Source organism: Betta splendens, chromosome 16 (genome assembly GCF_900634795.4).
Source record: "Betta splendens chromosome 16, fBetSpl5.4, whole genome shotgun sequence".
In the NCBI taxonomy this organism is placed as follows: domain Eukaryota; kingdom Metazoa; phylum Chordata; class Actinopteri; order Anabantiformes; family Osphronemidae; genus Betta; species Betta splendens.
The window spans coordinates 1921248-2041002 of record NC_040896.2 but is presented as its reverse complement, the minus strand read 5'-3'; the positions used below and the strand labels follow the sequence as shown (position 1 = coordinate 2041002).

At 43.2% G+C, this 119755-nt stretch overlaps 3 protein-coding genes and 2 long non-coding RNA genes across 11 annotated transcripts in view; 2 read left to right on the top strand and 3 right to left on the bottom strand.

Annotated features, from left to right (window-relative positions):
* ppox (protoporphyrinogen oxidase) overlaps positions 1-7054 on the bottom strand; it is a 7353-nt gene extending 299 nt beyond the window's left edge. Inside the window, exons 1-13 of one of the 3 annotated variants that reach the window (XM_029129556.3) lie at positions 6902-7054; positions 6466-6554; positions 5924-6058; positions 5120-5235; positions 2407-2539; positions 2104-2248; positions 1489-1682; positions 1179-1239; positions 984-1102; positions 663-776; positions 409-558; positions 296-338; positions 1-222 (exon numbers count right to left, since the gene is read on the bottom strand). The exon at positions 1-222 is cut by the window's left edge and continues 299 nt beyond it. In XM_029129556.3, coding sequence (XP_028985389.1) covers positions 86-222; positions 296-338; positions 409-558; positions 663-776; positions 984-1102; positions 1179-1239; positions 1489-1682; positions 2104-2248; positions 2407-2539; positions 5120-5235; positions 5924-6058; positions 6466-6549 — 1431 coding nt within the window. In that variant the 5' untranslated portion in view covers positions 6550-6554; positions 6902-7054 and the 3' untranslated portion in view covers positions 1-85. Of the gene's footprint in view, positions 223-295; positions 339-408; positions 559-662; positions 777-983; positions 1103-1178; positions 1240-1488; positions 1683-2103; positions 2249-2406; positions 2540-2809; positions 4657-5119; positions 5236-5923; positions 6059-6465; positions 6555-6901 lie in introns of those variants that run through there. The other 2 variants (XM_055503244.1, XM_029129558.3) reach the window with 2 other exon arrangements.
* A 19397-nt stretch (positions 7055-26451) lies between these two features.
* On the bottom strand, positions 26452-90299 carry dyrk1b (dual-specificity tyrosine-(Y)-phosphorylation regulated kinase 1B). 5 transcript variants are annotated; one of them, XR_005896738.2, is made up of 14 exons: positions 68176-70232; positions 54853-55019; positions 53212-53331; positions 39009-39197; positions 33868-34015; positions 33418-33567; positions 33115-33251; positions 32462-32608; positions 32216-32356; positions 31987-32107; positions 31649-31831; positions 31125-31228; positions 28647-30086; positions 26452-28538 (listed from the first exon to the last, which is right to left on the bottom strand). XR_005896738.2 is itself a non-coding variant. In XM_029128134.3 (13 exons), exons 2-13 carry the CDS (start codon positions 54919-54921, stop codon positions 29571-29573), a joined length of 2025 nt encoding a protein of 674 aa, XP_028983967.1. In that variant the 5' UTR covers positions 54922-55019; positions 89894-90299; the 3' UTR covers positions 26452-29570. The 5 variants fall into 5 exon arrangements, 4 of the variants coding, with proteins under 4 accessions (XP_028983967.1, XP_055359213.1, XP_055359212.1 ...); XM_029128134.3 differs by lacking the exon at positions 68176-70232 and adding an exon at positions 89894-90299 and having other exon boundaries at positions 26452-30086; XM_055503238.1 differs by lacking the exon at positions 68176-70232 and adding an exon at positions 73457-73572 and having other exon boundaries at positions 26452-30086.
* Positions 71031-73013, top strand: LOC114842530 (uncharacterized). The gene is made up of 5 exons (XR_003783443.1): positions 71031-71229; positions 71326-71358; positions 71450-71626; positions 71795-71884; positions 72045-73013. It is a non-coding gene; the product is annotated as an uncharacterized LOC114842530 (long non-coding RNA).
* Positions 90300-90720: 421 nt separating the features above from the next.
* Positions 90721-92245, top strand: LOC129603169 (uncharacterized). The gene is made up of 2 exons (XR_008692856.1): positions 90721-90861; positions 92063-92245. It is a non-coding gene; the product is annotated as an uncharacterized LOC129603169 (long non-coding RNA).
* Positions 90960-95846, bottom strand: LOC114842529 (rRNA 2'-O-methyltransferase fibrillarin-like). Its single transcript, XM_029128135.3, has 9 exons — positions 95642-95846; positions 94340-94423; positions 93994-94146; positions 93733-93827; positions 93488-93658; positions 93223-93355; positions 93015-93127; positions 92660-92805; positions 90960-91549 (listed from the first exon to the last, which is right to left on the bottom strand). Exons 1-9 carry the CDS (start codon positions 95649-95651, stop codon positions 91525-91527), a joined length of 930 nt encoding a protein of 309 aa, XP_028983968.1. The 5' UTR covers positions 95652-95846; the 3' UTR covers positions 90960-91524.
* Positions 95847-119755: the final 23909 nt, after the last annotated feature.

Below are 119755 nucleotides of genomic sequence, written 5' to 3'. Positions count from 1 at the left end.
ACATTTGTAGTGAGCATTCAGGTGAGTCAAACAACCATTGTCCATGTCAGCACAATGCCTCTATTCAAGGCTGTGTATTAAGTCATTAAATTCCACCTCCCAACAAGTCCTGCACGGCTGTTCGTCCACTAAAGATGACATCATTCACTGACACGCCATCGTATGAGGAACCAATCAAAGACAGCGAGAGATTTTTCTCCTTTATGAAGCTGCGACTGGACTCTGCAAAGACACAGACATGCGCTAGAGCCATGTGCCACTGTTGCTTGTATCATGTTGAGATACAAGCACTTACCCACTCTCTGGAAATGTCCTTGGTAATACTGAGGTATGCAGTCCTGGGGAGAGGAACATCACAGTTATAAAAGTAGGAGCTGATGTTGAGCAGCACTAAATTTGATGTCATACCTTCTGAACAGACACTCGACTCCAGCTGGGTGTTGCAGTAACGCCCAGGTGGTAGCGCACAGCTTCAGTTGCTTTGGTCAACAGACTCTCCTCCTTTACATGTTCAGGGTCCCCAAACACCTCCTGGAACCAGGCCCCACCCAACATAATCTGGAACACAAGGTTGTGTCATTTGGGTTAGAGCAGGAATCAAACAAAAACAAGGTGTTGGAGCTAAAACTACAGTGATGGCTCAATCTGCTACTTGTGTATACCGTCAGTCTAGTCGTCTGTCCACTTGGCCTGTTGTGTTGAGGAAAGAAATCAGAGTCGTAGACCACTCCAAGTAAACCTGGATCCTCTGAGGACGGAATCAAGTGACCAAACCCCTGACAACAGAGACAGGGTCAGTTACATTTGTCCTGAAGGTCAGTAACAGCCATCATATCACTCCATGGGCTTTATGAACAGTAACTGTATCTGAGGCTAAACTCCTTATATTCACAGACTGAACAGTAGCAGATTAAATAAAATAGCTAACCTGGCTGTGGATATATCCACACCACCTCAAAACTTCATCAGTGTGTGGTTCTTACCCTCATAGACAGGATGGAGCCATCATACTCTAGATTCACCACAGCAACAGTAGCTGTGGACATGTTCTGCAGCTCCCAGATGAGGGAGTGACAGGAGGAGGGCAGGGCTGAGCAGAGGGCTAGGGAGCAAAGAGAATGGATGAAACCGAAATGTCTGAAATCAGGCACGCAACAAGTCTGCTGCCATTCGTTTACCTTTGGCAGGCAGTGCAGAGATGATGTGATCAGCTGATATGACACCATCCTCCATGTAAATCTACGCACACACAGGTCAAGGCATGCTGAATGTTAATGTCCTGACACTAAGGCTGAGACAGACCAGTTAGGCTAAAGACAAACCTATCTGGAGAAAGGTGGTATATAACAGCCTGGAGATAATCACTTAATCACTTTAGTTTGTCAAAATAATTGAGTAGTAGATAATGAGCCTGTTGAAGTGACAGTTGAACACAGCCTTTTATATTTTGTGTGATGTATGTATGGATCAGAATCCCAATCCACTAACCTTCCAGCCAGAGGTGGAGGGTGTGATGTGTTGAACGGCTGCGTCTTTGTGAAGCTGTGCTCTACCGCTCTGCTGGAGGAATTCTGTGATGGCTTCAGGGAGAGTCTCCACCCCCGTCCTAAGGGACCACTGGGCCCACGACTCCCTAATAGATCTCTGGGCTAGGGGGCCAGGGTGGATGCCAGGAGGGGCACCTGCAGGTTGTTAATATACAACCACAATTAATGCAGCTGTAGGAAGCAGCACTTACATCCAGTGTCAAAGTCACATCTGTCAAGTCTTTCTAGTATCTCCTCTAGCAGATGTTCTGCATCGTGGTAAAGAGAGACATTTTCCACTAGTCACATACATTAACTCCCCAAATTGCTGAAACTATAAAATCTGATGTTTCCTTTTGGAATGTTCATTGGTGTCCAAACTCTGACCTCTAGGGTCGCTGTCCTGCGGGTTTTCCAACTCTCTCTGCCCCAGCTAATACTGACTACCTGGACCAGGTGTGTTCACTCAATCAGTAGCCAACTGACACAGTTAAGGTGATCATCAGGGAGAGTTGGAAAACCAGTGGTACACCGGCCTTAGAGAACTGGAGCTGGTTTAAGGTGAGCTTCCGTGTACCTGAGTCCAGCAGCAGTCCCAGGGTCAGAGAACCTCGCCGCTGCTCTGCTTCGAACAAAAAAGGGAAACAGGAGCGCACACTCAGCTTCCTGCAGTCCCCAGCAAACACACCCCGGCACAGGCTGTCTGCAGCGATATCTGCCAGCTACACACAACAACAGGTGAACTACAGCCATGTCTACAACGCAGTGATTGTTTGGTTCATGAGTTCAGAAGTGCATGTCCGTGCATGGAATCGTATAGTGTTCTTGTCTTTGGTACTCGTTCTGTTACTGTAGTTGCTAAATTGGAGGTCAGACTCACCTCCTTTCCCAGCCTCCTAGAAACAAATGAATGGACAGACTCATCAGCCCCAGTGCCTTTCCTCGTGAATATCTCCTTGGCAACATTGAACAGGAGAGGGCGTGAAAACGGTGGGAATGTCCGCAGGAGTCCACTGAAAGAGAGATGGGCCACCATCACTTCAGCATTGAAAAATTCTAAAATGACCCAGTCAGCAGTTTTGTAAACAATTCTTCAGTCACAGTCCACATGTCAGCACCTTTAATATTGAAGATTTAAAAAAACTTGTTGTAGCTACGCACAAGAAGGTAAGGAGATAAAAGTAAGAATGCTAAGACATCTACACACACACACACACACATCTAATTACTAGCTTTAAAGTTTTATTATATATGTTATTGCCTGAATAAAGATCAACCCTTACAGAGGGAAGAGGAGTTGTGCAACCTGCATGTCCTTCAGTTTCTCTCACAGCAGCACTGGCTGAATGGTGTTAAATGCATTGGAGAAACCAAAGAACATGATGCTCACTGAGGCGCCAGGCTGGTCCAGGTGGTTGTAGGTGTGATGGAGCAGATGTATGATGGCGTCATCCACTCCTAGATGGGATTGATATGCAAACTGGAGGGGGTCGCCTGAGGGTTTGACCAGAGAATGCGTGGAGTTCAGGATCAGCCTCTTAAAAGCCTTCATGATGTGAGAGGTCAGAGCCATGGGTCTGTAGTCGTTGAGGACTCTGGGACGTGGCTGCTTATTCACTGGCACGAAGCATGGCTTCTTCCACCCAAGAGGAACTCTCTCCAGCTGTAAACTCAGATTGAAGATGTGTTGGAGGACACCACAGAGCTGCGGAGCTCTACTTTTTTTCTCTGTTAAAGCACTAAACCCCGTATGGGACATTATTGCCCCCACAGGCGAAGGTTGGTTTTGCTGTTCCCAGACAGTTGAAACTGTCAGTGCAGGAGACAAGGGTTTATATTTATTCTTCTCATTAATAATATTATTCTTATCATTAATAATATTGCTTAAGACTGAAGACTTTTTTATTCATTTGGGTTTTGTTTTGTATTTATTTATGGTTAGTATGTATCTCTTGATTGAACATGACTGTAAGGTCTGTATACACTGAATGTGTGCGGAGCGGTTGGATGAGCCCTGTCGGTGTAATGAGCAATGTGGGGGGGTTATGTTTGTTAGGTTTGTTGGCCCTTTTCACAAACCTCTCAGTCACTTGGATGCTGGCCTTTTATCCGGTGAAGGTCCTCATGCTCCTCCCCACTTCCCTGGTGTTGTTGTTCTGAGTTCTGTGTTCCAGTTTCCTCCTGTAAGCCTCCTTCCGCTCCCTAATTTTGACTGACAGCGCTCTCTGGACACTCCTAGCTGCCTTCCTGTCTCCTGACCTGAATGCTTTCTCCTTTTTATTCAGCATGACTTTAATGTCACAAGTAACCCATTGTTGTTAGGAAAGCAGCGAAAAGGTACATACATGAAGAAATTTATATAATCTGTGATGCAGTCTGTTAGTCCATCAATGTCCTCCCCGTGAGTTTCACAGAGCGCCTCCCAATCAGTGTCTTTAAAGCAGCTCTGCAGAGCGACACGGTCCTCATCTGTCATCTTTTAACGGTTTTAATGGTGGCAGGCTGCCTTTGGACCTGAGGTGTGTATTGAGCAGCAGATGAATCAAATTGTGATGCAACTTTCCCATAGAGGGGAGGGCAGTGGAAGAGTAGGCATCCTTAACATTAGTTTACATCAGATCCAGTGCCTATTCACCTCTGGTGGGACAGCTCACAAACTGAGTGAAAGTAGGAAGTGACTTGTCGAGGCTGGTGTGATTAAAGTTACCGGAGATCATATAGAAAGCGTCAGGATGTCTGCACTGCAGGTTGGAGACTGTATGACGTCACAAGCCACGTGTTGCCACGTATGCAGGACTCTGTAGATGTTATGGACGGAGGCCTACGGCCAGCAGCTCGATGTCAGGGCTGCAAATCCTTTCTTTGGCCGTTACGTGTCCACTTATTGAAAATATGATACTCATTGATCATGGACACTTATTTAAAAATGGCACCCCCCACTCCTCGCTTCTTCCTGGTCCCCACTCTGTCTCTTGGTCATGACTACCGTCATGCAGCCAGGTCTCTATGAAACACATTAAACTGCACACAGGAAAGATTTTCTCCTCTCACTAGAGCTGTCAGTTCGGCATTTCTTATCCAGTGACCTCACGTTGCCCATAATGAGCGAAGGGAGACACGACTTGAATCTTCTCACCTTCTCTTGGCGCAGCTCCTTTCTTCGGTCTCTATTCCCTCCACAAAGGTTTTTGCCTCCTCTGCATCCCCTCTTTCTCCTCCTTATTTCTTTGGAGAAGCTTAATGTTCCGGACAGAGTCAAGTACTTTTTCGGCCGTTCTTAGTGAAATCAGCTGGTCACAGATGTAAACAAAGTTTGCATGGTGCCAGGTCTGCTCCTGCACACCGGCCATTCGGATGAGGGAAAGTATGAATCCAAGCAAAAAAACTCTCTCGAAAAACATGATCAGAGAGGCTGCACCTTAAATACTAAGGCTAATTAAAGAAAATCACATGCAGTAGGTAAAACATAAGAAAAAATACAGAAAAAACAATACGGTATGAATAATATACTAAATATACTACTAAATAATATCTGCCATATTGTAACCAAAGACCACACTGATAGTACTACTAGAACAGCACAGTGCTCTGACCTCAGTCCTGAAGGCAGCCTGTGCAGCTGTCCAGCCACATACACATATCTGCTCCTGGAAGCTACATGACTGCTGGTGACTGGCAGAATGTCCCTCGCAAGGCCCAGGTCATCCACCTATACGGGGGGGGGGGGGGGGGGGGCGGGGTTTGGGGGGGGGGGGGTACGCACACACATACACACACGCACACACACACACAGTCCTAAAGAACCCCAAGAAAACCTGATGTTTGTTAAAGAACAGTGTGTTACAGTGTATTAGATCCGTGTTGGGTTTTTGTTTAGTTGTCTTATTATTATTATTTAATTCACAAGTCTCTGAGAAACAAATCTGCCAGAAATAAAATTTGTCTCTGTGTTAAAAATGACTGTTAGCATATATAAACCAATGTAAAGCATTGAATGTGATAATACGATATATATTAAACTTTAAAGCCTTAAATACTAGGAAAACTGGGTGACACTAAGTTGGTCAACGCAGAAACATAGAAACAAAGCAAACTAGTTGGAAAAACATAATTTGTATTTCCACCCCAGCACTTTGTAAAGACATCTGACCTGCCTGATGGTCTCCTTGTATATTGTTACCGGTACAAATCTTATACCCATTACTGTGGAATAACCCTGCAATGACCTCATACTCACTCTAACTGTACTGTACTGTACTGCGTTGTACTGTGCCAACACATACTGTTCTGTACCTGTATTCTCGCTCATCTGTACTGCTGTTGTGAGAAGTAATTTCCCCACTGCGGGACTATTAAAGGTTTTCTTATTCTTATTATTCTTACAGTGGACAACTCACCATGTTGAGTGTGTTGCATCCCACTGCTCCAGTAGGACGAATCCCTCGAGGTCCATGTTCAAAGACGGCCCCATCCGACCTCCTGGTCGACCACAGCCAGCCTCCGAAGCGGCTGCTAGACTCCAAAACAATGAGCTGAAAGACACACACATAGAAAAGGATCATGATCTGATGGTACAGTTGTACTGTTTAATTTTGAATTTAATCATTTATATTAATTCTGTGTGTCTAATGTTACAGATCAATGCATAAGTAATGTCTTTAAGTGTCATTTTTTTCCATACTAATCTTACCCTCTTGCTGACCCCCCCTGATCAGTAGGGTGAGGTGGAAAAAAGACTTTGTATACAGTAAAGTAGTGTAGTAGTGATTACAAAGAAGAACCTAAAGATATGCTTAACTTTCGGAACCAATGAATCAAAGCAGATCAAGCAGAAGTGTACAAACAAACACACAAAAATATGCCGCCATCACCTACTGTGAGTAGAGTGGGACTGATTAACAACTCCTGACATGTGGTACTACGTGCATGTGTGCCGTACCTTGGTAACCTGGGGGCTCTTGCACAGATAGTAGGACGCAGCCAAACCCCCGATCCCCCCTCCGAGAACTGCAACGGTCCTCATGGTCCCTAGTGACATCCAGTGAAAAGACAAGTGGCTGATGTGGCCAGTAGCGGGTGTGTCCATGGCTTTATCTCCTCTACGCAGACACAGACACGATCCTGACGCGCAGGATAAGCGGGAACTGGACAAACTAAACAGGGTTTAAATGTAGCTACACTAACCTGACTGACAGTCTACTAGCTGTACTTCACTACTTAATTACTTCATGACGCGCGTCACATACGAAAAAAGGTGAGATAAGGGGAAAAAGGCGAGACAGTGAATGATGTGTACATCTTTACCGGAAGTTTAAACGGAGCTCACGAACTAATTCACTTTTACGTTATCAGTCCAATCAGCAAAGCAACGTTACCTTTGGTGTAATTTATCGGTTCAGAGTTGCGTGCTCCTGTACGGTCAGCCGCCCTCCTGCTCCTCTGCTGTTTCTGCTACTGCTTCTTCTGCTGCTTCTTCTGCTGCTGCTTCTTCTTCTGCTGCTGCTGCTGCTGCTCCTTCTTCTGCTGCTACTGCTGCTTCTTCTTCTTGGTTTTTATGGCGGTTGGCAAAATTTAAATGCGCATTACCGCCACCTACTGTAGAGAACTTAGGCTCGTTCATCACTCAAAATACTTACAATTCCAGCTTTGTTTTCTTTCTATACAGGTGAGATCCGAAACCACTATGTGTGAATGAGGGTTTGTCTCAATGCAGTTCTCACACAGCAGATTTGTTCTTGCTCTGACTGGATCGAAGGCTTCAGCAGTGTTTTTTTCAGCTCAGCTGTGTCAAAGAGGTCTGTCTGTCCAGACTGGAGCTTTCTCGCTGCCTGCTGGTCTGGAGTGTGTCTTGCTTGTTGCTACTTATTCTACTACTAATAATATTAATTAACAAAAATTTGAATGAAAAGACTGACAAGTTATACACTAATCATAATATATCTCAAGTAAGAAAACAAGATCTGAAGTTACATAGTAACTTAAGAAAAATTAAATCAATCATGAAATGAACTCTCCTTAAATAACCTCTAGCCCATCCTGCAGTTCTCATATCTTTTCATTCTTTGTGCTGCCACCTTTCCACCTCCATGTATCTTTTGATGTAATTTACTCAGTTTCGTTAAGTTTATTTATACAGCGCCAAATCACAACAAACTTTTATCAAGGCACTTCACAAACTAAGGCTGACTATTTATAGAAAATTATATTAAATACATTAATTAAAAAATATATATATTTTATTAACTATTAATAGCATCATAAAAAGGAAAAACCCTCTAACAGAAGAAACCTCCAGCAGAACCAGGCTCCATCTGAGTGGTCATCTGTAAACGTAAACAGAGACAGGACAGTTGGAATCTGATAGGTAGCATTACTAAACTCAGAGTACAAATGATGACACCTAGAGGTGATATTCAGTGAACCACAGCCTCCCAGTAATTGTCATGGGCGTAGGTGTAGGTCACAAAAATGTCCCTGTCTATTGTTGACAAACAATTGTATGGAACACTCATGTATACAACAAGTATACAACTCATGCATCATTTTGAATTAGAAAAGGAGATTTCTGAGAAATTATGTGGGAGAGCTGCTCTGTTGCTGAAAAGATGCCAAACGTCAAAACGATGACTACGACTAGAGAATAACAAGATTAAATAACAACAAGAATAACAAGAATAACAAAGATTAAAAAAGGTGACAAAGAAAAAATTAACCAATGGACATTGCTGACGACCACAATGAGCTAAGCTAACTAAGCTTTTATTGTGAAAGGATTTGAGAATGTGTGTGGGGTAATTTACTCAACTGTAAAAAAGTCTCTAAGTCATGATTAACCAGTTAAAAGCCGAAATAGCAATAGTCGCACTTTATGCAAAAGAGCATGACTCTGATGCAGGAGATCCTGGTTCAAAACTAAATTCAGAAGACAAGTTTACAGGGCTGTGGTCATGGGAAATACACTGTTTATTGAAATCAAACTGCTTTTGTTTTATTTGTGCACATTCAGCTCTGTAACTTTATCTTTGCAGATCTGATAAGCTATACATTGAACTCATCAGGTAGTTTCAGTAATGTTTAACTGGTTAATTACAAATAGTTAATTAAAATATTTTACAGTATAATCAAAAAAACACTCCCTCTCACAATTAAAGCAATCCAATTGCTTATTGGAATGTTTTCTGCTTCACTGGATAGTTACTGACAGTGTTTTAACTTTACCCGTTAAGCACACACATCCCCCAAACGCTTTCACAATTAAAGCATGAGTCAAAATCAATAGTTTTCGCAGAAAATTTTTCAACTGCTTCAGCTTTTTCCTCATCCACCACTCATATCATGTGGCTCAATGAATCCCATTGAAGCCTTGGGATTCATAAAGTGAAGTTATTTTTGTGATAATCTTTATGGTTTTGGTGTAACAAGCCTGTTAAGCTGAAGTGGAAATCAGCCTCACTCCAGCTCTTTGTGCTGATCAGTGGAGGTTCCCGCCTGTTCCATGATGGCGCAGCTGCAGCAAATAAGGGATTGAGCTCAGTAGCACTTAATATATGCAAATTTCTAGCACAATGCATTGCGGGTGATGCACCACCAGGTATTGGTGTTAATAGGAGTGACTATTACAATGATTAATAAACAATTATTGCATTAGACTCTGCAAGAGACTAATCTTTATGTTTAATTACAATATTTTAAGGTATTTAAATATCTAATTTTTTTAAATAGTTTTTAAATCCCCCAATGCTCTTCAGCTTTGTCCTTTTGCTTATACAGTAAAAAAAATAATTGATGCATAATTTTGTGTTTAAATATTCACATAAGTTTGCATTTCCTACATTGTAGCAACATTCAGGACTGAAAAGGTCTTTCTGGACTGATTGGAGATAAAGGTCAATTAACTGACTGTCCCATTACTTTTTATATTTAACTATAGGTAAAATTGTATTGTTTTATACAGCTGCAGGACTTAAAATTAGTCTGTACAGGTTAACCGACAAGAAAAACAGCCTCTCTTAGAACGTTACCTTAGTAAAAAGCAAATCCCATTTTTTTTCTACACACCCAACAAATAACTGCTTGTTGATGGTCACTCCCACACACAATCCCCTCACTCACGGTGTACCACACAAAAAAGAACAAAAACAAAAAGAACACATTACAACCATAAATGAACAAGATGCTAAATTAATTTCACCAAAGTTATAACATTTTTGGAATCCTAACTTTAACTATAACACTAAAAACACAAGAACGGTTGTTTTACCCATAAGCCTTAGTGGCTCAGGGCGGGACTAACCGCCGTGGTCCACTACAATATGTTAAAATTGAAATTGCAATGATTGATGCATGATCTTGTATTAAAATATTCTCTTTTGCTTAGGTTTACACCTTTGAGAATGTTGAAAAGTTCAAGTCTTTGTTTAATAAAATAAACATAAAATGACTAAGCATTTCTTTCCATCTGGAGGAAACTCTTCAATCAAGTCATCTTGCCGCTGTTATATCCTGTAGCTCAATGGTTTAATTTCTTGACTCTGGAGTGGGGGATCTGGGTTTGATTCCTGTCTGAGACATGTTTATGCAATCACATTATACTATAAATGTTTTTTATTTCCCACATAAATTGAGTTGTATGCTTAATGTATCACCTTATTAGTAATCTATATCATTGACACTTTCTAAAAGTTCTTCGAGAAGGATGTATACAGCTCATCAGTGCAGCTAGAGTGGCTGAGTGGCAAAAGAGCATTACTCTAATGCAGAAATTCCTGGTTTGAAACCAGGCTGGAACAAGTCTTTCAACAAAATTCAGAAGAAGGATTTACAGCACTGTTGTCATGTGTGAAACATTTTATCGTTTTTATTGAAATCAAACTGTTTTTGTTTTATTTGTGCACATTCAGCTCCGCAACTTCTTCTTTGCAGATCTGATCAGCTATACATTCAACTCATCGGCTAGTTTCAGTAATGTTTCAACTGATTACAAATAGTTAATTAGAATATTTTACAGTTCAATAACGCATGTTTATGCATTCAGTGCTTAATATAATTACATTAATATCCTTTGGATATATTGAGTTATAAATTTAATATATCAGCAACTTTCAGCTATATTATAAAAGGGTCATCTGTGAGTAGTCATTTACACTGTTGTACACTTTAGCCATTAACCACACATTTTTTTAAAATTAAAGCACAAATTTAGATCTTTAGCTTTATATAGCAATGTTTTTGCTTTCAACTTGTTTATTACGACTTTACTAAACTGTAAAATAGTCATATAATAATTAGGCATACACCTCCAATCCACCACCAATCCAAATCTTTAGACAAAATAGCACATTTTCTGCTTTTAACTGGGTAATTATGATTAATTAATGAGACTATATTACTGTTTAGCAATTCCCTGCACATGCGTCATCAAATGCTCCAACCTTTCCAAATTTAAAATTCAGCTACTTCTTCTGCAGCTACTGTCAGCTGTTTTAAATGTTTTCACAACATTCAACTATTCTTTCAGCTCTTGGACTCGATTTACATATTTTGATACATTCAGCTATATTTTATCAAATTCAGCAATCCTTTACATACTTTTTTCATTTTAGCAATTCTTGAATTTCAACAGATCTCTTTTAACACTTTCCTTAATTTGAAATTCAACCTCAGCTTCTTTTGAAAATATTTAACACTCAGTTCTGTTCAGATACATTTATCTATATTTTATGTGCTTAAGCTACTTTCAGATATGTTTTAAACTTCAACTATTTTCAGCAATTCATCAGCAATACATTCAGCATGGAAGCATTCACTGTGCGTTTTCCTATGGAAATGCTTTATCACAGTGAATTCTTCCAGCATTCACTGTTTAGTTGTTCTAAAGGTTGTTGTTATTTAGTTGTTGTGGCAGCTCAGGGAGGGAAATAACACCTCCGGGCCCCTACAATGTGTTAAATATAATAATAATAATAATAATAATAATAATAATAATAATAATAATAATAATAATAATAATAATAATAATAAAATGCTCATTGAAGCCTTGGGATTAATAAAATGAAGTTATTTTTGTGACAACCCTTATGTGATGTAACAAGTCTGTTAAGCAGGAATGGAAATAAGCTTTACTACAACTGATTGTTCTGATCTGTGGAGGTTCCTGCCTTTAGAAAACAGTCTCCATGACAACGGTGCACCTACAGTAGATCACTGATGAGTTCATTGCACTGTTTGATTTTTTAGTAATTAAGCACACATTTCCTCTGAATCTTTTCAAAGTAAAAGCACCAATCCAGCTTTTTAGCTTAAATACCACTAATTCTACTTTTGATTGGTTATTCATGACTAGTCTCCTTCTCTTTCAGCTTTTCTCATCAGGGGTTGCCACAGCGAATCATCCTTTACCATCTATCTCTATGCTGGACATCTTCTACACTCACACCAGCCAACTTCATGTCCTCTGTTATCACATCCATGTATCTCCTCCTTGGTCGTCCTCTTGCCCTCTTGCCGGGCAGCTCCATTTTCAAAATCATTCTACCAATATATTCATTATCCCTCCTCTGCACATGTCCAAACCACTTCAGTCTGGCCTCTCTGACTTTGTTGCTAACACAGGCATTGTGAGACGTTCCTCTAATGAGCTTGTTCCTGATTCTGTCCAACCTTGTCACTCCTGAAGAGAACTTCACTGTCTTCATCTCTGTTGCCTCCATCTCAGCCTCTTGCCTCTTCCAAACTGCTATCATCTCTAAACCATAGAGCAGAGCTGGTCTCACCACTGTCTTGTACAACTTTCCTTTGAGTCTTGCTGACACTCTTCTGTCACACAACATTCCTGACACTTTCCTCCACCCGCTTCAACTCGCCTGCACTTGCCTCTTTACCTCTTTTCCACACTCACCATTACACTGAACGGTTGACCGCAAGTACTTAAACTCCTGCTTCTTCTTATCCACCTCAGCACCCTGTAACCTCACTGCTCACTGTTCTACCTTGACTCTCTCGTTTAGACACATGTATTCTGTCTTACTACGACTGACTTTCATGTCTCTTCTTTCTACAGCAAACCTCCACCTCTCTAGGTGGTACTCCACTTGCTCTCTACTTATTGTCCAGGGAGATTCCTGTCTGACATTGTCTGTCAGCCTGTTCATTAGCATAGCAAACAAAAAGGGACTAAAAGCTGATCTTTGGTGTAGTCCCACCTCCATCTTGAACTCCTCTGTCTGAGCTACAGCACATCTCTCAATCGTCATACTCCTCTCATACATGTCCCCGACTACTCTGACATACTTTGCCCGACAAGCTCATACAGTACCACAGCTCTTCCCCCGGCACCCTGTCACACGTCTTCTCTAAATGCCACAAAGACACAATGCAGCTCCATCTGACCATCTCTGTACTTTTCCATCAACATTCTCAAGGCAAATATGGCATCAGTTGTGCTCTTACGGGGCATGAAACCATACTGCTGCTCACAATATCCACCTTGTTCCTAATTCTGGCTTTTACTACTCTTTCCCACAGCTTCATTGTGTGTCTCATCAGCATAATTCCTCTGTAGTTGCTGCAGTTCAACTACAGTATCACCATTTTTCTTAAAGATTGGAACCAGAACGCTTCTCCATTCCTGAGGCATCTTCTCAGTCTCTAGAATCCTGTTGAACAAACTAGTTAGAAATTCCACTGCTGTCACTCCTAGACACTTCCACACTTCCACAGGTACGTCATCAGGACCAACAGCCTTTCCACTCTTCATCCTTTTGAGGGCCTTCCTCACCTCTTCCTTTCTAAGATCCACATCTACCTTTGCACGTTAAAATCTTACATTTTATTAGCAATATTTCTGCTTCTCTTTTATATTTTCAGCCACTGCATTATACTGTTAAAACTAGATTCAAGATTCAAAAAACTTTATTAATCCCAGATGGAAATTATTTTGCACACTTTGATCACTGTCACAGATGGAGGTACACACAAGAAGGACGGGAGATTAAAAATAAGAACGCTAATACATCTACACATACTCACATCAACTCTAATTACTATTGTCTAATTACATCTAATTACTAGCTAAAGTTTTATTATACATGTTATTGCATGGATGAAGTTCAACCCTTACAGAAGGAGGAGAGTTGTACAGGCGGATGGCACTGGTAGGAAGGTGGCGTTCTGTGGAGCACCTAATACTGATGAGTCTCTGGCTGAAGGTGCTCCTCAGTCCAGCCACACACTGTGTAGGGGGTGGGAGGTGTTGTCTAGGATAGAGAGGAGTTTAACCAGCATCCTCCTCTCAGCTACAGCATGTAGGGGGTCCAGCTCCACCCCCAGAACAGATTCAGCCCTCCTGATCACTTTGTCCAGTCTGTTACTGTCTGCTCCATTCATGCTGCTGCCCCACAGACCACAGCCTGAAACACTGGACCCACAGACTCATAGAACATCCTCAGCTGGAGCTGCAGACGTTAAAGGACCTGAGCCTCCTCAGGAAGTACATCCTGCTCTGAGCCTTCTGGTTCACAGCTGAGGAGTTCTTTTTCCAGTCCAGTTTGTTGTCCACTCCAAGGGATTTGTACCTGGTCACGACCTCCACCTCTTCATTTTAAATAGTGAGAGCGGTGACAGCACTCACAGATTTCCTAAAGTCAATCACTAGCTCCTTAGTTTTATTGATGTTCAGTTGGAGGTGGTTCTGTCCACACCAGTCCACAAAGCTGTCCACCACTCCCTGATACTCTGTGACATCACCACCCTGGATATGTCCTACAAAAGCAGAGTCATCAGAGAACTGGAGATGACAGGACTCTGAGTTGTACCTGAAGTCTGAGGTGTAGAGGGTGAAGAGAAAGGAGACAGGACTGTGTCCTGTGGAGCTCCTGTGCTGCAAGGCGGATGCACTGGGGGCATTTGGTGAAGTGGTCCATGTTCCATGAGATCAGGGGGGGCTCCAGCTGCATGTCCTTCAGTTTCTCTGCAAGACTGCAGAGTGCGACACACCAACCTGTGCACAGCCTGGATCGACTACAAGAAAGCCTATGACTCAATGCCACACACATGGATCACTGAATGGTTGGAGCTGTACAACATCAACAGAACTCTAAGGGCCTTCATTGCAAACTCGATGAGGTTGTGGAGAACCACCCTTGAAGCCAATGGAAAGCCACTCGCCCAAGTATCCATCAAATGTGGCATATACCAAGGAGACGCACTGTCCCCACTGCTGTTCTGCATAGGTCTAAACCCACTCAGCCAAATAATAAACAAGACTGGCTATGGATACCGACTCTGGAACGGGGCCACCATAAGTCACCTCCTCTACATGGATGACATCAAGCTGTACGCTAAGAATGAGCGAGACATCGACTCGCTGATCCACACCACCAGGATCTACAGCTCAGACATCGGGATGTCATTCGGGCTCGAGAAATGTGGGAGGATGGTGACAAAGAGAGGCAAGGTAATCCACACAGAAGGGGTGGTCACTCCCAGAAGGAACAATAGCAGACATTGAGGACAATTACAAGTACCTTGGAATACCACAGGCGAACGGCAACCTTGAACAGGCAACAAGGAATGCGGCAACAGCAAAATACCTCCAACGAGTAAGGCAAGTCCTAAGAAGCCAGCTCAATGGCAAGAACAAATCCCGGGCAATAAACAGCTACGCTCTGCCAGTGATCAGATACCTTGCAGGAATAATAAGGTGGCCAAAGGAAGAGATACAGACCACAGATGTTAAGACACGAAAGCTCCTCACCATGCATGGAGGGTTCCACCCCAAATCCAGCACCCTGAGACTGTACGCTAGCCGCAAGGAAGGAGGCCGAGGACTAGTGAGCGTGAGAGCCACTATCTGGGATGAAACATCCAAGATCCATAAGTAGATCAAGGATAAGGCCCAAACAGATGACGTGCTGAGTGAATGTCTCAGGCAGTGGAGAACAGAGGATGAGATGCTGGAAGAGTTACCATCATGGGAGGACAAGCCCTTTCATGGGATGTACCACCGGAACATAACTGAAGTGGCTGATCTCAACAAATCCTACCAATGGCTTTAAAGGGCTGGGCTGAAGGACAGCACAGAGGCACTCATCCTGGCCGCACAGGAGCAGGCCCTGAGCACCAGAGCTATAGAGGCCCAGATCTACCACACCAGAAGCGACCCAAGGTGTAGACTGTGCAAAGAGGCCCCAGAGACGGTCCAGCACATAACTGCAGGGTGTAAGATGCTGGCAGGCAAAGCATACATGGAACGCCATAACCAAGTGGCTGGCATAGTATACAGGAACATCTGCGCAGAGTATGGACTGGAAATCCCAAGGTCAAAATGGGATACAGATACAGACAGACAGAATGGTAATGGCGAACCAACCAGACATTGTGGTGGTGGACAAAGAACAGAGGAAAGCCGTAGTGGTGGATGTGGCAATACCAAGCGATGGCAACATCAGGAAAAAGGAACATGAGAAACTAGAGAAATACCAAGGGCTCAGAGAAGAACTGGAGAAGGCTTGGAAGGTGAAGGCCACAGTGGTGCCTGTGGTGATCGGAGCACTGGGGGCAGTGACCCCCAAACTGGAGGAGTGGCTACAACAGATCCCTGGAAAAACATCCGAAATCTCAGTCCAGAAAAGTGCAGTCCTAGGAACAGCAAGGATACTGCGCAGAACCCTCAAGCTCCCTGGCCTCTGGTAGAGGACCCGAGCTTGGAAAGTGGATGAGACCACCCGTGGAGGGTGAGAATAGAGTGTGTATATATAAAGCATATATATGAGAGAGAGAGAGAGAGAGAGAGAGAGATAACAGATATTAGCGTCTCAAATGTAAAGTAGTTTATAACTGTACTTAAAGTTATTAATGTCTAAGCAAGTAGAAAATTACAGGTGTTATGAATACAATGCCCTTTAGTCAAACATTCAGTCAACATCCACATGGATATTTTATTTGTTTTAATTATACTGTATTGTATGTATTACTGTATTGTAATGTTTAGCTTTAAATTTACTGGCATTTTTTGACAACTGACAAAGACCAAAAGCTTCCTCAGTCTGAGGGAAGTTCCATATTATCCTCCAGTTTGGCTTCACTTCACACTTGCAAAGAACTGGCTCGTTACGTGAACAAAAGACACAAAAGTGAGTAGGTGTGATGAACCCTCCCCCAAGAAGGACACCAGACTGAAAGAGTTGACATGACTCAACTTCCACACAACTTCACTTGAGCCATAAAAACCAGATATATTTGTAAACTGCCTAAAAAGAAAATTCTTCATGGATCCATAACTTTAAAGGTTCCACTGAAATCAAGGCTCTGTTAACATAATGCTGTATGAAGGAATTTAGTTACTGTCCATACAGTAGGTCTCCCTCAGAGGACCAACAGCCTAGTGGTTAAGGCACAGAAGCTCCCAGCTAGAGACTCCTGGTGTAAACGTGCCTCTGGTGTCTTTTGTTTACCACACAAATTCAAGTGAGACAAAATACAGCGATCTGCACACATATGTGTTATGAGTTATGCCAGCTGATATTCTTTCAGTTCTGTGTCATTTCAGTCACCTTTTACTGCCAAATGTCACTGCAATCGGCTGATTGTGACTGCTCAATAATTTTCAAGTTAACTTACAGACTTTTCTTAAAGCAGAAACATTACCAAAAGTGCAGGAACCTTTAGTCTGAGTAAAGTTAGGCACTATCCTCTATTTACAATAGGCTTCACTTCACACCTGTAAAGAACTGGCTCATCAGTTGAACAAAGGACTGTGAGAAGGTGTGAAGACCGCGTCCCCCATGAAGGACATATAATGTAAAAGCTTCTTGAGAAACATTTCTGCTCTAAAAGAATGTAGTGACCCAACTTTCAGACAACTTGGTTTAGAAAATGGTCAAATGAACTGGACGTTTATAAAATCTGTGAATAAAACTTGTTAAAAAAAAGTGTTAAGTCTATGGCTTTAGGATATAAAAGTTTCTTATTTTAAACCACCAACTAACAAAAACAGTTTAATTAAAATCTGTGGGTGAGAAGTTGTGTGCTTTAACCACTAGGCTCTTTTAAGTGATGGATGGATGAAGTAGTTCACAAATGTATCTGGTTACATCAAATAACAGCACTGCAGGACTCCGGTGCTTTGGGGAGAAGGGGGTGGTGTGAAACCAGTCTAACTGGTGCTGTGGATGGTCGTTCTGTCTGAAAAGAGGCTCTCTATTGTTATGTTAATCCAAGCTTGATTAGAACATTGAATATTCTATTTTTAATTTAAAACAGCTCCTGAAGCAGGCAGAATGACACACACTACATTCAAGTGAATAAGAATAATATATAGAATGAGAATTTAATAATTTCATTTGTGAAGTCCAACTAAACCTAATACAGCCAGTAACTGATAAACCTCCAGAACGTAGTTTGGCAGCTTTGGCAGCGTGAGCTGCCGATGCTTATCTATGATTAAAAAAAAGTTAGTACAACATTTAATTCTGAAACGAAGTCAACTGTTCCAGTTTTCTCAACTTTTTAGTTCACTGTTTACACAGACTATTGTCTGTCTGTCTGTTTGTCTGTCTGCCCTAGCAAACAGTGTAGAACTGACATTATCAGATCTATGTCCTGTTCTCAGAACTGTGCCTATACTTGCTGTTTGACCCTAACTCTACAGGTCAGATACTAAAGCTCCACCTTTTGGTTTTACCCTGGAATTGCGTCTTTGGTGCTAAAATGGGGCGGCCTCATTAACATTTTTAACACCTTCCCCAGACAGACCAAGGAGGGGGGCTGCTGACAGTCGGCTCATGAGGGTGTGATAAGTGTGTGATCAGCGTCAGAAGAGTGACTGACAGTCGACTGAAATTAGCCAAAATGAACCGCTCCATCTGTACATCAGATCCAGATTATATCTGATAGCGACTGCTAAAAGTTGCAAAACAAGCTTGTAACACTCAAGCATCTTTTCCTTTCATTAAACGTCCTGCTAATTTACACTGTTATTTAAGTGTTTTCTCCGCTAGCGTAGCTCCTAGCTTACTTTCCTGCTATGGCTTCCCCCTTTGCCTCCCCCTCTCGCTCTGTTCGGTGCTCGGTGTGTCTTATGTTTAGCTTATCCTCTGCCTCCTTTAGTGATGGTAATGGGATCTGTAATAGGTGTACGCTAGTTGCAGGGTACGAGGCGAGGTTGTTAGACTTAGAGTCTCGGCTTCGCACCTTAGAAACCAGGCCAGCTAGCCAGTTCCCTTTAGCCGGTGCGGAGCCTCCTAGCTTAGCTGCTACCAGTCCCCCGGCAGGTCCCAGGCAGCTGGGTAACGACTGGGTCACGGCTCGTAAGAAACGTAGCTTTAGGCAGGCGCCCACGGTTCACCACCAACCGCTTCACGTTTCAAACAGATTTTCCCCACTCAGCGACACATCCGCTGAGAAACCCACTCTGATCATTGGTGACTCCATAGTCCGAAACGTGAAGTTAGAGAATCCAGCGGTCATAGTTAGGTGTTTGCCTGGGGCCAGAGCGGGCGACATTGAGTCTTGTCTTAAGATCTTGTCGCCAGTCAATCGCCAATCGGAAGTCACTAAAACTAACATTGAGTCGGTGTGTTCGTTCGCCAAAACAATGTCGGACTCCGTAGTTTTCTCTGGACCCCTCCCCAATGTGACCAGCGATGACATGTATAGCCGGCTGTCATCGCTCCACCGCTGGTTGTCTAGGTGGTGTCCTGCAAACGGTGTGGGCTTTGTGGCTAATTGGAGCACTTTTTGGGGAAAACCTGGGCTGATTAGAAGAGACGGCGTCCATCCCACGTTGGACGGAGCCTCTCTGCTCTCTAGTAACACAGCCATGTTGCTTAGTCTCCCCACTCCGTGACAACTCAGAGTGGAGCTCAGGACGCAGAGTCGCAGTCTTACACGCCTCTCTGCATGTTCTCTACAGCCGCCACCCACTCCTAGTCTTAGTTATTGCATAGAGACTGTGTCTGCTTCTCGACCACCTAAACTATAAAAGATAACAAATCAAAGAAGAGTGACTTACCAGAACTTAATAAACATTAAAACAGTTCCTCTTACAGAACAAAGTAACAGTAAGTTAATAAAGTGTGGTTTATTAAATATCAGATCTCTCTCATCTAAATCCTTTTTAATAAATGACTTGATAAGTGACCATCACATACATCTGTTCTGTCTCACTGAAACCTGGCTGCAGCAGGATGAATATGTTACTTTAAATGAGTTGACTCCAATGAGTCACATCAACTATCATGTTCCAAGAAGTACAGGTAGAGGTGGAGGAGTAGCAGCAGTTTATAAATCAGATTTATTAATTACTCCTAAACCTAAACCTAGTTATAACTCATTTGAGAGCCTCACTCTGAGCCTTTCTCACCCAGACTCTAAAACTCAGAAACCAGTTGTGTTTTGTATTGTTTACCGTCCTCCTGCTCCATATTCGGAGTTCTTAACTGAATTCTCTGAATTCTTATCTGACTTAGTTCTTAGCACAGATAAAGTCATTGTAGTGAGAGACTTTAACATTCATGTAGATATTGACAGCAACTGTCTCAGCACTGCTTTTAACTCCTTAATAGACACTACTGGTTTTACACAGCAGGTAAATGAACCCACTCATCGTTTTGACCACACCCTCGATCTTGTCCTGACATATGGGGTTGAAATTGATAATTTAATAGTTCTTCCCCAAAACCCTCTGTTATCTGACCATTTCTTATTAACTTTTGAATTTAGCACAACTGACCCTATAACAGCTGGAAAGAAATGTTACTATAGCAGATGTTTATCTGACAACGCTGTTGCCAGATCCAAGCAGATGATTCCATCATCTTTTGCCTCAATGTCTTGTAGATACACAGAGAACAGTCACCTTAATCCTTATGAACAGGTTGACTGTCTTGTAGATGATGCTGCAGCTTCTCTACGTACAATGTTAGACACAGTGGCTCCTCTGAAGAAGAAGACAGTGAATCAGAGGAGGTTAGCTCCATGGTATAACTCAGAGATCCGCAGCCTAAAGCAAAGGACTAGACAACTAGAAAGACAGTGGCGTTCCAACAAAATAAATGTAAACTACATTGCATGGAAGGACAGTCTAATGAAATATAAAAAAAACACTTTGTGCTGCTAGAAAAACATATTATTCCTCCCTAATTGAGGAAAACAAAAACAACCCCAGGTTTCTTTTCAGCACTGTAGCCAGGCTGACAAAGAGTCATAGCTGTGTTGAGTCTACTATCCCCTTAAATCTCAGCAGCAATGACTTTATGAACTACTTTACTAATAAAATTATCATCATTAGAAAAAACTTTCAGCAGCGACTTCCTCCAAATGACAGAAAGCACTGTCTAGATCCATCAACTTTAAATTTATTAAATTCTCTGTCTTACCTAGACAACTTCTTCCCCATAACTCATATGGAGTTAACCTCAATAATTAACTCTTCCAAGTCGTCCACTTGTCTTTTAGATCCAATCCCAATTAGATTACTCAAAGAAGTTCTACCTTTAATCAGCTCATCCATATTAAATCAAATCAACCAATCTTTACAACTAGGCTATGTACCACAGGATTTTAAGGTGGCGGTGGTCAAACCTCTATTGAAAAAACCAACCCTGGACCCTGAAGTACTAGCCAACTATAGGCCCATTTCAAATTTACCCTTTATTTCCAAGATTCTTGAAAAAATCGTGGCTAAACAATTATCTGACCACCTGAGTGGGAATAACCTGTACGAAGATTTTCAGTCAGGATTTAGAAAACATCATAGCACAGAAACAGCTCTGGTTAGAGTCACTAATGATCTTCTATTAGCTTCGGACAATGGTTTAGTTTCTGTCCTTGTCCTGTTAGATCTTAGTGCTGCATTTGATACAGTTGATCATAACATTCTATTACAGACACTAGAACATAGAATCGGGATTAATGGAACAACATTGGGATGGTTTAAATCCTATTTGTTGAACAGATTCCAGTTTGTTCATGTTAATGATGAATTCTCCACATGCACAAGGATTAGCTATGGAGTACCACAGGGTTATGTGCTGGGTCCAATTCTGTTTGGCCTATACATGTCGCCTGTAGGTGAGATTATTAGAAAGCATTCTATTAATTTTCATTTTTACACAGATGATACTCAGCTATACATGTCCTTGGAACCAAATGAAACAGATCAACTAGTCAAAATTCAGGGTTGTTTAAAAGACATCAAATCCTGGATGTCCCAAAACTTCCTTCAACTAAACTCAGATAAAACCGAGATTCTTATTGTTGGGCCTAAAAATCTGAGAGAGACACTATTGAGTCAGATAGCCACCCTGGATGGCATAACATTAGCTTCAGATTCTACTGTGAGGAACCTTGGTGTCATCTTTGACCAGGATCTCTCTCTTTTACATCATACATTGAACAAATCTCCAAAACTGCCTACTTCCACCTTAGAAATATAGTTAAAATCAGAAGCATCCTCTCTCAGAGCGATGCAGAGAAACTTATCCATGCATTTGTTACCTCTAGGCTGGACTACTGTAACTCCTTACTCATAGGATGTCCTAACAGCTCCTTAAAAAGCCTACATCTTATTCAAAATGCTGCAGCCAGATCTCTGACAGGACTTAGAAAGAGAGATCAGATTTCTCCTACATTAGCTTCTCTGCACTGGCTGCCTGTAAAATGTAGGATAGAATTTAAAATTCTCCTACTCACCTACAAAGTACTCAATGATAAAGCTCCTTCTTATCTTAAAGACCTCATAGTTCCTTATGCTCCCAGCAGAACACTTCGTTCTCAGAGCGCTGGGCTACTTGTGGTTCCTAGAGTCTTTAAATGTAGAACAGGGGGCAGAGCTTTTAGCTACCAAGCTCCTCTCCTCTGGAACCAGCTCCCTCTTCAGGTTCGAGAAGCTGACACACTCTCCACCTTTAAGATTAGGCTTAAAACCTTCCTTTTTGATAAAGCTTATAGTTAGAGATGGTTCAGGTCACTGGCAATTATTGTTAGTCACAGGAACCATCTCTTAGTTAAGCTGCAATAGACATAGACTGCTGGGGGACTTAATTTATACACTGAGCTCCTCTGTTTCCTTCTACCTCCTCTGTCCAATAACCTCCCATCATTGTCCCATGTTTAACTAACCTTGTCTCTTTCTCTCCAGTAGTTGTGCTTCTCTCTCCCCCCTCCCCCCCCCACCTCACTCTCTCTCCCTCTCTGTCCTCACCTACAGGTATCATTGGACTCAAAGTTTGGTGTCTGTGATGGGCAGCTGCGGATCCAACCATCCTGCCTGCATCCAGTCCCTGGCCCTACCATCCTGCCTGTGCTCTGTTGTTGCTTGTTGTTGCTTGTTTTTGTTACCGTGCTTTTCTTTGTCTCTCTATCCTCTCACCCCAACCAGTCGAGGCAGATGGCCGCCCACATCCAGTCTGGTTCTGCTGGAGGTTTCTTCCTCGTTAGAGAGGAAGTTTTTCCTCTCCACTGTTGCTGTCAAATTAAATGCTTGCTGTATGTGGGATTTGTTGGGTTTAGTTGTGTGAGGTTTTAAACCTTACTTTATAAAGTGCCTTGAAATAACTTTGTTGTGATTTGGCGCTATATAAATAAAAATTGAATAAATGAATAATTGAATAATTGAATTACTTTAATTTGTACTCCTCGCCTATCCCCCACATAATTGGTGCAAACCTGTGTGAGGCTAATCAAACTCAGCCCTTTTTCAGACTAGGTGGTGTTGCTAATTCATTTGGCAATACCACAACCCTCACACTGCCCCAACACTAGCCACTGCTTATAGGTTACCAAAACAGGACTGGGTGGTTTATTTTGTCCAATCCTTGTCAGGCGAGACACAGAGTACATATGTGACCATTGACATGAAAGAGTCTATCCTTCATGACAAGGCGAAAGAAGCCATTTTGTCCAAATATGAAGTCAACAAGGAGACATATCAGCAAAGGTTTCGGCACGGGGAGTCCCCACAGGAGTTGTAGGGGATAGTAGGGTCAACACAGCTATGACTCTTTGTTAGCCTGGCTACAGTGCTGAAAGGAAACCTGGGGTTGTTTGTGTTTTCCTCAATTAAGGAGGAATAATATGTTTTTCTAGCAGCACAAAATGCTTTTTTATAATTTATTAGGCTGTCCTTCCAGTTGTCGGGTCCTGTGCTTTAGGCTGCGGATTTCTGAGTTATACCATGGAGCTATCTGGCAACAGCGTTGTCAGATAAACATCTGCTATAGTAACATTTCTTTCCAGCTATTGTAAGGTCAATTATGCTAAATTCAAAAGTTAATAAGAAATGGTCAGATAACAGGGGAAGAACTATTAAATTATCAATTTCAACCCCATATGTCAGGACAAGATCAAGGGTATGGTTAAAACGATGAGTGGGTTCATTTACCTGCTGTGTAAAACCAATAGTATCTATTAAGGAGTTAAAAGCAGTGCTGAGACAGTTACTGTCAACATCTGAATGTTAAAGTTTCCCACTACAATGACTTTATCTGTGCTAAGAACTAAGTCAGATAAGAATTCAGAGAATTCAGTTAACAACTTATAATCATTGTCATCTATTTAATCACAGTCATCGCTTTAATCTTTGTCAATGTTTTGTGATTTTTATCGTTTTTTTCGTAGTCAACAACGTTTTGACATAAGCATCTTAATCGTTGCAGCAGCAGATCAGCTCACCCACATAATTTTTGAGAAATTACTTTTTGCACTTAGTTTTTTTGTTTAATCAATAATAATAATCAATCTGGCTATTATTACATCGAATGTTACGTCACTGGGGGGGATGGAGCCTGAGCTTGTGCAGGAGGTTGAGCGATACCAGCTAGAAATAGTCGGACTCACCTCCACACAGAGCCTGGGCTCTGGAACCCAACTCCTTGAGAAGGGCTGGACCCTCTTCTACTCTGGAGTAGTCATTTCACCTGACCTTCGGCCATGTGTTTTGGACACTCGGGTGAAGAGAGGGGCTGAGCTGTCAACTGATCACCACCTGGTGGTGAGTAGAAACCCCTTGCAGGAAAGGAGGCTCGAACAACTTGGCAGGCCCAAATGTATCGTGAGGGTCTGTTGGGAACGGACCTTTAACTCACACCTCCGGGAGAGCTTTGACCAGATTCCGAGGGAGTTTGGAGACATAGAGTCTGAGTGAACCATGTTCTTCGCCTCCATTGTCAACGCGGCCGTTCGAAGCAGTACTTCACCATCTCTGTTTTCAGTGGAGGTGGGAAGCTGTTGACCTCAACTGGGGATGTAATCGGACGGTGGAAGGAGTACTTTGAGGATCTCCTCAACTCCTCCGACATGCCTTCTGCTGAGGAAGCAGAGGCAGAGGACTCAGAGGCGGACTCGCCCATCACCCAGGCTGAGGTCACTGAGGTAGTTAGTAAGCTCCTCGGTGGCAGAGCAGCGGGGGTGGATGAGATCCGTCCTGAGTACCTCAAGTCTCTGGATGTTGTGAGACTGTCTTGGGTGACACGCCTCTGCAACATCGCGTGGATGAGGGGGACAGTTCCTCTGGACTGGACAACCGGGGTGGTTGTCTCTCTTCACAAAAAGGGGGACAGGAGAGTGTGTTCCAACTATAAGGAGGTCACACTTCTCAGCCTCCCTGGGAAAGTCTATGCCAGTGGGGGGTGCTCTGGGAGTATGGAGTCCAAGACTCTTTGCTAAGGGCTCTTCGGTCTCTGTACAGTAGATAAGTCAGACCTGTTCCCGGTGCATGACTTCAGCAGGGCTGCCCTTTGTCACCGGTTCTGTTCATTATTTTTATGGACAGAATTTTCAGGTGCAGCCAGGGGCTGGAGGGGGTCTGGTTTGGGGTCCACAGGATAGCGTCTCTGCTTTTTGCAGATAATGATGTCCTGTTGGCTTCATCGGGCCAGGACCTTCAGCGTGCGCTGGTGTGGTTTGTAGCTGAGTGTAAAGCAGCTGGAATGAGAATCAGTTCCTCCAAATCTGAAGCCATGGTTCTCGACCATAAAAAGGTGGCTTGCTCTGTCCAGGTTGGAGGAGAGCTCTTGCCCCCAAGTGGAGGAGTTCAAGTATCTTGGGGTCTTGTTCACGAGTGAGGGAAGGGAGGAGTGTGAGTTTGACAGATGGATCGGTGCGGTCGGTGTATGGGTCCGCCGTGGTGAAGAGGGAGCTGAGCCGAAAGGCAAAGCTCTCAATTTACCAGTCAATCTACGTTCCTACCCTCACCTATGATCATGAGCTTTGGTTCATGACTGAAAGGGCAAGATCACAGATACAAGCGGCTGAAATGAGCTTCCTCCGCAGGGTGGCTGGGCGCTCCCTTAGAGATAAGGTGAGGAGCTCTGTCACCCGGGAGGAGCTTGGAATAGAGTCGCTGCTCCTCCACATCGAGAGGAGCCAGTTGAGGTGGCTCGGGCATCTGGTTCGGATGCCTCCTGGACACCAGGAGGCCCCGAGGAAGACCCAGGACACGCTGGAGAGACTCTGGCTCTCGGCTGGCCTGGGAACACCTTGAGGTCCCACCGGAAGAGCTGGAGGAAGTGTCCGGGGAGAGGGAAGTCTGGAACTCTCTGCTCAGACTGCTGCCCCTGCGACCCGGGCCCGGATAAGCGGTTGAAAATGGATGGATGGATAGAATACGCTTGGTGTCTCACTGACCCAGTGTTTCTACATACAGGTGGGTACAACTAAATAAGTGAAACAAACTAAAAAAAATAGATTGCTGTATTCTGACTTTAGATGATTAAATACAAGTAAAGTAGAGTGAAGTAGCTACTGCAGTTCCAAGGTGAGAATACATTATCATACGAATGCGCCTACCCATGGAGGAAGGAATGTTATGAACTATGTGAGTAACAGACTCCAGCACACACCAAATCACAGGCTAAAGTCAGCAGAAAGTAAATAAAGTAAGACTGTGCACACGGGAACACGGTGATAGAGATCTACATGTTCATGGTTTGGTAGGAAAATGGCTCAGATTTATTTGCATCAGATTCTCCCACAGAGTAATTTAAGCCATTATTGCAGAGGAGCTCAATGTAATGATACACCCCAGCTTCAAAGGAACCAGTTATCTCTTATTGGCCCATAGAAGCACCAGCTCTAACAGAAACTCTCCTTCCCTTTTCTTTCAAAACTGACATATTTCCTTACACAGCACAGTTAATTTTGAGCTATTGTCTTGTGGGCAAAATGATAATGAGATACCAACATTTTTTTTTCAGAAATTAAAATTGAACTATTGCTTCCACCAAGACTCAAACCTGCGACAAAAGCATGCTAGTGAGGTGCATTAACCTTTACACTTTCTAAGATTTAGGTTAGTCAGCACCAGGGAGTGGGAGTGTCTTATGCCTTCCTCAATGTTAACACTTATTTCCCACCTTGGCTACACTAGCCAAAGAGACTGTTGAGAACATCTGATATACTTTTATGAAATGCAGCAGAAAAGATGATCAAAAGCCAATGCACACGGCTACATTCAGCACCTTGTCCATCAGTAGCTTGTCTTACACAAATTGAATGCTGGGCATGAGAGCGCGCACAGCAAAGTAAAGCTCTGTCTGTCTAGGCATGCAGCTGCTTATTTCAGTTTTGAACTGCCATAACTTGTAAATACTACTATACTACATACTATAATCATCATAGTCTTACCGATCCATGTAAAGAATAATACGGTGATGTTGTCATGTGATTTTGTCTTGTGGGCCAAATGATAGTTTTTCCAATAATTGAAATTGAAAGATTGCTCCCACTGAGACTCAGAGCCGGGACAAAAAGCTTTGAGGCCATGCATGTTAACCACTACGCCACCCAAGACTTGCTCAGCACTTACGAGATGACAGCGCGGGGAAGTAGAGGCTGACACTTCTAATTGCTACCACTGTATGCTGAAGTAGTTAAAGCTGAAAGAAGACAAAAACGTAAAAAAAGGTCTCTCCAATCACTTTACTGGAAAAAAATCGGCTAAAAAAAGCTTAATATTTTGAAATATATGAAATATATTAAAAAGTTGTCACTATTACTTTGAAAGCTGGAAGTTTTGATATTTTAATGATTTCTGTAGCTGAAAGCATGCAGGAGGAATTAGGTGCCAGAAAACCTACGGAAGAACAATAAACTACTAAAATAATAAAGATTTGAATCTCAATTCATCATACACTGTGAACCAGAGCAAAGATAACAATAGTGTAAGAGCGGTTCCCACTAATAAGTTTCTGGCTTCACTTGAAGTCATCTGTGAATGTATGACTTTGTCACACTGTTGGGTTTTTACTAATGTTTCAAAGAAGACTAAGCTAAGAATTAGCTTTATTTGTGAAAGAAACAGAAAGAGGAGAGCTGCACAGATACTGTGTTTTTACTCATCATGGTAACCATGGTGATAATCTTAGGATATTCCTTATGAGAGAACATGTGAAGAAAGCACAGTTGTGCTGATGTATACATTCATACACAGTCCACCAAGTCACTATAGCTGCCCTAGCACACTGCAGGAGGACCAGGCCAATATGGAACCTTGTCATTTATCATATTCTTTCTACAAGACAATAGATATTTAAGACTTTGAGCAGGAAACGTTTGATTGTGTGTGTGTGTGAGGTGTACTTGTTATACAAAACCACCAACCAACCCAAGCAAAGCTACAAACTCCACAGGAATGTGTCACTGGTCCAACGCCAGCACAGGTGATAAACTCTGAGGTGTCACCTAAGATTCTTGTGATGTGTCTGCTGGATGACCCAATCCTGGTTCCTAGCTGCACGGTCTGTGTACATTCATTCATTTTACGTTTCTTTTCATTGATGAATGAACTTGTTCCTGCACTGTGGAGGGAGGGTGGCCTGCTGGATCAATTTACTAGGAAGAAAAGCGGAGATCTGATATTTTTTTGACTTTGGTGTGCAAAAGTATAGTCTTTATTCTTATTATATATCCAACTTTATTTTGCCCCAAACCCTCCCCTCTACCCAGGCCCCACCACTGGTGGCATTCCCATTTTACCAGTTACTGTCACTGTTACAATAGCCAATCAGAGCTCACCTGCAGAAAGAAGGCAACCAAACAAAGAAGAGCAGAAAAAAGGGTTACTTTCAGTTTGTTTTTTCTTGTTAAATAGTAATAAATACATTGAGATGCAGTGGTTCTTACTTTATCATTTTCTCTTAAGCAGAAGGGTTAAAAAGTTTTTTTTAAATTTCTGTTTCTATTTCTTTTTATTTCTTTATTGATCTGTGTTGGATCTTTAGCAGCAATCCGGACCAGTTGTCATGGTGATTAGCAGCACAGAGAGGAGAAGCTGTCTGGAGGAGAAACACAACAGGATGAGGAGGAGGAGGAGAACCGGAGGGTGCATAGAAAGGGAGAATGAGGAGAAGGCGATCCCTGCACACGCCACAAAGGCATCATTGTCCTGTCACCTCCTCCTCCCTCCCTCTCTCTATAGTCTGTCATACTCAGGCTGAGTGACAAAAAGAGGACAGACTCAAAGAAAACATGAGCTGCACACAGGAGAAAGAAGCCATGAGTCTTGAACCACACGTTTGTGTTTTCTCCCTTTGAAAACAGATGAATCAGGACTCGGCAGCCTTATATGCTGAGAAATTCAATGTGGGTTAGTGTGTGTGGGTTTGTGTGTATGCGTATGTGCATGCATGTGCTCTCCTTCCATGTACAGCCAGCATATAGAGAAAAATGGGAAATGATGGCTCCTCTCTCTATCCTCTTCATCCTCCTTCTCCTCTGCAGGCTTAAACAACAACCAAGTTGAACACACGAATCCTCAAACCAGAGAAAATAAATCAAATAACATTAAACAACAATAATAATATTAATAAAAACAAACTCATCACAATCATTTCTTTCCAATTCAATTTCAGTCGCAACAAAAGACAAACTAAAACAGAATAAAAGAAGTTTTCCCAGCATCCTCCTCCTTCCCCCTCCTCCTCTCATGCAGTACAAACTGTCTTCAGCACAAAGTTCACCTCTTTGTCTCTGAAGTCTGTCTGGATGTGTGTAGTTGTAGTAGCTGTAGATAAAATTGTATGGCTTTAGGGCATGGTTCAGGTTTTATCAAGAGTTGGCTGGCCCCTCTTCTGAGTCCGGCCTCCCTCTGCCCCCTGCACTGGGGTTATTGTTGTTTGAGGCAGGGTAGTAGTCCTCAGGGGGCGGGGCTTGTTGCCCTGGGGCGGTGGGGGCCGTCCGAGTCCGGAAGGCAGACAGTCCGATTGGCAAAGCGAGGGGTAGGGAGGCAGAGCCAAATTGAGAGGCTTCCATGGAAGACACTGCCCCAAGGTGGTGCAGCCCTAAGGACACGCCTACATCCATGCTGTCACTCATCTGGGGCGAGGATCCCTGCTGCCCCCCCCCACCACTGATGCCTGTCTGTCCACTCTGCCTCAGGCCACGACCACCGTTTCCATGGTGGGAGTAAGTTGGGTGAGGGTGATGAGGAGGGTCCAGGAAGTGGCGCTGGTGTTGTTGGGAGGCAGCCGGCTTGTGGAGCAGCAACTGGGTGTATGCTGGGTCCTGACCCCCACCTCCACCATCACTGCCTGGCCACATTCTCATCTGTTGCTGAGAAGGAGCCTGGTGAGGGAAGATTGGAGGAACAGAGGTAAGACACACAGCAGTGTTAGCTACAGCTCTGCTCTGATGGATGAAAATCCCATTTATCTAATGCTTCTCTCTAATGATCAGCTCCATCTTGTCTCATAGCTCCTTATGCTTCTCTATCAGAGCTGGTCTACCGGGTGGTAGGTTCTGAATGTAGAATGGAGGCAAAGTCCAAGCTCCTCTGTGAAACCAACTTCCGTTCAGGGTCTACTTTAGGAACCTTTCTTCTAGTCAGAGATGCTTTAAGTCACTGTGAACCATTTTATAGTTCAGCTGCTGTAGAATGAGATGCTAGACGTCCTTCATGCACTGAGCTGCTCCAGTTTCCTTCACCTTTCCTCCATATGTGTGTACATGACACCATTGAATGGCTTGTCATTTACAGTCTTCCTTTTCATAATTGTGCATACTCTCTGTCTCCCTCTCTCTGTCCTCATCCAACCATCCTGCCTGGGTTTTTATGCTGCCTGTCTCTGTCCCCTTACTCCAGCCAGTCAAGGCAGATAACCGCTGTCCTCCATCTGGCATGAAGATTTAGCTTGGAAATACATTTGTGAAATCATTATAATCCTCAGGGTCCTGGATATAAAATCATGGATGGTGATTGACAGCAGAGCCCCTTCTACCATTTTACTGCTGAATAAAAATGAAGTAGTGTAGCTATTGATGGGGCAGCAATAGCGCAGGTGGTAGGGTAGTCGTCCTCAAACCAAAAGGTTGGTGGTTTGAGACCCTCCTATCCTCCTTGGGCAAGACACTGAACCCCAAGTTGCTCTTGATGTTTTTTTTCAAGCTGGGGCCTTGCATGGCAGCCACTAGCTATCACATACACTATCAGTGTATGAATGTGAGAGTGCAAGGGGGAATGAGAAGCTGTAAAGAACTGTAAAGCGCTTTGGATTCTTAAGGGTGGTTAAATGCGCTATATAAATTCGGACCATTTACTAAAACAAAATCTCTAAAACACGTAGCCTAGAACATGACGTGCTGGGGATGTAGCGCTATTTGTACCTGAGGGCTGGTCATTTCATAGTCTGAATGTGTTACAGCAGAGTTGTAGTAGCGGTTACTGTAGCGGTAGTTGCGGTTGTCATTGGAAGAACCACTGGAACCACCTGCAGATAAAACACAGCAGCATTAAACCCAATATGGCTGTGTTGTTTTACAAACGTGGTGCAGTGATAAAATGAAGATCATCTACAGCTGGATAACCATTATCACGCCTCATCTGTAATCAACTAAAGCAGAGAGCAATAAATATCACAGAAACAAAAGGTTGTTTAAACTCAAAGACTGTTATTACATAATGCCAGCATGCATCAGGCATAGACTGACTGTTCTACAGGAGACTGCAGCGTGAAGCATTTAAGAATTTACAGATCACATGGATAACACCTATAGCGTAGCAGCATCTACTAGAGGACAGTAGGAGACAAACCTGCATTTATATACCCTGTAACAACATGGCACATGGCAAATGTTGGCTGGTCTGTAATGTATGTATATGTAGGTGAAGCAGGTTGTGTGTATTTTACCAGAGCTAGAAACCGAGCTAGTAGTGGAGGTTGAATGGGAGTGGTCCATGGCAGGAGAGGTGGATGTAGATGAACTAGTGTTGGTTCCTTCATCTGTCGTCTTCTTGAAGAAATTGTGCTGCAGAGCGTAGAATGGTGTGATGCGACTTTTAGGGTCATAGTCCAGCATACGGAGAATCAGGTCTGAAAGATAGGCACTGTTAAGATTATCAGATCAGATTATATGTCATGTCAGGACATCATGGTCAGAGGCAGGTATCTACATAAGGGGGCTAGTGGAGCCTTGTCTCTGGCGACACAGGTATTCCAGAAATACACTGAACTTTGAACTGAACTACCTTTAAATTTCAGGTAGTCACAGGGGGCGTGTCCTGGCTCCCCTGCCCTCCTGCCCCCTGGGCCCCCAGTCTCAACACCTAAGATTTCATGAAGACGTCGAGTGGCTGGGGGCTTGTACTCCTGCAAACACAAAGCAAACACACTCAATGACTGACTGCTCTTTTTGTGGCCCCGCAAAGATGGCAGAGGTCTTGATGACACAACTTATTGTCAGGACCCAGTTTATACCTTTTTAATGTCCTTGTTTTTCTTCACTGTCCACAAGCCGTCTGAAAGTTTGTCAAAATACTTTCTTGCTTTAGGAGCTGCATCAAGCATGTGGGTGGGCGGTATTCCCAGGACCTCCACAATCTTATTCATTTGATCAACCTACACCACACATACACATAGAAGCAACACAATGCTTTGAATAAAAAAAACTATAGCCTCAACACACGTCAAACAAAACAAAATTGTTGTATCTCTCTTTTTCACCTCATTGGAGCCACTGAAGAGAGGCTCCCCTGTGTGCATCTCAACCAGGATGCAGCCTAGAGACCACATGTCAATGGCCAGGTCATACGGCATCCCCAGTAGAACCTCAGGAGAGCGGTAAAACCTGCTCTGAATGTACTGGTAAATCTATGATTTGGAGGGAAAAGCATCATCAGAAGAAGCAAGGCTGCAAAGAACAGTACTTTATTAGTTTTGTCTATTATTAAAACTCTTCTACTATTGACAACATTACTGACTTTTTAAGAAGATGCAACAGGCCAAACACTAAAGATGTTCAGAAAAAATACAACGTAAGAACACCTCGTAACTGCAGAGAGCAAAGTAAAAGAAAGAAAGATTTCAATCTAAAAGGCATAAAATGAGAAATAAAAATGGGTTCATTAATTCTTTTAATCTAATTCGTAACTTATGTATGTATTTCTTCATTTGCAATGTTACACATTCCAACCGATTAAACATGTGGCTTTGATTCAGCAATATAAAGCAGTTGCAGATGTGAGTATTGTGTTTCCAAACGCTTGTATTGTGTCAGCCAAGGTGCCATCAGTGCGTGGCCTTGTTCCACTACCTGGCCACTGAGAGGAGACACGTTCTCCTCAAAGCAACACTAATTCATAGGCAGTGAAGCTCACCCTCTGCCCCAGCTGGCACGAGGATCCAAAGTCCACTATCTTGATAGCGGACCTCTTGGGGTTACAAAGCAGGATGTTCTCTGGTTTCAGATCGCAGTGGATGATTGAAAGCTCTGGCGTAGCCAGGAATAATAATGCTGTGAATCCAAAACACACACCTTTTATTCTTCCAATAGAATCATATCTCTCCCCTACACTCTTAGCAGATGTCCACCATAATTTGCTTATTTATTCTGAAAGCATTCATCATTCATTCGTTCATTTCTGCTCCACAAGAAGCGGGAAATCTTAGTGTTTGTCTACCTGTGCAGAGCTGCTGTGCAAATTTCCTGGTAAGGTTGAGGGACACTCCTCTGAAATTTGTGTTCCTCAGCAGATCGTAGAGGTTGTAGCTCAACAACTCAAACACCAAACAGAGATGATTCCTAAACATAAAGTGACGCTTCAGGTGGACTACACAGAGACAGATCGACAGAAAAACACACAGAGACATATAGGAAAGGGTTAACACCATCCAGCCAACAAGCCTTTAAATCACTTCCTCTTAATCAGATAAGAAAAAGCGTGACCATGGGATGCAGGAGGATGCAAAGGAAGAGTATGTACAAAAAGACTGTGAAGTGAATGTGTGTCATAAGGCGATTGTTCAGAAAAAGCAGAAAACAGAAGACGTGCCATTGGTTTCTTGCGTCCTTGGAGACGCTGCTGTGTGTGTGTTTGTGTGTGTGTGTGTGTGTGTTTGGTTGCTCTTACCTATGTAATATTTCATCTCTGTGTCATGCTTGTTCATGAGCTCCAGCAGGCGTAGTTCAATCTGGGCCTGGTTCAGAAATGCTTTTTTGTTTTTAATGATCTTAATGGCAACCCATTCCTGCTCATGGTGGTCATAGGCCTTCACCACCTGTGGGCACACATCAACACATGACTGGAAATAAGTCTGAAACCTAATGCCCCGGTGCAACATCTGCTTCAGTGGCCCTGATAAATGTCAATGTCATGATAAGTGTCATGGCTACATACGTCTATTCAACACAGACTCACAATGACCCTTTTATAGCACCTATGGAAACCAGGCAAGACAAAAATTACCCTTTCCCCCCCACAGACTACAACTAGTGATCCCTGGTTTTCTCTGTACCTGCCCCAACAATGGTCCATTTGAGAAGGAATGGAGCCAGCCTGCTGGAGCGTAAATGCTCTTTCTGCCATTGTTTTTCCTTGCATACATGTACAGCACCAATATTCAATGGCTCCTGCTCTGGATTATTTATGATAGAGTGAGTTTTACTGTGGATTAGTACAGTCTGATATTCGTAGTTACTTGTATGGGTCAGAGTGCAGCGCACACAAGTTACACCGTATGTAGGAGAACGAGACTGGCTACAAGGAGCCGACAGCGTTTAGCTGGCAGCCCGCAGCAGAATGCAGGGACCCAGCATCCGGCAGAGCCAAAGGCCGGCATCCTGCAGACAACAGCCAGCTGCACCAATATAAACACAACTGAATATCCCAGGGCTGCAACAAATCTACCACTGCCGGCTTCTCTTGGATGAAGTAGAAAATTCTACTGAAGGCAGGAAACATTTGTGTGTACTGTATTTGTTGTGATCAGTTTTGGGCTGCACATGGTCGGAGGAGCGGGGGAAACAAGCTTCAGGATGCCATGGACAAACAGCCGGGACAGAACGGTCAAGTGAGCACTGAGTAAGTATATTCGACAGTTTATTGTTCTAGCATGCATTGTGAAGTTTGAGTAAAGTTATGAGCTGCTGCTTGTCTTGTTTCGAACTATCAGGAGTAGCATTAGCTTATGTTGTTAACATTTGCTTGTGTATTAGCTTGGCTGGCAGCAACTCTAATACTAGTTCAATAATTAATTTAATCATTTTGTAGGTGACATCATCCGGACTCTTGAAAGGGACAACCATCTTGTTTTTCCAGCCACTAACAGCAGATAAAGAAAAGAAGAGGGTTTTGTCTAAATTAAGAATCTGTGGCTTCCTAACACCCGTCTGCTTTGATCCAAAATGAAAGGCTACTAAACAACTTGGAAACAATGTTTTTATTCAAACACAGTTAAAATATAACCTTTGTTAAAAATGTGTGAAACAATGTTGGAACATTTGTCTGTAAACCAGAAGATTAACATGCCCCGCAGTCAGGCAGGTCCAATCCCTGCAGGTCGGTAGCTCAGAGCTCAGTGCATTCTGTGCGTTGTAGGATTTGACCATTTTCAGCCTGCCGCTTTTCTCTGTTTTGTCTGGACACAGACCATCAATGATAAATTTTATAACACAACTTGCTTTTCAACGGTGAAGTTTTCCTCTAAAACCAAGGGAAACAAGACAAGCATTCAGTTTGTTCTGGTGGGTCACAACCAGTTTGGAAAGTGGCTCTGCAGGCCCCGGCGCCTTGCTTTCCAACTACATCACTTCACACTCATCCACTTAGATCTGTGAGGGCGTCCTACTGATGGGACAGGGGCTACTGGGAAGTAGTTCCACTCACCGTCCTTCCCAAAGTAGGATGCTCAGCAGTTGGCTGGGGCACGGCTCAGGAGGTGCTGCGGGCCGTGCCTGGGGTCACATGGGCCAGAGACCTACCCTGAATGAGAATAAGCGGATGGTGTTGGTATGAGCATGTATCTGCTTGTGTGTGCATGGATTCATGTATGTAGATGCAGATGTTTGTGGGGGTGTATGCGGTAGTGTGTTCCTGTATTTGTCTGTCTGTGTGTTTCTGTGTACGGTTGGTGTATTGGGGGCCCGTTTTCCCCCTCAGGGTAAGTGGATCCGTTGCCTGGGTGGTCGCTTCTGCTGACCCCACCAATTGCCAGCCTTGTGGTGCAGGCCAGACATGATGCCAGGGGATATGGTCAGGTCAATGGGGAGGGACCCGCTTCGTTCTTATGGGGGTGGCGGACTGGGGGTGGGCCCCTATCTGGGTGCGGGGGCTTCTCCTGCAGGGCTCCCTATGAACCGTGGGTCCTCGGGCTCCTTTTTCTCTGGTTGACCCTCCTGTTTGCCTCTCATTCTCCTGGGGTGGACAACGTTGACCCGCAGTGGTCCAATCTGACCTTGGGTGTAGCCTCTGTGGCTGCTGTAGATTGGACTCCCCAGACAGAGGCCTGGGAAGTTCTGTGTGGGCGGCTTCGGTCATGAAATCTGCCCTCCCAAACTGAAGGTATGTGGGCTCCCTGGCTACTAGATTCCTTCTCGCCACTCGCTGGACTGGATGTAGCGGCCGGGTTCATCTCATCACCTGGCATTGTTCATGCTCCAATGTCTGTCTCACCCTTTTGTTGAATAATGTTATTTTATAGTTTACTAACCTTGCAGTGGGACAACCAACACCAGAACTGATAAAGAGGCTTCCTAAATTTAGCTGTAAGTACTACTGTTAGTTATTTTTATCACTATTAATAATGTTTGATTGAGGTAGTTGTGATGTTGTATGTCACGGCTATTATTAAGTATTATGTGATTATGTATAATAATAAATATGCATAGTTATATAGCTGTATATTTATCTATGCATGTATGCACATACCTTAATACTAATGGTATAAATTATAACTTAATAGTTAACATTACTGAAGTTATTTACTTAATGTTCTGTTTACCTAAGGTAAGTTTTTTTTTTCTTAGTTTTTTCCTTTTTTGCCTAATTGATTTATTTGGCACGCACGCACGCACGCACGCACGCACGCACGCACGCAGCTTGTGTATCATCCACCAAGAATCACTCTAAACAGTGATAAACACTACCGTGAAATAGTAAACATAGTTCTGAGATCAGAGGTCGACCAGTTTTCGAAGGTAAAAGACCGACCGCTTTCCAAGCTAAGTGATCCTCTATGGCTGGCAAACCTGGCGTTTTTATCTGATTTTACGGAACACCGCAAGGAAACCTTCAAGGCAACGATGAACATGTACCACAGCTTTACAAATACATGAAAAGTGTGAAGCTCCAGCTGTTTGAGCCACAGCTGCGCACCTTCAATATCGCGTACGTTCTGACACTGTCCGAAATCAGATTTGCATTTTCAAAGGCAGAGCTTTCTGATAAAAAGGGGAAATTGAGTCTGTGATCACATCTCTCGTGACAGAATTTTCTCAGCACTTACAAGATCTTTCTACGATTGAGAATGATATCAAGCTGTTCACGACTTCACTTCCATTTTCTCTGATGAAGCTTAACAAAAGCAGATTAAGAACTAAAATGACCAAAGACCATCTGTATGACTTACTTCGCCTCTCAACCACAAAACTGACCTGTCAGCAATCCTGCAGGCCAAGGTGTAACTTCGCTGTTCTCACTGAGCACAACCATGTTTCCAAGTTCAAAATATCCATCCATCCATTTTCCAAGCCGCTTATTCCTATATGCGGGGTCGCGGGGGTGCTGGAGCATAACCCAGCTGGCTATGGGCGAGAGGCAGGGTACACCCTGGACGGGTCCCCAGTCCATCACAGGGCAACACAGAGACATACAACCAGTCACACACACACTCACACCTACGGGCAATGAAGAGAGTCCAATCAACCTAATGCACGTCTTTGGACTGTGGGAGGAAGCCGGAGAACCCGGAGAGAACCCACGCAAACACGGGGAGAACGTGCAAACCCCACACAGAAAGGCACCAGGGCCGCCTCGGGAATCAAACCCAGAACCTTCTTGCTGTGAGGCGACGGTGCTACCTACCGCGCCGCCCAATTCAAAATAAATTAAGCCCTATTACTTGCTGTAATAAATGTAATCATTTTATGTTGATAGCATTTTAAACAAATATTAGTCAATATATTATCAATAAGAAACTTATTAAATTTAGATCATAATTTATTTTCTATCCCCACCGCCTCCAGGTCTTTCAAGAAGAGGAAGCGGTTATGAGAATGAACTAACAACCTTATTTGCTCTTAAAAATTGTGGTTATGTTGTAGGCTGATTGATTTAGTTTACATAAACCAGGTGAGGCAATATGTACTTCACCTCGAGTGAGTGGCCCGGATGTTTGTGTATTTTACCACATATGGCCCTTGGTGGGAAAAAGGTTTGGACACCCCTGGGTTAGGTGCTTTATGGAGAACAACATTTAAACTAAACTGGACAGGTCTTCAACTGATCAGACGCTGTTTGTTATGAACTTGTTCTGCTTTTGGAAGTGATAGGATCAATTACTAAGGTAGAGGCTGCATGGCCCTGGACGGTCTGATGGGAAAACACAGGCTGAGACGCTTACTGCTGCTGACTGAGCCAAATAATTATAAGAACAAAGAACACGTCTCCTTGTCTGTTTGGAGACCCCAGAGTTCTCTGCTGCACTGGACAAGTCATGTCCTTGTGTTTCTCCATCAGATCCTTGCCGTCGTGTTCTGTCACTGGGTGTTTACCTGTGCTTTGTTCAACGTTATGCTCAAGAGGAGAGTTTAGTTCTGGTCCAACCTGCTGCCACCTTACAGTATCTGCTTGTTTACCCTTACAATCCACCAGTGGAAAACACACTTGTATATTTTCCACAGACTTTTGTTCAGGAATGTATCTATCATCTTGCATAACGGCAGAATCCTCATGGTTCTTAATTCTCTCTGACCTTCACACTGCATGGAGTCAGCTGGCTGCATAGTCTGGACAGTGGCTTTATGTATGGGGTAGTGCAATTTACAGAATAAAAAATACAGATTTGAACCCGAGCAGAGCAAATCTGAGCCTGAACAGAGACATTTTCAATGCGAGGGAAGGGTTTGGAAGCATGAATTTAAAGTCATTAAAGTGCGCTCTTGAATTGAAAAACTATGCTCTTGATTAAAGATCGCGATCTCACCTCGTGTGTGGGAGTCTGAACGTTAAGAACCTTACCGTTATGTATTCGAATTATAGGTGCTCTGTCTCACCTGTCCAAAGGAGCCTTTTCCAATCAGAGAGTCTATCTCATAGCGGTCCAGCCACTTTTCTCCATTTTTTACAATGTAATCATAGTTGTCATCATCATAGCCGTCATTGTAGACTTTTCTCTCTTTCTTGGTGCTGCTGTCCTCTGGAGGGACCTGTTGGGCCCGCCGCTTCTTTTTAGTATAGTACACCTGTAAAGGTACAGAATACAGTCAGTAACACAGTCAAAGTCACCTGTAGCCTCTAGTACCTGCTACAATGACCATACCATAAACCAGTGACCCCCAACCCCAGGACCAGTATCGGTCAACTGGTACCGGGTCATGAAATTTCTTTTTATCTCACATTATTTAAGTTTTATTTTTTGTGTAATTCTGAATGAGAATGAGAAATTACCAGAATCTCTCTGCTAAATCCGCCTACGCATGTTTTCTTGACGCTGATGTTTAGAAGCTTCTCTCTGTGTCTGTCATGTGTCTTACTTACAAAGGCTATCCTTCATAAAGAGGGTACTCCGGTAAGTAACACGTAACACATTACCGCTAAATTAAAACCCCCAAGCTAGCAAACAAGTTTCTTTGCGCAGTGTAAAAGGAACCAGTGAGAGAGAAGAAAAGCCATTGAGAACAAATAAAGAGAAAGCTGCATTTAACAGACAATACCAGGAGTCCAACTTGAAACATGGATTTATTACAGGTTGTTCCAATGCACTGCGTCTGCTCTGCATAATGTGCAGTAAAAAGTTCTAAGGAGGCAATCAAGCCTTCAATCTGCTTCACCACCTGCGCATGTACAGGTGCTGGTCATACAATTAGAATAAGTTGAAAGAAAGTTGTTTTATTTCATTAATTCCATTCAAAACGTGAAACTTGTACATTATATTCATTCATTACACACAAAGTGATATATTTTGTGTTTATATATACTTCAGTGTTTATTTCTTTGTGATTATTACAACTGACAACTAATAAAAAACCCAAATTTGGAATCTCTGAAACTGAACTGAAAATTAAAATATTGTGAAAAGGGTCAATATTGAAGACACTTGGTGCCACACTTTAATCAGCTATTTAACTGAAATGCAAAAGGAAATGCACCATTTCTTTTCATCAGAGTTCCAGAGTCTGGAGGACGAGAGGAGAGGCACAGAATCCACGTTGCTGGAGGTCCAGTGTAAATCTTCCACAGTCAGTGATGTTTTGGGGTGCCTTGTCAGTGCCATAGACTGACCGAATCCATGCCACGTTGCATTGCTGCAGTAATTCAAGCAAAAGCAGCTCCAACTAAGTACTGAGTGCTGTACATGCTCATTGAGATTGTAATCATCATTATTATTATTATTATTATTATTATTATTATATGTTTTTTTGCATCTAACTAGTCCCGCATACTTTCAGCTACAGAACCATTCAAATATCAAAATTAAGCTTTGTAAAAGGACAAGGTGGTTTTCATTTAACTTAGTTATTAAGCTTTTGTTAGCAAACTTTTCCTATTGAAATGAATGGAAAACCTATTTCAAATACTCTTTAGCTTTGTCTTATATCAGCTTTAACTACTTCAGAATACATTAAGCTAAAGACATCATTTAAACTTCTAACCTGGAGGATTGGCTGACTGATGGTAAGCGTATCGCGTCACTTCCGGTTACTGAGGTTTTTCTTTTAAAGAAATATTATCGTTTTATATCTGGTAGTGACTGCTAAGAGTTGCAAAACAAGCTTGTAACACTCAAGCATCCTTTCCTTTCATTAAACGTCCTGCTAATTTTCACTGTTAGTGTTTTCTCCGCTAGCGTAGCTCCTAGCTTACTTTCCTGCTATGGCTTCCCCCTTTTCCTCTCTCTCTTGCTCTGTTCGGTGCTCGGTGTGTCTTATGTTTAGCTTATCCTCTGCCTCCTTTAGTGATGGTAATGGTATCTGTAATAGGTGTACGCTAGTTGCAGGGTTGGAGGCGAGGTTGTTAGACTTAGAGTCTCGGCTTCGCACTTTAGAAAACAGGACAGCTAGCCAGGTCCCTTTAGCCGCTGCGGAGCCTCCTAGCTTAGCTGCTACCAGTCCCCCAGCAGGTCCCAGGCAGCTGGGTAATGACTGGGTCACGGCTCGTAAGAAACGTAGCTTTAGGCGCCCACGGTTCACCACCAACCGCTTCACGTTTCAAACAGATTTTCCCCACTCAGCGACACACCCGCTGAGAAACCCACTCTGATCATTGGTGACTCCATAGTCCGAAACGTGAAGTTAGAGAATCCAGCGGTCATAGTTAAGTGTTTGTCTGGGGCCAGAGCGGGCGACATTGAGTCTTATCTTAAGCTCCTGTCTAAGGATAAGTGTAAGTACGCTAAGATCGTAATACACGCAGGAGCTAATGACGCCCGGTTACGCCAATCGGAAGTCACTAAAACTAACATTGAGTCGGTGTGTTCATTCGCCAAAACAATGTCGGACTCCGTAGTTTTCTCTGGACCCCTCCCCAATGTGACCAGCGATGACATGTATAGCCGGCTGTCATCGCTCCACCGCTGGTTGTCTAGGTGGTGTCCTGCAAACGATGTGGGCTTTGTGGCTAATTGGAGCACTTTTTGGGGAAAACCTAGGCTGATTAGAAGAGACGGCGTCCATCCCACGTTGGACGGAGCATCTCTGCTTTCTAGTAACACAGCCATGTTGCTTAGTCTCCCCAACTCCGTGACAACTCAGAGTGGAGCTCAGGACGCAGAGTCACAGTCTTACACGCCTCTCTGCACGTTCTCTACAGCCGCCACCCACTCCATACTTAGTTATCGCATAGAGACTGTGTCTGCTCCGCGACCACCTAAACTATAAAAGATAACAAATCAAAGAGGAGTGACTTACCAGAACTTAATAAACATCAAAACAGTTCCTCTTACAGAACAAAGTAACAGTAAGTTAATAAAGTGTGGTTTATTAAATATCAGATCTCTCTCATCTAAATCCTTTTTTAAATTAATTGATAAGTGACCATCACATAGGTCTGTTCTGTCTCACTGAAACCTGGCTGCAGCAGGATGAATATGTTACTTTAAATGAGTCGACTGCAATAAGTCACATCAACTATTATGTTTCAAGAAGTACAGGTAGAGGTGGAGGAGTAGCAGCCATTTATAAATCAGATTTATTAATTACTCCTAAACCTAAACATAGTTATAACTCATTTGAGAGCCTCACTCTGAGCCTTTCTCACCCAGACTCTAAAACTCAGAAGCCACTTGTGTTTTGTATTGTTTACCATCCTCCTGCTCCATATTTCTTAACTGAATTCTCTGAATTCTTATCTGACTTAGTTCTTAGCACAAATAAAGTCATTGTAGTGGGAGACTTTAACATTCATGTAGATGTTGACAGCAACTGTCTCAGCACTGCTTTTAACTCCTTAATAGACACTATTGGTTTTACACAGCAGGTAAATGAACCCACTCATCGTTTTAACCACACCCTCGATCTTGTCCTGACATATGGGGTTGAAATTGATAATTTAATAGTTCTTCCCCAAAACCCTCTGTTATCTGACCATTTCTTATTAACTTTTGAATTTAGCATAATTGACAATAGCTGGAAAGAAATGTTACTATAGCAGATGTTTATCTGACAACGCTGTTGCCAGATTCAAGCAGAAGATTCCATCATCTTTTGCCTCAATGTCTTGTACAGTCGTAGCCTTTCAAAGCGACCACCTTTTTTTACCGCAGTACGTGCGCGTCGCCAGCGCGCCACGGGTGCGTCCCTGACTAAGGATTTTTAACACTAGCAGCAGCAAGCTGAAAAAAAATCAGGGTGCTAGTCTCGTGTTAACCACCAGGTGGCGCAAAGATGTGAGGTCTGACTGTTCATTTCTACCTGTGTCTGCACATTTAGCGTAAAAAAACGATGTCATGGTATTGTATCATTAAATGTAGAGTAGTTCATTTTTAAATATTATAGATTATTATGCGTCTTTGCTCGCTAGTGTGGGCAAGTGTTTGTTGTCAATTGCCAAAGCTCGGCCTGCCAAGAGACACAGTCCCTCCTCAAGCAAATCCAATAGAATTATATAAGTATAATAACATAAAATAGGAATCTATATTTATTCATCAATCTGTGTTATAAATGTATTTTATGTGTATATCTGTACTCGTCTTCTGGTTTGTTGATCATGAGGAAAAAATACAAAACAAACTTCGTTTCAGCTCGTAATATTAATTAACGGAATTCAAGTGTTGTTGTTTTTTCGACACAACGCACGCAGTTGGATTTAAAGCTGATTTTTCGTTTTGAGAAAAAAGCAGAGAACGAAAAACTAAGTCGTTGTCTTGTTATAGCAGCTTTTAAGTTCAACCAAACTCTTAAAATTTACTCAGACCGCAATGACCTATAGTTTGCTCTGATTCTGAATGAAACGTAAAAGCCCGAATGACAAATGATGTTCCCAGGTAGAGCTTAACCGGAAATGTATGCTTGTCAAATGCAGGCAACAAGAGAATCGGGGAAGTGGCGTCACCGTCTGAAGCAGACAGTTATGTGACGTTCCAACGATGGTGCTGAGGAGCCGCTTATTCATGGGCAGATCACTTGGATCAAGTTGTCTAATGTTTGTTGTCAATTGCTGATGTCGCTGCTGTCTTTATGCCCTCGTGTTTAAGTGTCGGGTCCGTGTACGTTTTAACGTTTGATTTACCCCTCCAGAATAAAAGCTGGGAAGACGAGAAAACACGTCGTTTTAGAACATGTTAAACCCGGGGGACCTGTTAATGTGTCTGGACACGCTCCCAGTAAGTCCAGTAACTTCGTATTGTAACGAGAAAGCCCCACCATCTCATTTAAAAAGGACAAACAGAATTTATTCAAAGCAGCGTGTTAAAAACGAATAAACGAGCTGAAAACGGTGTTTTCAAAACCAGACACATTAATGGATTTAAAGTCGTTTCCCGTTTTCTCGTTTTGGGGAAAAATGAATCAACTGTGGCATTGGAGCATTTTGCCAGAATGAGCTTTGCAAAGAAAGGACACTTGGTTTCCAAACCGCGACCTAAGCATCCCCTAAAACTCCACGTTTGGGGAAGGATTTCTAGGTGGGGACCAGGACCGATCATTATTTTCGAGGGGATTATGGAAAGACAGTTTTTCGAGGAGTCCATAATCAAACGCACAGTGGGGCCATATATTAGAAAGTATATTGAAACACGGCATCGTTTTCCAGGACAATGACCCCAAACATGTCGCTGCAAGAGCCTGTCTGGAGGCGGAATGAATCAGCTGGGTGCGCACACCGGCAGAGTCCCCTGATCTGATCCCCTACTAATTAAACAACATCTGGCTTCTAAAACCAATGGTCTTTTTCTTATACTCCTGACATTAAAAACCTTTCACTTCACCGCCTTTAAACGCAGTTCTTACGGACGTTCACATAAAATCTGTAAGAGGATTTTATTTAATATAAATAAATACATTGTATTAAATCTTTCTCTATGGTGCGTCAGAACGTCAGGACTCAGCAGATCAACAACGCTTTAATGAGGCAGCTTGTTTGTTTTACATGTGCTTATTATGCATGATAAATGTTAACGTTTTTCACTGAATGAAAACGAAAATAACTCCTGCTCTGCAGCATAAACCACTTTGACCACTTTTTAGGTGGTCAAGTTAAACAGTTAAACCAGTAAGACATAGTCAATGTGTCCTTTAAACGGAAGCTGCATTATTATACTTTACCGTAATGACATTTACCACAATATCTGCAGAAAAACAATGTTTTATTACACAGGCAACACAGTGGGTTTGGAACTCGCTTCGCGCGAGTTACAGCGTCTGATATTGATTCAGTTGCAAAGCAAACTTCAAACCCCATCCCCTACTACGTATTGGCACAGAGACATTAACATATTGTCTCCACTCGGTCAATAGGTGTAAAATACTTTAGCTCCGAGACAAAGAAAAACTCCATGGGAGATCGGGCAGCGTGATCAGCTGCACCTACGTAGGCTGTGAGACGCCAAAACCTTTCACTTGACTTTTTTAAAACGCTCTTCTTTTGGTATTTCACACAGGTCTGGCAGACTACCTCTGCTAACTTGTAGAGAATATCATAATAAAAACAAATAAATTGTAATAAACTCTCTGTGGTATGCCAGAACGCCAGGACTCAGTAGATCTCCGACTCATTAATGCAGCAAGTTGTTTGTTCTGCATATATTGATTCTGCATGAGTATTAAGGACTGTTTTACACTTATTTAGCCGAAATACTCAAAAGAGAGACACCCATCGTTTGTTATTACTCCTTTCACCTTTACGACATAAAGTCATTGCAGAGCTACAGCCATGTTCCTACAAAGTTAACCAGCTGTTTATTTCGTTATTCCCTCATGTCCGTCTGTTGAATGAAAGTGGGCGGGGCCATCCATGTCCCAGAGCAGGGACACTGGGGGGAGGGGAAACACGCATCAACACGCAGGACAAAGATCTGCGTTTCTCTGCTGCTGCAGCCTCGGCTGCGTTGGGTTGTTAGTGTCGCTTTCACTTGTACCATATAAAATGTGTTCCTACAAAGTTGATCAGCCGCTTTCAGAATCAGAATCGTTTTTATTCCCCAGGTTTGAACAGGGCAAACATTATTTTTATTTACAAAAAAAATTTAAAACGTTCACATGTGATTTGCCTGCTTTGATGTTGACAAAACTCTTCAAAGCGTTTTACTTGACATCCCGTTCACGAAATTCATGAAAGAGGGAATAATGAAATAAACAGCTTCGTAGGAACACGGCTGTAGCTCTGCAATGACTTTACGTGGTACAGGTGAAAGGAGCAATAACGAAATAAAGGGAATATAAAACGGAAACGCTTTCAAGCGTTTTCCATTCACCCAAACTAGATGGGTGTACTGTCATCTTTTCAGTAATTTTTAGCATTTGCATGTTGTTGTATATGAATAACGAAATTAACAAAATCTATGTTTGAAAAAACAGTGAAGAGTTCCGTGTCTACATGAAAGCGGGCAGAACAACGTCCGTCTATGACTCACTGCCGAAAGCGGCAGGTGAAACTCTTGGGAACATGGCTGTAGCTCTTCTAAATAATACAGGCAGCCAGCCCTATTAATCATTTGTTATTTTCTTGTATGCCAAAATATAAAAATATTCAGTAATTAGAACTTCTGCTTCCACCGGGATTCGAACCCGGGTAAGAAATTGACATATCAAGGCTGTTAAACAATAAACAAACCATTACCCCACAGAGGCGTTGACCCGTAGTTCTACATGGGCCTACATAACATATGTATAGGACAGCGTCATAAAGGCCAGTGTGGGGGCTAATCGCCACCTATAGGCCAAATAGACGTAACACAGCTCCAACGCGCTAAAAAAACTGTGATACCGCGCTGAAAATGCAAACAGATTGCCGTAAAGGCTGACACCTTTAAGTGCTACGACTGTAGATACACAGAGAACAGTCACCTTAATCCTTATGAACAGGTGGACTGTCTGGTAGATGATGCTGCAGCTTCTCTACGTACAATGTTAGACACAGTGGCTCCTCTGAAGAAGAAGACAGTGAATCAGAGGAGGTTAGCTCCGTGGTATAACTCAGAGATCCGCAGCCTAAAGCACAGGACCAGACAACTAGAAAGACAGTGGTGTTCCAACAAAATAAATGTAAACTGCATTGCATGGAAGGACAGTCTAATGAAATATAAAAAAGCACTTTATGCTGCTAGAAAAACATATTATTCCTCCCTAATTGAGGAAAACAAAAACAACCCCAGGTTTCTTTTCAGCACTGTAGCCAGGCTGACTAAGAGTAATAGCTGTGTTGAGTCTACTATCCCCTTAAATCTCAGTAGCAATGACTTTATGAACTACTTTACTAATAATATTATCATCATTAGAAAAAAACATTCAGCAGCGACTTCTTCCAAACGACAGAAAGCACTGTCTAGATCCATCAACTTTAAATTTATTAAATCCTCTGTCTTACCTAGACAACTTCTTCCCCATAACTCATATGGAGTTAACCTCAATAATTAACTCTTCCAAGTCGTCCACTTGTCTTTTAGATCCAATCCCAACCAGATTACTCAAAGAGGTTCTACCTTTTATCAGCTCGTCCATATTAAATCAAATCAACCAATCTTTACAACTAGGCTATGTACCACAGGCTTTTAAGGTGGCTGTGGTCAAACCTCTATTGAAAAAAACAACCCTGGACCCTGTAGAACTAGCCAACTATAGGCCCATTTCAAATTTACCCTTTATTTCCAAGATTCTGGAAAAAATCGTGGCTAAACAATTATCTGACCACCTTAGTGGGAATAACCTGTATGAAGATTTTCAGTCAGGATTAGAAAACATCATAGCACAGAAAACAGCTCTGGTTAGAGTCACTAATGATCTTCTATTAGCTTCAGACAATGGTTCTAGTTTCTGTCCTTGTCCTGTAGATTCTTAGTGCTGCATTTGATACAGTTGATCATAACATTCTATTACAGACACTAGAACATAGAATCGGGATTAATGGAACAGCATTGGGATGGTTTAAATTCTATTTGTTGAACAGATTCCAGTTTGTTCATGTTAATGATGAATTCTCCACATGCACAAGGATTAGCTATGGAGTACCACAGGGTTCTGTGCTGGGTCCAATTCTGTTTGGCCTATACATGTCTCCTCTAGGTGAGATTATTAGAAAGCATTCTATTAATTTTTAATTTTACGCAGATGATACTCAGCCATATATGTCCTTGGAACCAAATGAAACAGATCAACTAGTCAAAATTCAGGGTTGTTTAAAAGACATCAAATCCTGGAAGTCCCAAAACTTCCTTCAACTAAACTCAGATAAAACCGAGATTCTCATTGTTGGGTCTAAAAATCTGAGAGAGACACTATTGAGTCAGATAGCCACCCTGGATGGCATAACATTGGCTTCAGATTCTACTGTGAGGAACCTTTGTCATCTTTGACCAGGATCTCTCTTTTACATCATACATTAAACAAATCTCCAGAACCGCCTACATCCATCTTAGAAATATAGTTAAAATCAGAAGCATCCTCTCTCAGAGCGATGCAGAGAAACTGATCCATGCATTTGTTACCTCTAGGCTGGACTACTGTAACTCCTTACTCATAGGATGTCCTAACAGCTCCTTAAAAAGTCTACAGCCAAGCTCCTCTCCTCTGAAACCAGCTCCCTCTTCAGGTTCGAGAAGCTGACACACTCTCCACCTTTAAGATTAGGCTTAAAACCTTCCTTTTTGATAAAGCTTATAGTTAGTTAGAGATGGTTCAGGTCACTGGCAATTATTGTTAGTCACAGGAACCATCTCTTAGTTAAGCTGCAATAGACAGACTGCTGGGGACTTAATTTATACACTGAGCTCCTCTGTTTCCTTCTACCTCTTCTGTCCAATAACCTCCCATCACTGTCCCATGTTTAACTAACCTTGTCTCTTTCTCTTCAGTAGTTGTGCTTCTCTCCCGCTCCCTCTCCCTCATTCTGTCTCACCTACAGGTATCATTGGTCTCAGGGCTGCGTGTCTGTGATGGGCAGCTGCGGATCCAACCATCCTGCCTGTATCCAGTCCATGGTCCAACCATCCTGTCTGTGCTCTGCTGTTGCTTGTTGTTGTTGCTCAGCTTTTCTCTCTATCCTCTCACCCCAACCGGTCGAGGCAGATGGCCGCCTACATCCAGCCTGGTTCTGCTGGAGGTTTCTTCCTCGTTAGAGAGGGAGTTTTTCCTCTCCACTGTTGCTCCACAAATGCTTGCTGTATGTGGGATTTGTTGGGTTTAGTTGTGTGAGGTCTTAAACCTTAATTTGTAAAGTGCCTTGAGATAACTTTGTTGTGATTTGGTGCTATATAAATAAAACTAAATTGAATTAACCATTCTTCAACTATTAATCTTTCAATTAATTTTTTAATATCTTTAAAGAAAAACTTTACTGATTTTGGAGGCTGACCAAAACAACCTTGGGTAGTATTTAGGAATAAAGGGACACTCCTTCCTCCATATTATCTATGCAGAGAAATTATCATTTATTCCTCTGCAAAAAGGTTCTGAAAAATCTCAGAGGGCTCACAGACTACAACTAGTGCTTCCTAGTTTCAGGTTCAAGCCGACCGATTATTTAGAATACAGCTAGTACTTCAGCACACACAGTCTGATATTCGTGGTTAGTTGTATGGGCCAGAGTTCAGCACCGACAAGTTACGTTGTATGGAGGAGTACGAGTCTGCACCGTTACGCTAACGTTAGCAACGTAAGCTAGCGCTACTCCTGACAGTCCTGGTTGTTTTTTTTTTCTGGTTTGTCCATGGCACCCTGAAGCTAGTTTGGACTGCTGCTTTGTGTACAAGCAGCACAAAACTAATGGTCACCAACACACGTTTCCTCGGCAGCAGTAGAATCCACAACTTTATCCCAGAGGAATCGGCAGCAGTGAAGCCGATATTGCCTACAAAATGAAGTAGTAATATTGAATTAGTTGCTGTCAGCACTAATATACAAGCTAGTGTTAGCATAAGCTAACGCTACTTCCAACATTCTAAAACACCATGAACAGCAGCTTGTACCTTTATTGTTTTAATTTGTGCTGTAAAGTCTGAGTAAACGGTCAAATATATTACTTACTCAATGCTCATTTGACCGTTTTTTTCCCGGCTGTTATTTTCTCGTCAGTCCTGCAGCGCAGACACACGATGCATCGAGCCTGTGGCTCTGCCGGATCTGGACTCTCTGCTGTGGGTGCCGGTTCCTTACGGGCAGCCTCGTCCTCCCTTAAACAGCGTAACTCGTCTGCGCTGTACTCTGGCTCATAGAACTAACCACAAATATCAGAATGTGATGAAGAACTTGCTTTCTTCTAAATAATCTAAAGTGGGACCTCCAGCCATTGAATATTAGTTCTGTAAGCATATGCGAGGAAAAACAATAGCGGACTGAGCAGTTGCCAGTTGTCCAGCAGGCTGGCTCTGTCCCCTCTCATCATGGGTCCACCCCCCTCTCAGACCTATACTTTACGCTTTGAGGCAGCTAGAGAGACTAGAGAGTTCAGTTCCAATTCCTCCTATAAAGTCTGATGATTTTGGCTGAGACTTTTTTAAGAGAAACACAGAAGTACATATGACATTGCGACTGTTGTCACAATTGGCATTAATAAAGTAAAGTTATTTTTCCGATAGCTATCATGTTTTTTTCCTGTAACAATCCACTTTAGCAGGGGTGTAACTCTGCTTTCACACCACAGAATAATCCTGCCTTTCGTCTCCATGACAACAGCACAGCTGCAGCTTTGACTGACAGGTCAAAGTTCCTGAGGATGGGACACACACACGGGAATGAAACTTCTTCAGCTGCCTCAGGAAGTACATCCTCTGCTGAGCCTTCTTTGTGATGGAGCTGATGTTCTGCTCCCACTTGAAGTCCTGGCTGATGATGGTGCCCAGGAGTCAGAAGGACTCCACAGAGGTCACTGGGGTGTCACTGAAGTCTACAGTTATCTCCACTGTCTTCAGAGCATTGAGTTGTAAGTTGGTGGTGCTGCACTATGACGCCAGACTGGCTATCTCACTCCTGTAGGCTTACCCATCGCTGTCAGAGATGAGGCCAATGAGAATGGTGTCATCAGCAAACTTCAGAGGTTTGACAGACTGGTGTCCAGACGTACAGCCGTTTGTGTACATGGAGAATATGAGGGGAGAAAGGACACAGTCTTGAGGGGATCCGGTGCTGATGGTCTGGGAATCTGAAACAAGCTTCCCCAATCTCACATACTGCTGTCTGAGTGAGGAAGCCTGTGATCCACCTGCAGATGGAGTCAGGCACATTCAGTAGGGTGAGTTTATCATGGAGCAGGGATGGAACTATTGTGTTGAAGGGAGAACTGAAGTCTACAAACAGTATCCTGATTCCAGTATCCCGTGGGGGGAGGGTTGTTGCTGGATAATGGCTGGGGAGTGAGAATGTTAGGGCTATCCCATTGTGTTTCAAAACGGTAGTAGAATGTATTGAGGTTGTTGGCCAGACACAGATCATTCAGACAGTGGGGGCTCTGGGCTCGTAGTTTGTGATGGTCTTGAGCCCTTTCCAGACAGAGGCAGACAGTCATTGGCTGAGAACTGCTGTTCCATTATCTCACCATGGGCTGATTTAGCTTTGCTATCTGTGCTTGGCCTCTTTGTACTTGTCTCTGTCCCCACTCCTAAATGCAGCTTCTTTCTCTGACCTCAGCTGTCTAAACTGTCAGTCCAGACACTCCTGAAGTTCCCCCACAGCTTCACTGGTCCTCTGCAAGCTGGTTGTGAGGACCTGGAAGAAGAGCCTTAATCTCTGCCGGTAGGCTGGAATCAGATGACCCATGATGTGGTCGGACAGGCCCAGTGCAGTGCGGGGACAGCAGAATAAGCACCGCTGATGGTGGTGTAGCAGTGGTCCAGTACGTTTCCCTCTCTGGTCGAACATTTGATGAACTGCTTGTATTTGGGGAGTTCAGATGAGAGGTTGGCTTTATAATGAGTAAGGCGTCTGGGTTTGTCCGTTCTACGCTAAGAATCTCCTCAGCCAGTGTTCGCTGGGCAGTGCGCACCAGCCGTTGTTTATGTAGAAACATTCCACCTCCTTTAGTTTTGCCAGAAATCTTTGCGTGTCTGTCCGCTCAGTGCCGTTAAAATCCCCACTCAGTAATATGCATAGCTCTATGCATATTACTGATTAGTTTGTTACACTGTTTGATTGTTTAGTAATTATTCAACCACCACAATGAGTGTGTGATTAATTACTAAACTTATTCAATTTTCAATTCAATTCAATTTTATTTATATAGCGCCAAATCACAACAGCGTTATCTCAAGGCACTTTACAGGGTAAGGTTTAAGACCTTAAACAACTAAACCTAACAAATCCCACATCCAGCACGTTAGTTAATGAGACTACAGTTTAGCTATTCAGCAGACAAATCTTTCGAAATATCTTCAAAATAAAAGCAATTAAATCTTTAGCTTTAATAGCAATATTTTTATTTTCAACTGGCTATTTTTATAACTAGTTAAGACTATTTTACAATTTAGCAATTACCCACACACTTACTTAAACTCCCTTCAAAATAAAAGCCCCAATTTAATTTATTAGCTTTTTTGCACTTACAGCAATTATTACACTTTCACGCCTCTGAATAGTTAACTGTGACTAATGATGAGGTAATGAGACCTTTTTACTGTTTAAGAATTGTCCACACACCTTCTATAAATCTCCTACAAAAAAGCACCAATCCAAAACTAACTTATTATTAGTAGTTAATGAGACTATTTTACTGTTTAGCAATTGTCCACACACCACCTCCCAAATCATTTCAAAATAAAGCACCAATATAAATCTTTAGCCTAAATAGCACTTTTAAACTTTTGACAAGTTAAATATCACTACTACTACTTTATAGTTTAGTAATTACCTGCACCTTTCATCCATATCCTTTCAAATAGGAGCACCAATCCAAATCTTTAGCTAAAATAGCAATATTTCTGTTTTCAACTGGTTTTATTATGAGTAGTTAATAAGTATTAAACAATTATCAATTACCCACATCTTCTTCTTTCATATCCTTTCAAAGTAAAAGCACCAATTTTAATCTAATAATAATAAATAATAAATAATAAAAATAGCAACATTTCTGCTTCCTGGTATATTAGCAACTCCTCATTCTTTCTATGCTTCTCTCTATGATTTACACACTTTAGCTATTTTTAACTGTTTTAAACTTTTCAGCTACTTTCAGAAATTTTTCAGCAATACATTCAGCATGACTGCATTCAGTGTGCATTTTCCTATGGAAATGTAGTTTTCTTTAATTTTTCCAAGATTTCTGAAAATCCTCTCTCTGTATAGGTATTAAAAATCACATTTTCTGAGGTACTGGATTTGAACTTTTAATTAAGTTGTCAGTTATAATCATCACAATAAAAATTTATTTTAATAATTAACATTTGAAAAACATCAGTCTGTGTGTAATGAATGAATATCACATACAAGTTTCATGTTTTGAATGGAATTTGTGAAATAAATCCACTTTTTAATGATATTCTAATTATATGACCAGCATCTGTAAATATCATTGTTCTGATTTCAGGAATCAATGTGCCAAACAAGTGTGAAACATACTGAAAAGCAATGGAGAATGAAGAAAGGATGTGAGAGTCCTACAGCCTTTCTTGAGTCATACCTCATTGATGTGCTTGTAAGTTTTGATGAGGTCAACAGAGAGTTTCCTCAGAGGAGCATTAGCAGGGTCTCTGAAACTAGGGGGGATCCTCCGCTGGAGTATGGTCATATCAGACAGCACCTGTGCAAAACGGACAAACACACACGACACATAAACAAATACACTGACAGTTGCACATGTGAGGAACAAATTCATTATTATCCTATATATGTCACATTTTAAAACTAAAACACCGCATTGTGTGGTTTTAACTTCAGCCACGGCTGAAAGCTGCTGGTTGTGTCCTCATCTGTTGAAAAACCTGTACACATGATGACACCTGCCACAGATCTGTTTATCTGAATCACTTAAATCACTGGCCATGAGTAAACATACACAATGCAATGGAACCAATTATCATACATCTAATTCTAAATGCCCACGTACCGGGGTCACCTTCTTTGATGTTAGGGACATATGTTACACTTCACTGCCTTCTACATAGACTGAACTAAACTAGTTGTTTTGACAAAAACAACACTTTGTCCAAGGTTCTTAAACATATTTACTGTATGACTGCACTGCATGCAGGACCAGACCAGAGTAGTTAACTTGATAACGAGAATCCTCATGTCAGAAATGAAGTGGAAATACACGTTATGTCTCATTTAACAAATGTAGCTTTTCAACAAAGAAGAAAAGGTTAAATGGTTAAAAAACTGAGAACAATAATTTTTCATACTGTAAACATTCTCATTCCACAGTCTGAGACCACGTACATACACATTTATATCTCTACACTTAAGGCCAAGGTTCCTGAACGCCGCATGCACATAAAGGACAACAATGACACAAAAATCACACTTTATTGATTGTTGTTCCAAAAATGCTGACAGCAGTCACACAGGCACAAGGCACAACCCACTTTGTAAGAAAGTGTCTGCATTTTGGGTCATCGTGTTCCCATTCATATTACACATATGTCTCCAGCAGATGTCGCCAAAGTGGTGACTGAACTGACCCACAGCTTCAGAAAGCTTCATCCTCTCACAACTATCGCCATTGTCCAGGAGTGCCCAGCCAACCATCAGTGGCCAAACACACATAGCTCACCACACCTCAACTGCACCTCCAGCCCTACTCATGTTTCATGTGGATCAGAAAAACATGACAGAAAAATATTTAAAGGAATTAGCATATTCGCATGATGTCGTATGCTGAAGAGAAGAAACAGTTTCTCTGCACCCAGCATCTGAGGTGCCACCAGCAGCTCCTGTACGTTGGCATGAGCTTTACTCAGGTCCCAGAGGGGGTTTACACTTTCACATTTCAAATTCAGTCCATGGAATGGACTGAATTTGGACTACTAAGCTTCAGGGAAATATTCTAAAATGCTGTGACTTCAGCTCCACAAAGTTAAATATCCCAACTTGTTGCCATTATCAACAGCATATTTTCTGTATACTACTCCTCTATACATGATCAAAGTGTTGCTGTTAATCAAAATATAGGATAAACTGCTGTTCGACATGGCTGCAGAGTTTAGAGTATGTAGATTGTGCAATGTCACGTGGTGATAACACTGTAAGATGTTACTAGATAGTCACAATGAAGCATCATGTACTACTACTACTGAAGTAAACGGGCTTGGGAGGTTCTTACCTGCTGCTGCTCGGCCATGGAGTGGATGGAGCTGAAGGAGGGGTGTGTATGTGTGTGCTGGCTGGTCATGGCTGGCTCAGCGAGGGAGAAGCCCTGGGCAGTAGAGGAGGAGGAGGAGGAGGAGGAGGAGGAGGTGGTGGTGGGCGGACATCCTGAGCTGCTTACACCTGAGAAGAGACAGCCAGAGAAAGAGAGAGGGACAATCAGAAAGGAAATCCCATAGGTTCTAATCAAACCAACAGTGGGATGAAGCGGTTACTGCTATGTCGTTGAAGAACGACACACAGCACATCACAGTCACTGAGGAGAATGTCCCAACAGTTTATGACTACACAAATCACCATCAATGGAACACCACTCGGTTTCAACATGTGTAAGAAACATGCTAGTGGCTACAAGATGTGTGTTAATTTTTACATATAAAAAGGTTCATGTTGATGGGTGGTAATGTCACCAATCATTGGCTCGGTGGTCGAGTCCTGGCTCCCACAGTGATATGTCAAAGTGCCACTGAAGCCTGCGCTGCTCCACATCAGGTTAAGATGCCCAGCAGGTCTGCCGTGTGTGAGACCAGTTTGAGCGTCAGAATAAGATGATGTTAAAGCGCTTTGAGTATCAATGAGGCAGAAAAGAGCTGCTGACACACACTTGGTTTTGCATGGTGTGATGACTAAGAGTTAACGGGCTATGTGTGCACTGTTATGAAATGAGAGACAAGTGTAAAATGTGACAGAAACCAGGCTGACAACCACCCAGAGATGAGGTTATCTCAGCTGTGTTCTCTGGTGTACATATTGCTGCAAGGACGAAAGCTGAGGTGGTCTGGACCTGCTTGAAGTCAGTAATCATAATACTGAAATATTTGACAGGTTAAATCAAATGGAACTTACCTGCTTCTAGTTATGTTGCATATAATGTAATCTCTTAAAGTTATCTCAAAACTAACTCTTAAAAGTTGTTCAGTGGCAAGAGTTTGTTCCTTTAACAAGGGAAAGGACAAGGACCCTGGTAAGAATAACTGTGGAGGGTAAGAGAAGCATGCTAGCTCACGTCCAGCTGCACTGAAGGACAGATCATCTAATGGTTAAGGCTGATTATTACAAATGAAATCTGACTGATGAATCCTGACCAAAATCACCCTTGTACTGATGCATTAGTTGCAGTGTGAAAGCACATGTCCAGCCCGTTTCAGGTCTACTAATGCTTCCTGATCCAACTGGGTAGTACAATTTCTGGATGTTTTCTTGAGAATGTGGTTCTTGCCTCTTGCTAAGTTCCAGATTGGAAAACATATTTAGAGGGTTACTTGATTACAAATGCAACTGTGCAAACTGTTGTAAATAAAGCGTGTGAGTGAGTTACAGTAGGACGTATCTTACCCTACACTTCTGCCACTAACATAATGAAGGAAGCCTTAGTTAGATCATGTTTATCAATGAAATGGGGCTGTACGTCTAATCTACACCGTTAAATCATAAGTACTATAAATATAAATGAGTAACAGTAAGACTATTAATTATGTTGTCTGGTTGCACTAAACATCAGTTAAGAATAAGCAGCTTTATTGAATTTTACGTTTGAAGTTCATGTTTTTTTGTGTTCTTACAGTGTTTCTAGTTTTGCACTTGACTTGAAACCTCAGGAAGGCCAGAAGCCTCTGCTGCCTTCATACAGCAGCCTCTGTAACACATGGTGTAGGGGAGCTTTTCTCCAAGGAAAGCTTTCCTAAGCATTGATGTTCTTTGATGGCTGATGACATCACTATCTTACTGCACCTTTTTAAACAACTATGTCACCACTGGTGATTAATTGAAATAGTAACTAAATGAATAAATTATCTCCTACTGTGGCCAGCAGCCCCTCACATCTGAACCATGCAGGTTTTAAATGGTAAATTGTGGGAAAACAGTAAGGACAAAGCAGCGTCTTGTTAGACTCCTAACCTGGAAACCAGGGCTCACCCCACTTACAGCACAGTTATCGGCTTCTGCTACAGCTCGCACCACTCTCTCATCTCCATTCGGTCAAGTCCCTGAACTCAAAACCTGTACATACATTTTATGGAGTATAACCTGATTCTGTGCAAATACATCATCATGGCTGACATGTATGTATCTTACATAAACACTAAGAAAATCAGGTTCCCACAGCAGAAAACATACAATAACAAAGAACATTGGTATCCAGAGGAGAACGCAACGAGCAGCCAAGCCAGCTGTATATGTATATAAATATTTATATGCATGTATATGTCTGTGTGTCTTTAAGTTTTGACAGATAAAGAAGCTGCAGAAAATCCAATCACTGTGGCTAGAAGTGTTGTGGTGATCTGTTTCCTAGCCTGCTTACAAAGATGACACAGATGACAGAGATCACACAGACGCGCACACGCACACAGTGTGAGAGAGAGAGAGAGAGAGCGAGAGAGCGTGAGAGAGAGAATTTCTGCCTAGTACTGAGAAATCTGCACCGTCTCTTTAAGAGACTGAGAGGCACTCACAGCACTTCCTCAATCTGACATCCCCATTCTCCTGCTACCATTGGTTGACCCCCCCCCCCACGTCAGCTGATTCGCTGTTGGTATCTATGGGCTGGCTGGCCAGCGCTCTATAAATAAACCCAATGCTGTCTCAGCAACCAGCCTACAATACTCATTAGCTACTTCTCTCTCCTCTTCCGCCTCTCTCCTGCTCAGGCAGTAGCCTCCAATAGCGAACCTGACTTTTCAGCATCAGTCTTACATACTCTCCCCTAGCAACCCAAGCCACCATACCAGTCAATCTCTCCTCCCCCTTTTTCTTTCGCATCCTTCCTGCTTTCTCCATCAGCCATCTGACTCTGGATTTCCTTTACTGTTTATACATCTATCCATCATTCATACATGCATGCATTGCTCTCTCCCATGAATGCTGTCTATGTGACAGGGACATTTTTTTAATCCACCTGCACCGTACCGATGTACAATGATTAACCAGTGTTGATGGAGTGAGGAGTCACTTAAGGCAGCAAAAGCAATGAAGTAAAACCAGAAATAGATATTATGGGAGGTTTGCAATGTCCGAAAACACTGCAGAGTTGAATGAACAGTGCTATGTGTTACTGGGCAGAGAAAGCATCTCTATACTCCAGCACTGATGTAGGGGTCTGCAGTAAAGTTTCATGTGGCCCAAACATTATAACTTTCTAGTTTTCGTGTGTGTGCATTGTCTATCTCTACACACTGCCCCACTACAACTATTCTATACTTTCTCTCTTTGAAAGTCTGTGGAAGCCCTATCGTGTTCAGACCCCTCAGACATGCCACTATCCCCACAAAGCACTTCACTTTGAGAGTTTCAATTCATTCTATTGAGCACAACAGATTGCTTGCGTCAGACAGTCTGTCTAAAAAGAGTTTAGGTGTGTGGTAGCACAACCCTCCTCACGGATCTAAAGTTGACTTGGCCTCCATGTCCCACCCACCAACAGAGCTGATTCAGTTACACTAAACCATAACATGATAGCAGCCGCATCCAGAACCACACCCTCATCCTCCAACTGACTGACATGGTGGGATAGGTCAATTAAATAATCTGAACTCGTCTGCCACCTAATTCTTATCATAATCTGTTTGATGTTGGACACAATTATTATACAACATGTCACATACAAAGTAAAAGACCTGCTCAATAATACTGTTATCTAGTTGTTATCTGCCAGCACAGTAATAATGCAGAGATATGAATAAACACGGTTCTTATGCTCCCTGTAAATATTAAAGCCATAATATGACAGTTAAACCAAAAGTGTAGCCGGTTTTATCTTTAAAGCGTCTTCGAAAGGAAGCAGCAGAACCCTTCAGATAAAAATGATGTAGATGAATGAGGAGCTTCTATATTGTGTATTGACTTAGAGCACTTTGAATCCCAGATATGCTACAGTTCTCATGAAGACACCAGCTACTAGAATCCAAATTAGAAGCAAACTCTGATTTTGGGTCTCCTTATTGGCTCAGAAAAACAAAATTACTGCTGTGTGTTATTAGCTTAGATGCAGCATAGTGAGTGTTACAAAAGTGTGAGACAGATGGCACATGTGACCACATGTGTTTCTGTTTCGAGCAGTCCAGTCTGTCCCATACAGGGTCAGTCCACTTCCGGTAGAACATTGTTTACGTACTGTAGTGTGTGTTGATCAGTAGTGACCTCTGAAGTGGTACAACAACAGAGATCACATTTAGCACTATTCTCTACACACCAGTGTTACTTATGTACTACCATGTAGCTTTGTCTGTGAAGCCCATTGACATTAGGATGATTCCTATGCTTCCTATGACCTCAGTGGAAGCAGCACTGTCTCATTTGCATCTGTAGGAACGTGGAGATGAAGTTCATCTTATCATGTTTTGGATTGAGATAAGCAGCCATACCCTGGCTTCCTTAATTAGAGTGACAGGCTCCTGGATGAGCATGATGATTGGACCATGCAATCAGAATACACACCTGTAAACAACTGTACAAAGACATACACCGTGTCTCCATGGCTCTTTTAACATCTTATTACTCTGAGTTGGTGCTGCACCTACATGCTTTAAAGAGTATGTGTGTCACAAAATAAGCAACCCAGTGCAATGGGTGAAGGCAGCAAAAACAAACAAGAACAATGAGGTTGTTGATGTGTGATCCATCCAGTCTGATTTGAATAGAGCCATGTTTAACCATCATGATGTGACTCAGGGCTTACACCACCTGCCTTAAAGTAGATTCAATGATTCCTCAGGCAGTAGTTCATATGAACACTGCATGTTAAAAGCTTCGACTGCAGCAAAGAAGAAACAGAGGAACTTTGGAGAACCCTGGCATCCTTCAGGATTACTTCTCACCACTGGTCATACTTTGAAATCAGTCACTTATAACTTCAGCACAGCTGTTATCTTACCACATACAGCGGTTAAAGCCATGTGCGAGTGGGTGACGTGCAGTCCCCTGCTCCCTACAAAGCATTCTAGCTCAGAATGGCTTTACACAATTAACATAGCACTATTTAAAAAAATAAATAACAAAGTGTCCTCTCAGCCTTATTTTCAGATACCTGTGGAGCATGAAGACACAGGGTTTCCTTTTTTCCATGATGCCTTACGGGTTATCCATTTAATGTTGTGCGCTCTACAAGAAGCCAGTAAAAAACATCTAACATCGACACACTTGTATCGACGAGTAGTTCACACTCCAAACAACGGCCATTGCAGACCCTCAGACACTTTTGAGAAGACAAGTTTAAAACAAAACAAAATAATTCTTGCTGTAAACTTGTAATGGAACCCAGATAATCAAGAGATAGTTGTACCTGTTTACTGACTGAAAGACATCAGGAAGATTGATCATCATCAGGATGCGGGTGCATTCATGACCAAACTGTCAAAACATCCATGCGATATTGACAGCATATAATCAGCCAGAAGCTGCTTCAATAGTGATCAAATATTTACCCTGAATGTTGAATGAAAAAAATATAAGGTGAGGCACAACACCGTTGGACCTGAAGTTACTTTGGGTGTGAGACACTGGCAAAGGTCAGGCCAAGAAGAAGAGAAGCTGCAGTCTTTAGCACACAGACGGCGAAAAAAGCAGCTTGGTGATACAGAACATGTGCAACATAAAAGAAACAACTCCTGCCTCACTATGGCTCACCTTCCCAGCAACGTCGGTCCAAGTTGGGACTAGGACACTTGATTTTGCACATTTATTGGTAGTACTTTCAGTTTTCGCCATGATGTTTACTCCTAAGAAACAGTAATAACTAAAACTTACAATGAGATGTTTTATCTGAGGATAATACATTACAGCAAAAACAGTAAAAAATTGTGCTGGGCGCGTTAATGCATTAATCACGCGTTAACGCAGACAATGCACGTTAATGCAGTTTGTTATTATTAATATTTGGAAAGTCTGTTGCACAGAGGCTCTAAATACACATACAGATAAACGATGGGTCACAGGAGGAGCAGGCTGTTGATCAGTACTGGCCTGGGATACACTTCTCAACCACCAGAGCCATTGGGGTTGGGGCCTAAAACCGCTGCAGCGCTGAGTGAACGGGAACCGACAGATAAATTGAGAAAGGTAAAAGGTGTCTTACGTGGACATTATCAATTTAAATCTCCTCCGAATGGCAGAGTTAGTGGAAAAAAGTCATTTGTAGCCACGGCAAAGCTGATCGTGAACTGTTGATCCCAGCAAATCATGTAAACAAACAGCGGAGGGAGACTTCGGCAGACTACATTGGATGTAGCGTGTGGGAGAAGTATAGACAAAAGCAAGACAAGCTAACAAATGCCTTAGCTAAGTGGTTAGCTACAAACTGAAGGCTGATTAAAGCTGGAAGATGTCGGTCTGAGGAATAAGTAAGGAGTGATTAATAGAATCACAAAGTAAGACAGCACCTGTGAGCAGTCTTTCGACGCACCATCACAGGAAGAATACACAAGTTGTATGAAAAAAGGATTTACAACGTGCACCAATTTTTGCTCTCACAGTAGTAGTTTTAAGTAAAAATATACTGTCTGTCTGTCTGTCTATCTATCATATATATATATATATATATATATATATATATATATATATACATACATACATACATACATATATATGTATATATATACACATATATATGTATAGATACATATATATATAGATACATATAGAGACAGAGATATAGATATATAGACGGATAGATACAGAAGATACATACACAAGATATAATAGACATACTATACACACAGAGATATTAGACATATCTACATACACATAAGAGACAGACACAGACAACAGAGATAGACATAGATACATACACAGAATATACTACACATACAACAAACATAGACATATAGTATATACATATAGATATATATAGATATATACATAGATATATACATATATATATATACATTATATGTGTATATGTATATATGTGTATATGTATGTTCACGAGATATATATATGTGTGTGTGTGTGTAGGTGTATATGTATATAATGTATGTATATATATTATGTAGTTATGTAATATATGTGTATATGTATATATATATGTATATAATATATATATGTGTATATATATATAGATATATATTATATATATATATATATATTGTGTATATATAGGTTATATAACCATATACTATATATAGGATTATCATATATATACTGACGAGATATTATATATACATACATAATATTGTGTGGAAAAAATAAAGAGTTATTAAACACAATGCCTCATTTCATGGGCTCGTAAGTAATTGGAACAAAGGATAATACCTGACAATAAATGGTCTATACTAATATTTGGTGGAATAACCCTTTGTTGGCAATGGACACGCCTGAAAGTCTTGAACGTCATGGCCATCACGACGATGACTGTGTTGTTCTTTTCTCCTTCTGAATGCTCTGCCAGGCCTTTACTGCAGCGGCTTTCAGTTGCTGTTTGTTTGTGGGCCTTTCTGTCTGCAGTTTAGTCTTCAACAAGTGAAATGCATGCTCAATTGGGTTAAGATCAGGTGACTGACTTGGCCATTCAAGCATATTCCACTTCTTTGCTTTAATAAACTCCTGAGTTGCTTTGGCTGTATGTTTTGGGTCGTTGTCCATCTGTATTATGAAACGCCCCCCAATCAGTTTGACTGCATTCACCTGGATCTGCACAGACAGTATGTCTCTGAACACCTCAGAATTCATTCGGCTGCTTCTGTCCTGTGTCACGTCATCAATAAACACTAGTGTCCCAGTGCCACTAGCAGCCATGCACGCCCAGGCCATCACACTGCCTCCACAGTGTTTTACTGATGATGTAGTGTGCTTTGGATCATGAGCTTCTCCACGCCTTCTACATACTTTTCTCTTGCCATCATTCTGGTAGTGGTTGATTTTGGTTTCATCTGTCCAAAGAATGTTTTTCCAGAACTGTGCTGGCTTTTTTAGATGCTTTCTAGCAAAGTCCAATCTGGCCTTCCTATTCTTGAGGCTTATGAGTGGCTTGCACCTTGCAGTGTACCCTCTGTATCTACTTTCATGCAGTCTTCTCTTTATGGTAGACTTGGATATTGATGCGCCTACCTCCTGGAGAGTGTTGTTCACTTGGTTGGCTGTTGTGAATGGGTTCCTCTTCGCCACGGAAATGATTCTGCGATCATCCACCACTGTTGTCTTCCGTGGACGTCCAGGTCTTTTTGCGTTGCTAAGTTCACCAGTGCTTTCTTTCTTTCTCAGGATGTACCACACTGTTGATTTTGCCACTCCTAATACTGTAGCAATTTCTCGCATGTTTTTTTTCTGTTTTCTCAGCTTAATGATGGCTCGTTTCACCTGCATGGAGAGCTCCTTTGACCGCATGTTGTCTGTTCACAGCAAAATCTTCAAAATGCAAACACGATTCCTCTAATCAACTCCAGGCCTTTTATCTGCTTCACTCATAATGACATAACAAGGGAATTGTCCACACCTGCCCATGCAATAGCATGGAAGTCAATTGTCCAATTACTTACGAGCCCATGAAATGAAGGGATTGTGTTTAATAAATGCTTTAGTTTTGCTGCTTTAGTGTTCAACCCATGGAATTAAAGCTGAGAGTCTGCACTTCAATGGCATCTGAGTTGTTTCATTTAAAATTCACTGTGTTAATGTACAGAAACAAAATTTGAAAAAATGTGTCTCTGTCCAAATATTTATGGCCCTGACTGTATATACACACACACACACACACACACACACACACACACACACACACACACACACACACACACACACACACACACACACACACACACACAAACAATATACTTTTGAATTAATTACTGAATGCTTCTCATATGAATGTGATTAATCGTGATGAATCACAGAAAACTCATGCGATTAACACGATTAAGGATTATAATTGATGCTTAGCACTAGTTAAAATATGTTAATTTAAGATCCACCTGCCCATTATAAGCCCTAAAGACATGGTTTACTATGGAAGTACGAAACCCTCAGTCCATGGAGAGATGCTTAATCAATTAACATGGGAACAAAATTCTGAGGCCTGTCAACATGATGTATCAAGCCTTGTGTAGCCACACAGCACCAGGCCTCGTGATGTAGGCTCATACGTAACTAGGTTCCTCATTGGCATGTGCAGAACAAAGGAGCCACCGGTTCAGAGCGGAGATATTCACAGGGGGAGATGCAGCTTCATTATAACGTCCTCAACAATCTGACTAAAACCTAACCTAACAACTCAAGCATTCAGCCGACACCTGAAAAAAGTGTGTTCATTAAATTTAGTCTTGATTACCCAGCTGACACATATGCACACTCACTAGGAAAAATGAAACAGAGCTGTCTCTAAAGTTCAGGTCTGTGAAACAAGCCTCCAATAGAAAATAAATCGTTCTTCAAGCCAAAACATCCTTGGCTTGTGAGACATTGAGAGAGAGAGAGTGAGATATCCACCTTGACATGGACTCTCAGAGAAGCTCAAGACAAGATATGTCTCCCATCTACAGGCAGTTCTATCATAACTACCCAGGGAGTTGTACAGTGGTTCATGTCTGGGCTTGGGGAGCTACTGCTCCGGCCAGTCAGTCAGACAACCTAAGGATAAACATGACCTTCACAAACGTTCAACTCCAACCAAAGACATGTTCTTAAATGCTTCCGATACGTGTATTATGATAGAAATCAAAATGAATAACACTCACTCATGTCAGTCTATAAATAAACTCTATTTAATGGACATTCCTGTAGCACAATGACTGTATTATTGCTGTTGTTAATGGGGCATTTTATTGCGTAACTCCAAATTTATCCAAATGAAATAAACAGCCATTGTGAAAGAAACTTAAGATTTCAAAAAGATATATGCAAAAACCTAAACACATTTTATATATGTGCGTAATTATTTGGGAATATTTTTTATTCTACTTAAAAATGTGTTTATAATTGTATATATTTATAAAATATATTTCTTAGGAGAGTTGACATCTATTTACATAACAAATATCGACATCCCTTCAGCTTTTATTTCAAAACAAACTTTTCTACGTCAGCCGTTATTTGACATGAGTCTATTTCTTTCATAATGCAGATTTTCAGCTGAACAGTTGTCAACCAGTGCAAGTGGGTTGAAACTGCACACATGTTGATCCACTTATCCACTGACATGGATTTTCCTGGATACCTGCACCCTGGACGGCAACATGCTGGGTCAAAGGTTACGGGGGATGGTGCACACCGAACAGAGCAGGACAAGGTACCAACAGATGCTCATCCATGGTCAGCTTAAAGAGCGCACAATATGTAGAATGGACTTTGTGCATTTTAGAATGGTTTTATGGCTATGGGATAGACACACTCACAAACGCATGCACGCACGCACGCACAAACACACATCCTTGTAGTTACAATGAATTGAGGACCGTCATTGACATAATGCCTTCCCTAGCCCCTTACCCTGACCGTTAACTATCACAACTAAAGGCAGACGTCTAACCCTTGCTCTAATCTGAACTAGGGTTGCAACAACAAATTGATGAATCAATTATAATTGATAACGGAAATTAATTGATTATATTTGCTGCTATCAATTAATCGGGCTGCTCGTTTTATGGCGTAGCGCGATGGCAAAATAACGCAGCCGCTGGCAAATTCAAGCAAATTCAAGCAAACCAAGCGGCAGCAGGAGAAAGACTATGCCCTAATTTCTTCATGAACATTAAATATTAAACAAAGACAACGTTTACCTGCAAGTGATACAAAGTTCAGCTCGTGGTTTGTAAATACTACAGCGACACAGGAGAACTTAAGAATGAAACGCTGGTGTCCTGGATGTAGCAGTGGTAACAAACACTGTTTCTCATCAGGTGAAGACTCTTCAATAGGTGCGGCTGTGTCAAACATTCCTTTGTTAATTAATCTGTTCTGCCGTGAGGGGCAGCTGACGCATCATCTCATTTGCTACATGGTGATGAACTGTGCCACCACAGAACAGCGCAACACAAACGGTGCAGACACTAAATGTAACAGCAGCATTAACATATGACGACATGGTTTTTAGTGGTTGTCACTGTTGCCTCAGAGCCAGAACGAGCCCAGGAGTCTCTGTGGAGTTAACATGTTCTCCCGTGTCTTCGTGGGTTTTATCCCACAGTCAGGTTAATGGAGCTGCTGCAGATCTCCACGTTGGAACAAAACTCTATGCTTGCTTTGTTTATTTTTATTCTTTCTATATATTGGATAAAGAAGTTTTATTATTCAAACGCTGGATTTTGTGTTTTGTTTTATATATAAAGGCTCAAAATCAAAACTTAGTTTAAAAAAGCCTGATTAGGGATTTCTAGCAAAACATCAAATAATATATTTTAAAAAAAATGTATCAGAATAATCTTAGTTGCAGGCCTAATCTGAACCAAAATTCAATTCTACCCTCAGCCCTAAAATCACATCTTAACCCTCAAACAGGCCTTCAAAATTGTGAAAATATCCGTTTTTTGGTTTTCACATGTACTTGTGCAAGTGCAAGTACACACACACACACGCACACACGCACGCACGCACGCACGCACGCACACCTTGTTTTACATTTATCCATCCATCCATTTTCCAAGCCGCTTATTCAGGGGGGTGCTGGAGCCTAACCCAGCTGGCTATGGGCGGGAGACAGGGTTCACCCTGGACGGGTCGCCAGTCCATCGCAGGGCAACACAGAGAAAGACAACCATTCACACACACACACACTCACATCTACGAGCAACGGAGAGTCCAAACAACCTAATGCACGGGAGGAAGCCGGAGAACCCGAAGAGAACCCACGCAAACACGGGGAGAACGTGCAAACTCCACACAGAAAGGCGGGAATCGAACCCAGAACCATCGTGCCGCCCCTTGTTTTACATTTACATTTTACATTTTGTGAGAACCAGCTGAAAAAATTGGTCAAAGTGAGATGGACTGATGGACTGATCAAGTAACTGTCAATCAAACCTCCTCCTACCTCTGACCTCCCGACTACAACCTTCTGTATGTCTTTCCTGTTGGCCACAGTTCACTTGCTTTGGTGGACACAGAATCCAACATTGCAGATAAACAAGCTAAGCCAATGCAATGTGGTCAATGCAAAGATCAACACAGAAGTCTGCTCCTATGACCAGTCAACAAGGTGCAATAGAAATATTTTATTTAGAATGCAAAATCCCTTCACTGTGGATTATCAGACTCACTGACCGCTTTGTTTCTCAGAGCCTGCAGGCTGTCCTGCCTTAGCTGACGGCTAAAGGAGTTTTTCTGAAATGTGAAATATCATTCCATTGAGAAAAATGGCAGATTACCTTGACCTTTATAGCATGTGGACATTTGACTGACCACGGTTTTAAAAATGTGTACATGCATTTATGTCACTGAGGACAGAGCAGCATTTGAGATGAAGACTGAAGCACTGCTCTGCAGCCAACATGCCTAGAGCTGCATCTAGTTGTAAAGCATCACTTCAAATGATCTGATACTTATTTAGCACATTTTCACTGAGGTCAAACAGTTCATGGCTGAACCTGCATTAGCCATTTGCAGATGATTGTCTCTGAACTTGCTATTATTATTACTTTAGATACTACAAACATGCACTGACCTAGACAACATTGGCACTGGTATCAGAGTACATTCTAAACGAAAAAACACATTCCTTCAAACGGAAGGAATAGGCATGCCTCTGCCTTTGATTTTGTTTCATTTCAAATATGTAGATTTATTATTACAGGCATATATCTTTTGTGAGATAACTTGTACTTGACCCCACAAAAAGTGTTAAAACACCAACTGGACTATATTTGTTTACTTTACATACAATGTTGAATTAGTATCCATCAGCCACAACTAATAAAGCTTGTAGAAGACTATTAGATATGATGATAAAAAAAAAGTCAAGCCAGCGCTTCCTTACATGAAACACACAATTTTTCTGAAAGCAAATATTTAGACTTTGCTTGTTTGGCTACAGTAGAACAGACACGGTGCATTGTGTCCTGTTGACAGAAACAACTCAGAAGACCACTTCCGGCAAAAGGAAATGGGCACTACAAATTTGATGTACTTCTAAATTGAAATATATATTCTTAGTTGCTCCATATCTACCTGGAAACCACCAACATACTCTAGGCTGACGTCAGAAAGCATCCCAGCTCTTAAACTCAACCTCGCTAGACACACAGAGAAACCAGGTGCCACAACAATATATATCCATGTTGTGTAGCCAGGGAAAGGGGTGTTCAGTTTTGGCTGTGTGTGCGAGTGTGTGTGTGTGTGTGTGTGTGTGTGTACTGACTCTTGTTCTTGCGGAGCAGGGCAGAAGTAATCCAGGGTTCTGTCTGGACCATCCTGCAAGAGGGCACGTTCTTGTCCTCCACGGACGATGATGATGATGTGATCACCATGGAAAAGCTGGTTATTCGTTCAATCCAGTAGAGAAATAATGTCAATCAAAAAACACTTTGATAGGTGGGTGGGCTTCTAAGGGGACAGATAACTGTCATCAGGCGTGTTTGCAATCCCAGAGTTCACTTTAACAGTTCACATGTATCTGAAATCAATTATTCTTAACATGGTAAGAGACCAAGCAATCAATCAAAAGGCACCGTCTTCTCTGGCTTGTTTCGCTTTTTTGTGACTGCAGTTTCTAAGGCAACCAACTGGTGTTCAGGCAGTGTGTCTCTGAAGTAAAAATATAATGGATGTAATCTCTGTCTTGGGTGGAGTTATGCTATAGATATAGATCTCTCATTCTAGATATATATTTAGTTTCTCTGTGGGTGCAGGGAGTGGGAGAAATAGAATATTTGGTTAGCTTTTAGTTACGTTTGTCAGGGCAGTTTTTCGCATTCTCTGTAAAGGAGGTCTGAAGCATTACAGATCGCTGGTGACTTGTAGGTAGTCAAAGGACAGCGTATTCTTCTCTGATTTAAGAATGTGAGCTAATGGTCTAAGGGCTAAAGGTTACTAAGACACTGTGCACTTGCTTATGATGATTTTACTTAGTCCTGGGCAGATTAAACCAAAAGCCAGTAGTCCTTTAGACATCTTAGTGACAATCCACAAGAGGATTTGTGGGTGGAAAATAAGAGTAGCTGGCATTCCCAGGTTACTTGGGCTCCATGGTCAGTGGGTTCAGACAGAGCTTGTGGTATTCAACAGAAGATTCTTATTCAGTTGTAAATCCCTGGCTCTGGGTCAGACGTGTGCTAACCAGGTTTGACCAGCATACTGCCAGGTGGGCTAAGTGAGGTAGTGTGATAAAAGGGGTGGAACAGAAGGAGGTGGAGGGGAATAGGGTTTCCAGCTGCCTGCTTTTACCCCATCCCTTACAGTAAAAATAGCTCCAATTGCTTGCGCTTTCTGGGGGCTAGTCTCTGGACAGAGTAGGGCAGTGTAGAGTGATGTTATCACTCAGATTAATCCAGTGACACACACAGGCCTTGACTGGCAAAGTCACAGAGTGTGTACAGAGCCCCACAAAGCCTTTAGCGGGGGAAGCACGAGTCCTTTGAGGGAGGAAGGGCCGGACACACTGTACCAGATGGCTCCGTGACAACACGCAGGTACACGGACACATGTAATCAAAACAGTCCACTGCAACTGTTGCTTTCTGTAAATCCACGCAGGAACAACGTGACGTACCGTCACTCTGCTGCACAGCTGCACCTCGCCCGAGGGGGGAGGAATCGACAGGCCAAGTTTAAATCCAGAGTTTGGGCTCAGCAGCAAACAGCAAATGTCTCCTAATGTCGGAAACTTCACTAGACGAGCCACTGACTTGCGTTTGCCTCCCAGCCTCCGGCACTGCTGCACAGGCCAATCTTTAAGGAAACCACACGAGTCACAAACAAAAAAAGACCAAAAGCCCGAAAGTCGCCTAACAGTAAACCGAAGCTCCAAATCCAGGAAACTTCCCGAGCTGGCTGTCAGACGTCTGTCACAGCTTCTCGACGCGCCTCTTCTTGCGACTGCTTCCGCGACTCTCACGACCTATAATCCTCCTTTAACGTTACTTATCCTTCTCAGGCGTGGGGGAGATGATTTATTCCTTCAAGGTGGAAACCTTCAGAGGGGCGATTTCGACTCATGTCTCTGGGCCGTTTCCTTTTCCGTGCTTCTCCGTTAGACGGAATCTGTGCTCTTCTTCCACGCGACTCCCCCACCCCGCTGGACGGAATGTACCAATATGTCCGTTGGGGGGTCGGAGCACGTCTGTCTGACGCAGCCTTACAAAGCACCACGAAGACGGGGAGATATACGCGCCTCGGGCCAAATATGACATCAGCGATATTTCTCAAAGATTTTCACATCAACTAGCACTTGGTGACCAACTGGTTTATGCGAAGTTATGTACAAACAAGCGAGTTAGCTAGACAGTTCTGTTCCCTGCGAGCGCAGTGGTCTGTGCCAAGCAGACCTCTCCTGTCCTGTCCATTTATAGTAACAGCGGGATATATATACTGGAACTTTATACGCACCACATGCATAGACAACGTTTACCTAAATCATTGATTCACTTTTCTAGACGAACGGCATACTCAGAACTACTGCCTGGACATTATTTTAATAAAGCTATTAGACTAAAAATCAGTGTGACAATGGGCAACAAAACGCTGATTGGATTACGTTTTTTATCCCAAGTACAATACATAAATATAAAAAATAATTAAATGTTTTCTGGTTTCTGACAAACGCTATTAAAATCTACACGTTGTACGCTTACACTACACAATAGAAATTTATGTCTTAACGAATACAGTACGAGTTGAACAGTACGAGTGAATCTAAAGGAATCATTTTAGTAGAAAGACTGGAGACAACAGTCACTAATGTTTGACATAATGTTCTAATCTGACACGCACTACAAAATCATGATAAATTGGTATTTGCTATGGCTTCCATGTTCAATACAAAGGTTCATCTTGTTCATCCAGTATTTTAAAACGTTTCAACTTCTCGGTAATGGGGTGAACTCAGCCTCTACCCTCACTCAGCACGCACTCTAAGACTCTGTTGCTACCCGACGCCAAGGCAGCTGCAACGCCATTGGCTACATAAAATGCCGTCTGTGGCTATGATTGGGTGGCCGCCGGATCTGTGGGCGGGGTGCTCGGTTTAGTCTCCCAGTGTCTCTTCAAACAGCAAGAGGCAGCAATGACGCGGAAATAGTTTGAAGATGTCAGGTAGAAATGGAAAGAGGGAGGGAGGAAACAGAGGGACGTAGAAGCGGGGCAAAAGGCTTTAATAAACACATGGTCACTGAGCGAGCCTCCATCTGAAATGTGTAACTACTCGTCAGAAATCAGCCAAAGCTAAAGTTGTTACTGTTGCTATCCAAACATTCCAGGTACAGCAGCTCAGCACACCAAGTGACAGAACAGCTGAAGAGCCCTTAGAGTCCACCCTCAAATACACGACTGACAGATGTCTCTTTCTTTTGTAGACCATATACCATAATCACACCATAAGCACAAAGGTAATGAAAAACTGCTAAATGCAATTTCTTTAGTGTAGTTAATTAGCACACAAAGGTAAGTCTTCCTTGAACATTTGCTTGTTTACTTTAGGTAAACCTTTGGGAAAGGAACACTATGACAGTAGCTACTTTGTGATCTTAACTATTACCAATTGTTGACATTTAAATATGAGTATCAGTGATTCAATTCATGGCTTGAAGTGTCCTTGGGAAAGACACTTAACCCCAGATTACCCCCAGTATGTCATTCCAAAGAGCATATCAGCAGGTGAGTTCATGTGTGTGAATGAAAAGCAGCGTCAAAGTGCTTTGAGCACCAAAAAGGTAGAAAAATGCTGTGCGGACTAGTTAATTTGGCTCATCTTTGTTTGTATTATACTCAAATGAGTCCACAGCTATTTTATTTTGTCCCTTAAACTCCATTTGTTTTCCTTAGCAACATGGTCAAACTCTGGGCTCCAGAATTTGTGGTTCAAATGACTGCACTCCCACACAGCACAGCACAGCAGCAGTGCACACTAATGTGGTAATTATGTGCAGATGCATCGCTACAGGTGGTCTGCTTCAAAAATTTTAGACACCCAGCACAAGGAGACTGCATTTGTCTACTATAACTTTGAACCTGGAAAATGTGTATAACAAAGATGTACATTTTAATTTAATACCCATTTTTGTCATTACACAAGTACTGTACATACAAGGCAAGAAAACTGGCCCCTGTATTTGACCCATCCCTGGGGGGAGCCGTGGACAGGAGGAGGAGTGCCCAGAGAGTGGGAAGTGTCTTGCTCAAGGATACCTCTGGAGCCAGAGATGGGGATCGGACCGGATACCTTCTGCTTACGAGGACAATGCAACACATTCCATAGAAAGCCATCCATGTGTCATCAGTAACATCTGACAAGTATTAGCTTTTTGTGGCCTCCTTAAGAAATTGTATTAAAGAAGGTCTGAAATGTGAAATGCTTAAAAACTAACCTATGCAGGAAAGCAGAGGATCAATTAGAAAGTATGTGATGACATTTTATTTAGAGAAAACCGTTTACATAGAAGATGAGTGTCACAATTAATGACTAAATATTACAATCAATACAGATCTAATTCCTCTTGCATCAAAACATTTATCATAAGAGATAAGCAATAGGAGATATTTTAGTTGAAACTATTTTCATCAACATAACAAAGGGTAATACAATGTAGACACAGTGAATAAAGTAGAAATATGTGGTTCAGAGGACACACAAACGAATCAACAACATAAATTAAAGTTGTGCAAACTGCTCTGTATCTTAAGCAAACCAAAAACCTTCATCTGTGCATCAAGTACATCTCAAGCACAATCAAGCAGCTGGGAAAAAACAGAATGAAAGAAGGCGTTTCAGTCGCAGCACAGAGTATTCGCACTGGGAAACAATATGGAATGTGGTATAGCTTTTCTCTTCTGTAAAGCCAACCACACAGTTATGTCGACTTCACATTTCCAGGCTTCAGCAACAAGTAAAAAATGTGTATATACTTAGATAAAAGACTATGCTAACAGCAGCTGACCTGTGCAGCCATGGATCAGTCAGCTATTGGATTTATTGCTAACATGCAAAAATGTAGCACATGAAACTTAAAAAAAGTAGTTTTAAAGATATGTCAATAGCACATTAAATTACAAGCAACCTAGCCAGAAATATAAACTGGATTAAAATATATATTGCACTAATATTTTACGTCAAATAAAGTATTGTTACTAACAAACGACATGTACAAAATTATTTTTTGATGTAACGTGTCAAAATTACAGGCACTGTAAATAAAGGTTTTACCAGTTTATAACTGGTTTAGAGCTTTTATTCTTTTACATTGTGATTGATTAGGTTTAGTTGCATTTAAATGCTTGGACACAGAAGTGTTGCTTGCTGTGGGATTTCTCAGGCTGTGAAACTAGATGGAGCACTTTACAATTCTCTACTTAGCTCCATGTCCTCCCTGTGAAGCTATAATAGTGAATGTGTGAATGCATATTACACAGTAACTAACTGAGTCCTGCTAACCAGCAAAGATTACAACAGAAGTGCGAGGAGTCAAGCAGACTCTGAGACTCACGTGCCTTGCAGCAGAATTCCACCCGGCAACTATACACTGTACCCTGGCAACAGCCTTGCCATTGGTCCTCCATGCGTTTTCAAATGACCAATAGGATGGCCAGCCGCGGGTGATGCTTGTTGCTAGGTAAACATGATGCAGAGGAAAGATAGAGGAGCTGAATTACCATGCTGCTACTGCAGGGTGCTTTCAGCAAGGAGTGGAGGAGCACTTCAAACTCGGAGTTACCCTCCTTTTTCTCAGTACTTGGCAGCGGCAGAGACGCAAAAGACAACATTGAGAGGAAGGAAAGAGAAACAGGCAAAAAGAAATAAAAAATAAAAAAGGAGACTGGGTTAGAGCCTGAAGAAATGCTACCACAGCGCTAACACACACACACACACACACACACACACACACACACACACACACACACACACACACACACACACACACACACACACACACACGTTTAAATCGGAAAGTGTGTTGTACGTAGGTGGCATTTAACCATGTCTCCAGCAGAGGGCAGTCTTAAAGCTATTAGCCTGATCTGCAGCCTGCCCTTATTGACCTCTAAGTAAGTTGATCCAGTAACAGTACTTAAAGCTTAAGTGCTTTGCTTAACTGTTATAATAATAACGTGCAACAAGTAGGAGAATTGGGTCATTCATTTAGGTTTACCTGGTTTGAAATGACTAGTCCAGTGGACAGCTGTTAGATTGTCTGTGTAATGGCATACTGTTTCACTACAGGTGTTTAGCGCTGAGACCAGTCACAGTATTCTTCATCTTCCACAGCTACATGGTTCCAATGGTTACGGTATGATGTGCTATTAGTTTAGATGCTCATGCATTTTGTATAAATATTAAAAAAAGTTTCCTGCAGTCTTTATCCCTGTTTTCCATTTAATTTCTTTACAGCTGTCTGGAAGTTGACTCATGGCATCTGGACTTATTTTTTCTAGAGTGGAAATGATGTAATGTAGGTGTGAACAGGTGTGAGGATAAAGTTGTGGTCTCTAGCTGCCTGGTAGTTAGCAAAATATTTAGATTCTAGAAGAAACACATCCAGATGTCACGAGTTACTTCCTGTCAACTTCAACTGGACGATTGAGAATCTTCACCTAGTTCTCGATGCTGCAAATCACGGGTGTCTAATCGTTATCACAAACCTTTATATGGTCGCATTGCTTTAAGGACTTGCCTATCAAAAATAAGGAGAACCATGACAGAACCTTGGTCAACAACATGGCTTTTAAATTTAAAGCTTGGTGTTGTTCGTTTATTTGGATTCCTGATGACAATGATAATGCTATTGAATTAACAGTGTGCCTGTTCTTGTTGCTACAGCCTTTGATGAATCATACACTGTCTTAAAGAATGAAAATCCCAAGGGGTTACCCTTTACAGCACCCCTGTCCCTTTTTAGGTGTAGCTGGGCTGATATGATCCTCCTGTTGTCCAATGTGCACAAGGGTTAGAGATGCAGAGAAATCAATAAGTTGTCATGATAAATAAAAATAAATGTATATATTCTAATCCTTTTTTGAGGCTTTGTCCTTGTGAGGCAAGATGTCTTTAAATAGTTTCATGAGAAACTGGCTATATAGCCAAGTACAATGTGTTAGTAATGCTTTATTATGCTTTAGCTACAACCTTGGTGAAAATATTTAATATTAGTTTTATGTTTCTAAAATGAAACTCACCTTTAAATTTTACATAGTCTTAGAGACTAACATGCCCTGATGCTATATCATAGCACTGGTTTTTGATTTTGTAAAATAAAATATCTTCATATCTAAACTACTAGAGAGAGTTTGTTCAGTCATCACAAGTTAATTTAAGCAGATTAATAGTTTAATTATTAATATGAGTACATTCTCTGCTTGGACAAAAAAAAGGAGCTAAACATATTTCACCACCATATTAAATGATATCTCTGATCTGTACATATTTGGTCAAACAATGTCACTCACTGACTGACTCATTTATTTAACGCAGCATTTAATGCTTGGGTTTTATCGTTTTTTTTTTGCTGCCTGTAGACTTGTTTTTTTTTAATTAATATAACCGTTGCATTGTAACTGACCTTACTGGGATCATATTGGGGACAATTAATTGAATAAATTAAAACCTAGGAAATTTACGTACAGATTAAAAACATTACAAAATCTCATAATAGCATTAAAACTGAGAGTTGTTTCCCCTAATCACTTTAAATGAGCTTGTTAAAGATGTTTAGGATATGTAGGGAATGTTACACAATCTAGCCTAATTAAAGGTTTTGCTGCTCCCTGAGTCTCTTTTGTGTCAGATGACACTTTTACATGCATTTCCACTGGTTAGTGAATTTTGCTGTGTGATAATGATTGATTGATGAATTCACAGTATGAGTACTGATCAAGACCATTGCAGATGGCTGGCACTTAAAAATGTTTATATCATGTCTTTTGTTTTATTACAAAACCAAAACCTTGCTTTGTAATAGCTTTAGAATTTTTTTATTTGATGCACAGCTTCCCTTTGAGCAACGCTTTAAATAAAAATACGTAATTAATAATAATGCTTTAATGCCTTGCATATTGCCATATGGGAAACTGGTTCTTCTGTATTAGTTGAATCTTAAATTGGCTTAATTAATAATAATTAATCGTTCATTTTATTATTTTTTGTGTTGTTTTACAAACTGATAACAGTTCATGCAAACACGTTTATCTACTGTACTTTCTTAGGAATACTAGTTGGGAATGCTAGTTGGGAATGCTGGGCAGCTTATGTAGGTTTTCAAGGTGGAAATGAAAATGACCCACTGAGGAGGTCAAGCTGGAGCATTTTAGTGTTATAGATATGGAATCAGGACCCCATGAGATAACAAATCTTTTTTTCAAAAAAGCTTGCTTGGTTGCAGACTAAGACAGGAAAAGCGAATAATCAGAGGGGATGCCTTAACTCTTTTACCAAGTCTTACCAGGTTCTCCACTGAGGGTGTGACCAGGACTTGTGGTAAGTAAACCAATACAGGACGTACAGTAAAAGCATAAAACCTGAAGTAAAACAGAAAATCACTGGTAGAACTTGACCAAGTACAGACACCTGGCGAGATTTCTTCAGCGCTAAACAAACACCTTTGGCAAACAGGTCTTCAAATGACTAACGAAGCCGCTCACACGAAATTGATGTGACTTGAGAAAAAATCATGACACTTTGGGTTTTAAATTGTGTGTTGTTGTTGAATATGTTGAAGGGGTTACATATACTGCAGATAAAAGCAAGTGATAGCAAATGCTTAAACTTGATTGGTCAAGTCACAGGAAGCACAAGGGGCAATGAAAACTTACCAATCATCATGGCTAAAATCAACTAAATTAAGAGAGAACACATGCAATTGGGTTTGGGCAATGCATGTGTGCATGAAGACACACAGTGCATAAAGCACACGTAGATGTAATGTAATTAATAAAGACATGTAGGAGGCCCAATATTTACACCTGAGACCTAAAAGGACACAAATAAAATTAATGCAACGGAGCAACATGTCATATTCAGCTGAAACCTGATGACAACAAGAGCTCATCCCTGTTACAGGGCTGTTTAGGTTGTGTGTGAAATAAACAAACCATACAGTGCATATATATTTAATTATATATACTTACTGTACTGTATGTGCAGTTACTGTTACCAAGTGGGACATAGTCAGGCTCTGTGTAAGACCCAGAAATAGACACCAGTAAAGACAGGTGGTGGGGCCAACACCATTCTAGCACATGCAGAGAGAGAGAGAGAGAGAGAGACCTAAAAGACATACATTAACTAAGGAAACAGGCTAAAAGCTTGGCAGTATAGTATATAACTGGTCCGGCTGGAGCTGCAGTTCACTATGACAATGGAAATGTCTGTCCCAAAAGACATCACACCTCACTATATTAAAGCCTGTGTATGCAAACAATAGTCACAGTCAGGGGTTGACAATAATTTAATAGACACATCTTGTCTAATTCAACAAAAGACTGAGGTGTCCATTCTGGTGTCACTGAGACACTGGGACACTGGCTGTCACACCACTCCAAAAGCCTACTGTCCAAAGTGTCAAAGTGGATACTAATAAGATCAGGGAGGAAAGTAACATTTCTCGCATCATACGGCCATCTTATTATGTTGGAATAACACCAGTGCTTAGTAAAAGGATGGAAATTTCAAGGGCCACACTGAAATCTCCAGACAAGCTGCCAGACCGAGCTGTCGAGCCTCCAGCTCACCAAGCCGTAACTCCTGTCAGCCAATTAGTCTATGAAGTGATAAGAGGCAGTAGTAGCTTAGATAATGTTTAGGTGTAGGTGATGATAGTTGTAAAGCTGCAAGTTTTATAAACTGCAAAGGCGTATGTATATAAGGCTACAACCTTGTAGTGTTTCCTGGTGGTGAAACATTAGTTTCCCTTTCTAGTTTGGTTAGCAGTTTGGTGTCTGTGATTTAATAAATATTATATAGAACGGATATATGCTAACATTGAACTAATAACCAAGTTTGTGATTATTAATTATTTCAAATAATTAGTGCATTTAATTATTATAGCTTGTGGTCCTTATGTTCCCACTACCTTGCTTATATTGTTATCTTTTCCCCTTGTGCTTCTCCATAGGTGCTATCATTGTTCATGCTGACATTTACTGTGTTAATGGTTTAAATTAATTTCCCTCTGAATTTACACTTTAACTATAATAACATTCAAGTGGTTGTGATTGGATAAGAGAGTCCCTGAAGCTGTCACATGTCAGAGCAGCAGATATGTTGAGGCTTCAATTTTTCAACGAGGAGAGCTGTATTGCAGCAAACCTCAGTAAAGGGAGGTTTAACGTTGTTGGACTTGAATTCTTGTTACTGCTGCTACTGGTTCGTTGAATCTTAAATTGGTTCACAGAATCCAAATGCTGAGGGTTAATTGGTGGTTGAAGCTGCATTTCCTTTTTGTTTTTGCATCCATTGCCATCGTCTCAATCTATTACAATAGGTGTATATAAGAAAACTGGTACACAAATTATGTACCAGTTTTCTCAAATTAGGTATATGGTTAAGTTAATATTTATTATGACAATCACATTTTATACTGTCTAAATACAGTCACTTAAAAATGAAGTTAAACTTAATCCACTACAAACGTTCTGCTGTGAAAATGTGTATTGGAGTTGAAACTCCTGAACTCTAAAATCGTCACAATGGAGGCGATGAAGGCAGAGTTACCTTGTTGGTGAACCCTAGGAGCCATCATTAGAATCCTATTGCAATGCTGTATCGATCATGAGGTGGAGCATTGATTTCTGTTACGATACTATGGAGTGAAATAAAACACTGTGTACTCCAGCGCCTAGTTTTTATCAGTAAGAAGGATGTTGTTCAGTTCTTTACTGGGTTCAGTTAGAAACGTCCTATTTTTGACAAAGAAGAAAAAAAATTTCTTCATGATTAAAAATAGGAATGCTAACACACACACACACACACACACACACACACACACACACACACACACACACACACACACACACACACACACACACACACACACACACACACACACACACACACACACACACACACACACAATTACTAGCTAAAAGGTTTATTGCACGTGTTATCGCCCGAATGAAGATCAACCCTTACAGACAGAGGAGGAGTTTGTACAGGCTGATGGCCCACGGTAGGAAGGATCTCCAGTGGCGTTCTGTGCAGCACCTAATAGTGATCAGCCGGACTGAAGGTGCTCCTCAGTCCAGCCAGCACACTGTGTAGGGGGTTGGAGGTGTTGTCTAGGATAGAGAGAAGTTGGACCATTATCCTCCTCTCAGCTACAGCATGTAGGGGGTCCATCTCCACCCCCAGAACAGAACCAGCCCTCCTGATCAGTTTGTCCAGTCTGTTACTATCTGCTACATTCATGCTGCTGCTCCAGCAGACAGCAGCGTAAAACACAACACAGGCCACCACAGACTCATAACATACAACACAACAACACAGACGTTAAAGGACCTGAGCCTCCTCAGAAAGTACATCCTTCTCTGAGCCACCTCTTTCTTTTTAATAGTGAGAGGGTGAAAGGACTCCCAGATTTCCTAAAGTCTATAACCAGCTCCTTAGTTTTAATATTGTTCAGTTGGAGTTGGTTCTGTCCACACCAGTGCACAAAGCTGTCCACCACTCCCTGATACTCTGTGACATCACCACCCTGCATACATCCTACTTAATAAAAGAATAAATCAGAGAACTTCTGGAGATGACAGGAATCTTAGTTGTACCGGGTGAAGCAGAAGGGAGACAGGACTGTCCCCTGTAGAGTACCTTTACTGCAAACCACGGTGTCAGACACATAGTTCTGCAGGCGGACGAATTAGGGGCGGTTGGTGAGGTAGTCCATGATCCATGAGATCAGGGAGGGCTCCACCTGGATGTCCTTCAGTTTCTCTCACAGCAGCACTGGCTGAAAGGGGTTAAATGCACTGGAGAAATCAAAGAACATGATCCTCACTGAGACGCCAGGCTTGTCCAGGTGGTTGTAGGTGTGATGGAACAGATCCATCATCCATCATCCACTCCTAGATGGGATTGATATGCACACTGGGGGGGGTCGACTGAGGTTTAGACCAGAGAATGCGTGGAGTTCAGGATCAGCCTCTTAAAAGCCTTCATGATGTGAGAGGTCAGAGCCATGGGTCTGTAGTCGTTGAGGACTCTGGGATGTGGCTGCTTATTCACTGGCACGAAGCATGACTTCTTCCACCCAAGAGGAACTCTATCCAACTGTAGATTTGAATTTGTGTTGGAGGACACCACATAGCTGGGGAGCACAGACTTTCAGCACCCCGGGGCTGATTCCCTCTGGTCCTGCAGCCTTTGTTGGATGAAGATTGTGCCCTGTGGGTGATGTGAAGAAGGGCCTGTCATGAGCAGCATTTAGAGGCCCAACCTGGAATCTGTTAAGATGTTATTAAGTTTGTTGGGCCTGTCCAAAGACCTCTCAGTCACTTGGATGCTGGCCTTTTATCCGGTGAAGGTCCTCATGCTCCTCCCCACTTCCCTGGTGTTGTTGTTCTGAGTTCTGTGTTCCAGTTTCCTCCTGTAAGCCTCCTTCCGCTCCCTAATTTTTACTGACAGCGCTCTCTGGACACTCCTAGCTGCCTTCCTGTCTCCTGACCTGAATACTTCCTTCTTTTCATTCAGGATGACTTTAATGTCACAAGTGACCCATTGTTGTTAGGAAAGCAGCGAAAAGGTACATGGGTATACATGAAGAAATTTATATAATCTGTGATGCAGTCTGTTAGTCCATCAATGTCCTCCCAGCAGATGAATCAAATTGTGATGCAACTTTCCCATAGAGGGGAGGGCAGTGGAAGAGTAGGCATCCTTAAAATTAGCATACATCTACGCACCTGATGGAGAGGCTCGCCCTCAGCCACCTTCGCTCTGCGGTGAAGACAGCTGCAGTTTGCCTAAAGGCCAAATATCGGGGTGGATGACGCTGCCATCTTCCCGCTCACCTGGAGGCTGCTGGAACCGCTGTGAGGGTCATGTTCTTTGACTTCTCCAGTGCCTTCAACACCATAAGGCTGGCACTTCTGAGAAAGAAGCTGGAGGAAACAGGAGTGGACAAACAGCTGACGGCATGGAAAACCACAAACCAACCACCGAACAAGAGGCTGCGGAGCTGTGTCCGAGGTGGTGTTTTCCAGTGCTGGGGCCCCTCAGGGGATGGTACTTTTGTCATTCCTCTTCACCTTCTACACCTCACATACAACACTAACAGCTGTCATATCCAAAAGTTCTCAGACGACCCAGCCATCATTGGTTGTGTGTCCAAAGGGAGTGAGCTGGAATACAGGTCAGTCATCAAGGACTTTGTGGACTTTGTGGATGGTGGACTTCGGGAGGAGAACAACACATCACGGTGAACATCCAGGGCTAAGACATAGAGACTGTGGACAGTTTTAAGTACCTGGGTGGTCGCCTAAACCATAAACTGGAATGGACTAATAACACTGATTCCCTGTACAAGAAGGGCCAAAGTCACCTGCTGAGGAGACTGAGGTCTTTTGGAGTGTGCAGGCCTATGTTATGACATTCTATGACAGTGATAGCCTCTGTTATTCACTGTGCTGTAGTCTGCATAATGTTGTTTAGTGTTATTCTTACTCCTATTATTTTTTATGTTCCTTTTTCTTGCAATCCTGCATAATTCTTTGCTGTCTTCTGTGGCCGTTCCAGTGACGGAATGTCCCCGTTGTGGGATTAATAAAGTTCATCTATCTATCTATCTATCTATCTATCATCAGATCCAGTCTCTTTACACCTCTGGTGGGACAACTCAAACTGGGTGAAAGTAGGAAGTGACTTGTCGAGGCTGGTGTGATAAAATCACCGGAGATCATAAAGAAAGTGTCAGGATGTCTGGGCTGCAGGTTGGAGACGACCGTCTGTATGACATCACATGCCGGGGGGTGTAAACAACACGAGTACAATGTGTGGAAACCCTCTGGGTAGATCATGTGGACGGAGTCCCGCGGCCAGCAGTTCGATATCAGGGCTACAAATTCACTCTTTGACCATCACATGTCCAGGATGGCACCACTTTGTTAATAAAAACGGCAACCCCCCCTCCTAGCTTCTTCCTGGTCCCCACTCCGCTCTGTCAGAGTGCATGGCGCTGAACCCATCAATATTAACGCTGGAGTCTGGGATATGGTTATGCAGCCTCCATGAAACACATTAAACTACACTTAGCAAAGATTTTCTCTTCTCTTACCAGAACTGTCGTCCTTTTTATTATCCAGTGACCTCATGTTGCCCATGATCGAAAGGAGATGTGGCTTGAATCTTCTCACCTTCTTTTTGCGCAGCGCCTGTCTTTTGGCCTTATTCCCTCCAAGAACTTTTTTGCCTCCTATGCATCCCCTAGTTTTTCTCCTTATTTTTTCAAGAAAGCTTGACATTCCGGACATAGTTGAGTACTTTATGGCCAATCTGAGATCAGCTGATCACGGGTGTAAACAAAGTTTGCGTGGTCTGTTCCTGTGCACAAGCTTTTTGAATGAGGGGATGTATAAATCCAAGCAAAAAGGGGGATAAAAAAGTCTCTCGAACAACATGATCAGAGAGGGTGCACCTTAAGTTACGATTTTACACTACACAACGTAATGTAAAATTGAGGAGCAAAGAAAACAGGAAATCTGATACAATCAAGATGAACAAGATGTTACGGCCAACAAACTACATTAAGAAGCTAGGGGGAAATGAGGAATCTGAATCACCGTAGTACTTCAAATATCACTTAGATGCAATACACACCGTTGATGCTAGCCAATACCCACCTAAACAAACAGCAGAGGGAGACTTTGGAAGATTACACTGGATGTAGTGTGTGGGAGGAGCAAACCACCAGCTGCTGGTAGACAACGCAGTTACCAGAGACTGTAGATATACTAACCTAAGCATTCCCTTGATTGACTACAGGAAATCCTTACACATGGATCATGGAATGCTTGGAACTATACAAGATCAACAGGATCCTAAGACCCTTCATCTAGAACTGAAAAAAAGTGGAAAGTGGAAAACAACCATAGAGGCAAACTTCAAGCCAACTGCTCAAGTCAACATTAAGTTCGGCATATACCAAGGAAATGCCCTGTCCCCACTGCTGTTCTGCATATACCTAAACCCCCTCAGCCAGACCATCAGCAAGACTGGTTATGGGTACAGTCTACGGAATAACGCAACCATCAGCCACCTCCCCTACATGGATGACATCAAGCTGTATGCCATGAGCGAACAAGATATCGACTAACTGATACATACCACCAGGATGTACAGCCAAGACATCGGAAAGTCATTCGGACTGGATAAGTGTGGTCGGATGGTGGCAAGGAGAGACGGTAGTAAGGACAGAGGGAATAGAACTACCAGAAGGCAAGATAGTAATTGTGGAGTATAGCTACAAATACCTCGGATTCCCACAGGCAAAGGGTAACCAAGAGGCCACAACAGGCAGCCACTAAGTACCTCCAAAGGGTAAGGCAAGTCCTGAGAAGTCAGCTGAATGGGAAGAACAACCCGGGCAATGAACACCTACACCCTCCCGCTCATCAGGTACCCCGCTGGCATAATAAGTTGGCCAAAAAAGAGGAAATGGGAGCCACTGACATCCAGACAACGAAGCTCCTTACAATGCATAGAGGGTTCCACTCCAAATCAAACACCCTGAGACTGTAAGCTAAGCTGATGGAAGTAGACCGAGGATTAGTGAGCGTCAAAGCCACTATCCACGATGAAACAACTAAGCTCCATGAATACATCAGGAAAATGGTCCCAACAGATGATGTGCTCAGTGAATACCTCAGGCAGCAGAAACCAGAGGAGAAGGGGAAGGAAGAGAAGGAATCCTCATGGAAGGACAAAGCCCTACACGATAAGTGGCTGATATCGACAAATCCTACCAATGACTGAACAGGCAGGCATAGTGTACAGGAACATCTGTGCGGAGTACAGGCTGGAAGTCCCAAAGCCCAAATGAGGCAGACGACAAAGCTAAGATCCTGTGGGACTTCCAGATACAGACCGACATAGTGGTAATGGCTAACAAACTGTTCCAGCTCTCCCACTATTGAGATCTTCGCTCTTTATTTTTCTTTTTCCTCATTATTTTGCCCCGTTTTTCGGTCGCTTTCATTGTCTCAACGCTTAATCATAGAATCATCGTTTAACTTTCTAAACGTGTGTCGTCTTTAGGAGATGAGGGCTATTACTTTTCACGTTTTCAGCTTTTCAACTTTTAATGTTATTCAACTTTTTCCGTCGTTCTTTTATAATGGTCGTCTATGGGAATAATCGTTAAACTTTTTGTCAACTTCCCTCTTTTAATCAGCGTCTATCATCGTCATACTTTGGCGTCTCCATGGCGACAGCGCAGCTGCAGATTTGACTGACAGGTCAAACTCCTGATGCTCAGTGTACACAGCAGTTCCATGCTTATTACTGATTAGTCAACTACACTATTGGATTGTGTCGTAATTAAGCACAAACATCCTCTAAATCCTTTTAAAATAAAAGCACCAAGCCAAATAATTAGCTTTAATAGCAATATTTCTGCTTTTGGGTGGGTAATTATGACTATTTATAGATACATTAACAGTTTAGTAACTACCCACACATGCTTCCTTCATGTTACGCTATTACCCCCACATATTTCCTCTAAATCCTTTAAAAATAAAAACAACAATACAATTTACTTCAATGGCTTTTAATAAGATTTTCTAAAAATTTCTGGTTCTGAAAAATGACCAATAGTTAATGAGACTATTTTACAGTTCAGTAAATTACCACTCACACTCATGGAGCTTTTATTCTGAAAGGGCTTAATCTAAATCTTTTGCTTTAATAGGGCTATTTTTGCTTTTGAATGATAAATTATGACTATTTAATGACTATTTTATAGTTTAGTAATCACTCACACACAACCTCTAAATTCTTTCAAAATAAAAGCACTGATGTAATTTACTACCTTAAATGGCAAGACTGGTAAATTTAGACTATTTTTTAAACTATTACACAGTTAAGGAATTTTTTAATTTTTGACATCTTTTCAACTTGATCAACTTTAAATCCTTATCATCTTAATCGCCATCTTTTGTCATCGTTTTAATCTTCGTCAATGTTTTCTCGTTTCTCGCAGATCAGCTCTCCCACGTAATTTCTCGAGAAATTACTTTTTCTAGTTTTACTCATTTTCTCGCTAGAGACTTGTCTGTGTTTTCTTTTAAATGTTTTTTAATACCGTAATATCCAACACCGTTTAAACACCACAGCAGCGGCAGAAGGATTCAGCCTCATTCAACAGGTCAAATCGGTCCCTGAAACATACGCCCAACTCTCACACAGGCCGATAAACCTGATTTGTTTGCTCAACAGTCTCTGCACCACAGTCTTTTCTTTTACTAGTTTCCCTCGGTTTTGAACTCATGTTTGCTTATTTTCGCGATGCTAGGTGAATGGTGCAACTGTGCAAACAAACACGAGCAGGTCATCAAACCAATTAGCAGCGCTTCTGATGTGATTGACAGAGGTGAGGAGCCAATCAGTGATACGTGAAAACAGTTTCTAGTATTGTGCTCGTCAATCAAAACGAAATCAAAACATGCCAAACAGCAGTGTCCAAACTATAGTAAATTGGCTCTACGATATCATATACTAAATCATTTCATCTTTTGGAAAGCAATATAGTATATATAGTAATCTATATATGTCTTGGAAAGGACAAATGTCTTTTTTGCAAGCCCCTTAACAGAAAGTAAAGAAGAGGGTTTTGGCTAAATGAAGAATCTGCAGCTCTAATCACAGCAGGTTGGGAACTTCATCAGAGCGCAGTGCATTCTGTGTGTTGTAGGATTTGACCATTTTCAGCCACAACACATTACTGACGCCATTTTCTCTGGACATAGATCATCAATGTTAGATGTCTTCGCACATTTTGGCTAATAAAATATCCAATAGTCATAACATAACTTGATTTTCAGTGGCGAAATATCCATTTAATAAAAACCTACACTGACTGGGACAGACAACCATCAACCCCTACAAAACAGACTATGAGAAATTAGGACAATTACCATTGTCAGGAACAGGAAGACATTCAAAGATGCTCCATGTGCAGGTGTTAGTCAGTCCAACCTGTCCTTTAAGGTAAAAAGCCCCCCCCCCCTTCAAAGAACCACTGTTTATTCATGCTCACCCAAAAATAAAGTGACCTCAAGGTGCTCTTCTAGTGTCATCACCCAACGCTGGCAGCCCAACTTCAACATCATGACGCCATGTGTCATTTTTTTTCCGCTATTATCATATTACAATAAATGAGAAGCAGTAATACTTGATAAACAAGCTGGATTTTGTGGTCACTCTTTAAATGTGACACACAGCTCCTTCAGCCTTCTATAGCTAATGTCAAAAAATGTTTAGTTGAGAAAGCCCTTACAACAGGTATGTAGGCACTGTGCCATGACATGACCACAGCAATACAATCTTAAGCCAGTAAGAGCTTTAGCACTGCAGACATAAGACCATACTTAAAATCTTTTTTTATTAGAACCTTAAACTTTCTGATAAATTATGCTTACGGCTTGCCTACAACTACAAATAGGTTTAAAAATATAGTCTTGGTGGATCAAATGTGGCCTTGACTGATGAAGCCACTTGGACGAATAGTAAAATGTTTCTACCGGAGAAAAAGGCAGATGTCATGACAAGCTCACCTCGAACTCCTTAAAGATTGTCACTGGCTTCTCTGTTTCTTGTGCTAGTGCTACACACAGCTACATGATTTTTTTTATTACCTTAAATGGCAAGATTTTCGTTTCTGACTGGTAAATTTCTACTAGTTATTAAACTATAAGAAAGAAAGAAAGAAAGAAAGAAAGAAAGAAAGAAAGAAAGAAAGAAAGAAAGAAAGAAAGAAAGAAAGAAAGAAAGAAAGAAAGAAAGAAAGAAAGCAAGAAAGAAAACAACTAAAGACAGAACGAAGAAAGAAAGACAGAAAGAGAAGAAAGAAAGACTCCCATCATGATCCTCCAAGACTCCCCCTCCCCAAAGAAAGAGAACCCCACTCCCTCCCTCCCTCCCTCACTCCCTCCCTCCCTCCCCCCTCCCTCCCTCCCTCCCTCCCTCCCTCCCTCCCTCCCTCCCTCCCTCCCTCCCTCCCTCCCTCCCTCCCTCCCTCCCTCTCCCTCCCTCCCTCCCTCCTCCCTCCCTCCCCCCCTCCCTCCATCCCTCCCTCCCTCCCTCCTCCCTCCCTCCCTCCTCCACCCTCCCTCCAGAAAGAAAGAAAGAAAGAAAGAAAGAAAGCCCTTAATAGTCCCACAGTGGGGAAATTCATTCTCTGCATTTGACCTATCCCCCTTGGGGGAGATAAAATACTTTCAAATACTTTCTTCAAATCAAAAAGATAGTCAGCTTATTTATGATTGTCAACAATGAACCTTGGTCAACTTTTTAATCTTTGACATCTTTTAACCTTGGTCAATTTTTGAATCATTATCATCTCTTTAATTTTGTCATAGTATGACCTTGGTCATCTTTTTAATGATCATCTTTTTAATCGCCATCTTTTGTCATCGTTTTAATCTTTGTCAACGTTTTTTCGTTTTCATCGTTTTCATCGTTTTGCCGTAGTCAACTTTTGGACGTTGTCAACTTTTTGACGTCAGCGGCTTAATCAGCGTTTGGCATCGTTGCGGCAGCAGATCAGCTCTCCCACGTAATTTCTCGAGAAATTACTTTTTCTAGTTTTCTTCTCACTCCTATTCCTTTCTGACAGCAGTGCATACTTGCCAGGTTTCCACTAACACTGAATTGCTGTTATCACTGCACGCTGCAGCATTTTGCTTTGCATGAGCCAGCATGGCAAGGTAGTTCCCTATGGGCAAGCCTATGGGCAAGCCTATGGGCAAGGCCTGCCCATAGGGAACTACCTACAGTAGGAACTCTATGCTTAGGTCTGCTGAAGCCTCAAGGCAGAGTTCATCCCAGACAGATCCTCAGTCTATCACATATAGACAACCAACTCACTCTTGCAAACACACCTACAAGCAACATAGGTACATACTTAAAACAGTAAACATTAATAAAGTTAATATATTAATAGTTTTGAACAGATGCAAAAAAGTCAAAACCAGCAACGCCAAGTTTAAAAACAAGAAAAAACAAGTTGTCAAGTAAGCCTGACATTTTGGTTGAAAGTTAGCTTGAATGTAATGGAAACACCAGCATTGTTGGTCCTTTACATTACAGTGGGCAAGTGTCAGGTGCTTAGAGGGTTGTAGAGAGCGGAACACTCTTGAATTATAGAAAAAAGTGTGTAAAAAGCTCTTTAGACAAACACCCAAAGCCCATAACAGGAAGTGCTCGTGGCTGGAACAGGGATAAACTCCTTCATTCAAAGTTTGGGGAATATTTAACAGTGGTTTTCACAACAATAAATCAAGTCAACACTAGGATGGACTGAGAAAAGACTAAGTAGAAAGACCAGATATGCACACTCAGCATGCAGCAGAAGACTTTATGCTGCATTTATCTGCTTAGTTATCATTGTCCAGTAACCAATAAAAATGTTTTGTCTGCCTTTTGTTGATAAACAGTTGTGAATGGTTTCACAGTTCCACACTGCTTATTTTGGTGCAAGTGGAAGTTACAGAGCTGTAGTAAAATATGGAGACCACTGAAATCTGAGGGTTACATCCACACTACACACACCCCTAGTGGCTTAAACTAAGCACCTGTCTAGTAGCACTTACACGTTTATCAATGAAGAATTAACTTCACATCGATAATATAAGACTGTAGAACTGCAGCTGGACTGTGTGAGGAAGCCTGTAAGCATGAAAATAAGAATTAATATCGTCTTTAACAGTACAGTCTTGGACATAAAGTAATGAATAAAAGCTAGACGCAGCTGTGGACAGTATTCTGTGTGCCAAGAGAAGTGGTCAACCTAACATCTGGTGGGTGGGCATTGAGCAAACCTTAAGCAAATTGTCAACGATTTCAAAACCACATCTTCGGTACATAATCTAGGAACTGAGCCAAAATAATTGACATTGGACGTGAAACGACCACCCTTCTAGCTGTGCGTGAGGGCTGTTGGCTTGATAGAGCCGATCCTCGCTTAGAATAGTGTCTGTGCAGCGTAGGGGCTTGGCAGATGCGGTAACATTAGCTAAACTAGCCGCTAGCATTAGCCGGTGTAGCAGATAAACGCTGCAGGTCTGCAGAGGACGGTCAGGTGCCGGCTGGCTACGGTCTCTCTGTGTGCTCTCACCACCTACGAGTCGTGTCTTACACTACGGATTTCCAGAAGATAAAAACGCCTCCATAGTCATTCATCGTTCCCCATTTTAAGCTGTCTGCATCCTTTTCCAATGTGCTGCTGTCGTGCACATATCAGTAGCAAGTCTGCACATCACTGCTACTGAAACACAACAATCGTCAATCAAATCAAAACAGTCATTCACTTGACAAAACGAGCAAAGCAAGATTAGAGCTACAGCGGTGGTTGCGCCGGGCTCTGATGACAGCGCGTGCTACTGAACCGGTTAATATTAATCAGTCATCACCGTAAACTCCATCCCCACTACCATAAATAAAGACTACAAATACAGAATCAATTATCAACATGGTCCTTCGTCCAACGCCGACGTTTACCCGTCAAACTAGCATCTTTCCCCACTAAGCATCTGAGGAGTGGGGGCACAAGGCCGGGTAACAGACGCAAAAATCGAGACGGGGTAACGTTATACCGGCAAGCACTTATCACTGATTTTCTGTCAAGCTCCAACACACACACACACACACACACACACACACATACATACATACAATGAACCAGTCCGCAACTCGCAAGTTAAAAGACCAGCCAGCCAGCTATTTCTTACCTCAGGCGGTGTGTCGAACCAAGTTCCGCGTAGCAGCCATGTTCGGAACCCAAATCTCCCTCTGTCCACACGAACCGAGCCCCCTCCCCCGGGTCAGGCGTTCTTCTTCTCGGGCAGAACTCAGAGTTCTATGTTGTTTAATATTTTTGTAATAAAATTCCGTCAACAATTGTTTCCAGTGAATTCGCAATCTTCTTCGTTGCTCAACGAGGGTTGTTGTGGACTGATCGCCGGCGAAGCACAGCTAGCTGTGCCTGAGGGGAGGTGGGCAGCCCGCCGCCTCGACCATGAAACATAAACTCTTTTTACCAAGCAAACGCCAAATGCTTCGAGACTTAACATAAAATATCAAAACAAACCGCAAACACCTTGTAGGCTTTTGTGTCCAGGTTGCCAATCACATTTTTAATTATAGGCAAGAAGCTAACATTAGCAAGGCAGCTATCAACTAGAATGCTAGCTGTCTAACAAAACACTGTCACGGGAATTTGAATTGCCGGCTGCTTGGCGGGTAACGACCAGCCGACGAACAATGAAAGCAAACACAATGGAGGTAGAAGGCATACGGCATACATCTTCGTAGGCACCGCTACATTTGTCTATGCTCGACAGCCCCTCCGTAATATCGGTCAAAGGAGAGGGGCTGCATTGAGAGCGCACTCCCGACACCAGGCGAGTACGGCCCAGCGCGTTCCAGAGAATTTTCCCACAAAATGGCTGCCAAAACAAATTTATCTCGGACACTCGTACAAGACGAAAGTTGTTCAAACGAGCAAGTAGCAGCTCAAGCGTTTTCCAATTCCAATTAAGCAACATATGAGGAGAAAAGCGAAGAGATTCGTGTGTACGCTTCCTCTGAAATGAGAGTGAAAGACATTTTGCTTGGAAAGTGGCCCTTGATCAACCCAGTTTTCTCTCACCCGCAGAGCACGAGCCCCGGACACCCAGGTCGAACGGCAGCAGCTCAGGTGAGCATCAGTTCCAGGCCCGATTACAGTTTCACAACTGTAAACAGTTCACAGGGCTACTGTCGTTTGTCTTTTTTTGATCAGACATTATAGCAATCAAAAATGAAAAGCATTTTATTAAACCAAAGTTGCCAGTATGCTTCATATATATAGAGGGTTAGCACAAAAAGGTACACAAGTATCATTAAGATCGGAACAAACACTTTAGGCACTACAACAACTAAGTATCCCCTCTGACAACCTACTGTAAAATGGTTTTCTGGACACTTTGTTGTATAAATTCCTGGAACATAATCTGTTTTCTGAGCAAAGATTTAAACAGCCCCAACCATGTCTTTTAGGAAAGTATCAGTTTCTGTGCAAATGTTTAAGGCAGAGCAGAAAGTATCTTGTTCATTGGGCAACAGCTGGTAAACTTAGAGCTGGGGACTCACTTGAAGTCATCATATTTAACACAATAACTGTCATTTTCTTTATGACATCCCTGCCTTTCCTTCTGCATAAGTGTAGCCTGCCTGAGACATTTACAGTGGCTTTAATGGCTACCTCAACGTCAGGTAATAAACTAAATTAGTTTCATTTTATACATGTCCCCCTCTTCAAACAGGCAGCCTCTATAGGTGGTGGTTGGGGTAGGGGACAGTCCCTATGTCATCTTCCAAATCATTTCTTCTGTTTGGGTGGAGGCCTGAGGAGAAAGAAAAGGCATTTTACACCGATCATATCATGTTTACATTATAAGTATTGTCGTTACAAATCACCAGGCCCTTTAAATCTCTAAACAAGAGCGAGAGACATTACCACTTAAGCGGTTGTTGCAGGGTTCAGTTTTAATTGTGAAGAAACTTTATTTCTAGCTCATTTGACGTGTTACACAAATTGGGTGTGATATGTAACAAATTCTAGGTGAAGTGATAAAAAGTTGTGAAGAAAAAAGCCAACACTATATTTAGGTTTATTATTGATTTTATAGTCTACATGCTCATTTGACTTTAAAAAGACAACTTTTGACTATGTAAGGCCAGCAGATGGAGTTGTTTGACCCGTTAATGCAGGTGCATGAAGCTACCATGTTTTACTCCAGCTGCACTGTACATCTAACCAATAAAATCACTCAGCTAAAGTGATATACAGACCCTATTTCTATTAACACAAAAAGGACATTTATATCTTCTGGTCTTCTCTTAAAATCTGTTCTCAGAATGGGTCTAGATGGCCCATCGGATACAACTGATTTGGAGCTTCTGCCTTTCATGTGTGGTCCATGTGATCAGGACCAGCCTGCTCACATTACCCACCATCATGAGCCTCCATCATCTACTGCGCATCATAACTCGTCAGTTATTCATCATAAAACTACAATAAATTGAAGCTGCAAGACTTAGTAAGTGCCTGATGACTTGACTTTGCCTAGTCTATCTCTGCTTAATTACTAAAAGGTGCACCCTGCATGATCATGTGACCTCTGCTCAACATGCCGGAACCACAGATTGTGTTATCATGTGACCTTGTTACTCCAACTAATAAATGTCAAATAACTTAACGGGTATAGTATAATCTTTTGACCAACCTCTTTTTACTTTTAACTGACTTAAGAAGTTCCATTTGATGATGGCGGTGAGATTTGGGTGGGAACTCCATCACTATTATCCACAAGCACTGATTATCTTAAAAACTATGTTAATATTACAGCCTACACAATAGAGACACCCAAAAGAACCAGTGTGTTCACAGTCATTCCACATGTTGCATTGCCATTGGAGAGATGACATTAGAGGATCATATGAAATGGCTGTACCTGTAGATGCCCACCACCACAGCATGGTCTCTTTCGTAGGGTTCAAGGGTGAGCTGCTCCTGTGGTTTCATGTTCTCAGAACTCATCTTTTTCACTTCAGAGGCAAACACTGCTTCAGGAGCTGCTGTTGAGTCTATGCAGTTAGCCTAGACAGACAGACAGACAGACAGACACGTCAGTCCACAGCTGATAACCTTTAGTTATTTGTTACCAAGATGGTGCCTATTCTTTCCACTAACTTTACTTGCTTGTGATTGTATTTCTGTAATGTGTGAGCGAGCTTCCATTGAATCGTATTGTGTTTCTCACAACAGTACACAGAATAGACACTGGTGTACATGAGAGACTCCAATACCTTAATTGAGATAACAAAATGTCCCCCATTCTTCAGAAAGTTGTGAGCATTCAAAGCTACAATTCGTGTTTGATCAGGTTGGGCAACATCAGCAAAAATGACATCCACCATGCCTGGAGAGACAAAGCGTTACGGTCAACACAGCATCCACAACATTGGTTCCACAGTTCAGAAGTAGATTCAGGAAACATAATCCAGGACAACCTACCAACCAGCATGCGATATTTGTGGGGGTGGCGAGCATCTTCAATGATAGGAATGATGTTTGTACGTTTCTTAGCCACGTTGAGGAGGTCACGGCCTGAGCGATGAGAGAACTCCACAGCGTAGACCAAGCCCTCCTGTTATAGTCAATATAAAGCAAACCTATAATTCTTCACCAAGACAACTAAATGAACACAAAATGCAGCTTATTGCGTGGGCTTAAACTGTGCCTATGACCACATAGATCCACTCAATGCATTTATACTCACTGGTCCTACAATGTCAGAAACATGTGACACTGTGGTGCCAGAGGCAGCTCCCAGGTACATAACCTTGGCACCAGGCTTGATGTGAATCTGGTCTACTCCTCCCAAGATGGCTGCTGCCAGCTTAGAACGGAATGGGTTCCAGGCTCTGTATTCAATCTTTGTCTCTCCTTCCTAACAAAGCAAGTGTCACAGCATGACTCAAGAACACAGAAAGCAGTAATGTCTGCTGTGGCTTTAGGTCTCACCTCGACACTGATCCTCTTTTCTCCATACACAGACTCTCCCACTACCATGTTCTTTGTTACCAGAGCATCCTCCTTCCCTCTGCAAATGAACACACCTGCACAGACAGATGTCCACAGAATCCAGTTGTTAGTAGCTTTAGACTGAAACAAGGCCTCATGACAACTTACTTAGGAACAGTGTAAAAGATGACAGAAAAATCAGAGGGAAGACGACGGCACACAACGACCCCTTCCCAAACAACCCAGAAGAGTGATACAAACCTTCATGTCTGTGGGGTTCAACCAAGACTTTTCTCCCTCCTCCAAAGCCTCCCCTCCCCCCTCTGCCTCGTGGGGTACCTCTGCCTCGTGGTGTACCTCTGCCACCCCCTCTGCCTCGAAATCCACCACTGTCCGGTGACTTGAAGCCTCCACCTGTAAAATCTCACTTAAATTATTCTTCTGAACAACTACCTAAAACAAAAGCCTTAATGTTATTAGTAGGGTTTTATATACAGCTCAATCAGTATTCAAGCGTATGTGCCCTTCACAAAATAGGGGAAATTTCCAATGTTATTTAAGAAACTCCATCAACATGTTGCAAGCTGCATAAGATAACATCTTTCACCTCTGCCTCCTCTGAAGCCTCCGCGTCCACCGAATCCTCCTCTGCCTCCACCTCGTCCGCCTCGGTCCCCACGTGGACTAAAGCCTGAAAGGCAACAGACATGATTGTTCAGCTGGATTCACAGACATCAAGTAGTTAAAAATTTAGTTATAAAAAAACTGGCAGATTGACACACTTTAGGGCAATACACAGATTTAAAAAAAAAAACAAAAACTTAAAATCGCGTTTACAGTTGGTAGTACACGAGCTAGATGAAAGTAGTAATGCTAACACATCTACACACTCATGTCAATACTAGCCAAAGGTTTATTATACATGTCACTGCAGGGATGTAGATCAGCCCTTACAGAGAGGAGCAACTGTACAGACTGATGGCCACCGGTGGCCTTCTGGCACTACTTCCTCCTCTCACTACAGGTGTCAGTTGCTCCATTTTCTTATCCAGTGACCTCACGTTGCCCACAACCAGCGAAGGGAGACACTGCGCCTTTCTTCAGTCTTCGTTCCCTCCACAAACGGTTTTACCTCCTCTGCAGCCCCTTATTTCTTCAGGCGAGCTAGACGTTTCTGGCGGAGTCAAGTATTTGGCGTCCGATCTTAGTGAGATCAGCTGATCACGCGGACCGGTATTACGGATGAGCGGCGAACTTAAAAGGCAATTTGGCCCACTTCAGGGCGTGACACAGGAATTAACGATCGTCTAACCGTGGGGCGCGCTCACACATATTGATGCGGTTTCGTAGCTTTAAACTGATGTAGACTTTTCCGTAGTAGTCGTCACTGAACTAATAACTGAACAACCCTTAGTCCGATGACTTCAGACGGAGTTAGTTTACGCACAGTCCAACCGTGACTAGCATTAGCAGAAGCTAACTATAGCGAAGCTCATCTATTTCCAGCACCAATTCAGATTGGTTAGGATTTCCCCAAAAACGCAGATAAAGACTCACATTCGTTGATGTAACACACTTTATTCTTTCCGTCGTAGAAATCCTGCCTAACGCGAGTCTATTCGTAGAAGCTCAACACGTGTTCAGCGACGTGTTTGCTGCGTTTACCACGTCTGAGATTAGTTCACCAAACGGTAAGGCTTGGCTATAGCTACGTTATAGCTAATGAGAAATACTTTCTCACATGTAAACAGCACATTATCCCGCTGTGAACATTCACTGACCATTTAACTGTTGGCATGGCGAATTAGGCCGGGCAAAAGTGATCGCGTTTGATTGCAAATGAAAAACCATTCTATTAAGTCCTTTTTAAATGAACGAGAGAGACACTATATATAGATATATACTGTACCTGGTCTCATATTAACTGTTGTAAGGTCTTAAGCCGAAATTTCCACTGAGATGATCGTTTCTCTCGTCTGCTGCTGACGCTCGCCGAGACCACATGTGCGACCGCTGCGTCTTCTTCCTTGTTTTTATTGGCGGAGGGCGAACAGACAGCGGCACATTACCGCCACCACCTGGCGAACAGTGGACCAGGACACCGGTCCAACCTCCCCGTCAATCTGCGGCATATGTGACAAAGGTCCACCTGGGGTCCTCGAGTGCCGCTGCCCTGCTGGTTTTTCCAACCTCCCTGCCCCAGCTACTACTAATTAAATTGACCAGTTGTGTTCAGTCAATCAACGGGTGGAAAAGCGAACAGACACCAGATAAAGGTGATCAGCACAGAGGGTTGGAAAGTTAGCATGGACATTGACCCTCAAACACAGCTTGAGCTCAACACGCTCAAGACTATGGAGATGAAAGTGGACTAATTTTCCTTCAAAGAACTAGGGCTACCAGAGCCACTAGACACAGAGCAAGCTTCTCCCCCCAAGCTGTGTCTGAACTGAACTCACCATCACATAGGGAAAGGACTAAATGCAACATTTGTGCTGCAATTTTGAATTTATTTGATTCTATTTTTATTCCTTTCATGCAAATAATTTATGTATATACCTCTAATTAATATGTAAATATTTAATGTTTAATTTTTATGAGAGTATTAAAAGATGCAGTCAAACCGAATGCAATTTCATGATTATCTTGTGCAAAAATGCCAAATAAAAATGATTCTGATTCGGATTCGGATTTACATACACTTTTCTCCCATACTGCAGTGTTATCATTATCAGCCAACTAGCAGATGATATGACACTGTTTTTAAAGATGAGCATGCATCAAGTCCCAGCAGTTATTGAAAAAATAAAACACTTCTCCAAAGCTTTAGGGTTAAACTTAAATTTAAAGAAATATGAACTCCTGGCTATCCATGACACACCACTGAAACAAATCAACCACATCCCTGTTAAATCAGAAATCTAATAACTGTGTATTTACATAAACAAAGACCAAATAATAAGCCAATCAATAAATGTGGGAAAGAAACTTGATGAATGCAAGACGAAGTTAAACTTATGGCTTCATAGATATGAAGAGATATATATCGCTCCTAGGCCGGATTTACTTGACAAAAATGGAATGTTTATCGAGATATATTTACCCATCTTACTCTAACGCCATCCCAACTAAAGTCATAAAATCCATCAACCAAATGAGAAACAGGCCTCATTACATGAAAGAACTATATGGTCAAAGAAATTAAAGATGGTGGTCTCAGAGTTATTGATTTTCACTGCCTTAATGGAACCCTGAAAGTAAACTGGCTAAAAGGTCCGTGCATGAAGTGCAATTCATTGTTCATGTGTACAATGAAAATTGAATAACGACTTTTTATGCAGTGTTTCGTTTCTGTAAGTCAATAAAAAACATTTGCGATATACTGATTTACTCATTCTTCTTTTCTCCACTTTCAAAACGAAATAAGAAAAAGGGAAACCGGGGGCGGGGCCAGTCGCCGGACTTTCACAATAAAACGCCCAAGAGCATTTGAAGCGCAACATCGGCAAATATTTCTAACTCTTGAAGGATCGCGGTCGTGTTTTGACACAGAATGAGACCCACCTTGTTAACATTAATCAACGTAACAATTATTTATTTAAAGCATTTATTTAACCAAGCTATTTAACCAAGTGCTGACAACAACTGTCGATTACGTTACGACTCATGGCGTTTGCTAAAGGAATGACAGGTCAGTCAGCTCGCCACCGTCGGGTCACTTACAGAACCACCTGTCATCAAAGCTAAGCTTTCTGTGCATCCTACTTCATTAGACTGCAGCGACATCACGACCTTGTCGACACCTGATGAGGAAGAATTTAGCGCATGTGTTCCGGTGATTTTCAGTTTATGGTGAGACTGAAATCGCGTCCTCCTGCTTGGCCGGTTGATGCTCTTATGCCCAGGAAGACGCTCTAATGTTGTGCCGATCTTTGCAAGTATTCTAAACAGTGATTTATTACAGTTTATTGTGGCTGTTTAGATATGCTCCATCATTGTACTTCCTGTCTCAGAGCCTGCTTTACCTGCGGGAGAATAACAGCCACTCAACCTGCCTCACAATAACTGAACTCATTGTGAGCCATGACTGCCCTAATGTGCATCGCGTCATGTTTGTGAGGCAGATTCTGAGGCAAAGTGTGTGTGATCAGATGATCTGTCACGCAACATCCAGGTGTTACTGTATTTACAGAGCAGATGAGTGCCTCCAGAGGATCTTTTTATTTTGCACCACCTACCTTCGGTATTGGTTTAGTAGTCATCATACCTGAGAGACTGGTTCTACATCAACTGCGCTGCATGGTGAGGTAAGCAATGGTTCTGCCTACCAGCCTGGCATCAGAGTAGAGGACACCATCATCTTCCTGCTCCATCGTTCCCTGGCCCACTTTGAGAAGCCCAACGGCACTGTGAGGATTCTGTTCTTTGACTTCTCCAGTGCCTTTAATACCATATAGCCGGCTCTTTTAATGGACAAATTGGAGTCAGCTGGTGTGGACAATTACCTACTTACCTAGACTGGACTAACAACACAGACGCACTATACAGGAAGGGTCAGAGCAGACTCTACCTACTAAGAAGGCTGAGGTCGTTTGGAGTGAAGGGGACACTCCTGAGGACTTTCTATGACTCTGTGGTGCCATCAGCCGTCCTGTACAGTGTGGTCTGCTGGAGCAGCAGCATCACAGAGAGGGGAGGAAGAAGCTGGATAAGGTCATTAAGAAGTCCAGCTCTGTCCTGGGCTGCACTCTGGAGTCAGTGAGAGAGGTGGGAAACAGAAGAGTTCTGGCAAAATTCACATCCATGCTGGACCACGAGTCCCACCCACTGCAGGACACACTGTCTGCCCTGGAGAGCAGATTTAGTGACAGACTGATCCACCTTCGCTGTGGGAAGGAGAGATTCTGCAGGTCTTTCCTTCCTGCTTCTGTCAGACGTTATAACGAACAATTATAACATGGTGCACATTTCTACCACTCTGCCGCACACACGCTACATCTCCAGAGCAATGGCACCAGTCACTTTAATATATCGCTCACTTTGTTTGGTGCAGTCACCTTACCTCATTGTTATTTGTACATGATGTTCTAATTTCTTATAATTATTATTGTGTTATTTCTTCTGTATATATGTCTATATGTCTCATCATGGTAATTTCCCCATCGCGGGACAATAAAGGTATTCTATCTATCTATCTACCTTGCATTGAACATCTTATGTGCATGTTAATAATATGATAATAAAGCAGCAGTCCTTTTTTTCACAAAGCATTTGTAGTCAGAACTGCCCATATGTTTTTTAACCAATGTTTATTTACCAAGTTTAAATCTGGCAACTCACAAAATCTTCAACATCAAGGCTGAACTTTATAGAACATGTAAAATGTAATATTATCTATCAGCATAGAAACATAAAACAATGGCCTAATTATTTGAAAACATGTTGCTAAAAGAGCTACAGACTGTTTTCCTCGGATCAGGATAACCGATGAATCAGAAACAACAGTGCATCCTGGAACACTGTGGGTTCACCTCTTGTAATGCAGTCCTGCTGTCCATATGCTGACCTATGTGAGGCAGAGAGACAGTCATCATTGACACAAATGTCCTCTTTTGGCCAAAATCCCTTCCACACCCCAGAAAGAACAACAGCATGCAGAGCTATGATTTGGGACTGCATTACAATAATAATAATAATAATAATAATAATAATAATAATAATAATAATAATAATAATAATAATAATAATAATAATAATAATAGTAATAAATCACTGTTTAGAATACTTGCAAAGATCGGCACAACATTAGAGCGTCTTCCTGGGCATAAGAGCATCAACCGGCCAAGCAGGAGGACGCGATTTCAGTCTCACCATAAACTGAAAATCACCAGAACACCGCAGATGCGCTAAATTCTTCCTCATCAGGTGTCGACAAGGTCGTGATGTCGCTGCAGTCTAATGAAGCAGGATGCACAGAAAACCTAGCTTTGTTGGCAGGTGGTTCTGTAAGTGACCCGACGGTGGGAGCTGACTGACCTGTCATTCCTTTAGCAAATGCCATGAGTCAAGTTGTGTGTGACATGTTACAAGTTAAATGCTACGCTCCGTTCATAGATCACTCTGTTACGGAGAGCGCATGCTCTAACAGATAGGTAACGTCAACTGTACAGGCCACAGTCACATCACAGCCCTGTCTGGGGAGACTCTCAGGTGGTGCAGGCACTGAAAGCCTGATTTCAGGAGCCCAAAGGTAATTTCGGTTCAAGCCCTTGTTCTGGCATGAGCATGGTTAGGCCTGTTTTGCTCTTACAATAATATGAACCGCTGTCTTCATGATAACAGTAAAATCACAGTATGCATACTAGGACGAATACAAAAATTTTATTTATTTATATCATTTTTACCAGACAACATTACCTGATTAATGTTAGCCTGCCCTGGAGCAGGTTAGCCGCAAAGCATAAATCTCCATGGTAACTTTACTTGGATTAATTGCTTTCATGCAACTGAGTCAGGGCTAAATTCAGCCAGGATAACTGGAAAATCCTATTTTAATCTCTTATCCTACTTTTGTGAAACAGCCCCCTGGATTAATTGAAGCCCACACACACAGAAAAAGGGTTCTTACATCGTTCTTCAGAAGCTTAGCTTTATTCTAAAAAAATAACATTAATTTATATGGTCTGACATCACAAACGTAGTTTAAGATAACATTATTCTACTTTTACTGCAGAAGTATTTTGAAGGCATAGCTTTTTCTTGTAACAGTATTTTCCTTACAACAGTATTTATGTACTGTGGTTGTTGAGATATATCTGTGCACTCTTACTCATGTTCTTATGGTTATAGGAAGAAGTTGCATTTAATTTGCAGTTAAAATCATCCTTCTAAGACCTACACCTTAGAGGATCTAGCCAACTTGTTGAAGTATGAGTCCTGGTGTCAAGATTTTAATGGCCTCTGCCTATTAGGGGGATGAAGGAGAGGCCTGAAGCAAGACCTAGCAGGCGTTCTACCACAGTCCTTCACGGAGCAGAGAGTGCACCTAAGTTTCCGGAGTTCGTCCCTGACCAAAGCGAAGCAGCAGCCATACTGTGCACTCTGTGACAATCGAGCTCATCGCCTGAGTCAGTGCCCAGCCATCAACAAGCTCAACAAAGACCAGCTGACTGAATGAATAAAGACTAACAAGAGGTGCAAGCGCCACGCTCGCTCCCAACAAGCAGCCCAGTTTGTCAGGCTTGGGCAGGTGTCGGACCCACATGCACGGCGCAGAAACACAGATGTGATTAAGTGCAGGTTTATTCGGTGAATCAGAGTCAGGCAGTCCAGGTCATACACAGTACGTTCCAGTAGGCAATACACAAAGGAGCAGGCAATCTCAGAATCAAGGTCCAGGCAGGGTTCGGTACACGAGCAGACTTGGCGACAGTACAGACAAGGATCAGGCAAAAACTCACGGTCAGATTATCAGGCACAGGTCTTTCACAGGTTGCGGGATCAACAGGGTTCAGGCAAGAATCAATGGTCGAGGCGGTCACGGTCAAAACACGAATGGCTACACTAGAATGCTGGAAAGAGTACATGAACTAACAATCTGGCGACTGGTGTGGGTGAGAGGTGGAGGTTAAGTACAGGTGCTGATTACTAATTAGCAACAGGTGTGGATGATGAGAACCGGAGCGTGACAGGAAGTTAACAAAATAAAACAGGATGTGACACGTAACATGAATCATGACAGTACCCCCCCCCCTATGGCGTCTTCCACGGCGCCAACGAGCCCCTCCCCCCTCCGCCCAGGGCGGGTGGAGGGAGGAAACAGGAGGAGGGCTCGAATCTCCCCCCCTCGCCTGGGCGATGAAGCAGGGTGGGAGGAGGGAGGACATCAGGAGGAGGGTCCAGCGCCGGAATCCTCCTCGTCTGCAGAACCGTGGCTGTGGTGCCCCATCCCGTCCGGGGACGGGGCCTCAGGATGTGCTGCATGAAAGTCTCTGATAAGGGACTTGTCCAGTATGTCCCGGGCCGGCACCCAAGAGCGTTCGTCCGGCCCGTAGCCCTCCCAGTCGACCAGATACTGGAAGCCCCGCCCCCGACGTCTGTAGTCGCGGAGGTCCCGAACCGTGTAGACAGGCCCTCCGTCCACAATCCGAGGAGGAGGAGGCGGTTGATGTGGAGGGACCATGGGGCACGATCGATAGGGTTTGAGACGGCTGATGTGGAATGTGGGGTGGATCTTCATTGTCCTGGGCAATGAGAGCCTCACAGAAACAGGATTAATAATTTGCGATATCGTATATGGACCAACGAATTTCGGAGTCAACTTACGGGTCTGGGCCTGCAACCTGAGGTCTCTGGTGGACAACCAGACCTGATCGCCCACCTTGTATTCTGGACCCGGTATCCGCTTACGGTCGGCCGCCCGCTTGTACTGGTCCCGTGCCCGCAACATGGTGCGCCGTGCCTGCAACCATGTGCGACGGCAACGCTGGACCAGGGCGTGCGCCGACGGGACGCGGACCTCTTCCTCCGAAGCCGGAAATAATGGCGGCTGGAACCCATAGGCGCACTGAAACGGGGTCAGTCCGGTGGAGGCGCAGGGCAGCGTGTTGTGGGCGAACTCCACCCACACGAGTTTGCTGGCCCATGACCCCGGGTTTCTGGAGGCGAGGAGCCGCAATCCTACCTCCAACTGCTGATTGGCCCGTTCGGCCTGTCCATTGGACTCGGGGTGGTACCCTGACGATAAGCTAACTTCAGCCCCTAGAAGAGAACAGAACTCTCGCCAAAATCGCGAGACGAACTGGGGCCCTCGGTCCGACACAATGTCTGAGGGGAAGCCGTGGAGTTTAAAAACATGCTCGAGCATGGCTTGGGCCGTAGCCTTGGCTGACGGCAACTTGGGTAGGGATATAAAGTGGGCTAACCTGGAGAAGCGGTCTACCACCGTCATGACGACTGTCTTCCCCTGGGAGGGTGGTAGGCCGGTGACGAAATCCAGGGCTAGGTGTGACCAGGGGCGGTGCGGCACCGGCAGAGGACGCAGCAGACCGGCCGGTCGCTGATGCGACGCCTTGCCCATGGCACACGTGGGGCATGCGGCGACGTATTCCTGGACGTCCTTTTTCACCGTCGGCCACCAGAACCTCTCCCCCAGCCTAAACAGAGTGCCAGCCACCCCGGGGTGTCCACTTACTAGTGAGGCGTGAGCCCACTGGATGACCTCTCCCCTGAGGTCGGGTGGCACGAACAGCCGGTTGGGCGGGGCGCCGCGTGGGGCTGGACGGTCGCGGTTGGCCTCCCGTACCCGACGCTCCACCGACCAGGTGACTGCCCCCACCAGACATCCCGGCGGTAGGATGGACTCAGGTTCTGCTGGTTCCTGCTGCGCGTCATGCAGACGAGACAGAACGTCAGGTTTCACATTCTTGGATCCAGGACGGTACGACAAGTGAAAATTGAAGCGACTGAAGAACAGTGCCCATCGGGCCTGGCGTGAGTTCAGCCGCTTCGCCGTTCTCAGGTACTCAAGGTTCTTATGATCTGTATATACTAGGAAAGGCTGGTCTGCCCCCTCCAGCCAGTGTCTCCACTCCTCTAGGGATACCTTTACCGCGAGCAGTTCTCGGTCCCCGATGTCGTAATTCCGCTCCGCGGGAGATAGCTTGCGGGACATGAAGGCACATGGGTGGATCCTACCGTCCGTGGGATCCCTCTGGGACAGCACGGCCCCGACTCCGGAGTTGGACGCGTCGACCTCCACCACGAACTGCCGCTGTGGGTCGGGCATCCGCAGCACGGGTGCCGTGACGAAACTGCGTTTCAAACGTTGAAACGCCTCCTCTGCCTCGCCTGTCCACTGAAAAGCAGTCTTACATGAGGTTAGTGCGTGCAATGGAGCGGCAATGCTGCTGAACCTCCTGATGAACTTTCTGTAAAAGTTGGCAAATCCAAGGAAGCGCTGCACCTCCTTCCTGCTCTGTGGGACCGGCCACTCCTGAACTGCCTGGGTCTTGGCTGGGTCCATTTCAATCTTGTCCCTGCTGACGATAAATCCTAAAAACGAGACCTGGTCTGCATGGAATTCACATTTTTCTGCCTTAACATATAAGCGGTGTTCGAGTAATTTCCTGAGGACCTGACGGACATGAGCAATGTGCTCCTCCTCGGAGCGGGAAAAGACCAAGATATCATCAAGGTATACAAAGACAAAGTCATTTATCATGGGACCGAGTACCTCGTTCACAAACGCCTGGAAGACCGCTGGCGCGTTGGTCAGACCAAAGGGCATGACGAGGTACTCATAGTGTCCATTCGGGGTATTGAAGGCCGTCTTCCATTCGTCCCCCTCTCGGATCCGAACCAGGTGGTAGGCGTTACGGAGGTCCAATTTGGTAAAGTGCGTAGCTCCTGCTAGCAACTCGAACGCGGAGGATAATAAGGGAAGAGGGTAGGAGTCTCTTACCGTGATGTCATTGAGGCCCCGGTAATCAATGCAGGGCCGCAGGGAACCGTCCTTCTTCCCCACAAAGAAGAAACCTGCGCCTGCAGGAGAGGATGAGGGACGAATGATACCCGAGGCCAGCGCGGAGTCCAGATATTCCTTCATGGCCCGGGTTTCCTTGGGAGAAAGCTGATACAACCTCCCCTTGGGAGGCGTGGTCCCTGGGCGCAGGTTGATCGCGCAGTCATGCTTTCGGTGGGGCGGAAGGGAGGTCGCATGGACCTTGCTAAACACAGCGCGAAGGTCGTGGTAGCAATCGGGGACTCCCGTCAGATCGGCCTGCTCGATCTCCTCACCGATTGTCGCCGTCGCCCCTGCAGGTGCCTGTTGGGAGACTGCGGGCTGAAAGCAAGTGTTCATACAGTCTGAATCCCATCGGCTCACCTCCCCCTTGCGCCAATCCAGTGTGGGGTTGTGTAGCCTCAACCACGTGTGGCCCAGTACCACCGGGTGGTAGCACGACTCCACGACCAAAAACGTGATTTTCTCGGTGTGCGTGTCAGAAAAGGTCATTATTACCGGTTCAGTTCGATGCGTGACTCTCCAGAGCCGTCGTCCGTCCAGCGCGGCCGTCTCCACGGGAGACGCCAAGGGAATGGCCGCGATGCCCAGTCGCTCCACCAGTCCGGCGTCCATCAGACTGGCATCAGCTCCGGAGTCAATGAGGACCGCCTGCTGGACGGATCGGGTACTGGAGACTAGTGTTACCGTAGGCAATGACCGAGCGGAGGCGCTACCTAAAATTGTTCGGCTCACCGCTACCCTCCGTGCTAGCGATGAGCCATGTCTTTTTAGTGGACAGCGCAGGGCAAGATGCCCGGCCTGACCGCAATACAAACACAGTCCATGGGAGCGTCGACGTCGCTTCTCCTCTTCTGACAGCCGTGCGCGGCCGATCTGCATCGGTTCCTCTGGCTGCGGTCCCACTTCCGGGTTCCGAGGAACGGACTGACCGCCAGGCTCACGCTGCCCCCTCCTGGGGCTCGTGGTGCGAAGTCGATGGTTCTCCCGCAGGCTTTCCTCTCGGTGGTGCTCCCGTTCGTTGCTCCCCAGCCTGCGGTCAATTTGTATCGCCAGGGCGATCAGAGCGTCCAAACTGCTGGGCAAATCCCTCGCTGCCAAGCAGTCCTTGACCCGCCGAGAGAGTCCGCGGATAAATACATCACCCAGTGCGGTGGCGTCCCAGCCGGCTTCTGCGGCTAGCGTGCGGAACTCGATTGCGTACTTCGCCGTCGGTCTGCCGCCCTGTCGAATATTCACCAGCCGCTGAGCCGCTTCGCGTCCCGGGGTGACTTCCTGGAAGATCTGTTTCAATGCGGTGGCGAAGGCGGCGAAGGTGCACACGCAGGAAGAGCCGTTTTGCCACTCCGCTGTCGCCCATGCTTCCGCGTCCCCCGTCAGGTGCGAAATAGCGTATGCCACCCGAGCGCGCTCCGAGGGAAACGCGGGTGAATGCAGTTCAAAATGAATCTCACACTGTGTGAGAAATGCTCGACAGTCTCCTGACTCACCAGAGAACCGTAGCGGAGCGCCTAGCCTGGCGTCTGGAGCGACGGCCATGGGAACCGCTGCTGCCAGGGGCGCTGCCGCGGCAGTGGCGCTCGGGGTCGGTCTCGTCTCTCCCGTCGAGCTCTGGGTCAGGCGATTCATTGCCTCAGTTAATCCTGCCATCGCCGTCTCCTGTCGCAACACACACTCGGCCAATCTCTGGAGAGCGGCGTTGGTTTTCTCCTCCTGCTCTGCTGCGCGCTGCTCCTGAGCCATGAGCTGAGCACGGAGGTTCTCTGCACCGGCGGAGTCCATTTCTGGCCAGATTGTTCTGTCAGGCTTGGGCAGGTGTCGGACCCACATGCACGGCGCAGAAACACAGATGTGATTAAGTGCAGGTTTATTCGGTGAATCAGAGTCAGGCAGTCCAGGTCATACACAGTACGTTCCAGTAGGCAATACACAAAGGAGCAGGCAATCTCAGAATCAAGGTCCAGGCAGGGTTCGGTACACGAGCAGACTTGGCGACAGTACAGACAAGGATCAGGCAAAAACTCACGGTCAGATTATCAGGCACAGGTCTTTCACAGGTTGCGGGATCAACAGGGTTCAGGCAAGAATCAATGGTCGAGGCGGTCACGGTCAAAACACGAATGGCTACACTAGAATGCTGGAAAGAGTACATGAACTAACAATCTGGCGACTGGTGTGGGTGAGAGGTGGAGGTTAAGTACAGGTGCTGATTACTAATTAGCAACAGGTGTGGATGATGAGAACCGGAGCGTGACAGGAAGTTAACAAAATAAAACAGGATGTGACACGTAACATGAATCATGACACAGTTTAACTTGAAGAAACCCTGCAAAGTGTATCAAGACCACCACCACCAAGTCCTCCATGAGTTGAACAACAAGACTCCAACGGGGCACCTACTGGCCAGTGTCCCACAGGGAGAGGGTGAGAGTCCTACTGGTGTCCTGTAACTTGATTGACCAACAGACAGTGGTCATGTCTTGTTAAAGGTTGTCCCAGTCATCCTTCACTACAACTGCAGGGCTCTAGATAATTATGCTGTACTGGATTTTTTTACCATTTCACCTAAAGTAAGCCAAGGCTAAAGTATCCGGTGAATAATGCCTTCACAGCAGCACGCATTGACCTGGCAGAACACACTTATCAGGTTAAGCTCCTTAAGAAGAAGTACAAGCACCTCAGAGGCCTTCCGCTCCTTTAGGAAGGTTAAACCTCTGGTACTGATTGGTAGTGACCACCCACAGCTCATCACTGAGCCAGTATGCCGTGGTCCTCCAGCAATGTGCATCAGATTAGGCTGGACATTGCCACCTCGGATGCTGTCATGCCGAACTTGAGGACTATGGATGGAAGGCTTAAGAAAGATTCAGATTGAGCTAAGATCTACAGCGCAGAGATCGAGAAGCTGGTTCAAGCTGGCTTCGTAGTCAACCTGTCTCCTGGGGAGGTGCACCAAGCGGCAGAGTCCTGGTACATCCCACATTACCTGGTCACTCATAATGGCAAGCATCGTCTGGTGTTCAGCTGTTCCTTTCAGCACCAGGGCCAAACCCTGAATGAACATCTCCTACCTGGCCAAACCTTGGGACCCTCCCTCCTTGGTGTCCTCCTAAGATTCAGAGAGCATGCAGTGACAATTAGTGGAGATAACAAAGGCATGTTCCACCAGGTCCGCCTTCTTCCTGAGGACCGCTTCCTTCTGCGCTTTGTGTGGCATGACCTGCACACCAACGGACCTGTCACAGTCCACGAATGGCAGGTCCTCCCCTTTGGCACAACCTGCAACCCCTGCTGTGTAACCTTTGCACTGCAGCGCCACACCAGGGACGAGCTGTTTCCGCCATGCATGTGGGTCCACTACCTAGAGCGCCGTGACACAAGGCCCATCGTTCCTCCTACTCGACCCAAACCAGTGGCCTCCTGATCCGAGTGGCACCTTGAGTGAGGCTTTGGATCAGACCGAGCTGCGTAAAAAGACTTTCTGCAGGGTTTCAAAACAGCAGATTCTGACACTCCAGGCTCCATGCAGTATGACACCTGGCTGCAGTTGTTGGAGGTGATTATCCAACAGTTTGTACAGAGAGAGTCTTCGCAGAGATGCAGCCTGCTTACTGTATTCTGAGAGGTCGAGAAGCGGTTCAGCGTTTCCAAAGAACCTGTCCTGAGTGTCGTCGGTGGAGATCCCAACCTACAGTCCCCAAGATGGCAGATCTACCAGTTGCCCGGCTTCGCCTCTTTAAGCCCGCCCTTTATTCTACAGGTATAGACTGCTTTGGGCCACTTGAGGTCAAAATAGGTCGTCTGGGTTAAAAAGAGGTGGGGAATAATTTTCAAGTCCATACTGTCAGAGCTGTTCACCTTGAAGTGCTGAGATCTATGGACACCGACTTGTTTCTGATGGCACTCCGGAGATTCATTGCTAGGAGAGAAACTCCAGCTGAGCTGTACTCAGGGTACCAACTTCTGTGGTGGAGAGAGAGAACTGTTAGAAGCATCTGCTGGAATGAGCATGGACCTGCAGAGGCTCTCTGGCTCCACAGAAGATCCTCTTCCACTTCAACCCCCCAGCAGCGCCTCACTTCGAGTGCGAGAAATCCGATCGGTGAAGACAGTGCTCTACACTACGGTCGGATCACAGTCCTTACCTGAAGAAGTCCTTTGCACTGTCCTAGTGGAGGTGGAGGGCCGGAGGGCGGCTAAGTGCCTTCAGATGTCAACGATTCAGACTCTGTGACTCCAAACTGCCTTTTGATGGGGCGGCCGGATGGATCACTGCCACAAGTGGTCTACGCCAAGGAAGAGCTCCTGAGTCGCAGGAGGTGGAAGCATACACAGGTGCTTGCCAGCCACTTCTGGTCCCGCTTCATCCACCTTTACCTGCCTGGCCTGCAGTCCCGCCAGAAATGTCAGACACCTTTGGTAGATGTCACAGAGGGCTCTGTGGCAATGCTTGTGGACCCGCAGCTGCCTAACTCTTAGCCAATTGATCGGATATCCAAGGTGAATCCCAGCCCTGATGGACGTATCAGGTCAGCAGACATCCAGATAAAAGACAGAACTTTAACCTGCCCAGTGGCTAAGTAATTGTGCCAGCCGTTCCGGCTGACAGTCTCACAGTATCGAGGGTGTGCCCATGGTAAGTGCAAGTTGTTACCCTCACAGGTCTTGTGACACGTCAAGTCTATGTAGTGTTTAGTTAGCCGTTAGCAAGCTGGTGCTATTAGCAAACATTCCTTTGCTATACGTTTCCTTGCGCACCTTTGTTTGTATTATTACTATTAATCTGGTTAGTTTGGGGCTCCTATAATGTTGTGTCGGTATATGTATATATTTGTTTACACCTTTGTACTGTTTATTATTTATAGAGACCACACCCCACCTAGCCCATCTCCTGCAAAGTAAAGTACTGTAATGGGAAAATTGATGGGAAAATTGTTTCTTCCTTATTATATGACCTTGTCACAGCTCATGTCATTTAGCCAATGCAGTTACTTATTTTCGGTTTTATTTTGTACCACTTCCTGTTCAGTGCCCATGTTTCAGATCCAGCTTTATCTCCAGTTTTAGTTGACTCACCTGCCACCTATCTAGTCAATATCACTCTTCATTTAAGCACCAGCTCTAGCGCTGCCCAGTTGCCAGATTGTCTGTGTGTACCAGCCAGCCTTCCAGCATTACCTCCCATATCTTGATCTGTGAATGACCCTGCTTTCCCTGACTTTGCCTCCCGCCTGCCTTTGATCCTGCCGTAAGTCGGACCGTTGCCTGTCTCTTGACTACCGATTGCCTGATCAATGCCTGTACTGTAACTGCCTCCTTGGTGTATCGACCCTTGCCTGTCTGACCACGAGAATTAGTAAACTGATTTTCCAACCAAGTCTTGTCTCTGCTGTGCATGTGGGTCCGCTACCTAGAGTGTCATGACAGATCTATGACTCATGTTCTGCAATTAATATCTTATGTTTTGTCTTACTTCTGTTTTATGTATTTTACATTTCACCTAGATTGTTCAGTGGTTGTCTCTGCCTGATAGACTCTAGATTCTATCTCCCAAACCCAAGGCCAGGGAGTTGTGTCTCTTATAGTCAGACGCCAGTGATGCAGATGTGAGAATGTAAACATCTCCACACACACAGCGACAGGGATGAGATGGTGCATGCAGTTTGATTGGGCTACACAGACGTTCCAACGTAGTCGGACAGAGGGGTTAAAAGGCAGAAGCAACTTAAAGACTGTGGGCTCTTTGCATCACACCTTCGTGTTGTGTGCACTGATCTCCCCAGCTGGTTTTTGGGTTGTTGATGTGCGATCAACATCCATGTTTTTGATTTGCTTTTGCCATTATTTTTCCATCCATCCATTTTCTTAACCGCTTACTCCCTAGTGCGGGGGTCACGGTGGTGCTGGAGCCTATCCCAGCTGGCTACGGGCGAGAGGCAGGGTACACCCTGGACAGGTCGCCAGTCCATCGCAGGGCAACACATAGACAGACAACCATTCACTCACACACACGGGCAATGGAGAGAAGCCAATCAACCTAATGCACGTCTTTGGACTGTGGGAGGAAGCCGGAGAACCCGGAGAGAACCCACGCAAACACGGGGAGAACGTGCAAACTCCACACAGAAATCGGGAATCGAACCCAGAACCTTCTTGCTTTGAGGCGACAGTGCTACCCACCGCACCACCGTGCCGCCGCCATTATTTTTATTTTCCTTTATTTTTATAATAAATCACACTTTCAAGACAACTCTCTCGTCTGCTTCTTTATGAGAAATTTCCACCACACTACAGAGACCAAACCCATCTCAATCTCCTCCTTGCCTCACCACCACTTACTACCAGTATCTTCCTGGCCTTGAAGTGGTGTTCTGGCCAACACCCAGGATAGTAGCAGTGGGAATTGCGGGCCTGCGCCTTACAGCCTTATACCAAGCTATTTCACCCACACAAACATTTTTACATTTTAAGATAATGTTTGTTTGTTAGTGTTAAATGTAACTGTAAGTTTGCTACGAGAGTGAGGGTGACGAGATACGTGTGGTGAAGCAAAAGGTGTTGAGTGGTGTGATGGGCATGAAGGAAGAGAGAGAACGGAGTGTGAGTGAAGAGGGGAGGGATATACTGAATTAATGGTGTGGCGAAACAGAGAACAACAGAAAATAAAGAATGCCTGGTTCAAGCAGGCCCCTGAGTTCGCCTACACATTCAGACTACAAAGTAGTACAGAGCAAACTAAACACACAACTGTAGAGGTCCTACACAAGTTCCTGTCTTACCAAACCAAATGTTATGAGTGTTTTGTTCAGCTTCAAGCATACATGATTCTCACCAGGAGGAACGCACCAGCACCCCTGTGCTTTCACACCTACAGGTTTTGGTTCGATTAAATCGAACTAAAGTTCAGTAGGGCAATCCTACTAAACTCCTCCCGTCGGTTCGGAAACGACGGGGCTTGACGGAACCCTGGGGCAGGAGAGGGGATGCGGTGGAGAGAAACAATAACCGCACCCGCTCCAAGCGGGGAAGGCTACGGCTCTCACGGAGCCGGGAGGAGAACGCGCTCACACTGAGCGGAGGCTTCAGGCACCACGGCCGACGTGCTTCCAGCACAGAGCTCCTCTGTGTAATCCCTCACACAGACACCTGGCCGCAACCGGCAGACCAGGTCGCAGGGAACACAGGAGAGCGGGGAGACCCCAAATGCACGACCCATCGTAAAACTGCCTCTCTTGTCACGGAAACGTGAAGTGGTCCACAACACAGGACCTTCTTCCTATACTGTATTTACTTTTCTGCTCCCACAGAGAGACAGACACAACTGACCAATCAGCGAAGAGAACGTTTTCACGTGGTTTGAAGTGAAGCGTTTTGGTTCGCTTGAATTTTTAGTGGGAGAGCTGAACAGCTCTCACACTATTGTTATCTTCGGTCTTTATTAGTGGGAGAGCTGAACAGCTCTCACACTATTGTTATCTTCGGTCTTTATTATTAGTGGGAGAGCTGAACAGCTCTCACACTATTGATATCTTCGCTCTTTATTAGTGGGAGAGCTGAACAGCTCTCACACTATTGAGATCTTCGCTCTTTATTAGTGGGAGAGCTGAACAGCTCTCACACTATTGAGATCTTCGCTCTTTATTTTTCTTCTTATTATTATTATTTCGCCCCGTTTTTCGGTCGCTTTCATCGTCTCAACGCTTCGTCGTAGAATCGCCGTTCAACTTTCTAAACGTGTGTCATCTTGAGGAGATGTGGGCTATTACTTTTTATGTTTTCAGCTTTTCAACTTTTAAAGTTATTCAACTTTTTTCATCGTTTTTTTATAATGGTCGTCTATGGGAATCATCGTTAAACTTTTTGTCAACTTCCCTCTTTTCATCAGCGTCTATCATCGTCATACTTTGGTGTAGAAACGTCATTTCAACTTCAAAAGCGTCTATCATCTTTCAACTTTATCAGTGTAAATCAGCATCTTCGTATCTTCTATACTTTTCGACTTGTGAGCGTTTAAATATCGTGTGGTTTTTGTTAAATTTTCAGCTTTTCCATTAGTGTGTATTGCGTCTGTTAGAGTGCGTGATGTCACAGCTACAGTGAGAAGGTGCGCTTTTTTAAGACAGAACTTCTGTCTTTAACTTGTCACTACAGCCACAATTTTTACTCTATCAACGTAATTACTTCACTAAATCGTAGTCATAATTGTCTTCTTTCTAATGATGTGTCTGGCTATACTCTCAGACCTATACTTTAGTCGTTATCGAACTCAAAGTGCAGAGAGATCCTGGATTTCTCCCATTAATTCTAATGATAAATTTCGGCAGACGTCTGGGGAGAAAAACAGAGGAGACGTATTTTGAAATTGCCACAGTGGCTACAAGCTTTTGTCCTTAAACATAAAATTCACACCATTTGCTAATTGAAGCCTTGGGACTCGTAAAATGAAATAATTGTTGTGATAACTATCATGGTTTAGCTGGAACAAGCCTGTTTATACAGGGTGAAACTCTGCTTTTACAGAGCAGAGTGAGCCTGATTTTCCCGCCTTTTGTCTCCATGGCGACGGCGCAGCTGCAGATTTGACTGACAGGTCAAACTCCTGATGCTCAGTGTAGACAGCAGTTCCATGCTTATTACTGATTACGCAACTACACTATTGGATTGTGTAGTAATTAAGCACACACTTCCTCTAAATCCTTTCAAAATAAAAGCACCAAGCCAAATAATTAGCTTTAATAGCAATATTTCTGCTTTTAGATGGGTAATTATGACTGTTTAAATATAGATTAACAGTTTAGTAATTACCCACACATGCTTCCTCTACATCCTTTGAAAATAAAAGCACCAATGCCAATTATTAGCTTTAACTGCACTGTTTTTGCCTTTGAATGGGTAATTATGATTATTTAAAGACTAATTGACAGTTACGCTATTACCCCCACACATTTCCTCTAAATCCTTTCAAAATAAAAGCACCAATTACAATTTATTACCTTTTTTTTTTTTTTTTTTTTTTTTTTTTTTTTTTGTTCTGTCCAGCAGTTAAGCAAGCAGCATATATTACGCTGAATGCCATATTGTGATGGACAGCTTTGCTTTAACAAGAAGAGTATATATAGAATATATATACTCTTCCTGATTTATGGTTTATTTAATGGTTTATTTAGCTAATCCAAAATGTGTGTGATGTTGCTGTGTTGGTGGACAGGTTAGGTTTCTGCTTTAGGGTGTGTATGCGGGAGGGTGGGGGGGAGGGGGGATAAGGGGTGCAACCAGCTGCTGAAACCAAGCAAATCTGTTAAGTAAACAATCGGAGCAAAAAAATAAATAAATAAGAAGCATGGATGTACCTTAGGCTAACACATTCATAACTAAACAATTTTTGTTCTGTGGTTTACCTTGGAGATTAATACTAATACCAATAATAGTGCTAAGGTATGTGCACATACTAATACAAACATATACATACAATATACATACATACATATGTGCATTATTATACATATCCCATACTACTTAATAAAAGTCATGACATACAACACCACAAATTCCATATTCACACATTATTCATATCGGTAGTGATAAGTATCAATAATACTTACAGTTGGATTTGGAAAGTGTCCCACTACAAGGTTAGTAAGGCTGTAGCTTATCATTATTCACCCAAAGGGTGAGGCAGACGTTGGTGCATGAACAATGCCACTTGTGGAAGCCAGGGTGATGTGAGGGGCTCCGCCACTACGCCCATCCAGCAAGCAGAGGAAGGAATCCTAGCAGCCAGGGAGCCCACACACCTTAGTTCCAGGAGGGCAGGTTGTTGGCGACCCAAGCCGCCCACACCAGAGCCCCCCAGGCAGAGGCTGCAGCAGCCACAGAGACAGCACCCGAGGCCAGAGTGGGCCACCGGGGGTCAACGCTGTCCGCCCCATGAGAACCAGGGGCCAAACACTCCCCCCGGCGGGAGGGTCGGCCTGAAGAGTAGAGCCCGAGGACCCACGGTCCGTGGGAGCCCGCCAGAAGATGCCCCCGCGCCCAGAGTGGGGCCCGCCCCCAGCCCACCACCCCACACGGGCGGAGCGGGGCCTACCCCATCGGCCCGACCTCATCCCCTGGCGCTACAGCGGCCTGCAGCACAAGGCCAGCAATTGGTGGGGTCAGCAGAAAAGAGACCACCCAGGCAGACGATCATCGTACCCCGGGCGAAAAACCGGACCCCCCCACACTTCAACCGCACCACACGCATACCAACTCACACAAACACAGACGCATACACCCATCCACATGTGCAACACACATCATCACATCAACACACACACACACCATAGACTCTCTCACAACAAACTAGTCAATCATACGTGAACCAATGCACTCTCAGATACATTCTCCCACCCACACCATCGCTTGATCACATTCGTGGGGAGGGTAGGTCTCCGGCCTGCCGTCCATGTGGCCCCAGGCAGGGACCGCAGCTCCTCCCGAGCCCCGACCAACCCCCCAACCCGGGGGAGGCAGAGGGCAGTAGAAATAGGTACCCCAGAACCCTGCAACCCAGCTTGGACGTGAGTGTGTGGAAATAAAGTGCACTGAAGGTGGGTGACACCTCCAGGAGCACAACCGCTGGCTGACGGTGTGTCCCCCGGACAGTGCCCCCCTCGCCCTAATGTCTTTTGCAGTTAAACTGGGTGGTGATCTCTCCATCAGGGCCAGTGGCCGAGGCCACAACTGGCCTGAGCCCCAGGCCCCAGTGAAAGAGGCCCACCCCCGGCCCTAAATGTATGTGTATGTAGCTAAGTATGAGGAACTTTGGGAGATACCCAATTCCTCCGGGGGGTCCAGCAGACAGAGCCATCAATGGGAAGTCTACTGGCCCCCCCGGAAGGGAGCCCCCAGATTCCTGGACAAGTGTGTATGACTAATGCAATTAAAACTGCCAGAGCATCCCACTTGGAAGGGACGGAACCACTTCCCAGTAGCCCTGGTCCCTCCATCAGCAGGACGCCCCTTGCAGACCTAAGTGGATGATGCGGAGAAATGTAGTTGGGAAGCAGAGCACCAGGGTCCGCAGAGCCAGGTTCCCGACTGGCTCTGCTACCTATCCCACCACCCCCCACAACCCCCCAGCCAGGAAGGGACAGCCGAGACCCAGGGACCGCAGTACTACTGCCCAGGCGCCACACGCAGCACAGCCAGAGCCATCCTCACCCTTCTTTCACACTTACCCATTCTCTCGCTCAAGTATGCCCATGCTCGCCCCGTGTAGTGTGACACTCAAACCCACACACATACTCTGCGGTTGTGCATTGAGGGCCAGCCTCCGTCCCCGGGCCCAATGAAGGTTCTAGCCTGAGTAGTCCGCCAACCCCCCCTGCAACAGGCCCGAGCAGTTACCAGAGGGCGTCGGACCGCTAGGGCAGGCAGCGCCCCACCCGAGCAGGGGCAGCGCCCCAGGGGAGAGACACCCCTCCGGGCACAGGCAGGCACCCCCAGAGGGAGTCCCCCGGACGCAGGTTACCCAGGTCTCCACCCCCAGGTCCGCCCCCGCACACCGGCAGGGAGGCCCGCCTCCGGCTCCCCGGAGACAGGCACACGCCAACCCTCAAAATGGTCCCACCCCGGCACAGGGCCGCCGGTCCCAGCAGCCACCACACCCCCACCGCAGGGGACCCATGCGGCCAGCCTTGAGTCCACCAACCCGTCCCGGTTCCTTAGGCAGGCAGGCACCACCAACCACCAGTCACCCCCCCACCACTGTGCCAGACATGACGCAGCACCCGAGCCCCACGCATCCTTACCTGGAAATGGAATCAATCAGAGTATAGTTTTGGTCATTGATTTGATGAAGCAGACAATGTGTCTAAGGTGGTATAATCTAACAAGCTGTTCAGGTATTGAGTAATGCTTAATTTTTTTTTAGTTTTCCAGTTCATGAGATGATTTTCTTTGCGACACAGAGGGCAGAAAGAAGTGTGTGTGATGAGTTTGTCTCTAGATCAAGCCCACTTAGATCTCCTAGAAGACAAAGTGCAGGGGCTGCTGGGATTGGACAGCTTAACTTGGTTGACAGGTGTTCACATACTCTTTGCCAAAATTGCTGCACAGGTGAGCATGACCAGAATGCATGTAAGAATCTATCTGCTGTGTTATCTGTACAGTGAGGGCAAATATTTGAGTTTGTGAGACCCATTTGGAACATCCTTTGTCCTGTATAGTGAGTTCTATGAAGAATTTTGTATTGTATTAGTTGTAAATTTATTTTTTGTCATTCTGAATAAATTAGAACATATGTTATTCCAGAACGTGTAATTAGTGGTGATATTGAGATCAGCTTCCCATTTAGAGATCGGAAGGCTCACTGTCTGGTCTACATTGGAAATTAAGATATAGATTTTGGATACTGTCCTTTTCCCTGATATATCAATAAATCGCTCTATTACTGGTGGTGGTTGCATGTGGATGGCAGTATTCTTACTTTTTGCATTAAGTATTGACTTTAGTTGTTGGTATTCTAAGAAATTGGCACTAGTGATTTCATAGTGAGACACTAGTTCTTCAAAAGAGGTAAACTTGTCTCTTGTGAAAACATGTTTCAGATGTGTTATCCCTTTGATATGCCAAGTTGGAAAGAGAATTTATTACCTTTTAATGGCAAGATTGATTAGAACATTTCTGGTTCTGAATACTTACCAATTTTTAATGAGACTATTTTAGAGTTCAGCAAATAACCACTCAAACTTATTAGGGTGCTTTTATTCTGAAAGGGCTTAATCTAAATATTTTCCTTTAATAGGGCTATTCTTGCTATTGAATGATAAATTATGACTATCTAATGACTATTTTATAGTTTAGTAATCGCCCACACACAACCTCTAAATCCTTTCAAAATAAAAGCACCAATGTAATTTATTACCTTAAATGGCAAGATTTTTGTTTCTGACTGGTAAATTTCTACTAGTTATTAAACTATTACACAGTTATTATTATTATTTACAAATACTTTCTTCAAATCAAAAAGATAGTCAGCTTATTTATAATTGTCAACAATGCACCTTGGTCAACTTTTTAATCTTTGACATCTTTTAACCTTGGTCAACTTTTGAATCATTGTCATCTCTTTAATATTGTTATAGTATAACCTTGGTCATCTTTTTAATCATCATCTTTTTAATCGCCATCTTTTGTCATCGTTTTAATCTTTGTCAACGTTTTCTCGTTTTCATCGTTTTCATCGTTTTGCCGTAGTCAACTTTTTGACGTCAGCAGCTTAATCAGCGTTTGTCATCGTTGCGGCAGCAGATCAGCTCTCCCACGTAATTTCTCGAGAAATTACTTTTTCTAGTTCTGTGTGAAACGGAACCGAACCAAGGAGAAATTGCTACAAGTTTACAAACTCATGAACTGATTCGGAACAAAGCAAACGAATTAACACGTGAAAGCACCCTTAATGTTTACAATGTAGCCTATCCAGGTCCGCGGAAGAAGACTTCCTTTTTTGGAAGCATTTGTTCTTAAGCTTGAAACTTTAAATACACCTAATATTTGTGACAGATGCACTTAATGTCTCCTGGTTTGCCAGCACATTGTAAAATGAAAGTTTAATAATTGCTCTGCATCTTTTCTTGTTTGAACAAAAAATATTTGAGGATACCTCACTTGGTTTACAGGATGTATTTTAAAATAATTGAATGTTTTACTAATTGAATTATTAGTTTATTGATTGTTTATTTATTGTAAAATGATTGCCATTTGTTTCATTTCAAAATAAGATACATTTATTTGTATGTGGTACATTTCTAAAAATAAATTCAAGGTTTAAAAGTTGATTGTATTATTGTATTATTAGACAGGTGATACTTTTTTCTTACACTTGTATTACACTAAACACCAATTCAATTTGATAGTGAAAGTTTTTTCTTTTTAAATTGGTTCATTAAAGAACCATTTTTTTAGAAAGGTTCTTGGAACAACCATTTAGAGTGCCTTAAGTACCTTTTTTATTAGTTCTAACCTTTAGGGGGTTCTTAAAGACCCATGACAGAAAAGGTTCTTTGAGGAACTATCTTGTGAAAGGTTCTTAATATAACCATTTATGTTGGCTTAAATAACTATTTTTGGATGGTTCTTTAAGGCACCTTTAACAGTTCTTTAGTGAACCGCTGACAAAAATGGTTCGTTGAAGAACCATCTTTTAAATGGTTCTTTGTGAAGCCAAGAACTCAAGAACTATTTCTGGTTTCAGTTAGTGACTTGTCCCAGAGTGTCTTGGAACTGCCAGTTCTATTAGAAATTATTTTTTTCTGCACATGTTGCCTCATTTCAATGTTTTTGCATTAACCTGATCTCAGTCTCTGTCTATTTCTAGGATTTTAGAGTGTCTCCCTCTATTAGAGCCTTTGTCGTACTCAAAAGCGCTTTGACACTACTTGGCCTATTGGCCTGGGAAGCAGAACATCCCTGGTTCAATCACCCCCTCTGGGTTATGAGTTAAATGCAGAGATAAATTTCCCCACTGTGGGATAAACAAAGCTAATTAGTAATTTATTATTCAGAATCAGAAAAGCTTTATTGCCAGGTCCTGTAGAAAGCACTTTACAGAACGAGGAATTTGACTTGGTGTTGGCAGGTGGTGCATCTCAGCATAAAAAAGTACAAACAGTACAACATACAACATACAACATGACATGGTAACAGTACAACATACAACATGACATGGTGACTGTACAACATACAGCATGACATGGTAACTTGAACAGTACAATTAAGGATAAACTAAAATGAAGTTATGAACAGAGTGCAGTGGAACAGAGTATGCGGTCCTGGTCCAGGACCTCTGGAGGGGAGGGGCTGAAAGTGTTCATGTGCAGCTTGGCCTTGTCTCTGGTCTCGGCCGCAGCGAACCAGACTGTAATGGAGGATGTGAGAATGGATTCAATGATGGCAGTGTAGAAGTTTACCAACATCTTCACAGGGAGGTGAACCTTCTTCAGCTGCCTTATAAAGAAATACATTAACTTTCACTCTAAAAATCAAAAAAACACTTTTTTTCAGAATTAAAAAGAAAAATTGTAAACTGGACTTTCCAGGGTAACATTTTTACTGCTGATGATTACACTTAAGGCATTTACAGTAGATGTGCTTACGGTAATAATATACAAACGATTCATTAATTTTATTCAATCAACTTTAATTATTTTTTTTAATCTGCTACTGCACATATTTCACTGGTTTATGTTTATGTCCTTTATGTTTCATGCAGCCTTGCGATGGACTAGTGACCTGTCCAGGGTGTACCCTGGATAAACCAATTTTGTATTAGTTGTTTCGAATAAAGTCCATAACTAGATATAGTTATTGCTACAGCTACTGACTTTATTAGAAATTATTGAGGTTATATATAACCACTCCATAATTTGATGACCTTATGTCTCAGAGCAGAGCGCTACAGAGCAGAGCATTCACCTTAATCCTCATCAACAGGATGATGTTACTGCAGCTTCAGTGTAG

Excerpts from the sequence above, each read along its gene's own strand:
- dyrk1b (XM_029128132.3), bottom strand. The coding sequence starts at position 68,284 with ATGGTGATCACATCATCATCATCGTCCGTGGAGGACAAGAACGTGCCC. Across the intron at positions 55,020-68,175 it reads CCTGCTCCGCAAGAACAAGA|GTGTAAGCAGCTCAGGATGT; the intron begins GTCAGTACACAC and ends GTCTCTTCTCAG. Across the intron at positions 39,198-53,211 it reads CTTACAAGCACATCAATGAG|GTGTACTATACTAAAAAGAA; the intron begins GTATGACTCAAG and ends GTACCTTTACAG.
- LOC114842529 (XM_029128135.3), bottom strand. Across the intron at positions 93,828-93,993 it reads TGAACCCCACAGACATGAAG|GTGTGTTCATTTGCAGAGGG; the intron begins GTTTGTATCACT and ends CTGTCTGTGCAG. Across the intron at positions 93,356-93,487 it reads TTTCTGACATTGTAGGACCA|GAGGGCTTGGTCTACGCTGT; the intron begins GTGAGTATAAAT and ends TGACTATAACAG.